The sequence below is a fragment of the Hippoglossus hippoglossus genome, chromosome 15, assembly GCF_009819705.1.
Source record: "Hippoglossus hippoglossus isolate fHipHip1 chromosome 15, fHipHip1.pri, whole genome shotgun sequence".
NCBI lineage: Eukaryota > Metazoa > Chordata > Actinopteri > Pleuronectiformes > Pleuronectidae > Hippoglossus > Hippoglossus hippoglossus.
The window spans coordinates 14,225,477-14,369,655 of NC_047165.1; the positions used below are offsets into that span (position 1 = coordinate 14,225,477).

The window sequence follows — 144,179 nt, forward strand, 5'->3', positions numbered from 1 at the left end:
TAGATCTGTAATACTTGTAAAATACACACCACATGCTTGTAAGAAGGGAGCATTTATTTATCCATGCTTTACTCAAACAAATTGACAAAAATGTAAATCTTTCATTTCACAGTGTGAGAATATATCTTTGATTATTTTCTATTTCAGTTAAGTGACATTTTGCAGAGAAGACAGAGAGGACTAACAGTAGAGCTCAAACAATGAGGACGGGTGTGTCAGTATGAACAGTAGTAACGTCTGTGTGTCTGGCAGCCTAAATGGTTGCACCCAGTTGATGTCATCGCTTTGTGTGCCGATCTGCTAAGCACTGTTCACATGCAGTAATACAGAAGTACAATGTGTTCCACATACTGAGCAAACACAATCTGATTCTTGACCATACATTAAGTGTAATTATCTTGCAATTGACTAAATGTTGCATCACGATAATGTGGCTGAATGAAATTGGTGAAAAGATACTCAATCAAAACACTGACATCCCTTGGGATCCCAGTCAAAAGTAAAAGTGGTCCAATGATGCACATACTGGAAGTTAAACAAAGATGAGCGAACCGAAATGGGGGGGCCCCTTTTGTTTGTTTGAAAAAGCAGAACATACGAGAGTACGACTTTTTGAAGTTGTACCTATTTTTTAATATTGGTCAAACAGCAAAAAACAAAAGGTCCTGTGTGTCCTGTGTGTCTCCTTTCCCAGTGAAATCCAAGCCAGGGGGTTGGACCTACTTTAACCAAACCTGCATGGTCCTTGCAGCAGCCTGCTGTAATTACCCAGTCATGTAGGGGATACTGTGCACAGCAGCAGTGGTGTCATGAGACAGACGGGCCCCACTACTGGGCTGAAACAGTCTCAGCTTCCCATCCAGGGTCCCAGTCAGCAGCTGGGAAAGGCAGAAAAAAAACATGGCATTACGTTCAGCTCCTACATTTCAAAGGCATCGTGTCACATCTCACTTTTTAAGACTCTTTTTAGAGGAAGAAGCTGCATCTCAACACACCTGCTTCCTTAAATAAAAGCCAGCATCACCAAGGTCAGGACCCATACTGTGTGTCCTACTGAAATTCTGGATTTTCCATACGCGCCATTTATCACTAGAAACATGAATCTTCAACATCGTGAAGCAGCAGATTAATAAGGCGCCCACACATCAATAAAACTAACATCGACCCACACACTCGGCGGCCACACCCATTTAGGCATACACATGTGCAAACACACACAGGCAGCACACTGTGGCTAACACGTGGGTGACGACACAGACAAGCTGCAGCTATATTTATTTTAAAGCGGCGAGGATTATTTCATCTTTTTATCAGTCGTTAGAGCAGACAACAATCAATCAGCGGCAACAGCGATAAAAAACCCTAAACTAGGGGTCCAGAACGAGGCTTATGATAAATAGCTACTCAAATAGAGTATATAATACGATGGAACAATCATAATTCCAGACAATTGCTCAGAAACGGCTCCATTTTCAAGCAGTAATGTTTCAGACAAGGCTGAGTAACAAACCATTTAAAGTCTATTTCATACAACTTCAAGCCAGGGTCAATTGTATGACACTTAATCTCACTTTAACTCCCAAAGGATTTCACAAATCCGACAAGATGAAAAAGATGCGAAAGGAGACCAACAGAGTGCAAACTAAACGGGAACGTTTGGGCGAATGGCCAACAGGGTATCAATGTCATTTATGGTGATTTCAGAGACTTTTGGGGTCAGCGTAAAGATGGAGTATCTCTTTGAAGGGTACTAACAGTGGGAATCCTGGGAAACAACGATTTGCCAAGCGGTGATAAAAACCACATTTGATAAAACAATAGCCCAAGATTTTTTCCTCCCATGTACTAAGCTGTTTTATGCAGGAGAAAGCATATTCTACCAGTAAACAGATGCCTATTCTGGGAAGAGAGTCACAATAGCTGAGTTCTGAAGATGACTCAAACATCGCAAACTAAACATGACTAAACTGGGGCTGATTTGAAATGTCTTTGATGGGTGACCCCTGCAACCTCCCCAGATTCCCAGGTGTGCATATGGAGCCCAGAGAGAAGACGAGTCTGAGAGGGCAGCCAAGTAAATATATTACATCCATTTGTTGTACTGGTGTTGAAAAATGTTTGAGACTGCCACGGAACAAAGATTTTTGACAGCTCATTTCACGAGCTCTTCCATCTTCAAGGAGTCGTCTTTCACCATGACCTCCTGCTCAGAGACCTCAATGAACAATAGCCAAGCTGTCTGGTCCCTGCCCCCGGGCTGCTAAAGTAGCTATTTAAAACTTAAAGAGGGTCAGAGAGCAGTTCCATTAGCAACCACAACTCCCTTTATCAACTGCCATTCAAAGCCATTAGACTGTGTAATCGCCCCCTCCTCCACGTAAACACGCAGTTTGGAGTCGACACCAAACCCCAGATTTGTCTAGAAGAAGTGATCACAAAAGTCATACACGTGCAACAAACATCTGAAATCCAACACATTCCATCTCTGCAGTCATCCATCTTTGTTCGCTGAGGCTGAAGGGAGCTGAGTTGATGAGGAGCGAAGGTTTTGGGGCGAGCTTCAGGGTCAGAAGTCAGAGCGTGTTGCGAGCTAATTCACTGTTGAAATGTAGAAGGGGTCACGCTGGGCCATCACAAGTGAGTTATTAGACTTTCCCTCAACATCTCACTTCTAAGAAAGGCAGTTTTCATAGGTTTGATCTTCTTTTGAAGATTTATTTGCAATGTCAGATGTTCTCTGACACACCCCCCCATGATTCCAGTTTTTGTTGAAATTTAAGCAGTCCAAGTCCAGTAAATATACGGGTGCAAAGGTCAGTGGTGAACTCCCCAAGGTAAAAAAAAATTGCTCCAGTCACCCAAAACTGAAGAAGCCTGTAATAACTTTTCCAAGTGTCTCTGTTAGTTTTAAACTGAACTTTCAATAACCTGGTCTGAACTCAAAAGCACAGAGGTTCAGAGTTATTTTAAAACATTTAAGAGATAGTGTGTAGGTTTTCAAAGTCGCTGTCACTCAAATCAAAGTCTATGAAAGACACAGCTTGCACGTATTGTACATTGTATATTACAAAAGAATTTGGACGAATTGCACAGTCACACAACTTTTATCTTTATATTGAACATTTATAAAAACAGCCTAACAATGTATATAGTATATTATCTTATTTCTAGATTCTGTTTTCATTCTTATTTTTATTACATTTTCTCGCTGCGCTGCTAATCTTTTGTGCTGCAGTGTCAATTTTGAATTTCCTCTACGTAAGATCAATAAAGGCACATCTTATCTTAAAGACATACATGAAAACTATGGGCTGCATCTTCTTTTAAGATCTCTTAGTTTTTTTACGTTTAGTATATTCAAGTCTCATTTAAGAACATTCTAAGCAACTCTGGGATCGTAGATAAGGTTGAGAATTTGCACGGTGCGTCACACGTATTACATAATCTAAGTTATTGTCCGGAGTGCTGCTTCAACAGCACAGACAAGAGACCACAAATCAACAGTTCAAAGGAACGATTCGGGAATAAAAAAATGACGATTAAGAATCCAATGTGGTTTAGATCTGTGTTGAACATTTGAGCCAAATTTTGGCATTCTGGACGACAGAGAGCGTCCATCTGTAAAGATTGGTAGGAATAAACCTCACACATGCCAACAGGATGTTCTGAGGTGTTCATGTCGAGGGGGAAGAATGATCCACATGAGAGCAGAAGGTCACCATGGTTATTTCTGCAATGAGCGGGCAATGGTATGATCGATCAGTAAAAGAAGCTATAGGGCTGGGGAATAAAACAAGAGCAATAACAGTCCAATAGAATTTGATATATATAATGCTACAACACATAATTGATCCACCTCAGATTTGTAATATCATTTTCCGTTTGTCAAGTGTTTGTGAAGGGGAGTTTAAAACCACAACCTTCACTCAGTAGCAAAAATCAGTCTTTAAACTTACAATAATGAGACATTTATCGTGATTACTATCGATATCGATTGATGTGAACAATTTTATCTTGATATAATTCTTTACCATTTTGCCCAGCCCTCACAGAGGCTATTGCTAATGGTGACGGATACACTACAAACTGTGTGATCCTTAATTATTCTCATCCTATAGTTTTGGTGATTTGCATCTGTGCAATTAACAGGTGAAATCATAAATCCTCCACTGATGCCATTTCCAGCCATTAAAGACATTATACATGCTATCTATCTATATATGTAAATGTGCACATCCTAACTGCCTTAATGCATTTAATCTACACACTCTACACGCAAAAAAACCACACAACAACCCTCCTGTCAAAATGTTGTCGACTACATGTGAAAGGACGGGATACGCAAAGATGCCTCTTGTAACTTTGCAACCGGACGACCTTCCCATTTCCTCACTTCCTGTTCAGCGCGGTTCCAGCTGTGCTGAACACAGTGGATTTCCGAGAGGCTGTCTCAGCTCAGTCTGCGTCTCACTCGGATGTGACATTCTGGACCAGACGGCAGAGTCCACCTCTGTATTTGCTGTCTGGCCACGACAGTAAGAGGAGAGACGCTCTGCTCTCTGGTGTCAGGCAAAGAGGAAATGAAGAGATTTCATTTTTAAGAGTTATAATTTGGATTGAGTTTCTTTTCTTGTCCCCTTCCAACACACACACACACGTACGCTTTTAAAATATGACCAGATAAGTCAGAGTGCAGCGGAGGAGGGTTCAGTGTTTCTTTCTCAGGAATACGTTCACAGAAAGACACTGACTTTTTCAAATACAGCAAATCTAGCTGGCTATAACTTGAGGTTGTATTTTTCAATCAACGACACTTTTAATTGATTGATTGGTTGTTTTTGAACTGGACATTTTTAAAGTCAGATTCCGGAAAAGTTCCTTTTGTTGTTTTGAAGCTGAGTTTTGAGACTTAATTAAGACAGAAACCAAATTAAATTTGAAATCAAAGCAAATAGTACAATTTTTCTTCTTTAAATTTGAGCTCATTTTCATTTTATCCAGCATAGAGGCAACTGAAATTTCATGACATACAGTTAATAAAACTCTTGACCAACAGCTGAATTGAAACTCCATGTCAGTATGTTTAAAACTCTGCATGAACCAAGCACACATGGTTTAGGATTCTTAAAACCCTGTTTTCATTACTGGATTGTAAATGTCTCCCACTGCACCTTCCTCTTCGTGTCTCTCTTTTCTCCCACTGGCAAAAGTGACAACTTTTACACCAGTTCCAATGAGACACGGTAAAAGGACGGCATTTATATAACATGTTTCTAGTCGTAATGGCCGCTCAAAGCACTTTACGTTACAATTGATATTCAACCATCCACACGCACATTCATATGTGGCCACTTTGGGGTTCAGTAACTTACCCACAACCTTGTGATTAGTGGATGACTTGTCTATTTCCTGCACCTCCGAGTCACATTTAATGAGGGCTGACTCATGTAGAGATCTTTCTCTATTGTCTATTGAGTGAGTTTCGACTATTTATTATAAAACATATAGAGAGCCATTCATTATGGTATCTTCTTACTTTGGTTGTTACATTTATATTCAATACTATAAATGTGCACACAGTATCAACACTGTGTTTTAGGCACTGATTAAATTGGACAGTCGTTTGTTTGCCTCTCACAAATCTCAGAAGAGAAAAGAGAAAACCATTACGTGTTGAAAACAGCAGAGACACAATCCCCCTTGTTACTAAGGAGTAAATAACATCTCAAATTTGCAAATCAACTTTTGTGGTTTGCAAAATCCGGGGCCAACAAAGGCGAGCTTAACAGAGTTAACAGAAATATACCACGTGAAGTCCCAAAAGGTTTTTGAAGAAAGCAAAGCGAAGTGACAGTAAAAGTTGGGATCTTTCATTTCAGAATAAAGTAGAGGACTAAACCTGAGGGAATGGACCCCAGAGCTAGATCTGCCTGCTTGATGGTCTTTTAAGTATTAGGGTGGAAAACATGAGTGAAAAATGAGTGGAAAATATGCACAGCACTATCTGTCTGTGCCTCGCATCGGAAGCTTCTCACAGCAGTAAATATGGAGAACATCTGGCCCTCCAGTCTGGCTGAAGAGCAAAAGGTGAGCACAGGTTGGGACACTTTTTGCCAAAGAAAGCGCTGGCTAAGGAAATACAGCAATGTTACCATTATGATATCACAGAGTCTTGGTCTCAGTTATGCATGAGCCCAGTGGGTCGTTTCCCAGGGCTCCTTTAGGTTCTACTCATTTCTTTATTTACACATCTCTGTTTTGGATACAAACAAAAGGAAAATAAAGATTAATAAGTAAGCATCCCTTCCAGACAGACATTAACGCAGCCACATCATGATTAACTCGAAACAGCCTCACGCAGCGGAGCCAGGCACTCAATATATCAGCAGTGCATCTACTGTCTGAGGAATTGGAAAGAAACACATCAGCTAATGTGAAGAACGGCTTTACACAACTCGTTATGTACCGAAGAGTAGACCTACACACTCAGTAATGTTAAGACGAATGCTCATATAAACGATGAGAGCATCACCGTTAGTCAAAAGGTGTGAACCTGGGTTTTACAAAGCTCGACTCCTCTGCAGCTTGTAATAATTATAAATGCTCACGTTTTGCCAGATAGTGAACTGTTGTTTCCCATGTCGAACTACTTCAACAGGCTGACGGGTTTTATAAGGAGGGTTCGAACATCTCAAGCCATCAGTGTGAACATCTGAGAGTTGTATCAGCATCTAACATATAAAGCTGCATTATAAATCTGCATCTATGCATCAGCAGCATCTCAATGGATCTTTACAGCTGCATTAATCCAATCCAGGTGATAAAGTTGTGGAGGATGCTCATGAGGGGAATCTTCAGCTGACAGGCCGCCAGCATGATAGGTCAACACACAGAGACATAACCCTGTGTGTTGTTAACCCCCAAGACGTAACCCAAAACTACATGTGTTTAGACAGTGTGACGAAGCGGGAGAACCCGGAGGAAAACCCCCCCGCAGACACAGGACGAATATGTAAACTCTGCACAGGCAGACCGAACCAGGAATCTTCTGGTCTGAGGTGACAGTGCCTCACTCTGCCACCCACTTATTTTCCACGGGAAAGTACAGAGGAAGGGAGAAGTACCTTTGATTCTTGACTTTCAGCTGACGTGGACAAAAAGTCATAAAAGTGCTGTGGATGGAACCACAACATTTACTGAGCTCGCATGTCAACAGATCCGTCTCAGTGACAACTAAGTGAACTCTTTCCGCCAATGACTTCTTCAGTGGTGTACAGTAACAAAGTACATTTACATCGTCACTGTACATAAGTACATTTTTTAGTGTATCTGTACTTTACTTAAGTAGATTTATTTTCCAGGTACTTTTCTCTTACACTTGTACTTTCTACCCCACATCACTTTTACAGTGCACTGTGTCACATGTTCACTTCTTTGTTCACAATCTTTTAAAAGTCATCAATAACAAGAAGGAAATTGGTCCATGGATGTTGGACCAAGGTGGTTTTACTCAGGACGAACATTTTATGTGGTACATTTATGTCTATTTACTTGTACTTTTACTGGAGTAAATGTTTGAGTACTTCCTCCACCACTGCACTTAATCCAATGTTACTGCCTCTGCGAGCTGATATGGCTGAAAAGCTCATGAGATTAAATTGAAATGAATTTGTGGAAACTACTGAATACAGGGTGAGCATTTTTCATTTTCATAGTTTTATCTCAATTCGATTAGAACTTGAGAAGTCTGACTCCCTCAGTGAATAGGCCACAGTGAGGAAGAACGATGAGGAGCAGCTCTCTCCTCTCTGGGTGAGCAGACAAAAGGGGATCTGTCCCACGGCTGAGTGCTAATCACATTTATAAAACTGCTTGACTAGAGCAGATAAAGTATTGTTTATGTAATAAGTAATACGTCTAATTCAATAATCTACATGTATAACTATTCATTTGTTAGTATGACAAAGCGAATTAGACGAATTAGTGCCAACGGGAAAATTAAGATTAATAAATACAAATACCACTGAAAATCATGGAGAAATAGCTAAGAATAAGACTGACCTCAAGGCCCTGCAGGTAATCTACCGAGATACAGTTAACGCTGATATCATAGATCCCACTCAGTCTGTTCTGTACGTGCCAAAATCGACATCACTTTGAATCAGAGTGTTCCTGTGTGAACATCCTGATTTCCGAGGTGGGTGGACTCGTCGTGTCCGTTCTTTTTTTAGCTGCAGACCCTCTGGAGCCCTTCAGGTTTTTTCACACATTTGTGAATTTTACGACTTCGATCTGGACAAATCTTAGCAGGTATCTGTCGTATGAGACGGCCAGAGACACACATCTGAGAGGAGGAGGCATTAAAGGAGGACCTCATAGAAATTACACATGGCTAGATCTAAAGAAAGAGAGATTTTCATTTTCATTTTCCATGTGGAAGATTTAATCTTTTTGATTATATATTTTAACCTTTCCACCTGACACAGATGGTTAAGGATACAATTGCCAAAATTTCCAGATTTTTTTTATGGCTACGAGCGGGTGTTGTATCAAATAAAACAGAAGGTGCAGAGGTATTGATGGGAAGCGATCATGCTCTAACTGATGAAGTGTGTCTGCAAACTCTGCAGACCACTGGAAATGGCCATCAAGCTGACGGACATGCAGATTTAAAACATGTGCCAGAACACAGCCAACAAGAAGTCTCGTGAGACATCCAGCAGAGGTTGTGATATTATATTTTATGATATGATATTTTTTTTCTTTTGCAGATACTTTGAACGACTCCAAAGGAAAATCATTTACTGGAATACAAAACACCTCCTACAGGGAATTGTTGCCCTGAAACACTGGAGACTTTGTTGGAGACACTGAACAGATTCTGGGGAAAAAACTGCACTGAAAACTTTGATTTCATGTGATGGAGATTCGGGAGAAACAAAGGTCTTTGACCTTTACTGAGCTTTTGGCTTCAGTCCCTGAATTTCTATTTCAGTTTAGACTGATAGTATGAGGCCAAGCATTGAAATCTGGATTGAATTCATTTTTGGGACGGCCTGTGATAAAGAGATCACAACAACAACTGTTGTATCGGTTACCACAGAATGCAACAAACTGCAAACCCTTCAACTAGAAGGGGATCCAGTAAAAATGATAAACAGTCCACAGAAAATGTGGAAAGAAGCTTCTGAAGTCAACTAACACATCCCTGCATATGTCTCTTTTCTTTTCTTTTTTCCACTGTTGAAGTGTGCAGCCAATCACAGGCTGGAACAACCCTGCAGGCAGTCAGTCAGACAGAGGAGCGGATCAGCACAGTGCACAAAGAGAGCCACTATAGATCCCACAAGGGTTAAGGTGCGGAAGAGACGAGGGCTACTCATTATCTGATTGGACCATTTATTGACCACCACTGGTAAAACCCGCAGACTGATTTGGTGGATTTTTGATTTCATTGTAAATGGAAATGGTTTTGGTTCAGGGGGCTGAACTTTAACAAAGATGTACTTGTCTCAGCTGTGTTTATAGATACAAACAGCAGTTTTGTGTGGGCTTGATACTTTTGGATGAGAAGAATCTGTGTTGCTGGCCATTTCAGTACACCGTGTAGTATAAGACAACACAGACTGACACATGAGACAGGACAAGTGCACTCATCCCACACATGAGGTGCTGACTTGAGCTTCTTATTATTTCTGGCTCGATCGCTGAATTCTTTCGTGGCCACTAGAAGAAATTCTGTGAAGTTACTGACATAAAATCCAGCGACCCAGCTAAGCCCTGCTATGTGACCTCAGCCTGAGGATACCATTCCTTCGCCTGGAGCGCAGAGCAACTAGAGATGATGCAGACTGGATGATGACTTTATGCAATATTGGGAAACATTACAATATGTTTTCCCAGTTTTGTTTATTTCTCAAAGTTCAAGGAAAAGGCACGTCGTCGTTAAAACTCCGAAAATCAGATTGAAGAGGTGAAGCAGTTTCTTGGACTGATGATGACATGACCTCTGACTGACACTGGGTTTCACTTTGACCTCTTTGCTTTTAGACATTTCTCCTTCATACCTGTTTCAGATGCTCGAGATAAAGAACAATCCCCTTACTTAGGGTCAGTGTGTTGACTGAGATGCAGAAAGAAACATCCCGAATGAAAATCTGGCAGGTAAATGTTAAAAGACTCAGCTACACTAATGCTACACAGGCCTCGTCTTACTGCAGAGATCATAGTATTGATGTGTATGTTTGATCGGTGATAGAGCTGAGGGCGAAACACACAATGACTATGTTGTATATAGGCATGTCCCTCATGGCGGTAATGCAAAGTTACCAATGGATCAACATCTGGAAAGTCATCATGACCTAATGTCAATAAAACAAAATGAAATTAAGATATTAACTATATCTGCACAAAATATTATCTCTGGTCACCAGCTTCAAGAGATGAAGAGAAATCTGACCGATGCCTCATTTAACATGAAGAGAGATGGAGCATAAGGACAAGAGAAGAGTCAGTCAGCTGTTCCAACGTGCAGGACTGAAACCTTTGGTGAGGCAGATTTGGGAATATTTGAAATCTTTAAACACAAGCTTAAAATCTCCATAGCCTGGCATTTGATTTGTGCATTTATGCTTTAAACAGTGATACACCTCTCAATTTATATTAGACAGTATTTTCTCATGAATGTTTTAAATATTATAACTCTACTGCACTTCTGTCTGTCCGGAGAGGGATCCCTCACTTGAGACTCTCACACCTTGAACAGACTGTTAAGCCCTATGCGGCAAATTAGACTTTGTGAATCACGGACTATACAAATAAAATTAATTGATTGATTGATTAACTACTGTTTATAGACATTGTCTTATTACATCTTATAGATTTTGATTGCACCCCATTCTTTTTCTTTTATCTTTTTTTTTTAATCTTATTCTTAGCTTTGAATTACACTTTCCTGTATGAGAAATAAAGTTTGAGTGACGTATTGAAGAGAAGGTAGAGAAAGGTTCTTACCTCTGGTGTGGCCGGGTTAAACGTCACACTGAGCACCGTGTCTGAGTGTTTTTGGAGTTTGTGGAGGACGCTGCTGCTTCGGATGTCATACACGTAGGCCTGAAATGAACGAGATGGACAACGTGAACACAAGAAGGAGAACTGAGCTGTTCTACGCAGTCATGTACAGATGTAGTATACGATAAACCAACATAAAATGAGTTAAGTGGACCCACCTAGTGAAGCTCATACAGTTGAATTATAAAAACAATACACAAAGCATACAAATTTGCTTTCGGGATATTTTCCACTTTAAGGTAAACTCGCTGTAAATGTTTTCTCACTGATTAAAGTGATTCAATGTTCAGAGATTGGCTCAACGGTGAGACTTGGGTCATGTTGATCTCAGCAATCAGACACATAAGATCTGAGCCAGAATCTGTCGTCTCGACTGCTGAATTACGCCCAAACGACTGGAGGTCTAATGTGCGTTCAAGAAAAAAACTGTTGCTGACTCTCAACACAACACTCGATACTTTTGGAGTGACGAACCAAATATGTTTTTCCCAAATATGTTTTTTCTTCGCCAAATTCGTATCACTTTTATTTTCATTCGTGTGAAATGTGGAACAAAACAAAAAAAAAACACCACCATAAACCATTTAACACAGTTGGCAGCAAATCCTAAAGACACAGTCAAGTAGAATCAAGTCACATCTGTTTATAGGCCAGTTGAGCCAAAATGCTTTACAAAATACTGTTATGTTTGATTTGAATAAAAAGTCTTAGTTATTGAGGTTTGTCACAGACTCTAACACTAAGCACTTCAAAATAAATTGGTCATTGAGAATAATTAACAATCCAAACAGACCGATTCCTGTTATTTTCTGATTAGAGGTCGTAAATGCCTTGTTAATAAGCTCAATTTGTGGGTGTTAAGTAGGTGTAGATTTCCCACTTCGGCCTTCGCTGCACCCAACACATTAGCATAGTGCTTGTGTCGACAGCTTTGGAACAACACTTCTCCCAATCTGAAACCTTAAGTAGAATCAGTAAATTTGAAGGGCTTAGTCTTTTTTGCTCCGGTGCCATGACCACAGATAAAAATAGACATGAAGATGTTTGCTACCAGACGGCAACTCATCAGATTCCTGCAGCTGTTTTGTATTATGTACGTGAGCTCTGTCAAAGGGTCCACGGGTCGAGTGTCTCTCTGTCTGAAGCGTATGACGTGTGTGGTGCCTAACAGGGCATTAGATACTTGGAAGAGAAGAGTTCAGGAATGCTCAAATATCACAAGGATTCCGCAGATGGATCGGTTTATATCAACGCTAAGTGAAGCACAGAGCAGATTAATATAGATACAATTCTAAATAATCAAATTCATATTGGATATTAAGAGCGGAGGTCAAAGTAGGTGAACATTATACATATTGTGACTGAACGTATAACAGGTTAAAATCTACCGCAGTGAAATCATACTCTGCTTAGATTGTTTTTGGCCTTGTGTTTTTGGGAAAATGTGTAACATGATCTGGGGAGTCTTTGCAGAGAATGGAGGTTCTTCTTTTCCATGATTGCTTTTTGATATATTAAGACAAGTATAAATGTGTCTGGCTTATCGGAGTCTCAAGGCAGCTACAAATACATACGCTGCAGCCCTCTACCGAATACACTCTCCCCGTTTCCTGCAACGTTGGAAACGTCGGAGGTCGACAGAGATGCTCTCAAATGTCGGGCTCCGTGCTCGAGTCCACATAATTAATGATAACCAGTGGCATGCATATAGTATTCCACTGCTCTCCACAGGCACACACACACCAGAAGAGGAGGGAGATGGATTAGGAAAAGGGAGGCAGGCTTCTGAAAACGTTCTCGAGAGCGAGTATAAGGCACCGTCTGGAAAAGCAATTAAACAGTTCTTGCTTCGACATGAATGTTGAATTTGACTTCTATGGAAAAAGGCTCAGGTCCAAATAAAAAATCTCTGAGCCGAGCGCAAACAGTCCTCACCTTAAATAGAGGTGAAACTTATAGAGTTATGCTACTGTTTCCCTGATGTTTTTCACATGTACAAGGTCGAGTAAGATGTAAACAATATGAAGCATGTGTAAATTATACGTATATAATCATTTACTGTCGTAGTACTGGAGCCGGAAAACTTTGCTGAATATGCTTCTGGTGAATCGTACCTACTACACAAATGACTGCAGATATAAAAGATCATTAGTTCCATTCAGGACGTATCTGTCCCTTTGTGTTGTGGTACTTTGGGCCATGATTTAACTGTTATATGTTCGGTGGATTTCTTTGCAAAGACTATACAAAAACTAACCAGACACTGATATACACATATAAACGCGGTTAAGTACATATTTGTTTTTTCTCAGCTTTTAAAATGCCACGATCACCATCAAATTTTTTTTACAACTTTGTGAATATTACTGTTTCTAACTCATAAAACCAAATACCCCTTGGTATGTGGGTGTGCACGGCGTTGTGAAATTGACAATAAAACGAACACATTTATGCTGCGGGTGGCTTTGACAGACAACCTCTTAACTGCTTTGTCACCCCGTTCAAATGTGTCTTTTCAACTTGTTCTTACACAAAACCTGATTGTCTGAGACACAGTATAACCAGAGATGCATATACAAGGAAGAATGAGACACACACTTCATATTTAAAGACCCTGAGTACCACAACTTACAGAGTTGTCCTCGGAGCCCGTCGCGATGAAGCGGCCACACGGCGAGATGGCCGAGGAGCATGGAAGGCAGCGATTTACGTGGTTCTCATAACGGCGCACACATCTGAGGAGGTGAAATATACAGCGGTGAGAGAGGAATGATGAGGTCAACAAAATCAAGGGCAACATGATGTGAAGGAGAGACTGAATATTTGACAAATGATGTCATAATACAAACAGTTTTACTGAGTCCCCGTCGGATTGAATCATTATAATTCTGGTTTATGTCACTGCAATGTTCATATTAAGAGCACATTAATATTTATAGTGTAAAATAACACAATTTAAGCCATTAAAAAATTATTTAAACCAGGACTCAAGGGCAGGAAAGACTGTAAAATTGAAAAGGTCACTGTTGTTAAAAATCTGATCTAAAAAGCAACGTTTGATATTCCTTCAGTTTGAGTATAAATGGGGCTTCACACATGAGTGCCGTCACTTTTTATAGTTTAGTGACCTGAACGGCGCAGGAATAACCAAGGAGCCGAATGCCACCCTGCAGACTTCACATTTCACAAACATCTTAACCAGCCGAGGGACGAGGAGCTGAGCATGACTCAAGCAAAACACAGGAAAAGAGCAGCTAGCGGATGACGGATAGTTCCCCCGAGCAACTGCTGTGTTGTTTCGTTTGGTTTGCAACGGCATGTAATGTCTTTACAACGTCCTTACTGAACTAACTGCTCAGTAAGTGTACGGGCTGGCATGTTGGTGAGGCAGGGCTTTGACAGGGATCTGGTGAGAGCCAGTCTTTTGACATGCACATGCTAATGTCATTAAGCCGGACCGAAAGTAGGTCATATTCACCGGTGACCATAAAGAAATGCGATATACCCAGTACCAGGGAGTTTGTGAAACATACACTGGAACAACGGGGACACATGGGAGCACGTTCATACAACTGCGAGGCAATAAAACCCAAACTTTATGAATGTGGAATTCTTTTTAAGACTGTGTCGCCGAGATTTTTTTTTTCTTTCTGTGGTGTTGCCCTAAATCAAATCACTGTATTTTGTTCAAGGCTTTCCTCTCATTTTTCCAGGGTACTGTCACTGTCAGCTGACGGCACTATCTGCCCCATGCAGCCCTCACAAGAGTAAGTGTGGCTGCAACGGAGCTGAAGTCAGACGTAGCAGCATCATCCATCCACACATGCCGGCTGCAGTTTGGGACCATGCTCTTGTGTGTAGCTCAAGAGAGTGTGGTGCGCAAAGGTCGTAACCATTATTAAGACCCAGGTGAGTTTATCCACTCGTTTTTAAACACAGGCTGAAGATGATTGACAGCTAGTGCAGCCAATCAGAAAACGTAGACATTAAAATAAACGATAAAGCCCACATAACCTTGACTCTGGAGGTGACGGACTAAGGCTAACCCCGTTATGAAAACTGGGTAAAGGTTATCCTGACTTTAAGGATGTACTTAAGCAATGGGGTCATGGCTGTATAGTGTGAGAGCTACTCATGACAATTCTGACCTAATAATTTTTGTGCATAACAAAACGGATGAGACGCATCTGTTTCTAAATCCCCCATCAGGACATCTGGACAGGTCTGCACAAAACTGACGCATCCGCTCACTATCACGCTGATAAGAAGCAGTTTAACAAAGTTAGCGTAAACACTCTGCTGCTTTTCTAGGTCAGAATGTGGATCTAATGTTGGACTGAGGGAGAGGAGACGCTGAGCTGAATCCCACACACACACACACACGCACACACACACACTCCATGTTGTGTGAGTGATGAGTATCCGGCATTTGTCTAATGACTAACACAGACGGCACTGGAGGGTCTGATCCTCTTGAGTGGGAACCTGTGCGGTTACTGAATCCACCTGGGTATTCTGGGGCCGTCTTCAAGGTAATCATCAGGCTAATCATAGCTCTTTACTTGCAGCCAACACATTTCACCCAGTGCAGCAGCATCAGTGCAAATCAGGTGAAAATGTGCATTTTATGGTCCTATTTGATATGAATACATTAATGATGTATTCATCATAGAATGTATTACTCAACGTGAATTTATCAGTTGATGGAAATTCCAGGAGCTTTAAGGGGAATAAAGCCTCACTAAAGAGAAACAGATTACCATCTGTTCTCCCAAGCTTTAGAAACTGCATGTGACTAGGTCGGACTTCTATTTAAATGCTGGTGTGTAGACCCCTCAACAGGAACCTGGCCCACTTAAACAAATCACTTGGAACTGCAAGGGGTCAGTAAAGGGTAGGGGGTTGAAAAATAAACTTTAACCAATCCAGCGGATCGCATAGTTAATAAAACTCTTTCTACAAGTGTGTAAAAACTCTCAAAAACCATTATCCCTATTCGATCTTTGAGGAATGAAGATGAATGTTTGGGCTCCTGTCTGAAGAGGAAGGCACTGAGGATTCTCTGGTGACAAGGCAAAAATAAAGTTAGGATGAAGTTTCAGAAATGTTCCACTCAGTCAAATGTACATTTCCCACTGTGGTCTTCTTCTGGGAATTCTTCAGTTTAAACAAAGACACGGTAATAACCCCAATTCTGTCTGAACATAGACCCTCTGTCGATGTTGTGTCTAGTACGAACACAATTCCATTGACTTTGCATGTCAATGACTTTTGATGATGTCCAATAATGAATACATTCTCAATGTTCAAAGCTGTAGCCAGTGTAAAATAACCCCATTATTGACTCTGACTGCTAAACATGGAATTTCTTTTTAAATAAAACGGAAAAGACCGGACGCACTCGTGTCAAACATCATTGCCTATTTAATCAGTCAGGTTTCGATGTTTCGATGTTAATCTCTGCTTGTCGGACAAATTTCTCTATTTTAAATAGAACTGAGCCCGATGAAAAGTTCGCTCAGGTTTGCTCCTGACTGGGTTAGTAAAATTGCGTAAAAAAGAGATAAGTAACATTGTTTTCACATATGTCAGTCAGTTAAGGGTCAGATCAGCAAAATCCCAAGTAACATGCAAAAAGCTTTGGTTTTATATGCTTTAAATTCAGAGTGATTTCCACAGTCCAATACAATGAGGAAAAGAGATTTGTGTTTGTGAGGCTCAAAACATCAGACATTATATTTTAAAAACACGTGTTTCCATGAGCTTGCTCCTGGAACTTCTGCTTATTCTGAGATTTTGCTGTAACTTATTTTTATTTCATCTACCAGTCCTCTGTCAGCATACTGAGAGTTTGTTTTCCACGTCTAATAAAATGTTCTTCCTGCTCTTCCCGAGAAAAGACTTCATGAAACCTGCATAAAATAATCTTATTACCCAGAAGTGCACTCACATGAGAGCCTTAAGTAACTTTCACTACCGCCAAACATTGTTTCAAGAATTGTTATATTACCGTATTATATCATAAGGAGTTTCTTATGATCATAAAACCCAGATAACTATTTTCACTACTTCCACTTGTTGCAAGGACCACATGAAAAGAAATACAGAGAAACGGTAATTCAGGGGAACTGTAACTCTTTGTGTTTGGTCCGAGCGGACAAAGACACATCCGTTTTATCAAAGAGGAAAATAAAATAAACGGGGGTCGTCTCAAGGCCGACCAAATGAACAGACAATATTTCAGCCCAGAAGAACTGATTCTACTGAGGGACGCTTGATGACAGCTCTCAGGAGCAGCAGTTGACCTGGAAACCGGGGACAAATATTTATCAGAGAGCGCCACGGTTTTGATGGAGCCCGGAGGAGGAGTGGAAGCAATCGCTGACATGAAAGAATGAAATACTCAATAATGTCTCCTAGTGGGCCAAAAGGAACATTTTGAAATCCAAGAGAGCCTACTTGAATTATCCGCCTTATATGGATATCTGCTACTGAGGGCCAAAGAAAAATATTCTCAGCTACGCACTTTGGAAACTGAGCAATTGCCGATTCACTCATCAACTTAGGAATGTTTGTCTAAGAAAAAAAAGAAGTTGGTGTAGTTTGAGTATAAGGTCATTTAGCTCCGTGAGGAACAGCAGTGGAATAAAAAACTATCATGTTTTTTTTTTGATGACAACAATGATACTAACTTATCAAAGAGGCTGAATTCAGGAGTAATAAATACCTGATTCTGAATGGCAAAGGCAAAACACCATCGTGTCTTAATGAGGAAGAGATTTCAGTATCGTATGTCAATCATTGCAAATAGCACTATCTGCCAAGTTTTTATATCGTCCCAACCTAAGTAAAGGTATTCGGTATCAATACTTTCATATTTTTCCATACAGTTCTGTCATCATTTTCCTCGGCACGGGATAATTCAATAAACATCCATCACACTTTCCTTTGCCTGATTTTCACATTAAAGGTGTACCCATTACAAATCCAACAGAACAGACAGAATCAATACCAACCTAAGTGTGCGGAGGTCCCAAATCTTCACACCATCTGTGACTGCACTGGTGAGAAAGAGGTTGTATGAGTCTGGTGCCTGTGTGCTGAACATGGAGCCCTGTGAAATGTATAGGGGGAAAATGCAGAGTCAGCACATGCTTTATGGAAAAAGGGCTGTCTTATTGTCCAGAACTGGAATATTATGTTGCTTTGCATTTGGCATTTGGCAAACCTCGAATTACCATTATTTCAGGTAGCATCACCTAAGCCCAACATTACAGACCGTGTTAGCACATTTTGCCTGGAAATCAAACTGACATGGAAGCACAATTCGCCTTTGTTTGTCGTCTTCTATCTTTTACGTAACACACTGAGACCGGCTTTAGGTTTATATAAACAGAGGGTTCCACTGCACATCTATACATAAATTCCAGGTCTTGTGAGGGAGAGTGAGAGGGTGTTTTTTGTTTGGATTTCCATTAAGAGTGTGAGAACGGCAGTCTGAGAGGGCATTTCCAGTTCCATTTTCCGAGAAGTTCTCTGCTCTGATGAGTTCCAGGTGAATTTTCCCGAGGAGGCGATGGAAATTTGAAGTGGGAAAAGCTGCTTCACATGCCGCAGCTCCTGATGTTTGGTCCGCCTCGGGACAAGAAAACCAAGAGCGAGGGAGAAGAGTGATGCTATGTGTGCAGTCTCCCGGCAGGGGCAGTCCCTCTGATCTGTAGGAATTAACCCTGCAGCACCCACAGGCCCTCGGGCACCCGGGGCGGAGGAGCCCGCACTGACGCAAGAGCCAAGCTGAAACAACACGCAGCGGGCTTTCCACAGTGTACGGAACACAATAGCTGGCGTGACAAAGAACAGGCACCTCTGGGCAGGAGTATGGTCAGCTGTGCATCATAGTTGAATGGGTTAATGCATTTAATCCATACAACTATCTGTGGTGTGTCCAGCTAATCCAGGCTGCGGATTAGGTGGACAATCTGCATGTGCCAAGTATGCGCAGGTCAACATGCAGAAGTGAATGAGGTCAAATCCTCAAGGTCGCTGGGTGCAGGCCAGTGTCTCATGCAAATGCAAACTGTTCTGTTTTCCAATAAGTTATAGAAGCATCTGGAAATTGGGTCAAAATAAATGGTTTTGTTGCGATTACACATCAGGAAAGTCGGCTACTCATCGCATAAAGTATGCAATATGCAGAACCCCAAACTTGAATGCATGAATTTATCACTAATATTTATGATTTAATTTGGAGTGATGCACATTACATCACTTGCGTAGCATTATAATGGATGTGGACATTGGCCCGAGCATTCAAATTGTTAGCAAATTGAGCCCACATTGGGGAGTGAGGCCACGTGAAAACCCAAACAGCATCATGGAACAGTATTTCCAAGGCCATCATCCAGGATGGAATCTCCTCCTGCCTTCTCCTCTGGCAGCCTTAATCCTATATGCAACAAGGGTTTACGTTCAAACACTTAGGAAGATGAGCGATACCAATGATGGAAACGTTTGTGTAACCGTGACATATTTTTTAACCATGACCTTCTTCATTCGCACCACAAACTAACACTGACACTTATATCCTCCCAAAGAGTAGCTGGGCATTATGTCACTTGTGCAATTGGTGCCCAGTCAAGCAAATTCTTCACCATGTGGGTCAGGGCCACTCAGTCCCGCCAGTGGAGTGAGGAGATGTCTACCTTTCGCAAAGGTTAGAGGTTATCAAGACGTTTTTGTCAAACCACAATTGAGGAAAAAAGTTGGTGAAATATATTCAATAGCAATTCATGTATTTTTTTTACTGTTGATAAACAAACTTGGAGGATATTAGTGCACATGGTTTAAGCAACACAGGCCAGGAGGAGATTGTGACAAATGTAAAGCATGAAATTATTTTGCATTTCAAGAAATGGTTGTGTTTAAACTGATGTCAAATGTAGAGCTGAGGCTGCACACTGTTCAATAAAACCTTTGACTTTAAAATTTCTCACCAGTCTCAGTCACATAGAGAGGAAAAATATGCTTCAATATACCAGACACTGTAATTTACAGCTATCTCTCCAACATCCCAAATTTATTAAAATACATTAAAAGAATTTATATTCAGAAACAAAAGTCTGCTCTACTCTAGTACTTTATAATTGCTTATGTCTGAATAATTTATGCATAGAGACCACTTATAAAACACAAACCCTGTACTGAATATCACTTCACATATGCTTCACATTAAAAAGAAAAGTATATAACCTTACTACAAATGTAATAAAGATAATTAATACATAGTTACTGCCCAAATAGAAAGGCTAAATTTCCACTAGAGTCTATTTTTCAAAGGCAAATGTTAAACGGCCTCACCTTGTTCTGTGTAATGCAGTGGGCAGCTCTGCTGTGGGCGTCGGGCAGCTGTGAGACAACTGCGCTCCTGTTCATGTCAAACACCTGAATGGATCGATCTGAACCACACAGCAGGACGATGTCTGAGACAGCTGTTAAGAGAAGTTATCACAAATGTAATCCTGCTTTTGCAAAGAGAGTCGGCTTTCCCCTCATTCTTCAAGGAGCACTGCTCGAAACTAGTGCTGAGTCTGGGCAGGCAGCTAAATACATGAGTTTGGTTTTATTTTGTCATCAGAGATAAAATAGAACAGAACAATCTGTTTGCTGTTTTGCAGACAGTCTCTATCATTCTCTGCCATTATGCAAGAGTGAATACTGCAGCTTTTACATGTCAGTAGTTGTCAGCCCATTTTCTGAAGTTGACTTTCTACATATGTTGTTTTTACAACATCTGACTCTACTTTAAGAAAATATAAAATATCCTATATTATTATAATACAAATTTCCGAAAAAAAAGATATTTAGCCGTGCACAGAGCAGCAAAGTAATTCCCGACAGGATCTCACTCATCCAAACGAAGCCCAATTCAGCGGATTTATTGGAAGATAAATACATTGTAAACCCTAACAAGGGGCAGGAATGTAGACATTCCTGAAAAATTAAAGACGGCTAAATGATTTGCAGGTAAAAATCAGCAGTGGAAGGCCCGAGGCAACATGTAAAGACTTTATGAAGCACAGACAGATTGCTGTGGTCGACGTGGAAGTGGTCCAACCAGATGCTTCAAGTAAAACTACAGAAGGCATAGGTTCACTCTGCACTCCGCAGCATCAACGCAATCCAGACACCAACAACAACAACAACAACAACAAGCAAAAAGGATACAAGAGAGGAAATCATTGACTGCAGACAAGGCTGTGATGTCTGTGGATGATGTCGTTGTAAAGCACTTGGCCAATTTGACGGAACTCCGCTGCTGATATCTAGAAGAAAAAGATAAAAACAAAGAATCTGAATTTTTAAAAAGATCTCTCCACACACCAATCACTCTAGATAATTGTCTGAGCAGAGTGACTGAAGGAGAGAAGTAGGAGGGCACTGCTCTTTTTACTGACTGATGACATTTCAAGTGTTTCCCATTCATAACACTCTTCGCACGAATTACTAAAGAAGAGGAAAAAACCTTTATCAAGCTGATATCAAATAACCAATAAAGGAGTCTTAAATCAGAAAGCAATCTGTATTACCACCCTGCTACTGTATGTCTCTGCCAACCAGTCGAGCTGCAGTTTACATCCGCCTCTGTCTAGACTCAAATGACATATGCAGTGAAGAATTCAAGGAATTTAATAAAAGGTATTAAGTGTATGTCATCATTATTAACATACGCTTGCTTGAGTTATTGCTGAAAACCAGTGGTTTGAGGTCACATGGATCTTGAGCATTGACCTCCACATTCTTATCAGTTCATTCTTGAGTCACAGTGAATGATTTTGCCTAATTTGAAGAATGGGATGTATGGACGGACAATCTAAAGACACAATGCCTTTAGCCACATCTGCCACTGGTGTGGATGATTGAACTGAAAGAGTAATATTATATTTAATATTATATTTACTTGCATCTGTAAAAAAAGATTTGCAATCCAAAGCTATCTTATGCACCATTATTAACTTTATATGCTCAACTGTTCCGTATATGCAGAAATCACTTGTAATTACCTCTTGATGTTGTCGTGCGTGGTGTCCACATCATACAGGTGCAGGTACAGAGAGGGTCCTGATGCAAAAAGCAGGAATTTGTCGAGGTAGTAAAACTGAGCACCTCGTATGGGCTTGGAGATTGAGTTGTTACCCTGAAAGAGAGAAGACACAATTTGAAAGCTAATTTAATTTAATAAGAAGGATAATTAATAAGAATATATTTTATTAGTGTGTAGCTCTTATATTTTTACTTTTTTTCAATAACTGGGAATATAACTGATGCTGTAAAAAACCAAAACCTCAAAAAAGTAGATTTCTTTGTTTCCCATCTAACTCCATATTGCTTGACGCAATAAGCAATACAAAGCTGTATTAGTGAGCACCCTATAGTTTTTAATAGATACAAGCAACAGTCTCAGTTGTAGAGTAACATTCTGCACACACTGCTGTCTGTGCCGTCTCCTAAAACCTTAACTTGTAAGCGTTATTTAATTTGATTTTGAACGTTTGCTCCATTCAGATATTCACGACTCTATTTCACAACAGGCAACTTTTTGTCTATTCACAGTTGAGTTCACACAGAAGAGGAAAAGAAAATACACAGTGCATGGTGGTTCTTCTTCACCCCCACAGGGCATAATTAGAGTCTGTCACGGTAAAGCAAGCAGATGGGTTGTCCTGTCAGATATTTGACAACAGATACTTCACTCTGTCCAGGTTTGGCGTTATACCACTCCACCAACCATCTGACATCTGAAGACTACCAATCATAAGAAATTACACCACTGCACTACAATGTGGTTTAGTTTTTTTTCTTTTTGGAGTTTGGGGGGACTCGGCAGAACTCTTGTCCCTGAAAAGACTTTGCACTTGTTGCCAGGTTGTTTCACAAGAACACCAAGCAGTCAAAGAGCTGCAGGCCCGGCGAAGCTCCAAACAATCTCGCTGAGTGTGATGGTTAGCATCAGCAACTGGGACACCCCAGATTTTATAGGACAAACCATTGTTTTCACTTGTTGACACATTTCTGACTGTCCTATTAAATGTAATACTGAAGTCAAGTGAGGAGGGTCTGCGTATAATCACACTTTTGGATGCTTCGAGTCCACAGATGCTTCGAATGACAAAGTCACTATGTTCTAGCCAAGAAACACACCATCTATCACCTCTAATAATTTGGCTTTTCCTGTTTTTTAATTCCGTGAAGATATTTCTATTAGAGAAAAGAAAAAGTGAGCTGAGCAAGCTTTTTATCAAATGTCATTGAGAGTCTCAATTATAGAGGCGCACCAGTGAGTTCATATCTCTTACCTGCACTACACCACCATGTGATTAAATGTTTAATCATAGGCTGCAGCCTCTCCTTCACCCTCAATCTTTTAGTAGAGTATACAAATCACAGAACATAAACCAAAGATATTTTACTTTGGAAGCCAAACGCTGAAGATACAGTAGCAACCGCAGTTTTACTGACATATATGGAATAATTGCCTCATTTACAGAACTGCAATTACAGGAGGAAAAAAAAACCTTCCAGCAATCACAGCTGTCTTTGAAGACAAAGGTGAGAGTGAAAATTGCATTCGGCATGTGTCTGTAGTTATTTTGTTTTACTTCTGAACCAATATGAGTATTTAGACCTTCAGAGGGAGGACATTTTTACAATATGAGGTCACTCTGACTGGTCCTCATTTCACTGTTTTTATGGTTTGGATTTGGGGCTTAGAATAAGAAGTAAGTGAAAGTTGGATTAAGGCTCAAGGTAAAACCTGTAATAGTGATTGTTAAGCTTAGGGTGATAGAGAGTAAATGTAGTCCATAAACAAAACAATATATACCTGTTCAAGTTTGAGTAAGTGAATGCTTTTACCATGATAATAGCAGGTTCTTTGCTGCCATTGGCCCAGATTCGAAGTGACCGGTCCTCTGACGCACTCAACCAGCACTGTCTGCTGAGGCTCCAGCTGACGCTGCTCACTGGTTTATCATGGCCTGCATGCAGAGACACAGGGTTTTTAACTTGGAGAAACAGTGAGTGACTTCATCATTGACTTTTACGGTACTGCTCAGAGTCAGGCAGTCTGAAGAGAAGAGGACCACAATGACCCACTGGTCACCTCAACTTCTGTCCTTCTATCTCTGCCGCCCCCTTGTGGAGGCTGTGTTTCTGCTGCACTCAAGCCTTCAAGTTTCAAACAGATGCTCGATGTTATGATTGGATATCAGGGTTTACCGGGGTTTATCAGTGTCTGTTGGGGCAACGATGAATTAGATAGTGCCTAAAATTGTGATCAGTTCCACCCTTGTTGGTCTTGGAAGACATTGTACCCTTTTTAAAAATATTTATTTTCCACCATCACCTTGGATCTACTGGCACACAAAAACAAAGATATCCAATTCTGGCTTTGGAATATAATCAAACTACACATGTGAAATGAAAACTCTCTATCTACAGTTTTGATAGTGATAAGCTGAGTAATTCAATATTTTGATTTTTCTGGAGTCTGGAATCATAACCTCGCAGCTGGCAGAAACACTGAGGTGACTCGGGTATAAACTGTGTACGCCTGAGGTTTGTAAGGTGTGGACCCTGGTGTTGGCTTCATGCACCTGTGTAGACAGCTGGATCGCCGGTAAGGGATGACTTGTAGAGTAACACTGAGCTGTCGCCAAGACCACACAGGATCTGTTTTCCGTCACCTAGGAGAAACATAACTGTTTTATTAGGACATTTCTATAAATAGCTTATATATCATAACACCAAAAATAAAAAATGCAATTTCTAAACATAACCGGTAAGAGAAGTGCTTTGCATGAAACAAGAACTTTAATCCTAAATTAAAATGTGATTTTGATGGAACATTTATTGTCAATCATAGCTTATAAATGACTTTTACCTGTGCAGGATATAACTGTTTTCTAAGAAATACTTGAAGCTACCCCTGCGGCTAAATATTGTAAATTTATAGTAATAAAAATAAATCTAAAATGCTTCCATGTTATAGTATCCTGGAAGTAGTTCAGACTTTACAAAGATTATCCATCAGGTCATCTGTATTAGGGTTTTGAACAATCTACATGTGCTCTGTTAAATATCAGTTACTCAAACTAATGTCACTGACTACTCATACTTCTTTTTACTACTACTTTGCCCTGAGAGTCTGATTTATCTTTACTTTCCTTTGATTAGAAATATTTGAGAGAGAGGGAAATGCCCACTTATTTTAATATATCATTATATCATGTAGTACATGTGGAAGGTGTGGCAGCATCAACATTGTCTCACCTGAATAGTGGAGGCAGTTGACTGGTTTGTCAGTAACGCTGAGATGACTGTGTGGAATCGTAGGTGCTGCCTTGTCTGCTGGATAATCTCTGAGAAGTAAACCTCTAAATGACAAAAAAACATTTAGTGTTTAAATATTTTTTTTTTTAGAATTCTCAGTATTGTATTTTAAATGATGGAGAACTTACGTATTTTTTTTAGCCTTATTAGAGGACGGATTCTTCGGAGTATTTGTTTTAGGTGAGAACATATTCCTTCTGAAAAGCATTTACAAAAAAAAATTATAATCATCTTCATGTGATGTTTCATTTATCAGTTTATTTGATTTTGAATTTGGATTGTTGCATTAAGGAACAAGCCAAATGGTCAGCTTATGGGGTGAATACTAGACAGGTGTGGAGGGTTTGCTGTGTGTGTGTGTGTGTGTGTGTGTGTGTGTGTGTGTGTGTGTGTGTGTGTGTGTGTGTGTGTGTGTGTGTGTGTGTGTGTGTGTGTGTGTGTGTGTGTGTGTGTGTGTGTGTAGGTGTGTAGGTGTGTAGTTGAGGAATCTGACTGCAAAGATTGTGTCTCAAAAAGCTCTTGCTCAGTGTGGCTGAATCAGCTGAAAGGCCTTATGGGTGACAGCAGTTAAGTAGTTGATGGTTATCAAGTCAACACAATCAACAAGTACTACCTTAATAAATGAAAAAGGAAAACAAAGTTCAATTCATCCTTTTACAAATTACTTTGAACCCTCATTCAATTTGAGTCAAATCAATTAACGGTAATTCGATTTTCTTTGAAGAAACAAGTTAATAACTGACCGTGGGGTAGTGGTGTATCCAGACGACTTCACTTTTGTGTGGAAAACCAGAGGCTGCTCCTTTGTTCCTCCTTTGTGAAAACAATAAGATGGTCAATAAGACAGACAGACAGACAGACCACCACAAAGTACACGAGTATAAATGACAAAGAAAGATAAAACATAGGAGACAGAACTTTAGTTACACAATATCAGTCAATGTGCATCATCATCATCATAATTAGGATGGAACTAGTCATTATACAGTAGTGGGCATTTCATAAATTATACAATAGGAAAAGAAGATCCAATACTATTGAGTGACCAGTCTGTGCTGTGGGGATTAGGTGCATCAGCCCCAAACTGTGGGATGCTTCGTTCTGCTCCCTGTTCACTGTCAGTGCCTTTACTATATTACAATGAGCTCACTCTTTCCACAGCCATTAAAACGTGTGAGGCTTTCCAAAAGCTGCTCTCCTGTCAAACACGAGTGGCAATTTAAGACTTCAATTGCATCAGAGAAAAATATACTGCTTTGGTTCTCAGGCTTTACTCCAAGTCAACACTAGTTTATCATGTATGGCAGAGATTGACCTGTGAAAATGTGATTAATCAATTACACCAATAAATAAATGACAAACAAAACTATAAACTACAACTAAACATGGACAAGTTAACTGTGTGAATGTTAGAATGACAGGTGGCATTTGAAGTTACTATTCGTTAAGTGAACCTATGGTTAATATCTTTACATCAACACATAAACAGCAGCATTTTGCGGTAAAAGTCAGCAACACACAAACCACATGTTTTCAGTTTTAATGTTAATAGCTGAACAGGTTCACCTGGGTGTGAATCATGTGTTTCAGTATTAAATACATAAACTCATTGTCAGCATGGTCCAAACACAAGAATGAAATCCAATACAAGCGAACCCATTAGTAAAGTAAAAAAGAAAACACATCTGGATCTGGTCAAACTACTCTTATTTGAGAGACTTTTTAAACTTTGATGAGCGGCACCAATATTCTCTGGTTTTGGCTTGAATCATGTTTTTTTGTAAAATCTCAGAACAATCAGTCTGTTCCCAGTTTTCTTGGATTTTGAGCTTCACAGGCACATTTTGTCTGTGAAGCTCAGCACTGTTAATACTATTTATGAGTTGTTGCTTTGATATCAGAAATATTCTTCTCGTCTTCCTCAGTTCAACTTAATTTGCTATTTCATGAAAGAATCCTTCATGGTACCAGGTGTTTCCAGAGCAAATGTAGAAGGTTTTGTGAACCTTAACTCGGGTCAAAGTGGTACTTTGTATTATATCAATCAGCACAGACTACAGTTTTAAATCCAAAGAGATCGAGACCTCTCGTGTCACCGGGTTGCTCACATGTTGCACCCTCGTCCATTGTTTCGTGTGCGAGGTAATAGGTGCTGGAAGTAGCTTTTGATCCAGAACAGATTATATGTACGAAACTAAGCATTTGAGGCCAGGAATACAAATTACCTGGCGATGCAATCACTTGACGTTACTTAACAACCCTATTGACCCCCTCTTGATATATAATGGTCATTTAGTTTTATGGGGCAGTAAAAACCTCATCATTTGTGCTGACTTTACTTGAGATGCTATTTTGAAACAAAGTGAGAGTTTCCAACAAATCTCCACGTCGGGTCACATCTGCATAAGATCACGGCAGTTTGCTGAGCGCTCCTTTTAACAGCACTCATTATGTGAGACTTAGCATAGGCTGCCATAGCCATTATGGCAAAATAAGGTCTCATAATATAGAAATTCTTTAATTCAGCTTCACACAGGATAGGATGTGAAGCGTCTGATGCAACAGCGAATAGTTGTGGTGACAACACGTTTTTGTCTGCAGTCGATGAGCCTTCATGCTGTGTTAAGGTCTGTGTCTAAAAACCATGAGTGGTTATTTGGCTGTTTGTACTGACAACTCGTAAAAAAATCTATCACTACTTTAGATTATGTAATTTTAAGAGGTGACAGTGATTCGTTTTTTATAGCTTGGGCTGCCTGTGTTAGAAGGGAAAAGGCTCAGGAGTTTATGCTGAAATAAACCACTAACTTGTCCTAGAGACGGGGAGACGGCGAAACTGAGACCTCCCTCTGAGTCAGCTGACGGAATGTGGTCCAAGAAAAAGACCAAATAATTCAAGCTTTTAAAAATGTACAAACCATAGCAAGTATATATAACACTAAGGTATTATTCTGAGAGTAACCAGAGTGTCTGGTGGGAGTTATTGACTTACTGACCTGTGTAAAGTGGGGCACACAGTAAGAGGAGGAGCAAGAAGTAAAAAGGTATGGTTACTGAGGACAGACAGCAGAAATCAAAGAGCACGTGTAGAATATACTGGCAAGCTGGAGAGTTGACTAGTTGAACTTAACAAAAAGGTACTGTAGTTGCTATAAAGCAGTGACTAATAGAACAACAGTTAAAAGCATGAAACACATTACCTTTTCATTTAAAATCTGTATAAAGGAAGCTAAGAAATTTGCTTGCCATCATTTTAGTGTTCAGGATTTAATCACGTCTAATAATGCACTGGAGTCATACTTAGCATGATCCCTAGAGCAGAGTGTATTAACAACAGTGGTTCTATGGGTTAATTGCAGGTTACAGCCTAGAGTTTGCCCCCCCCCCCCCCCCCCCCCCCCATGAGTGTTAATTATCTGTTCTCATAATTGTATGCTTGTGTGTAATGGCAGATTGTGGGTGCTGTTTTGGTTGGGTGGTTATTAACAAATTTCTCTGTGGCCTGACAAACTCAGAACACATATATTACCGCCTTACACTGACATGGAAAAATCTAAACGTCAACACTTCCCCATCTCATCTCACTCTCCCCAAAACTAGCAAAGGAGCTCTGAAAAAGATGAAGATGCAACCAAGCATCCAAGACTAATTGCTGCTTTAGTGGTCCCCTGACAGCCCGTCCAACAACTTCATCCAGCTATGCAACAAGATTCAGGCATCACACGTCAGACTGGGGACATCCTTCAAAAAGTAACAGCACCTGATTATCATCATTTTGATAAGCCAGCAGTCCTGCTTCACTTTTCATAATATATGTTGTGACACGACAACAGATATCTTATCTGCACTCACAACTCTTTTCACAAAGCTCCTTCAGACCTGTGTCGGACTAACAATGGAAGAACATTTTCCTTTCCAGGAGTCACAGAGGTTTATGGTGTAATTTGTGTATAATTCTGCAGATATCCTTAAGACTACACAAGGGCATGTGTGAGGGCAGCATGGCGAGTACCAGCGGTCTGTAGATGTTTGTGGTACTTGGTCCGACATTTCAGTCACGCAGCACTCCTAGACTCCTGTGAAGATCTCCTACATATTGAGGCTCTGGCAGGCCCCCTTCCCTCCAGCTGTGGGGAATCCAGCTTTAACGCTGGCTTTCTCAGAACGAACTCTGTGAGAGCAACATGTTAACCTCGGTATAGAATACGTCTCCAGCAGAATAGTTTCAAAGCTGCCAGATCCTAATGATACACAGAGGAACCGCAAATAGTCTCACTTTACGCAGGAATCCACTACTGCAAGGAGCAACCTTGCAACAAACTGAACTAATTGGTGATTTTACAAAAAGGTTGTTCTATTATAATTCCGAGTACCTGCCTACGTGGCAAATAAAAACTAGAAGCAATCTAAGTATGAATGTCGACACACTGCAATACAATGCTCTGTATTTACAGATAATGAGGAGGTTCTCAGAAGCTCTTGTAATAGGCAAAGAGACTTCCTATAAACCTACAATGAATGCTAATTAAAAAGGAAATTATCTGCGGCACAGAAAAACAGACAATGGGCCAGTCATGGAGTGGACTCCAAAATGGGTCATAGTTTTAAACCCACTGTCAGCAGCTCCCCTTTTTATTGTACGTGCATTAGTGTAAGCGAGAGGTAAGTGTGTGCTGCGAGGACAAGAGGGTTGCTGACCTTTCTTTTTAGGAAGACTGGGTTCCTTCTTCTTAAACTGAGCGTTCAGAGGAGACTCAGGCAGCGGCGGAGAGCTGAAAACAAGGGAGGGGTGAAACAGGGGGGAAAGAGTTACTGGAAATGAAGGAGCGAAGCATTTTTTCCACCGTTATGGATTATTAGTCCGTCTAATTCTCAGTACCGTGATATTGTTGACTCATGAAAAACCAGATGGCGGGAATGGCTGTAATAGGCCGAGTTAATATGGAAACGTCCGAGTCAGAGGGAGACACAGGCAAGAGGCCAAGTGAAAAACAGGCCACTCTCGTTTATCCTACTGCTGCTGGTGAATTCAGGTGACCAATGTCTGAGAGTGAGGTAAATCAATTCTCTAACTGCAAAATGTTAACAAGCTTCAGCTCCTGAATGACAAATATGTTAAAGCAGAAACACACAAAACGTTTATTGGTGCTGCTGGATTTTTGCTAAATAATCATTTACGGAGATTGAATTGATTGACGAATTTCATTCCTTCCCCCAGAGCAGAAATGTTGGCATTTATATAATGTTGTTATTGTGAGAGCAATAAGTATGATTTTCTAGATTAAGGAGTGCATCCGGCACGGACAGCTTTATTAAATCTCACGTGGATTTAAAAGATTACACATGTAAAAAAAAATGTTTATATGTCAAATTGTTCAGCGAGCAGAGCAGTTCCAGGCTGGAAACAAATGATTATGTGAGCTACAGAGAAGCAGTTGTTTTCTCTTATGTGTGTCTTTTGTGGACTATAATATTGCCACAGAGTAAACAAATATAAGAATAACAGATTACTATTTGCAGTACAAATAGCTGAGCTACAGCATATGACTATTTTTAGAAGCCCATTTGTATACAAGGTTAGGCCAAAGGATTCTTGAGCAAGATACTGAATTCTTTACCAGTGGAGCTAATTTGGTATTTTAGTCTTTATATTGAAGAAAGCAAACCCAAATTGTAATTGACAGTCTTTACTTTCAGGGTCACCATACTGTAGCATCCACAGATAGTTGCCTTTAAATTCCAGGTTTACCTCGGGAACACTGACAAGCCTTCACCGCGAGCCCCGATCATCTCCAGGTCACAAAGATTCAACTCCAACAGCGCCACACTTGGAGTAAACAGAGAGGTCACTAAGAACACCATCTGTGGGACAAGTAATTCCACAATGGATTAATATAGAAAAACAATTGTATAAATTCTTTTTCAAAAGAAAAACACTGTAAAATACTGTTTACGACCAATAAGGAAGAATAAGGATAACACTAAGTCAGGGTTTTACAATGCACTAAAACATGTAATCGCTTCTGTGTAGGAACAGAAATACATCAATTTCCTTCAGGAAGCAAACCACAGTCGAAACTTGTAAAGATGTCTTTATTTGGGTTGTGAAAACATTAAAAGCTAAATTGAAGTGTTGGGAAAATGCCAAAGTTTAAGCACAGGAGCACCTTAAGGAGGGCAAAATAATGAATGAGTAATAAAACTAAAAATTCCACATACATCCAGTTACTAAATAGGGACTGTTATTCAGTCTGTTGGGATACATCTTTTTTTTAAAATAAATTCAGTAGTCATTTCTATGTTACATTTACATGTATCATCATAAATTGAAGGGATTTACTGGGAATTACAACACAAGACATGGACCAGTGTAATGATAGAGGTTAGTATAAATGTCTTCATCTGGTTTATTAAGATGTAATTAGAATGACTCACAGAGTTATTCCGTCCTGGGGAGATTGACCACGACCTCGCCAGCTCGATGCTCAGGTTGGGGTCATCTAGAAGAATGAACATCAGTTTGGCTGCATTCAAATACAATACTGCATTCATATCAAGTTTAGCACATTGTGCAAAAAACTGACATCAAATATCATTAGGAAATTTAATGTGAGCTGTCATTATGTACATATCATTGCAAGACATAAATATTTCGATCATATCTCGGTAAAGCTTATAAAAGTTATCACCTTATTTACCTGAACGACTACAAGAACCGTACAAGAAGGTAACATAAACAACTTTGAAATATTTCGGTACCAAAATTAGAGAGTGGAAGTTATGCCTCCGAAACAAGAATCTCATAAAAGTTTTTCTTTTGAAATGTTGAGAGGATTTCCGTAAAAGTGATGGTGCGCTAAATTAGCAGAAATACTTGATGCAAAGATACATGTCACAGTACTACCTGCCTACCTTTGAAATACAGCACTGTTAGGAGTTCTGAAGTAGCCAGGTCTACCACATAAAGGCCATCAGAGCTTCCAATGCACAAACAGCTGTTGTCCCTGCAGGGCCCCACACAGAAACATAAGGTAAGAACTTTGTTTATGGATTTCCCCTAAAAGGATTTTTTCACATCATACTGGGGAAACACAATGAAGCTGGAAATGAAAGTGGTAAGGTATGCGCACCATAGGACTAAAGGGTTTTTATTTAAGTTTCCATTGACTTCATGTAGACTAAACTATGCACACCCTGCAAGATGGAAACTGTAACCACACAGAGAAGAAAGGAGAGGAATTTGAGTCTGATGGATGGTTTTCATCCACCTCCTGCACCGAGCTACATGCTGGGGTTACGCTGTTGTGGGGAATATGATGAATATTTCCGAATGGCCAAGTTTTACATTCTAGTAAATCATGACTATCATGCTGAGCTTGTGCTTCTTTTAAAAAAATGGTGACAACTATGGCCATTATATGGGCAAGTTTTATGTGTTCACTGCATTGCATTGCAGTGAGCATCAGAACCATTTTAATTATTGAATTATATCCAAACTATCACACTGATACTCTTTAACATTGTGTGTGGATGGGAGACAAACATTGTCTCCCAGTAGTAGATTGCTTTGAATAAAAGCATCTGCCAAATGAGTACATGCAAATGTCATGCAAACAGTGAAAACAGGCTGATTCCGTGGGGTGTGAAGCTGATAACTCGTGGAGGTATGTAAGGTTTCCCATAATGCACCTGAGCAGTGGTTCTTGACATAATGCGGTTGATGAATTTCATTCTAAAGTCATTTTGGTCGAGAGTAAATATGATGATAATGATGATGACAGATAATGCTCTGGCGTCATGTGCTTTGCGGAGAGAAATAAGGAAGGAAAGTGTGTCTCATTCCGATGGTTCACAAAATACACACAGTTACGTCTGTCACTTTTTTAAGTGCCTGCTTCCTGTTATAACATCAAGTGTTTTAACAGCCTGAAACTGTTTATGCTACGAGGCTGCAAAGTTCCCTGTGATGAGTGAAGGTTTTCTGTGACTGTGTGGACACGTGCAGCAATTAGCCAATAACTATGTGGCTTTTTAGTTCAAGAATTGTTTCCGAACTTTTGTGACAGTATGAGATCTCTAGAGCTTTAATGGAAGGAAATGTGCTGCTGTTTGTTGTTTTCTGTCGAGGCGACTGTTTAATTTGCTTTTCTAATATTTTCCTGAATCACAATACAGTTTTTATCTTATGGAAATAAGAACTGAACGGAGGCCAAGACCATGGTCACAGCACTGACAGTTCCATGTCTTCCACTTAAACATTCCTGAGCAGAAATGAAGTAAAACAGTTCTTCCTCATGATTAGGTCCAGAAAAAAGGTCCATTGATGAATGTTGTGCCCTTGAGACTGAGACTGGGCCCTATGCTGACTGTATGAACTATATTTTGGAACTTATGATTTCCTGTGATTATTGAATGAAGTAAGTTCTTAGCCATAATAATAAGAATATGGCTTATCTGGTATGTCACTACTAGCCAAGTACTGAAATCATACAAGCAGAAAATCTCCCTCAAAAGTAAATCAGGAAGCCACAAAAAGCAGGTTCTTGGATCGAGAAAATGTTTTAAATAGCACATCTGTCACTGTTGAGTTGACCATAAATGTAAAGTGTTTACTTACTTTTGCTGCTCATTACCAGTGTCAGTAAATGAACCACACGAAGCCATTTTGATGACTGGTTTTGCAGTTTCCACGTTATCTTCGTCTGATTGCTCTGCACCCCCTGGAAGAAAATGTATAAAAAGTAGCATCAAAAATAAGTAAAATTGTACAGGTAGCTAGAAAGAAGCATAGAGTATGCTTTATGAATTTCTACTACTACGCCCTCTGACTTTCACCTGCTTGATGTCTCACAGTCTCTTGGTGCGTGTGATGTCTTTTTTCCATCTTCTGAAGATCCATTTTGGTCACCAGGTGACACTTGTGGTCGTCATTGAGGGAAAAGCTCCAAACCTAAATCCAACAGATACAAGTTTGTCGTATTGTATACTGTAGCTTTTTGTGTTTCTGTCTCTGGTGGTGATTTTTGAGCTGTTATGGTGTGTGTGTGTGTGTGTGTGTGTGTGTGTGTGTGTGTGTGTGTGTGTGTGTGTGTGTGTGTGTGTCAGTGTGTGTCAGTGTGTGTGTCAGTCACTAACCTGTCCATCAGTTGAACCAGTGATAAGCTGCCTGGTCTCCTCTACGAAGCATGCACTGAGCAGAGGAGAGGCTGTAGAGTAGACAGATTTTTTTAGTTAAGTTGACGGAGGATATGACATTTTCAATCATTCTGCGAGGATTGGCCGTAGTCATTACAAAAAACCTGCCATATAAAAAATGTATGCCTATCTTACAAGTTTTAAAATGCTTAAAGATGTCAGCTCCATTTGGATACTCTACGCTAAATTACACTGTACAATAGCAAATCCCAATTTTAAATTCCTCAACTACTTGTGATTCTACTGTAATAAGGGGTTTAAGGCCATATTGTACAATGCTCATGTTAAAAAAAAGTCATATCTTACCTGAAAGCACAAAAGACTGGTAGCAAACAGCTTCAGTTCTTAAATCCCACACCTACAACAAAAAGTACTTCATGATTATTACAGTTCAATTACAGTGTGCAATATGTGGTATTTGTTGTATATACAAATTGATATCATCATTACTAAAACAGGTGTGATAACGTTTTACTCTATCGTGTAAGAATCATATGTGAGTACTTTAAAAGTGCGGTCTTCTGATGTGGTGATGAGAATGTCTTTATTCCAGGGACAAAACTCTGCAGATGTTAAAGGTCCCAGGTGGCCAGTCAAGGTAGAAATAACTTCATTTCTCTGGTGAGGAAGAACAAGATGAAGTCATGACAATTGAGGGATTATAACACATCACAAAATCCCAGTAAACTACAAAAAAGTACAGAACTTAAGTAACATATATGTAATCCATATGAGTAATATAAATTAAACACAGTACTGAGCTGAGCCAAGAGCTCAAATGTATCCAGCAAGTGTTAGTGTTCACTAAGGGAAACTGTGGAAATGTGCATCATCTCGTACCTTTGAGCTCAGGATATACACAGTGGCCCCTGAACATGCGGCCACTCGTTCATCAGAGAAACAGAAGGAAAGATGGACGACTTCACCCAGTAAAGTCCCGATTACTACTCCAGCTGCAACTTTACCTGCAAACAAATCCATTCTAATCAATGTTTACAAGCAAAATAACCTCTTGGCCATAATAGACATGAGGAACCTATCTGGTAATATTTCACTAGATGGCAGGCTTGTTAATATTTTCACTCAGGAAAGTAATCATAGCTCCACAACTAAAAAGGGAATTAGAGTAGTCTGGCATCATAATGAGGATTAGGATGATGAGGATTTGGCATTTTGGCAAATACAGGATTTTTGGCCCATCCTGTATGGTTTAATATGAATAATATAAACAGCATCCAATTAAACAAATGTTGAAAACAACAGACAAACTATTCCCTTACCCTCCTTCACTCTCTTCTGGCAGTGCTCCACATCCCAGACGATGATATAATCAGCAGAGGCAGAGCAGAGGAGAACAGGTCTGCTCCCTTTTCCAAAAGCCATGGCGCCTATCTCACCATGGTGCCCAGTAAGCAGCAGGGGCTGCGGATAAACAACCAGACTCCACTAAAACACACGATACATGAGAACAAATTCATGCCGTCTGTGCCTACGTGTCTGTGGCTCCTTGTATCAACAAATCCTACCAAACAAAGCTGGAGGCAACACAGAACTCTGGTTACAATTAAACACATACAACACTAACATATTTACTTTCCCAACCTTGAAAAAAACTATACAAATAAGATATAAAGTATAGTATGACAAATATATTTTAAGATTGTGGCCACTTGTGTAACTATTTAAAATGTTGAGTTGAGCTCTATATAGCATTTGAAATGAATACTCTAACCAGCACATATAGAATAATAAGCCTTTAAATTTACAGAAGTGACTTGTGGTTTGACTCTTGATCAACCTGTAGTGGAGCTAGCTAATCAGTAGCATCCTTACTAAAAACCACTTATGCAAACTGTTAATATTGACAAACCTTGAGCTCAGTGTCTGTATGAGTGTAAACCAATATGTCCTTTTTGCGCACTGGTATCCCACAGTAACAGTGACAACATGCGAGCTGCCGGTGGGACCTGAGGCCATCCCAAGTCAAACTGAGGTTTTCGATCAGCATCATTAGCTTCTGTACAAACCATACCACCAGTAAGGGTACGCTCAAATCGTGGAACTGCCACTGATATGTTCAGGCAGCTGTCTTTGATCCAAACTGTTTAATGGCAGTTGCCTCTGATGCCCCACTGTTTGGAGGCAGTGTCGCGTGAAGCCGCCAGCAAATTAGACGCTTACTCTTCCATGTTAAACGAGGCTTAACTCCAGTCTGTGCATCAGTTCCTTTAAAGCAGTTACATTTATGTCAGAGCTGCAGTGTGTCGGTTTAGCTGCTGACATGAGGAGCTTTTCTCTACGCCGAAGTTTCAGGTGCTTCAGGTTGCTAGGACACCGGCATCAGCTTCCGCTACATTAGATCGTCTATGACAGAGAGACGTCTCGCTCCAATGCAAAAATAAAACGTGTTTTAGATATGTGCTGATTCTAGAACAATGCTTTTTCTCACATCGCGCGTCATAAAAGTATCTATTACTTTTAAAAACTATTAACAGTACAATTATCTGACGCGAGCGACACGTGGGGGCTTTTTGGTGGGCTACAATGCGTTTCCCTGCAGTGGCACTTGGAAATACTGTCAGAGTGGGACCTCGCTCCTCTCACATGCATGATGTTCTCGCTTCTTGTAGCTGTGACTTTAACCACAAGATGGCGGCCGGTTACCGTTAACTACTAGATTCTCATCACCATGGATGTGCAACCACAGACCATCATACATACAGTGTCTAAAATAATTAAAATCAACACTTTAACATAAATAATTGAATTTAAAACCTGCATTTTGTTTTACTTTTTGGAGAAAAAAAGTGATATGTGGACTGAGACGCTTGGAAGTGCAACACCAGTGTGATTTTTGGACACATATATATTTGCCTTTGTAAGATGAGATAAGATGAGATCAGAATTGGGTTTTATTGCCAAGCAGGTTTACACATACAAGGAATTTGCTGTGGTGTGTTTGTGCAAGTATAAATATAAAAAAAGATAGAAATAGGAATCGAAAATAAAATTCTATAAGCACTGGGGGAGGGATTGTGCAATATGTTTTGAGTGAACACTAGAGACTGGATTGTGCAAAGTACAGTTTCTACGTTATTGGCCACGGGAAGTTGAAGTGTCAAGATAAGATACGATAAGATAAGAAAATCCTTTATTAGTCCCGCAATGGGGAAATTTGCAATATTACATTACATTACATTTCATTTAGCTGACGCTTTTATCCAAAGCGACTTACAATAAGTGCATTCAACCATGAGGGTACAAACCCAGAACAACAAGAATAGAGAAAGTACAATTTCTTCAAAAATGCAAAACTACAAAGTGCTATAAGTAAGTGCCATTTTAAGTGCTACTAAATTGTTAATTATTACAGCAGCAAGAGTCACACATAGGCATCAGTACGTAAACAAGAAGTAACAGTAACATGCGATACTTAAGTGTAAGGAATATAACAAAATATGGAAGAATAAGAATGTAATAAAAACTAATATATACATTGTAAAAACTGTAAAAAATATGTGCATGTGTGTGAGAATATTTACATGAACCATTGTATTGCACAGACAGAATAAATATTGCACAGAATATGCTCAATTAATGCTTGTTAAAAAATGCTTGCTATCTGTATTTCCCCATGGGTTGTTTTCACACGGTAATAAACGGGTTGTTCTTTTGGCCTGGACGAGCAGCAGTGGGAAAGACATCCGAGGACACGTGCTAAGTGGATTTCAGGTCTTCCTTGTTCAGTGGCCAGAGGGTAAACATTTATAAAAAGCATGAATGGAGAGGGGCATGCTGGGGATTGGAGTTCCCCCCACACACACACACACACACACACACACACACACACGCACGCACGCACGCGCACACGCACACGCACACGCACACACACGCACACACACGCACACACACATGCCAGTGGACCCGGACGTGACGTATGTGTGTTCTGGCCGGTAGCTGGGTGTCGTCTGCAGTCTGCTCTGCCGTAGTTGGACGGATCAGTCGACGTCGACAGTCCTTGGGATATGACTGTGATTTCGTAGTAGGGAGCTAACTGTAGCTAGCCCGTTAGCGGATCATCACGGGGGGAGTGTTAGGATAACGTTAGCCGAAAGAGAGGAGTGCGAGTGCCGACGCTTTCTCCCGATACACCCGTGTTTTCCGTCAGTCTCGCCATTTCTGAAAAGATGACGCCGGTAATGTTCGCGTTTTCCGGCAAAAGAAGCTGACTCAACTTAAGCTAGGCGGCTAGCTAGCGTGTTACCTAACTTGTGAATCTCCCAACTTAGCGTGTGTTTGTTTGTGTGTGTGTGTACGCGAGTGTGAGTGTGTGCTCGGGCCAGAGCAACTGTCGCGGTTCGTCCGTTAGCTCGGAAGTCGCTAGCTGGCTACATTAGCTGTCACGTTAGCATAACAACCCTGCGCCGGGAGCTCTGTGCGAAGTCAAACAGTTGAGAGTATTGCGCTAGCTCGGCGAGGCTAGTCGGCTGGGGGTTGGCAACATGAAGAAGGCTGAGTCGGACACGCTGGGGTTCGCTCCTCAAAAAGACATCGTATACAACAAACTTCTGCCGTACGCGGACAGACTCGACGCGGAATCCAATTTGATTCTGAGCAAAATCAAGGGAAACTTGAGCCGAGCGGTTCTGCTCAGAGAGATATGGCCCGGGGTGCTGTTCTGGACGAGGAAACTTTCCACGTAAGTAGCACTAATCTCTGCCGTGGTAGCATGACATTAGCATCTTTTAAAAAAAATATTATTATCCCCCCAGTCATACAAACATCTCTCTGTCTATCTCATGTTCTGTGTTGGGCAACGCTGACGCTTGAACTCAGTCTGGTGAATGACTGGCTCTGATCCTATCCGTCGGTGGTGAAAGCATGTGTTGCCCTGCAGTTTATTGTGTTGTTGTGAGGCTACAGACAGCCCAGTGTGTCTGATTCGGGACGGTGGCAGTTTCGTAATAGCGGCCACAGACTGTTAACCACACGACTTGACCCAGGCGGTGTGATGCACACCAGCAGCAGGTCATTGACATTGCTGCTCTCCTCGTGTTCTGGCCAGCTGACAACTCTCCAACGGATATCTAGATTGATATCTCCAGATAAAAAACAAACACGTTTTAAAGCAGTTACGCATGAAGAGTTGTTTCAGAGGATTCCCATTCACACCGAGCTCCTGATATGCACTGTTACAAAGTTGACTGACAATCAGATTAACCAAGTCTTACCTAACACAACAAGTCCCAGCATTACAGTTCACACCCTTTATATTCCTGCTTGAGTTATTTAGTAACATGTCACATGCCACCTGTAGAAATACCTTCAAATTGACAGTGGGATATGACAGAGTGCTGTTTCATGTTGTTGTACTCTGTTGCCGGGCTGTCTTTAATCCGTTTCAGTCCCCAATGCTGGCACACTGGCCGGTCCAAGAGTGAGTCATAGCCGGCTCAGAGAGATGGAAAGTTTACTGTGGGGGTGACCCAGATTCTCTTCGCTGGTAATTTGACATTTGAACAGTAATACAGACCTTTTATAATGGGCAATTTGAAAGGTCCCAATTAAGCTTTTAGAGCTTTACTGGTGTAAAATAAATGAGCCTGTGCGCTCACTCTTTATTGTTCGATGTCAGTGTTAGTTATAATATTCCCTTTCTTTTGCACGAGAAAATATAAGCACCTCGAGCTTGCGTTGTCCATGCGGCTCACAGGTGCTCTCACTGTTTACTATACCTGTCTAAACTGGACCAATGATCCCTAAATCTTTATTTCTTATTTAGGTACATGAGGCTGTATGGACGGAAGTTCAGCAAAGAAGACCATGTACTGTTTATCAAGTTGCTCTACGAGCTAGTGACGATCCCCGGACTGGAGATCAGCATGATGCAGGGCCTTGCTCGGCTTCTTATCAACCTCCTCAAGTAAGAATGGGCCCCATCTGTTTAACCCAACACCTTGTACACATTACATTATATTTCATTTAGCTGACGCTTTTATCCAAAGCAACTTACAATAAGTGCGTTCAACCATGAGGGTACAAACCCAGAACAACAAGAATCAAGAAAGCCAAACTACAAAGTGCTATAAGTAAGGGCCATTTAAGTGCTAAGAAATTGTTAGTTTAAACTTTAAACTTGTTAGTTACACATGTAACTTATTCATAATTTAAATTTCACAGTAAAATATATTATTTAGTGGGCATTGTTTCCTCAAGATTCAAGGTACATGGTTTTAAAACAAATCCTGAAAACCCACCACAGACTATATGTTGAGATCTGCATCTTTTACATTGTGTTAAGTTGTATGAGCCATGATCTTTATGTAAATTCAATTTCAACCAACAGGAAAAGGGAACTGCTGTCAAGGGAGGACCTTGAGCTGCCATGGAGACCACTGTACGAGCTCCACGACCGGATTCTTTTCTCGAAAACAGAGCATCTGGGCCTCAACTGGTTCCCCAAGTATGCCTCTGTTCGTTGTTGTTGCTGTTTTCTATCAATATACGTTTTCAATTTACACTTAAAATAGAAATTAGGAAAGGCTTTTGATATTTTCAGGAATGAGTGTGTTTTCTCTACGTTTTGAATTGTAGAAATATTCAGATTTTTGTGGTAGATCAAATAACATTTAGTAGCAACATTTGGAAATATAGATGTTTTAATTTATTTTTCCTATGCTTACCCCTTTCAGTAGCCATTAAGGTCTTATTAAATATGTTCACATCTTATTTTTTTGCCCCTGCAATTCAACTTCTATATAGATAGTGAAATTAATTAGAGGAAAGATATTGTAGTAACCAGACCAAACATTTTGGTATTGCTGTACTTCCCTGTACATTGCTGTACTTAAAACATATTTCAATTTGATATTGATCAATGGATCAATACTTTGTTGTGCTCACTATATTGACCTGTACATTGCTGAGCTTTTCCCAAAGGTCCAGATCAAGTGTAACACACAAAGGCCCTTCCATTTGAATCTGGATTAGCTGTCTTTTCATTCAAATTATAACTTGTTTTACTTTACTTTAATGAACTGTTAACAGAATATTTCAGTCACATTTATAAATCAAGGTTAAAAAATGTTCAAGTCAGTTCTTATACGTTACTCTTCAGGGTTTCTTTAGAATGAATGGAATCTGATCGCTTTGACAAAAGTGGGCAGGTGGTTGGAGAAGTGGAATGTGTTTTCTGCCACACACCCTTCAAAACTGTGGTTTTAAGAAGGTACAATGTTTGCTGTGACCTTTACACTTAGCAGAGGTTTCAATATTGGTTCAGTCTTTTCAACACCCTTGGATATTCCCTACGATGGTCTTAGCAAGCAGTGCGAGGTGCTCTAATATGGTGCTATGGGAACATTGTATGTTCATCACAAAAATGCCTGGTTAGCACATCTTGTTTATTTTACAGAGGATGAAATCAAGCTGCTTTGGCTGATTGATGACTCGTTTCTGTCAGAGAATCACCACAATGCACACAAAAGTCTGACAACTTAATTAATTGTATAAGTTGATGCATCATATGTTTGATTTTTTGGGTGATTGGCACTTTGTCACATGCTGAATGTGTTCTTTATGCCTTTGTCTCCTTTCACATTCAGTTCCCCACGGCCTCGTTCATCCTCTAAACACATAATTCTAAAATTGGTTCAGAGGTGGTAAGGACAATACTTCTCTTTGTGTTTTTACTTTGAATTCATCGTTTGAGGCACTTTCTTTTTCTTTTTACATTGCATGTGAAAAACAAAAACTGGACACCCCATACGCAGCTTGTGACAGAAGAAAAAATGGAGACTGAAGCAATGTTAACATTTCACTCATACTGGAGACTGTCGCACTGCAGCTAACAGAGTTTCTACCCTTCTCCTACCCCCCATGTTAAATATGAGCGAGTGATAATACACACAGTGTAGTTTCTTTCATATTTTTCAGGGGTATTCTAATCTTTCATGGTGTATTTCCCTGTATTTCAGCTATAGTGGATTACATGGCAGCAATATAGGAAAACAAATCTTGACGACCATGTTAGCAGATGATACAGTTCATGATATTTATAAAACATTATGTAACATTCATTACTCCACAAGCTTAGCAGTGGCATTAGCATTTACATTAATTATCTCTCAACTATAATCTGTTTGGCTCATGTTCAGGGGAATGTTTGCTGTTACATATTCCTCCTCTTTGCTCGTGCTGATTTTAAATACCCCTGCACCGCTACACAGCGTTTTCAGGAGTCACGGAGGAGGGCTGTCTCCTGTCACGTTACCTCCCCTCCCGGAATGTGTTTAGGTGAACGTGAGGGTTCACTTCAATGCAGATACAAAGGTCATAGAGTGTTGTCTGGGGTTCCTTCTTCCCGAGTCCCTGAGCAGTTTGTTAAGGGACACTCGGGTTTGACTAGCTCTTGTTGTTGTTGCTAGATTTTGCTGTGCATGAGTTTGACCTTGGTCTGTGGCCTGTGTGTTGTGGGCTTCCTGTTGAAACATCGGAGTAAAACTGCATTTATATGTATGTTGTTATATTTAGCTGCATATTATCTTGCAGAGTGTCACCCGTGATTCATACATTGTTGGAGTAATAAATGTGGAGTGTGTTGGCTACAAAAAGACTTGAATGATGTGGAGCTATATAACCAGTTGTTGTTGAGTGGGATTGGCAGGGCATTTCCAACAAGGCATGGCTTGAGTTTGCATGCGAGCAGAGAGGTGGGATTGTGAGTCAGAGCTCAAAAGCTGTGGTTATATTGGTCTCAAGCTTTATGTCACCATAGTCTTGCGTTTGCAGTCTGTATGTGTTGTGAAACATTTCAGGAGTTTGTTATGTGTTAGACATTTTATCATAAGAAGTAAACCCGAAACCACCACTGTCATAGCTGTGGTTCAGTTTTAAGTGGAATGTCATTGGAGGAAGAATTAGACAAACTAGTAATGTTATATAAATCTGTATATTAGCATGAGGTCATCCAGGAAGGTCAACCACGTTGACATCAGTCACCATTATCAGAAAACAGATTATAAGCTGTTAATAGAGTTTTATTACAATGTCCTCACTACATTAAAGTTTGCTTTTCCACTGTTTACCAGTCAGGTGTGTAAAGAAGTTTTTGTGTGCATGCAATCAAAGTCAAGTTGCATTGGTGTGAGGGCTGTTTAACTGTCACTCTAACATCAGTATATATCCACTGTTTGGACACGTTCATGACATTGTTTTTGTTTTCTTTTATTCCAGCTCTGTGGAAAATGTGTTGAAAACACTTGTGAAAAGCTCCCGTCAGTAAGTACATCTTCAAATTTATTGTCTTTGAATCCCTCGCAATGTCTTATCTTTACATTTATGCTTAGAATTAGAAGTATATCAGTCAGACATTTCATTTATATTATAAATATTGCCTCTGCTAACTTGATTTACTGACATGAAGAAGGATTCATGGAAAATCACAGTCACATAAAGCTAAACCGACACGAAGGAAAACCCTCTGTTTAAATGTTGGATGCTGTAGTGGGTGAACAAGGCTAATGTTATGCTTTATCATTCCAATGCTCCGCTGTCACCAGCAGGTCCCTGATTTTGCTCACCCTTGTGGTGCATGCAGATATATTTGGCCAGCACTCGGACTCGTCCCCTCTCTTTGCACTTAGGCAGATAATCCTATTATCTCATCTAATTCTGTCTTATGCGAGAGTTTCCTGTTACGGCAAGAAGGGAGAGTGATTTGTGGATCAGCAACGAGGCAGGAGGAAGTCGAAGTAACAGTTTTATCGAGGCCTCCAGTGGATGTGGAATTGCTGAGGAGGCTAGGTGACCTGATATAGCCTGCAGGGTTTACACAAGAACGTAATGAACCGTGAAAATCCCCCCGTGGGACCATGGGCATAGTGGAACCACAGGATTTACCCAAACAGCTAAAAATGTGCCTGGTTATCGACTTATAATCTCCTGTTTGTGGAACATTTCACTCAGCATTTAATTTTCAGAAGCTGCTGGTTCATCTGTATTTCAGTTGTCTGTCTTGAAGAATGGAAACTGTTGCTCTAAAGCCATCATTCAAGGTCTTAACACCTATTTACGGTACATGAGTGTAACTTAGGTTTTTCTTAAAGTCTCACAGTGAGTGTTGTCACTAGTCTCGATCATCTGAATGTGTTCTGAGGTGTGAGAATGTGATTTGTATGTGACCTAAGAGGCTTGTCCATTTTCTTAGCACTCTCTAAGCTGCTCTGCTGGTTGAGATGCCTCGAGTGTCCATATATATCCATTCATAAGCTGGTGAATGATATTAATAACCTTCTTTCCTTACATGCCATTGGTTAAATAAAAAAAATAAAAAAATGTAATTCCCTCTCTTTGTTCATGCAGATACTTTCCAGAGTCTGCCACTCAGGAGATGCTGGATGAGTGGAGACCACTCCTTTGTCCGTTTGATGTCACCATGCAAAGAGCGATCAGCTACTTTGAGCTCTTCCTACCCACGACCTTGCCGCCAGAGCAGCATGACAAGGGGTTCAAGTAAGAAACCTATCATCCACTCTTACGTCTGATTGAGATCCAAGCCAGTACTCCAGTCTGGAGATATATAAAATATGTCATTAATGAGAAGGGCTTAATGAGTCCGTCATATATATATATATATATATATATATATATATATATATATATACACTACCGTTCAAAAGTTTGGGGTCACTTAGAAATTTCCTTATTTTTCAAAGAAAAGCACAGTTTTTTTCAATGAAGATAACATTAAATTAATCAGAAATACACTCTATACATTGTTAATGTGGTAAATGACTATTCTAGGTGGAAACGTCTGGTTTTTAATGAAATATCTACATAGGTGTATAGAGGCCCATTTCCAGCAACTATCACTCCAGTGTTCTAATGGTACATCGTGTTTGCTAATCGCCTTAGAAGACTAATGGATGATTAGAAAACCCTTGAAAACCCTTGTGCAATTATGTTAGCACAGCTGAAAACTGTTTTGCTGGTGAGAGAAGCTATAAAACTGGCCTTCCTTTGAGCTAGTTGAGTATCTGGAGCATCACATTTGTGGGTTCGATTATACTCTCAAAATGGCCAGAAAAAGAGAACTTTCATGTGAAACTCGCCAGTCTATTCTTGTTCTTAGAAATGAAGGCTATTCCATGCGAGAAATTGCGAAGAAACTGAAAATTTCCTACAACGGTGTGTACTACTCCCTTCAGAGAACAGCACAAACGGGCTGTAACCAGAGTAGAAAGAGAAGTGGGAGGCCCCGGTGCACAACTCAGCAAGAAGACAAGTATATTAGAGTCTCTAGTTTGAGAAATAGACGCCTCACAGGTCCTCAACTGGCAGCTTCTTTAAATGGTACCCGCAAAACGCCAGTGTCAACGTCTACAGTGAAGAGGCGACTCCGGGATGCTGGCCTTCTAGGCAGAGTGGCAAAGAAAAAGCCATATCTGAGACTGGCCAATAAAAAGAAAAGATTGATATGGGCAAAAGAACACAGACATTGGACAGAGGAAGATTGGAAAAAAGTGTTATGGACAGACGAATCAAAGTTTGAGGTGTTTGGATCACACAGAAGAACATTTGTGAGACGCAGAACAGGTGAAAAGATGCTGGAAGAGTGCCTGACGCCATCTGTCAAGCATGGTGGAGGTAATGTGATGGTCTGGGGCTGCTTTGGTGCTGGTAAAGTGGGAGATTTGTACAAGGTAAAAGGGATTTTAAATAAGGAAGGCTATCACTCCCTTTTGCAACGCCATGCCATACCCTGTGGACAGCGCTTGATTGGAGCCAATTTCCTCCTACAACAGCACAATGACCCAAAGCACACCTCCAAATTATGCAAGAACTATTTAGGGAAGAAGCAGGCAGCTGGTATGCTGTCTGTAATGGAGTGGCCAGCGCAGTCACCAGATCTCAACCCCATTGAGCTGTTGTGGGAGCAGCTTGACCGTATGGTACGCAAGAAGTGCCCATCAAGCCAATCCAACTTGTGGGAGGTGCTTCAGGAAGTGTGGGGTGACATTTCTACAGATTACCTCAACAAATTAACAGCTAGAATGCCAAAGGTCTGCAGTGCTGTAATTGCTGCAAATGGAGCATTCTTTGACAAAAGCAAAGTTTGAAGAACAAAATTAATATTTCAAATAAAAATCATTATTTCTAACCTTGTCAATGTCTTGACTATATTTTCTATTCATTTTACAACTCATTTGATAAATAAAAGTGTGAGTTTTCATGGAAAACACGAAATTGTCTGGGTGACCCCAAACTTTTGAACGGTAGTGTGTGTATATATATATATAAAAAAGGGTCCTGACGCAAACCAGTCCCTAACACACATTGATTTCTTAACTGAATCACACTACATGTACCACTTCAAAATCATCATTACATAATCTTATTACCATAATTGTCTGGCTTTCGTGTTCTCCCACACCGTTACACCACAGTATAAATATGTGGCGAGTGAGGGCCCTTAACACTGCCAGAGCTTCTGTTAAATGTCACATCATACCTAATGCTTTAGAAGTGTTGCTGATTGTTGACCAAACACATACTTTCAGAGCCACTCTTGTTTTTTTTTATAACATAAACTTTGATCAGAGCAACAAAGCAAGTGATCATGACGATGACTTTACTGTACTTTTGAGATCTTAAAGCCAATGTAACTTGACAAATGATGAGAGGCAGTTAGCAGCGGTAATGCTGGACACGACCCGTGCCTACTTTAGAGCAGTGGTCGCCAACCCGTCGATCGCGATCTACCGTTCGATCTCCCAGTCTTCGCTGTCGATCCCCCAACTCACTGGCTGTTGTCGCGCCGCAGATCAGCTGTGTGTCGGTTGTCTGTTTTTCACACGCACTGTGTGTCCGCTACTGGCGGTGGAGCTGCAGGTTTATTTACTGCATTTCATTCAAGAACAAGTTGGTTTATGTACTAAACAAAATGTCAGGACTGAACGGTATGAAGATGCGCATCTTTCGGTCTGTCGATAACAATCAAAGTCCCGTTGGAACAAATGAGTGGATTTCCGAAAGTGAAACGCTGGAGTGCTTTTACTTTGAAACGGGTTCAGAAAGTGTTGTAAATACATTTGTGTCATAAACAGATAAACATTGTGGTTCACAGCAGAATAAACAGAGAAAGTGATCTTACCTGAGTTTTAATGTTTATCTGATGAATTTATGTCACAAACAAATGGTTGCAACACTTTCTGTATGCCTTTTCACAATAAAAGCACTCCAGCGTTTCTGTTAATGGAATCCATTCCCTTGTTTAAAAAGGTTTTTTTATTGTGAAATATTTGCAGGAGCGAAAATGCACTGCATCATACTGTGTAGTACTGGTATTTATTTGAGTACAAGGGACTTCTTTCATACAAGGCAATAATCATATTTGTGGCCATATTCAAATCAAAGCCTATATGTAAAAACGTTGTGCTGCAGTAGCAGCTCCTCTGCAGAACATGATGTGGAACTGAGAAGCTACATATTGTGGATTGTAAATATGAATTGATATTAATTAGAATATTGTGCATTGAATAGAAAAAGTTGCACAACTGCCCTTCTTTGTGTATATTTATTACTTGTACATTCAGCCTTTAACAGAAATTGCAAAAAATAATCAATATGACCCTCCTAAGTGGGTTTTTTGGAAGATATCAGGGTGGTAGATCTCGGCTTACGTTTGGAATTAAAAAGTGATCTTGTGCTCGAAAAGGTTGGTGACCACTGCTTTAGAGTAAACATGGACATTAATATACTTGCCCATAGACAAATATAGACCAAATATATAACTCTGTATAGCCAAGGAATTATTACAAATTATGTTTTTGTAATAAAACGTACTTAAGCCCAGTGAACAGTGTTGATGATAAAAAAATAAATAAAAAAATTCCCACCCCTGATGTCTGTGAATTGAAACATGTACTGTATCTATTTAGTAAGCTTGTCGTCTGCTTTTCTAACCATATCATTCGTTGACAGGTTGTGGTTTGATGAAATGATCAGTTTATGGGTTTCTGTGCAAAATCTCCCAAGCTGGGAAGTGGTGAGTAGATCAAAGAATGTTTGTTCATATTTCGAAGTACACTTCCCAGTGCTGTGTTCACTGTGTGACATGTTGTCCTACTTCTTTGCAGCATCTGGTCAGTCTGTTTGCCCGCTTGGCTTATGACAACATTGGCTACATTGACTGGGACCCTTATATCCCTAAGGTTTGTTGCCCTCCTTTTACTGAAACCCCCCACTCTCCAGTACATATGACACAATTTCATACTTGCTTGTTTTGAGGTTTGCAGCACATGCTCTCATGTGGGGCTTAACCTTCGTGATTTCGGCTCTTGGTGTGTATTTCATGATGATGGCTGCCTGTCAGAGAAACAAAGTATCATGTTTCCTTGATAAACTTGCTCAGGGTCAGTAATGCGGCAGTGACTTGCATCATGTTTGTGACTGTTTAGATCTTTGCTCTTTGTCAACACCATTATGTGTTACAGATAAACATAAATAGGATCTTCTACCTGTTAAGCAATTAAATGTCATGTGCTTGTGAACTGTTTAAAAATAATCTAGTATTAAGACATTGAATATAACTTTCCCCCCTTTTTTTTTTTCTCTAGATTTTCACAAGAATTTTGAGGAGTTTGAATCTCCCTGTGGGAACCAGTCAGATGATGGTTTCACGATATGTCACTAATGCCTACGACATCGGCCATGTGGTGCTTTGGGTCTCATCCCTCCTAGTTAGTTCATTTTTCATTTTACATGTTTGTAAATAATTTCAAAAAACTTTGGAAAGTTTGTTTAAGTAAAGTCTGTTGTGTCATTTTCAGGGAGGACCCAGCAAGCAGACCCAAGCACAGCTCAGTGGCCTTTTCAACAGTATAACATCCTTCTTCCACCCATCAAACCATGGTCGCTGGTTGGTGAGTCACTTTCTACTTCAGATAGGTGACTGTTGAAATGAAAAACGTACTGTGTAAACTGCTTCATCGGTTCATTGTGAATTTGATTCTCTGGAGTTCAATTCAAAGAAAGCGTCAACAATTTTATTTCATGATCAGTGGGTGTAGCGTCTGATTTTCTTTCGTATATAAATATTAAAAAATATAAACTTTCTGTAGAAAAAACATTTGAGTGTGAGGAACATGAGAATTATCATTAACAGCTAAAATTAAAAAAGATAGACCCCAGTACATCATTCACCCAGATTGTTCCAACTATAATTCCAGCATCGTGTTAATGTGGTTTAACAGTACACATGGCAGCAGCATTTAACAATGACCGAGGGCGTAGTGACTTGTCATCGTTTTTCTTGGAAGCTTCCTGTATCTCGTTGGCTGTCTGGGTTAACATCAGTATGTAGTTCAAAAGTGTCATGTGAGTGAGGAGGCTGTGACACTAAAAAGGTCACTGGGAACCAAGCCACATGCCTTTCTGCTTTGAGGAACCTCATGTACTAGATCTGTAATACCACATGCACAAACCTTTATTTTTGGCAGGGGGGATGGAGTTGTGTGTATTCTCAGCTGTTGCTTCAAAACATGTGAGATGGTCATCATCCAGTTTTTGTTACATGTAAACAATGTTTTGCAATCGACTGAGGGTAAATAGTGCTACTGTGGTTATGTCCCAATGTACTGTGGGTAAACAAGAAGGCTCATGCCATATTATTGATAAGCAAAAATTAAATGAAGACATGTGGAGTATTCTGACTTTAGTTGCATTATGTAGGCATGTATACGTCTTAATCACAATAAAACCTATATGTTGGAGTTTTCACAGCATTTTGTGATATCAACATACAATATTACCAACTGCTTAATTACACATGCCCTGGGTTTCAAAGTAAACAAGTTGAAGGATTAAATTTTGATGCAAGTCATAATCAGACTATGTTGTGTACCATGTAAAAGGGAATATGAATGGAATATTCTATTAGCAAATCATGTAAACACCATAAACAAAATGTCTTATTCAGAATAAGGTCAATAGTCAGATTATTGGTTTCCATATTAATTTAGTCGCTTTCACAAAATGAGTGTTCTTTGTCTGATTTAATGTCAATCAAGAGATTGACTGTACTGAGGTGATTTGCACATACATGTTCATACAAGCAGACAAAGCTGTATTCACAGTGAACTGGTTTGTGGTCTTATGTTTATGTCATGTGTGTCTCCACATATTCGCCATACGACAACCTCCACATCTCCATTTGTCCAGACTAAATGGACGTACACTGTCCACCTGTCTGTCACCCCCTTGTCATGTATCTGTCGCTCTGTCCCTCTGCCCTCATGTGCAGATGAAGCTCATGAAACTGCTCCAGCGTCTCCCGGCCAGCGTAGTACGGCGGCTGCACAGAGAGCGCTACAGAAAGCCCTCGTGGTTAACACCGATACCAGAGAGCCACAAGCTCACAGAGGAGGATATCACAAACTTTGTGGAGAGCATGATGCAGCCGGTTCTGCTGGCCATGTTCAGCAAGACGGGCAGCCTTGATGCAGCCCAGGCCCTGCAAAACCTGGCTCTAATGAGGCCTGAGCTAGTCATTCCTCCTGTGCTGGAGAGGTAAGTCTGCACTGAAGCTTCTTCAAAGTTCTGCTTCTAAAGAATCTGGAGCTCTGTTGCTAGTTTTCTGCTTTAGTTGAGAGAAGCACATTTTGAAGTTAAGACAATGGCTGATTGTTCCCTGTTTCTGCTATAGAACATACCCAGCTCTGGAGACTCTAACAGAGCCCCACCAGCTGACGGCCACTCTGAGCTGCATGATTGGTGTGGCACGGAGCCTGGTGTCAGGTGGGCAGCGCTTTCCTGAGGGGCCCACTCACATGCTGCCCCTGCTCATGAGGGCTCTGCCTGGCGTCGACCCAAATGATTTCAGCAAGTGCATGGTGCGCTCCACTCTTCGATCCCCACTGTATTTTTGGTGACGATAAAATGGTTAAAATTTGTGCATCAGACATTAACATTATTCATATCCCCACAGATCACATTCCAGTTTATTGCTACATTTGTGACTCTTGTGCCTTTGGTGGACTGTTCATCTGCCCTACATGAAAGAACCGACTTAACAGAGGTGATCAGATGCTATTTTTCTCCCCTTCTCATAACTAGTGTGGTATTTGATGATCTGTGCATATAGCTTCTTTTTTTTTTTTCTTCCTCATGATTTTCAGGTGGAAAGAGAGATGTGCTCGGCCTCAGCTGAGTTTGAAGACTTTGTGCTTCTCTTCATGGACAGGTACGTGGAGTTATGATGAAAAACACTGTCTGCATCAAGAGACCCCTCACTCATCTGCAGCAGTTGCTTTCAGTAACGCAGTTGTGAACCCAATGACAGGGATTAAAGTTCTCAGTCACTATGAATCAATTAAATTCCACAGAGGCCATGTTTGAGATCAGTGTACACGTTGGTCTGAGGGGAGGAGGTGTGAAGGGGCCAGAGTAAGTGAGCCCAGCAGCTGTATGAAACTGTACAGTGTACATGTAGGCTAAGGGTGTGTAGCTACATTCTGTCTTCTTCTCAGATGCTGCTGTCTTTTTTTTACATAAAAGCTTATAGGAAGATACTGCAAAGCTTTCCATAAGTGCTGGCTGCTGGTTAAACATCAGTGCTATCCTCGCGGCTAAATCATAATACTTAAATGTATTGTGTTTTTCCCACTGACTGGCTCCATATCCTTGTGGAAATCCCTGTGACATCACAGTGTAAAAATGCGGCCACTCTAAAAAGGCACCACGGCGTCGGCCTTTTATAAACACAAAGATCAGACAGTTTATTCATGCAGTTGTGTATTAGTAATTGGGAACACTAGGACAAATTCTAGTGGGCTCAACCATATCGGTAGGTCTGTCAGAAAGTTCTGTGTGTGTGTTCAAGGACTGGGATAACTGGTTAATCGCAATTAACATTGTGAACTAATGCAAAATGCACAGAAATGTAATCAGCTTCTAATCAACCCCCATGAGCCCAAGCAGACAAGATTAGAACATTTCTTTTGCATCCTGTGGTTTTCACACTTAAAATTCGTGATCAAGGGGAACTTACATCTGTATGATTCAAAATAACAAACGCAATAAAAACTCTGATATGTTTTGTTAAAGAGTCAGTAGACAGCAAAAGTGTCACTCGGTGGAGCTGTTTTTTAGAACACACATGGATATAAGTTGTTCTTGACTTACGTACATAGTTGGGAAATGAATGGATTTGGATGAGTTACAGCATTTTACATATTGTTTCATAGCATAGAAATAGATTTATATATTGATCAAGCTGTAAAAACTTAAGTTTCTCTATTTGATATTTGAATTTAAGAAAATCTTAATATCTTATTTCTTGTTTTTGGTAACTTGTTTTTTGTATCTGTCCAGATGTTTTGCCCTGATCGACAGCAGCACTCTGGAACAAACTCGAGAGGAAACAGAAACGGAGAAAATGACTCACTTGGAGAGTCTAGTAGAACTCGGCCTGTCCTCCACCTTTAGTACCATCCTCACTCAGTGTTCTTTGGACATCTTCAAGGTTAAGATTCAGCTTCACGCCCTTATCTCATTTCACATGTTCATTCTCTCATTCATACGTCTATGGATACACATTTACACATTTGTCACGTTATTTTAACAGGTGGCTCTGGTAAAAGTGTTCAACTTTGCAACCACCAACATCTTTGAGACACGTGTAGCTGGGAGAATGGTGGCTGACATGTGCAGAGCTGCATCAAAGGTCAGTCTTGTCCACTCAGACTTTTCATCTAGACCCCAAGCATCAACGACTTGTAGCGTATTTGTTTACTATCTTCATCCTTGCTGTGTTTCTGTCTTCAGTGTAACCCTGCAGAGTCTCTCAAGATGTTTGTGCCACACTGCTGCAATGCCATAAACCAAATCGCTGTCAGTAAGTGATCGCCACACAAGAATAAGCATTTCTATAAGAAGAGGTTTTCGATTTGGATGACTTTTGTTTTCTTCTGAGTTTTTGTCATTTGCCTGACGGAAATGTTTACGTATTACAGACGAGGAAGTGTTGAATGAGGAGGAGCTTGACAAGGAGTTGTTGTGGAATCTCCAGCTTCTGTCTGAGGTGATTTAGACTACTCATGATGAACTAACCCTAACTTTTACGTTTCTATATTTGCCAATACCTCCCATCTAGAATTCTGTATTGAAACAATATGTCTTCCCCTTCTTGCCTTATGCCATATAGGTGTCCCGTGTGGACGGTGACAAGATCCTGCCCTATCGGTCTGACCTGGTCCAGATTTTGCAGTTGACACTGCACCTCAAATGTAAGCAGGGCTACACTCTGGCCTGCAACCTGCTTCACCACATCCTTCGATCTACTGTCCTCATCTACCCCACAGAGTACTGCAGCATGCCAGGAGGCTTCCACCAACCAATCAAGGACTACCTCCCCATCAAGGTACAAATATTGATTGATTGATTGATTATTTAATTGTAGTGAAGTTTAAGTACGAAAGAAACTAAGTGACTTCCTTGATAATGAGATGAGGATCTCAGTTGTGGTTTCCTCGGTTTCCAGCTGTAGTGCAGGCCCCTGGAAATCTATTATGGGTAACGTCGGTCTTTAAGTGCTCTGTAATTGATGTTGTATGCGTATATTTATATCTTTTCAATTAAATGATGGAGTGTATGGCTAGCCACTTTAGAACTCATTCCCTCTCATTCAGCCAGTAGACACTCAAATAGACAGTTGTCAATAGAAAGCCAGTTTTGTAAAGAATGATTAATTTGAATAACTTTTAGTAAAAACCAATAAACAGTAATATGTGAATGCTTATCAGTAAGTACTGGAAATGCCCATGCTTTTTTCTTCTTACCATCTGAATGGTCAGATGTTCCGTTCCTATTGGGTATATGTCCACATACAAATGTGACCTGAACCAGATCGGTTTTTACTGACACATTTATCGTGGATATCATCTGTCAAGTTGTGTCAGGTAAGCCAATTTGTTTCTACAAAACTCAATAATCTTAATAAAGTTTTGTCCATTGTTTTGTTTTTTTATCCCATGTAGGACTGGGGTCGGCCTGGGGATCTGTGGAATTTGGACATCCGGTGGCACGTGCCCAGTGTTGAGGAGACATCTTTTGCTTTTTATTTACTGGACCTGATCCTCCAGCCGGAACTTCAGCGCCTTCAGAGATTTGCACAGGGTGAAAAGGACGTGAGCAGGTAAGGAGGAACAATTGACTGCTGCTCTGAGTTTTTTCAGAAATATGTTTTTTGATTCTCAATGATGCCACAAGCTTTAGACTTTTGTTTGGCTCTGTAATGTATTTATTCTGTATATTTGATAGTTGTTTGTTTTGTGATTTTCAGAGATGATGTTCTACAAAGTCTGACAATTGTTCAGCACTGCATGCTGGGTGCTGGGACTCTGATGCCTCCACTGAAAGGAGAGCCCATCCCTGAACTGTGAGCAGCTGCATTCACATTAACACACTATGTCCTGACCAGATAAAGGCAGTGAGGGTTAACATAAGTTAGTTAATGTGACCGTTAGAGAAAATACTCAGTGGTTATGCTGAGTTTTACGGAGACCAAATGTGAATTTCACATTTAATAATAAAGTATACTCTGTAGAAACACCCACATAGCTTGAACTCCAATGGATTTGCACATTTGAATTAAAACAAGAAAACAAATGTCTCACTTTTAAATGATGTAACTGTATTATCATTGCTTTGTATGTCCACAACATTTGTTTTCAGACTTAAATTCAGATGTTCAGAAGTTAAACTGGTTTCAAACCTGCTTTTTTCTCTCCAGGGTCCACAGCATGGTGAATCTAGATGAGACCGTCCTCTACACAGGAATTGAGTATGGTACGTATATGTGGGATGATAAACGTTTTGCTCACAATAGATCTGAGAAATGAGTGTTTTTTGTTGTATAATCTTACACTGTAATATTATCTCCACCTGCAGATGCATCCAGAGAGAACTACAGAGATGCTATCTGTAGTGTAATGAGACTGCTGCTGAGTAAGTGTTAGCTCATTTATACACTTGACTGTCTCAGTCTTGTGATCTCTATTTAAGCCTCATTCACAAAAACAACTTTAACTGTCTTTACCTCTTCTTTCAGAATACATCCTGGAGCACTCTGAGGATGACACCAAGTCACTTTTCTCCATCATCAAGGTGGGCAAGCAGTAAACTAATGACCTGTATACTTCTAATCCACTTATTCGTTTGTGTTGAATAAAATGCAGCATAATATCAGGATTCAGAAAATTCAGAAGAAAAACTGTTACTGTTTATCACAAGTTTAACCCGCATTTGCTGATTTATACCAGTGTATTACAAATCCTTTAAGCAAAACCTACACTCACATGATACTATTTGGAAAGCCACAGTAGAGAGCTGTGTATATGTTCTGTGCTGTGGGAAGTTGTGCAGCCACAGTCTATAACTGATTTTATTGGACTCACATCTGGTTTCTTGAATAACTCAAGTCTTAGTCTTATCCAATTGCCATTCGATGATGTATTGATCCTATCACCTAAGATGATTAAGTATTTTTGTCTGTTGCCTTTCAGATTATCAGTGACCTGTTGCACTTCAAAGGTTCTCACAAACACGAGTTTGACTCCCGCTGGAAGAGCTTCAACCTTGTGAAGAAATCAATGGAAAACAGAGTGAGAAATCTGTCATTTCATTGTACTGTTGTTATATTTGAGTTTTTTCAGAGGGATTCCAAAACCGTTCAGTGTCTCCCTCAAGGCTCAGATAATGCACATCAATGATGCTGATGTTACAACTTATGTTTAAACTGACCGACAACAGAAAGTGTAATGCTTTTTGTATTTGCAGCTTCACGGCAGAAAGCAGCACATCAGAGCTCTGCTAATAGACAGAGTCATGCTCCAGCATGAGGTAAGTCCTTAATAGATAAGTTATATTGTTGGATATCAATGTATTTCACTGTTTTAACTCTGTATTTTTTATTTCAGCTGAGAAAGCTGACTGTGGAAGGATGTCAGTACAGGAGCATCCACCAGGAGCTGATGAGAGATCTGTTGAGGCTTTCCACAAGCACCTACAGTCAGGTGAGTTCTTCAGGACATCTCTCTACATCTTATCAAGGCATTGTCAGTGTGTCTACCCTATTTATTTATTCATTTGCTTTCTGTGCATTTCTTTTACATATAATCCCAGATTATTTGTTACACATTATAGATTAAACAGACTATTTGACTTTCACCTGAACAAAGATGTTTTATTTGCTTCCAGGTTCGCAGCAGAGCTCAGAACGTCTTGTTCACTGCACTCGGAACCTATAACTTCTGCTGCAGAGATCAAATCCCCCACGTCCTTGAGTTTCTCAACCCGGACAACAGCAGTGTAACACAGCAACAGTTCAAAGTATGACAGTACCCTCACTCTGTACCATTTTAAAAAAAAAAAAGAAAAAAAAATACCACTCAAATAAGGATTCACATTTTCATAATAAGGAATTTACATTTCTAATTTTCTCATATTTCCTTTGTTTGTCTCCAGGGTGCCTTGTACTGTCTTCTGGGGAATCACAGCGGGGTGTGCCTGGCCAACCTGCACGACTGGGAATGCATTACGCTGACGTGGCCCGCCATCGTGCGCTCTGGCCTTAGCACAGCCATGTCTCTGGAGAAGCCCTCCATTGTGCGGCTCTTTGACGACCTTGCAGACAAAATCCATCGGCAGTATGAGACTATCGGCATGGACTTTTCTGTGAGAATAACACACAAAACAAATACACAAATCGATCATACAATCAAGACGATAGTGATATCTGCCGTCATAAGATTTGATGTACGATATCTCAATCTCAATAATGACTCAATAATTAATCATATAGGTGTTGCATTAATTTCATAATAGCACTTCATCTCTCTGCTGTAAGATTTTTACGAGTACTATGGGAAAGGTTTGGCTGACACTGACACTATAAACCTCACAAATACAAATTGTATCTAAAAGAGTTAAAGAAACATTATTCAATATTACAAAGGGACAATTAACATATCTGTAAAGGACACATTTAATAAAAATATGTCAATGATAAAAAACATAATCACAATTTATAATAAACAATAATACATCATAGTGTTAACAAAAATACAGCCTATAAATGAGTTTATAAATGTTTATTGGGTAATGCCCAGTGCTTATTGTCTTTTCAGTTAAGTTATTTGTTTGAAAACCACATCAGTTTGTACAGTGACTTGGTGGAGGAGTCCTGAACATCTTGTCCTATTATTGTAACAATAACTCTCTCCCAATGATGCTTGCTTTAGGTTTCCTCCTACAATCAGTTCTGATATGTATATTTAATCTTTCCCATTGCTTTAGATCCCTGCTGAGAGCTGTGTTGTGGCCAAACAAATTATGATCGCTGGAAATCCTCTTCCCGAGGACCCCGTCCCTTCAGAGGAAGAAACGGCAGAGGGTGTAAAGAGGCAGGAACTCAAGAACTCTGAGTCTGTTGAGTAAGTTCACACCAGCAACAAAACAAAGACTCATCACCTCACCGAAGACCAAAAAGATCACTTGAATACTAATTCATCCTTTTGAACAACTACTTTGAAGGCTTTACCTGAAATCATGTAACATTGAGTCTCTCGTTAATATTATTTTTCAACATTATGCATAAAACACTTCAAAATGTCAACATAGCCAAGTCAAGATGATGTGTTTACTCTGCAAGTGTAATGTGAGCAAGATAAATACTCCTACTCTTGATATTTGATGCCAATAAAGCATCAACAATAGAATTGTTGTCATATAAATGTTACAAAAATATGAAATAATAATCTTACCTTTTTTGAAGGAAATACAAACACCTCATTGGTGATCTGCTGGACTGCCTCAGCAACAGCAACAGCAACATGTAAGTTTATTAATTGTTGTCATCAAATGACGTTTGTACATGTTTATGCACGTATATACACGTACATCCATATGTATGTATGTGTATATATACAGTGCCTTGCATAAGTATTCACCCCCCTTGGACTTTTTCCCATTATGTACTGTTACTAACTGGAATTCAAATAGACTTAAATAAACTTTTTCCCGTTTGATCAACAAAACATGCATAGTACTTTGGAGGTGCAAAATAAATTTTATTGTGACACAAACAATAATGAGAACAAAAAAGTTGACATCTGTTGGGTGCATAAGTATTCACCCCCCTGTGTCAATACTTGGTAGAACCCCCTTTCGCTGCAATTACAGCTGCAAGTCTTTTGGGGTATGTCTCTACCAGCTTTGCACATCTAGAGATGGAAAGGTTTGTCCATTCTTCTTGGCAAAAAAGATGAAGCTCAGTCAGATTGGATGGAGACCGTCTGTGAACCGCAATCTTCAAGTCTTGCCATAGATTCTCTATTGGATTGAGGTCTGGGCTTTGACTGGGCCATTTTAAGACATTAACATTCTTTAATCCAAACCATTCCTTTGTAGCTCTGGCTGTATGTTTAGGGTCATTGTCCTGCTGGAAGATGAACCTCCGCCCCAGTCTCAAGTCTTTTGCAGACTGCATCAGATTTTCTTCAAGGATTTCCCTGTATTTGGCTCCATCCATCTTTCCCTCTATTCTGACCAGTTTCCCTGTACCTGCTGAAGAGAAGCATCCCCACAGCATGATGCTACCACCACCATATTTCACTGTTGGGATGGTGTGCTCAGGGTGATGGGCAGTGTTGGGTTTTCGCCACACATAGCGTTTTGCATTGAGGCCAAAAAGTTCAATTTTGGTCTCATCTGACCAGAGCACCTTCTTCCACATGTTTGCTGTGTCTCCCACATGGCTTCTGGCAAACTCCAAACGGGATTTTTTATGGATCCCTTTCAACAATGGCTTTCTTCTTGCCACTCTTCCATAAAGGCCAGATTTGTGGAGTAGACGACTAATAGTTGTCCTGTGGACAGATTCTCCCACCTCAGCTGTGGATCTCTGCAACTCCTCCAGAGTAACCATGGGCCTCCTGGTTGCTTCTCTGATTAATTTTCTCCTTGTCCGACTCTTCAGTTTGGGTGGACGGCCTCCTCTTGGTAGGTTTGCGGTTGTGCTATATTCTTTCCATTTTCTTATGATGGATTTTATGGTGCTCAGAGAGATGTTCAAAGCTCTGGATATTTTTTTATAACCTAACCCTGCTTCATATTTCTCCACAACTTTATCCCTGACCTGTTTGGTGAGCTCCTTGGTCTTCATGATGCTGTTTGTTCAGTAATGATCTCCAACAAACTCTGAGTCTGTCACAGAACAGGTGTATTTATACTGAGATTAAATTGCAGACAGGTGGACCCTATTTACTAATTATGTGACTTGCAAATGTGACTTGTGAATGCAATTGGTCGCACCAGATCTTTGTTAGGGGTTTCACAGTAAAGGGGGTGAATACATATGCACTCAACACTTTTCAGATTTTTATTTGTAAATAATTGTGAAATCCATGTAATATTTCCCCCCACTTCCAAATGATGCACTATTTTGTGTTGGTCCATTACATAAACTCACGATGAAATAAATTTTAATCTGTGGTTATACCATGACAAAATGTAGAAAAGTCCAAAGGGGGTGAATACTTATGCAAGGCACTGTATATTATCATCTGTAACACCTGCTTTGTTTATTGTTCTAGGCCTTGGAAGTTTGAACACATTTCAATTGGCTTCTTGTCATTGCTGCTGAGAGACGACCACCAACTCCCACCACCTGCTGTAATGTTCTTTGTTAAAAGCCTCAACCATGACTCCCTCTACGTCCGCAAGGTCTGTCATTCACAATTTACGACGCATGCAGTAGTAGTGCTATCAAACGTGTGTCAGGATGCCTTCCAGTCTTTCCTGTAGACATTTTGTTTGAAATGTCGTATTTTCTCCATTAGGTGGCGATATCAGCCGTAGCAGGGATCATGAAACAAATAAAGAGACCCCACAAGAAAGTCCCTGTCAGCCCCTCTGAGCTTTGTAAGCATCACAACTTTGTTTTCTCTTGTGTTTTTGTGAATAAACGTGAGCGTTTGTGTCTCATTTTTAATTCTAGATCTAAAAAGTCTTGACTTATCTCTGCTAGGTGGAGTGAAGGAGCTCAGTGATGAAGTAGCAGGAGACCGTGCGGACAACCAGTGGCTCCAGTATAACAGCAGCAGTCTGCCACGCACACAGAAGGACTGGGATCAGACTGTGTTTGTGGAAAAGACTCACTGGGGATACCACTCCTGGCCAAAGTACTCATTTCAATAACACCTGTATTTCTCATCCCTTACTTAATTTGTTCACATAACTATCTTTCATTGCCTTGATATATCCATGATTTGCCTTAAAATATTGTTTTTATTTACCATTGGTCCATTTTTGTTCTCTAGAAAATTAATGATGTATGCACCAATGAAGGAACAACCCAAACAGAATCTGTCCAGAGATGAGATGACAGAGGTTTGTGCATTAATATCATACACACCGCCTAGGAAAAAATTGACACCTTCAGTAATAGAAAATAATATTAACTATACATAGTAAAAAACGTTTTCATGTCCTTTTTAACAGAGGGAGCAGATCATCTTTGACCATTTCTCAGACCCAGTATTCATCAACCAGTTTATTGAGTTTCTGTCCCTTGAGGACCGTAAGGGCAAGGACAAGTTCAGCCCTCGCAGGTTCTGTTTGTTCAAGGTGAGATTTCCCCAGAAAACTCTCATGTGTAACTAAAAACACTAAAGTCAGCCAAATAAAATAAATAAATAACTTCTTCCCTTCTCCTGCCCTTCCAGGGATTGTTCCGCAACTTCAACGATGCCTTTCTGCCAGTGCTGCAGCCACACATGGAGCGCCTGGTGGCAGACACCCACGAGAGCAAACAGCGTTGTGTTGCGGAGATCATCTCCGGGCTGATCAGAGGCTGCAAGCACTGGAGCTACGCAAAGGTATGAATTTGAAACTCTCCTGTTGCAAGCTGATGAAGAATGTCCTTCTAGACCCTCAATCCTCGATAAGTACAGACAAACCAGGACGCAAACTTCTGCTGTGTTTACAGGTGGAGAATCTTTGGGAGGTGTTGTGTCCACTTCTCCGCATCGCCCTCACAAACATCACAATAGAAACTTACGCTGACTGGGGAACCTGCATCGCCACAGCCTGTGTAAGCCTCATTTTCCCCTTATATTCATCTTGTTTTCATCCTTCCATTTTCCTAAACATGTCTCCATCATACTTTCTTCCATATGACTCTTCTGGCTTTTACAGGAGAGCAGAGACCCACGCAAGCTTTACTGGCTGTTTGAGTTGCTAATGGAGTCTCCAGTAAATGGCGAGGGTGGCTCCTTTGTGGATGCCTGGTGAGTAGAAAGGATGCTGCATGAAGCGGATTTTGAGGTGACTGACTTACTCTGATGATTTTGCGTCCTTTTCCTTTCCAGCCGTCTGTACGTGCTGCAGGGAGGCCTGGCTCAGCAGGAGTGGCGGGTTCCAGAGCTCCTTCACAGGTTGTTACAATACCTGGAGCCCAAACTCACACAGGTCTACAAGAATGTACGAGAGCGAATCGGCAGGTGAGTTATTGTCCTTTACACCCCGAGCGAATGCGTATGTATCATTTGATATCAGTAACTTTATAAAAGGATTTCTGTGGTTTTTGTTTCTTAACTTATGCTCTCTGGTTTGGCCTCCTTCCAGCGTACTCACGTACATCTTCATGATTGATGTGAACTTGCCGCACACCCAGCCGACCACGTCTCCGCGCATCTCTGACTTCACCGAGCGGATTTTGTTGCAGCTGAAGCCTCTAAATGAGGGCGACGAGGAGATCCAGAACCACGTGATGGAGGAGAACGAGGTGGGGGTGCAGGATGAGAGGACGCAAGCCATCAAGCTTCTTAAGACAGGTGGGTGGAGAGCCTATCAATGTTAACTCAACTGTCACAAATAATACGAGTTAGAATTGGGAATTTATTTTAAGCAGGAAATAATTTCAAATAAGATGAAAATAAAATACACCTGTCTTCAAAACTTCTGCAGTGCTGAAGTGGCTGATTGCAAGTGCTGGTCGCTCCTTCTCCACTGCTGTGCCGGAACAGCTGCGGCTGCTTCCCCTGCTTTTCAAGGTGAAACACTCATTCAATCATTCATTCATAGCAACTAGTATTGTCGCTACCCGCTTTAAATTGTTTCCTCTTGACGTGTACTCAACAATGACGCCAGCCCACACATTCACCCATCTCCTTCCTCTGCTCCAGATTGCTCCAGTTGAGAATGATGACAGTTATGATGAGCTGAAGAGGGATGCAAAGACCTGCCTGTCTCTGATGTCTCAGGGACTCCTCTACCCGGACCAGATCCCCATGGTCCTCAGTGCTCTGCAGGAGGTGAGTCATCTGGCCACTGGGGCTGTTATTCCACTTCTCACCTGTATCACACGAGTGGGCACAACCTCATCTTTCAACGCTTGAGATCATAAGAAAAAAGATGGGAGATCAAAAAGAATGTGACTTGCTCACGAATCATTCTTAAATTATTCAGTCACATTAAATATTGTGTCATTATCTACTGTAAGTTTTGTGTCATACAAATTCCCCTGGGAAATAAAAATGTAAGAGTACTGTAGAGAATTCCCATTAGGCTACATCTTCTTTTTGCACTACTGGTAGCAATATGATAACAAATGTAATTTCACATTAAAATAAAGACACATATCCAAGATTGTATGGAAGGTTGATCAAGAACTGATCTGAACAGAAGCTGTGGATTGATGACATATGCAGAGAAGGCTTTCAATAGCCTTCATGTTCACAAACTCAGATTTTGACATTATTATCACATAAATGCTCATCCTGGCCTTGTTGTATTCCTTTTGTCAAATTCATGCTCAGTGTCTGTTATTGATGTGGGTTATGTCTGTTGTTCTGTTGCAGATTGCTGGCAGCAGCTCCTGGCACGCCCGCTACACGGTGCTAACATACCTCCAGATCATGGTTTTTTACAACCTGTTCACCTTCATGAGTGACCAGAAAGCGGTAAACGACGTGCGGTCGCTCGTGATACAACTGCTGGAGGACGAGCAGCTTGAGGTAAACTGCGAGCATTCATTCACAGCAGCTCAATGTTAAAAATCATGAGAAATGTTGACGCTAAGAGATGAAACATTCGATCGGCCTGGCACAGACAGTAACTGGTACACAGTTGGAGACATGAACAAACACGTGGCAGTCTGATTATATAATAATCACCAAGCTATGGCCCAGTACTTGTTTATGCTAGCAGGCACTCTCGCTGTCTTTCAGCTTCACTGTAGTGATTCAGCACTCTCCTCCTGGCTCTACACTCATCCCCACCCCTCCAGTCCTCTAGCTGTTGCTATGGAAACCACAGGCTGCAGTAATCTGTTGCTATGGAGATAACGTTCAGATTGAAAGAGGATGAGAGGGAGAGGGGATGGAGTGGAGACAAAGGAGAAGTGGGGGATGGATGGAAGTAGCCATTTTTTGTTTGGCCTCTTAAATTAACCTAAGCCTGGTTTATAGGCTATATGGCACTTATTATTATTATGACTTTATTAGGAAAAATACACCAAAACACATCTAATGCATACTAATCCCTTTCTTTTATTATATCACTGAGTAAGCTATATCACACAAAACAGAGCTTGACTCATGAGGAGTGTGGTTTCTTTTAAGAAAAAAAAGGCTGTAACCTATGTGCACCAGTGGTCGTATTTAATCCGAGGCCTTTCCACTGGAGAATGTTTCTCAAAGATCTGGATAAAACCCATTTAAAGTATTGAACAGAGAATAGAACTATTAAATGTGCTACAAACCATCTTAGCTCACACTTTTTTAAACAAATGAATGGATTCAGTCAACGGGGAAGCTGGAGTGCTTTCATTTTGAAACGGGTAAAGGAAGTGTTGCAAACATTTATGTTTGTGGCATAAATTCAACAGATGGACATTAATACTGACTTCACTTTCTATTTTGCTGTGAACCGCGAGCAATGTTTATCTGTCGATTATGTCACAGACATAAATATATACTTCCTGTACCCGTTTAAAAATATAAGCACTCCAGTGTTTCTTTTGACTCAATTCATTTGTTTTAAACAAGGCTTTGATTGTTAATCTGTGTATTCATTTGGGCCATTGTAATGTGTGTTGTGACCAATACTGTACTGTAACAACGCCATACACTGTGAACCTCAACTTCCCCATCTCATTTATCTGCCTTTGTTTCCCAGGTGAGAGAAATGGCTGCCACTACACTCAGTGGCTTCCTTCAGTGCAATTTCCTGTCCATGGACGCCCCCATGCAGGTACATTTTGAGGCCCTCTGCAAGACTTCTCTGCCTAAGAAGAGGAAGAGGGAGCTCGGATCTATAGTGGACACTATACCCTCTGCTGGTAAAGAGCTCATTTAGAATGAACTACCCAATAATATGCGATGATCCTTTCACTATGCTGTTGTCTCATTTTAGTTTGATCCCTCCTGTTGTATTTGTGTAGACCTGGTGCGGCGCCATGCTGGTGTTCTCGGGTTGAGTGCTTGTATTCTGTCCAGCCCGTACGATGTGCCCACCTGGATGCCGCAGCTCTTGATGGACCTCAGCGCTCACCTCAATGACACACAACCCATTGAAGTATGCCTAGTCACCTATTAATCACCTTGCATTGTTGCTGTTGGCCTCATTTTTAGTTGGCTCGCTCTTATCGTGTTTTCCCTGAATAAGAAATGAGAAAATAACGTGTGTTGTTGTTCCTCAGATGACTGTGAAGAAAACTCTGTCAAACTTCAGACGGACTCACCATGACAACTGGCAGCAGCATAAGCAGCAGTTCACAGACGACCAGCTGCTCGTCCTGACCGACCTGCTGGTCTCCCCCTGTTACTATGCCTAAAACCCTGTAAAGCATTGACACGTGACACCGTTCTCCAGAAATACATTTCACCGAACGTGTTCACAAGCACACCCAAAAGATATTAAACATGAATCATCACTGAAGACCATCGAATGACACTGCTGAAGGGATCATCCCAGAGAGGATAGGAGACAACTCCTGGAGCCACCTCTCTACAGTTCTGTTTGCCTGTGTCTCACTTGTGTCCGAGTGGGACGACTGACTGTACAGACTCAAGCCTGCATGGGGACCACGGCTCCAGTTCTTGACTGAAGACAAAGACAGTGGAACCCAGGGTAAAGACTGGCACACGAGTAAACTGAGTTGTGGTGCACAGAATGATTGATAAGATGTGTGTATTTATGTATTTAGCTCCTTTACATTTCTACTATACTTAATATTTAAGGATCAATCATTGCAGGGATGAGTGACCTGCAGTTTGTAACATTACTGTACAGCATTTCCCCCCCCCTTTTTTGGTTTGTTTGTTTGTGTGCATGTGCACGGATGTATATGCGTGTGGGCGTGTTTATGGGATGCTTGAAGACATCTGCTGGTGTCCCACACATTTCTCAGGATTATATCCCGAGAATCAACTCTGAGCCAACACGATGTCCAGTGTAGGACACACTCTTTACTATCGTTCAATAGTGAAGCGTTTGTTGCAAGCTACAGAGAATTGACTATCGAAGAATGGTCTCTTTAGGTGAGACTTGAACCTGCAACACACAATGTTTGTGTGGCTGTTTGATCTATATATGATTATATGCATCATGTATGTATATATCATTGTGTAGCAAATATGCACAAACATATTTATTTATTTATTTCACCTTTTTCTTTTTGAAGTGCTAACTTTTTTCGTCGGAATAATTTCTGAGAGCAAGTAGGTGGTGGAACTTCAAGACGTCTGTTCTCATCTGCTCGTGCAAAGGAAGGGAGAGGGCTAACTCCCCGCTGCTGTGCTGTGTGACACGTTTGCTGTGAGGACCTGAGCACAGTTTGATTAGCATTTCATGTATCTCGGTGCAAGAATCTAACCAAACTGCCTGTCCATAATTGTGACCTCTTCCCTCTTATCCTCAGTATCATTTACCGTTTTCTTTTTCTAAAACCCAGCAAAACAAAAGTTCTGGTTTGCTTATGTTTTCCCCTGATGACTTGAAATCAGTCACAGCATTGAAGCATTTAGTACCTCACTGATGTATAGTGTAGTGCCAAAACTGCAGTGAATTCTTTTTTTTTTTTTTTAGATGTACTGTTTGCTTATTGACTGAAATGACAATAAATTGTTTCTAACAAAAACTGCATTTGTCTTTTCTTCAAGTTTTCACACAACATAACAATAGTATCTGTAGTAAATAACTCAATATATACTGTATCTACACATATGTGCACAGTACAAATATATCGGTAATATATTGATAAAACAATTTGATTTATGCTAAACTCGCTAGCTAAATTAATATATAGATATATATTTATTTCCATATATATGCATGTATAATTGTGTATATGTAACAAATGTTTTTTTTACAAATATGACTTGCACAAAACGTGTATACATGTATGTGTGTATGTATGTATGTGTGTATATATATATATATATTAAATTATAGGTTCAATTGCTATACTAGCTATCTGAAATTAAACTTGTACTTGCACACGTGTGTGTATGTATATATTAAATGTTTATAAGTGTATATTTATAAATATATATGTAAAATATTACAGAATAAAGTATTTTACGGATACTTTATGTTCTTATCTACTAAATAATACAAATGGAAGCAAATGATTGTGTAAAGCAGCAGTTTGAATCTCACCACATTTACAGTAACAATATCAGAACTTGTGTTTGTTTCCTGATCGAACTGAAATATCGAGACTGATGGAGAGAGGCTGGAGTGGCTCGTGTTGCCATGGTGAGGCACTGGTCGGCTGCGGTGTGTGACGTGTGACAGAGACGCTGTAATTATGGTCTGTTTCTCGTCGTTTCGCCGTGAAGAACGAACCGAGGGAAAATGTCCTTTAACGCTCATTTAAATCCCGAGTGTTCGCGGAGACTTCAGCCGCCACACACCGATGCTCTAACGCCGAAGCTGCCGCTGCTCACACACACACACACACGTAGGCGGTGACTTCACCCTCCTCCTGCTCGGTGCGGGTCCAGCGGCTCCTGTGGACGAGCGGACGCACCGCCAGCCGAGGGAAGAAAAAAAAGACCAAGCATGAGGCTGTCATCTGTTCGAGGCTGTGCAGTGAGAACGACGCTGACATGTGGGGAGACATGTTGTCTTGCTGCATTTCTGGATGAGCTGCTGCATGTGGGCTTTTTCCTCTGCTTCCCATAAACCCCGGTGCGATCCCTCGCTGCTTTGACCACGATGACGGACACACGACTGATCGCAGGAGGTAGGTTTCATCTTCGTGTGAAACCATCGTCTGCTTAGGTTAGAAAACACAGTGATGTGCATGTTTCCTGTGGATTTCTGCAGGAGAAAGGAGGAGGGGGCTGGGGAGGTGGGTACAAGGCATAATTGGCCAGATGCGGTGGTGCATAGCTACAGAAGCTGTGTTGTGTACCTCGGCTTTATTTTTCAATATGCACCCGCTTGCACTCAACAGTAAGTCGCTGCTCCAGATCATCAGCTACGATCTGCTGCACAGTGTAAGAGCTAATGTACGACTCTGTATCCTTTGCAGAGCTCGGCCAAGGTGGCACCAGCAGCAGCAGCAGTGACGGAGGCAGCAGATCCTCCGATCATCATGTTCTCCTTCCACATAAAGGAATAATGTTGAAGCCGATGACTGTGGGACTCTTATAAACCGCCAACAATACAATGAACACCACTGTTACACCATCAGACCTGGTGGATGTGCCGAGACATCAGTCCGTCAATGGCACCCTGGGCAACCAAACGCCGTCCGGCTGGGCCGTGATTCACACGGCCACCTTGACCTTCTGCTCCCTGCTCCTGATCTTCATCTTCTGCCTGGGCTCCTATGGGAACCTCGTGGTGTTCCTGTCCTTCTTCGACCCGGCGTTCCGCAAGTTCCGCACCAACTTCGACTTCATGATCCTCAACCTGTCCTTCTGCGACCTGTTCATTTGCTGCGTGACTGCTCCCATGTTTGCACTGGTGCTCTTCCTGGACGCGGGCGGTGGGGACGGCGTGTCGAAGAGCTTCTGCTTTGCCTTCCACCTGACCAGCTCGGGCTTCATCATCATGTCCCTGGAGACGGTGGCTGTCATCGCCCTGCACAGACTGCGCATGGTTTTGGGGCAGCAGCCCAACCGCACCGCCTCCTTCCCCCGCACGCTGGTCCTCACCGCCCTGCTGTGGACGTCCAGCTTCACCATGGCTGCCCTCCTGACCATGAGAGCGTACCCACATAGAGACGGGCCCTGCTTGCCCCACTTCGGCCTGGGAGGTGGACAGGCGAGGGTTGTGTTGTATGTCTACCTGGCAGACTTTGCCTTTTGTGTAGCGGTGGTGTCCGTATCCTATCTGATGATCGCGCAAACCCTGAGGAAGAATGCACAAGTGAGGAAATGCCCCATCATCACAGTGGATGCCACATGTCCTCCGCCCCCTCCGCCTCTCATTGCAGCAGGCTTCGAGAGCATGCAGTGTGCCGTCCAAGGCCCCTCTCTGTACCGCAACCAGACTTACAACAAACTGCAGAATGTTCAGATACACTCATATGCCAACAGGACCGGCCACCCTCTGGTCCCTGGTGCTGCCCAAGGAGCCACCTGCTGTCAGTTGGTGTCCACGGTCAACCTGGCCACAGCCAAAGACTCGAAGGCGGTGGTCACCTGTGTTGTCATAGTGTTCTCTGTGCTGTTGTGCTGCTTGCCAATGGGGGTTTCACTGGCACAGGACGTTTTGTCACCAGAAAGCAGCTTTGCACATTACCAGTTTGAACTGTGCGGCTTTGTGCTCATTTTTCTCAAGTCAGGCATCAATCCCTTTGTGTACTCGCGGAACAGCGCGGGCCTCCGCCGCCGCGTGCTGTGCTGTATTCAGTGGGCGGCGCTGGGCTTTCTCTGTTGCAAGCAAAAGACTCGTCTGCATGCGATGGGGAAGGGCAGCCTGGAAGTCAATCGCAATAAATCCTCCCATCATGAAACCAACTCTGCCTATGTGCTGTCTCCCAAGCCACAGAGGAGGCTAGTGGACCAGGCCTGTGGGCCCAGTCACTCCAGGGACTGTGTCGGTAGTCCAAGAGCCACAGGTGCTCGCAAACCTCGCCCGCCGAGCACCTCCACACCCATCAACACCCGCATCGAGCCCTACTACAGCATATACAACAGCAGTCCCTCTGCAGGGCCCAGCTCCCCCACCAGCCTGCAGCCTGTCAGCTCTCAGACATTTGCCTTTGCCAAGTCATATGTAGCCATGCACTACCACACTCACCAAGACGCACTGCAAGACTTTGAGAGCACCTCAGTGCACCAGATTCCCATTCCCTCCGTCTAATCAGAGAGATGCCAAACAAGGGTTTTTGGACGATCTCACCCTGGCTTTAAATCAAATGTGAATCAAAAGAGGAATATGGACAGCATCCGATTTATGTATCTGGAATCATTATTAATCTCTAGTTCTCTTTTACAGTGGACGTACATGTCAAGTTTTCTTGAGTGGAACATTTACAGAACCAGTCATAAGCTTTGTCATGAAAACATGCAAGAGATTTCTGCAATGAAAGTGTCTGTTATAAAAAGTAATTTAATGTCACTGAATTAACTTTCTTCTTTTCTTGAGCACATGCATTTTCACCTAAATCTGCCCCCGCGTTGTGCACGCATGTGCCACTATAACCCAAGACTGTAGTTTGTCATTGCAGGGACCGGCTGCAGTTGCTGGTCTCACTGCTTCAGAGCCTTTGGCTGAAGCTGCTGATCTCAGCTGCTGTGAAGCCCGGCACAGGCCCACACATGGATGTTGACGGCATGTGGTTGCACTTTGATGGACTTTTTGCTTCTTAAAAAGAAAATGTATTTGTGAACCTCATACACTTTTTAAAACAATAAATGTTTGGCAAGTGCAGCAGATCTGTGCTTTCACTGTTTTAACGTGCTAAAAAAAGTGTGGGTTGATAAACCCAACGACAGAAAATCAATCAGAAGCTATTCTGATAACTGCTGAATCCATTTGTTCATCTTCATAGTTGTTTTTAAAGACAAAATGTCAAACTTTCACAGGTGCTTCTTCAAATATTATTGAAAACTTAAATATTTCTGGGTATACATCAAATATATTGAGCAGATTTGTTTAGCCAAATCAGTCAATTAATTTGAAGTTATGACATGAATTAATAATGAAAGTGGTCTGTAGTTGCAGCCTTATTTTAAACATGAATTGGCAGCAGTGTCAGGGGTTGGTGAGATGATAGTGCTGCTGGCTGCTTGACAGTATTTCAGACCTCAGGTCTGCTGAGGTCTGTCAGTGTGCTGATGTTAGGGATGTAAAAACAACACGTGCTATCTTACAGCTATTCAGTGATAAACAGACCAACAAAACAGACACACTATTAATTATAAATCACCATATTGTTTTATTTTCTCCAAGGAGGTTATCTTTTTCCCCGTTTGTTTGTTGTTGCTCCGTTATTTGTAAGCAATATTGTGCAAAAAACTCTGGGACGGATTATGACAACTTGATGGAAGGATGAGGTATCTGTCAGGTAAGATGCAGATTGGGGGGGGGGGGTCCAGGAGGAGATAGGGCGCTTTTCAATTTCCCTTGATTTCTCAGGGAATAATTAATGCAGCTTAATGAAAAGACACTGATATTTATGACTGTGGGCGATTTGGTGCGGATCCAAATAAAAATCTAGATTAAGTAGATTTAAATGTGGTTTTTCATAAGGGGACTGTTGAGCCTTGGTGGAGGTATCCGCTCTACTGAGTGCCTAAAATATTTTCTATTCAAATTTTCCTGCAAATCTGCCTAAGAAGATAATTTCAGCTCTCAGAATCAGAGTTGTAAGAGTGTTGAAGTGGTGATCTCCACATGAAGCTTCCTGGAGTTTCACAAACCCTCATTTCAGAGTCAGTCTGCTATTTCTTACTTGTTTTACTTAACACTGGTAATGCACACGGCTGCAGTGGCTCTGGTTCAACTCCTCAGTGTAAATAGGACTTTCTGTTGCAGTGTTTTACAGTCTGTTGTTTACTTTGCATAATTAAAAAAAAAAAAAAGGTTCCCACAAGTGATTGTACTACAGTGTCAGCACCCCCTGGTGGAAACTTAGTGGATGTCCTTTAGTCAGATGCCATGTTTTATGAAGGTGAGGTTACTTCATAAAACAAAATGAATAATAAAATCTAAATTTATATTTCTATAGTTAAACATTTTTTTCCGCCAAAATGTACCTATTACAGTTGAGTCAAATATTTGTAATTTCAGTGATAATTCAAGACGCTTTATGAAGTTTCAAGTTTCAGTTTTATTCTTTCCTTCAAACGCATTGGTTTTCATCTCTGTGATACAGCAGTGCCTCTGATCCCGGTGTGTGTTTTCATATTTGCACACACACTTTCACATTCTGTACATCCTACCAGCCGAAACGAAACTTAAATCAACCACTCACTTTATTCGTCACTCATCCTGCAAATTAACACGGCAACAAACTCACGCTGCAGCAAGAGCATTATAAGACCTGCTTTCTCTCATATCTACAAATACAAAGTGCAACAGTCAAACCACTAATCACTTGAATGCACACATTCATGCACACACGCACACTCATGTGCACACTCACGTACACGCACACACACACGCAAATACAGACCTCAAAGACAATAAAACCACCATGATTATTGTTGATTCCCCTGATATTTATGAATCCCCTGATTCATCACTCAATTTACTTGCAATTAATCAACATAAAGTGAAGCATAGACTATTAAGGACAGGCAATGAATCCACTGCCTTGTGGAGTGGAGGCCTCGGCACCGTTTCTCTGTGTTTCCAAAGACGTCTGAGCTAGACCTGCTGCTGGATTAGACTGAGATAGTAGCATTGTCCATCGCGCAGGCGACGGCGTGGGTTGAGCTCCTGTGCTACATGAAGTCCAGCCTCGGCATCAAGTTTAACTTAGGTTTGATCTTGATTTGGGCTTTTAGAGCAGTGTCACGCGCATCTCTCTTCCTCTTCCGTTTAGACTTGGGTGTGTCCTCACTCTTTAGAAGCGCATATCTCTCTCCGTCTGTCCTCTTCCTGTCCCTTCATGTGCCGTCGCTGTCACATGGTGTTGGGTCAGTTTAGCTGGAGAGCGACAGGAGTCCATATTCATCTGCAGTGTCCAGAATCCTGCATATGACCGGAGACTCGACCTAGAGGGAATAGTAGATGTCAGTATGGATGTAAAGCCAATGATCCATGATGACCTCCTATACAGCCAGTACAGCTGGATATTGGAACTTCTGGTCCCTTTCATTCACCATTACCATCATTACAGTTTATGCAAAACTACTTGATAGACAGACTTGAAAACATGTATAAAAAAACTGAACATGTTGTCAAGCTCTGAAAATTGATATAGGAGATTGTACTCTAGCTAAGGTCCAGTGTGTGTGTGTGTGTGTGTGTGTGTGTGTGTGTGTGTGTGTGTGTGTGTGTGTGTGTGTGTGTGTGTGTGTGTGTGTGTGTTTCCAGTGACTGTGACTCACTGGGTAATCGAGAACTCACCCCAAGGATGTACTGACAAGTCTGAGGCTCCAACATATAGACAGTGACGGCATGTGGAGACTCGGATTCTTTGCATCTGACGAAGAGAAGTGAGACGAGTGAATCAACACTGGGACATTTGGGTATCGTCTTACTCATGTGTTAACTCGGGGCAGCAACACTGAACTGGTGCTGTGGCCATGACCGCCCCCCCCCCCAACCCCAACCCTCCCAAATGACTTGTTTACTCACTTGAGCTTGACGATGACCTGTCTGGGCTTCCCCGTCATATCACAAAGATCCCCGTGGCCGTAGAAGTGGGACACCAACCTGTCACAGATCAGAAACAGTTAATAGATCATCTCAGTTTGCATCCAGGTTAGGGTTCAGAAATATGAACGACATACTTGACTTTCTGCACGCCGTCTTCTTTGAGCTGGTAGGATCTGGCAACATTCTTCTTGGCCCACTCGACGTGTTCCTCTGCGTTCCAGCTCCCCACCACGACTATGTTCTTCCCTTGCTCTTTATCCTGAGGAAACAAGCAACGTGTTCATCACGGACCAAATGTCATAAAATCGACCTAACACTTTTAAAGACTAGAGGCCGACCGATTTATCAGTTGGCTGATAATATTGTATATATGAGCATTTCAAAGACATATCCGTATCTGTTGGTTTGCTGATATGCACCAAAATGAAAACTTTGATTTTACAGAATGAAAAATGCTGAAAATATGTGATTTTAAGTTTACATTTTATGAAGAAAAAAAAAATACTTTCTTGATTCAAGATTTATAGTTATTTATAATTAAGTTTATGGTTAAACTGTAAAAACAACAAACCTCGATTTAATTTCTGTTATAAAGGTTTATTGATGACAACTTGTGTCATAAATATCGGCTGATAAATTGGTATCTGAATGTTTTACTCCCTCATATCGGTGTCGGCATTGGCTCCAAAAAATCTTTAATTTTACCATCACAAATCTTTTCCAAAACATGACAGCCAAGGAGAGCTGCAACAATTAATCATTAAGTCATTTAGTTTTATTAAATTAAGAAAGCAGCATTTATGCTGAAGGAACCTGGACATAGTGTCTTTTGCTACTTTTTGACATTTTAATCGAAACGTTCAATCGAAGCCATGATTGGCCGATATATTGATTGTGAAAGTACCTGGCAGCTTTAACAGCTTATAGTGGAAGTGTATTTGATTTGATTTTTATAAAACATTATCTGCCGAGCTTCCACACAAACAGACAGTAGCAAAGCAGGACCCTTACCTCATGGTACTGATGGACATGCCTTCCATAACAGAATTCATATTTCCACCAGCCTACTCCCTGAAACACACATTAAGATGATTATTTATCGATGAATAATTTACGTAAAACTACTGTTGGGCTAGAGATGAACATGGCTCACCCCATGCAGACAGTACAAGCCACTGAGGAACTCCTTGATTAGCTGGTCATCGGTCAATCGAGAGATGTGAGTGGTGCCCACAGTGACCGGAGTCTGCCCTCCAACCGTGATGGGTTTGTGAGAGGATGTGAAGGCCTCCTCCCTCACTGGTGGCGCCTCCTCCTGTAATAACACGTCAAAGATATGAAACAGCCTGTGGTTGTGGGTTCACGCAGAATCCATTTCCCCCTCAGTGACCTTGCAGTTGATGGCTCACCTCTCTGACCTCGGTGGTGGCGCTGAAAGGCGGTTTAAGGTTCTGCTCTCGCTCCTTGTCCAGCTGGGCGAGCCGCTGAGGTCGCATCGGGGAGCCCGCCAGAGCCTGACAGTAGATGGCGTTCACCGGGGACGACTTAAACCTGCCGGGTAAACAACACAAGTTTGGAAACAGTGAATTATGCACAAGAATCTCACCTGCTGGACAATATATTTCAATAGATTCCCAACAATAAGGTACGACTTATCTTAAAAAATGCATTAAAAATGCCCAAAATATAAATTCTTTACATACTTTTATCAACGAGGCGTATTTCTTTGAGCACAATATGTTAACACAAGTCCTTTTTGAGAGGCCTACCTGTATTTTGGGTGAGCACAAAGCAGTGGTGTCAACACCACCACCTCATATTCACAGGTTGTGACCTCAGCGACAGACAGGATCTCGTGCTTGGCCTCAGGGTGACACACGTACAGCACCGACGTGGAGCGAGGCTCGTCCTGCTTCAGCACGCAGGGAGTCCCGTTCCCCATTTCCAGCGAGAAGTAGGGGGTGAGCTGACCTTCTATGTTCTTAGAGGGCACCTGGACAGAGGGGGAAAAGAAAAGAGGCAACAAATGTGAGAACCGACAACTTGCCTAGCAAATTGGGATGTTTGGAAAAGTGTCATTATTTTACTAACTTCTTTTTCAGCTGTTGATTTGACCTCCTCTGCCTCTTCAACTTTATCTGAAAAAATGAATTCCCAGCTTTAGTACAACAAAGAAAAACTGATACATGCAATAACATGTTCAAAATAATATAAAAACAATATATCAGTAAATTCCACTCGCAAAGAAACTCACCTGTCTCTGTCGACTGGCTCTTCTGTGCCAAATTTCCCAGGAAGTATTCTTGAACACTAATTTTCTGTGGAAACACACGTAGTCAGCTTCAGTACACTTCTCATTCCTGACATCTGAAAGTTAATTTACAGAATCAAACCACTGACCTGGCCAGTCTCCTTCTCTTCATGATACTGTCGTATGTGCTTTCCATGGCAAACCTCATATGTCCAGTACGACTCTATCTGCAATATTAGAAAGTCAAGAGCGAGTTAAGAGTCACGAGAGAGACTTTAGGTTTTTAGTTATGCTCTGTTAATGTAGCATGAATTTCATAGTTTCAGTGTCTCTACTGAGAGAAGTAGGGAAATTAGATCAAAGTGGAAAAGAAGCCTGAGAGGTCTCACCCTGTAAGAGCAGCTGCTTCGTTTGAACAGCGGCTCCAGCAAGTCACCCGGACTGGGCCCAGCGTACTTCTTTCCGTTGTCCTAACACAACAATAGACACAGAGCAAATGACAACATGAGGCTTCTATGGCGTAATTCAATGAAAACATGGTGCATCATTCGGAAGAAGTCAGGTCTTTTTTTGATCAGTATTTTAAGGTTCAGTGTTTAGAATTTAGTGACATCTAGTGGTGAAGTTGCATGTTGCAGCTGAAAGCCCTCACCTCACCCTCTACTTCCAAACATTAAAGAGAACCTGTGGGAGCCTTCAGTTGTCATAAAAACTCAAAAGGTGTTAAAGTTTGACCAGTCTGGGCTACTGTAAAAAACATGGTGGCTTCCGTAAAGAGGAGCCGCTCTAGATTTAAGAATTTAAATATAAAAAGGGCCCATTCTAGGGTAAAGAAAACAACAATTTAGATGAAACACACCAGTGAAAACATCACTAGTACTATTTTGTATTCACTTTCTGCCGATAGATCCCTTTCACCTAAATCTTACACACTGAACCTTTAAAGCTTTGTTTCACTTGTTGTAGTTGATGTGGGGAGAACATGCAAAGTCCTCACAGGAAGATCCAACGGATCATCTATCTGTGAGGGGACAGTGCCGAATACTGACTAATCGGTCTCTATTTTACTATTAACAGTGCCTAGAGATAATGTAAGTTGTGATTTAGTGCTATACAAATACAATTTAAGTAAATTGAAAATATAACTGATGCGTATGCTGTTTAAAGGAACAAAGAGGCAGAGTTGAGCCTCATAATATTTTGTAACATTTAATATCATTATTAAATATGTTGACCTGTAGAGGATTAAGTATAATATGGAAAACAGTGGGGTAAATGTGTGCTTCCTCTGCAGGGACACGCTTCCTCTTCCAGTCTCATCGACCTATGTTCAGATCAGCAGTTTCCTGAACCGGTGACAGATGCTGTGGTTGGTGTTGCTCACCTCATCTCCACCTGTCAGGGAGGGCAGCAGACACTTGTACTTCTCCTTCTCTGTCGTTGTCATAATGACAAAGTTATCCTCTCGGTAAAGTGCACCGGAAGTTGGCTGAAATGCAAAGAGAACACTTTCAGTCCGGGAAGTGAAACAAAGAGGAAGCCGACTGTGAACATAAAGGAAGCTGCTGCACAGGTGACATCCCCAACCCCCCACCCCCCACCCCCAACACCATACACGACATTTCCCCCTTTAACAAAAAGAGGAGTCATACCAGTGTGAACTCAGCGTCTGGCCAGGTGATTTTAAAGGGGATTTCGTCTGTAAATGAAGGGTAACCTCCTCTGTTCGCCGACCCGCCGCCGCAGACCTCCAGCAGCCCCCCGACCACCACCAAGAGCAGCCCAGCCGTCATCTCTCCCGTCCCGGCTGCGGAGCTCCTCAGCGCCGCCCGCTCCTCATGCACCGCAGCAGCAGCAGCCGCCTCCGCTCGCACCAACACCGGCCTGAGGGCTGAGGTACGAGCCGCGGCAGAGTCCGAGCAGGTCCGGTTTGTCAGCGGCGAGACTGCGGGAGACGGATGTCAATACGGTACAAAACACAGGAAGTCAACGGTTTACTTGCCACGTCGAGTTCCGCCTCCGCGTCCGGCCGGAATTACAACAGCGCTCTCCAGAGGCCAGGGGAGGTATTGATTGTATGTTCAAACATGTTATTAAATGAAGAGAAATGGTTTAAAAAAGAGTTAAACCTTTAAACCTCTGCACTCTGGAAGTCAAGGAAGGACAAGTTAGACCAACTCTTCATATAACGACGATTGTAAATATTTTTTCCAACACACTGCTGCATCAAGCAGAGAGTTTCCATTTCATGCTGCTCTGTACCTCTACTTCACTACATGTCAGAGGAAAATATTCGTTTTTTACTTTTATTTTGGAAATTATTTACAATTACATTTCAGATTAAGATTAAGATTTCAGATGTAGCCTTAAAGCAATAGTCCACCCAAAAATGAAAATTCTCTCAGTATCTACTCACCACTTTGCCGATTGAGGGGCGGGTGAAGTGTTTGAGTCCACAAAACACTGCTGGAGTTTTAGGGATAAACAGCGTTGCAGCCAAATCCAATACAAATAAAGTAACTGGGGACTCCTTCTTCAAACGTAAAAAAAAAAGAAAACAGAAAAAAAACCATAGATAATATAATATACTCACCCACAGGGGACATGTTACTGTAGTATAACTACTTTATAAACATACTTTTATTGAATGTAGAATAGCTACTTTTGTCTATAGGATGTGATTACTTCTTTCAAAACTGGCCTCACATCTTTAATGCGATAATATGTCTTCAAAATTCAATGTCTTTAAGCCTGATATCTAATGGCTATGGCTGTAAGATGAAAATCTGTGTTTTAAACACACATGTATCTGAAATCTTTTGGTCAGTACATTTTCTCGTTGTGTACTGTTTCCACCGTCACGCTCACTTTAACCACATCATCCTCTGGTGAGAGCAGTTCTCATAAAGCTGTGACTGAATGCAGACCACAGCTCGCCTGAAGCGTTTGGCTCCTGTTGAGTTTAAATGCTTGAGAAAGGTTCCCACATGAAGAGGACACAAAATAAAATCACATCTCCTCAACTCTGCCTCCCAGTGGATGGCTATAGAAATTTGAACTGTGTCTGTTCCTGCAAACACACAGAACTGATGTTTCTCATGGTGTCTCCCACTTATTTTTACAAGGACTGCATGCGGCAGTTTGACGATGGAGGGTATAGCTGATCCTGCTGTGATTGACTGAGCATTTTCTGGGTATTATGCTGGCTGACTTATATAGAAGCGATGACGAGAGCCGCTCTGCCCCAGCGTGCTGTGTCCTTACTCCTTTTATCCTCTGACCCTGTTGATTCAGCACTGCTGTGTGCTGAATGACAATAAATAATTTCCTCGCCCACCTGAACCGTTCACATGGAAACAAAATTTAAAACATGGACCTTGAAAATGTGTGGTGTTGCATTTCACTCTCAGGGATAAATGTGGAAGGCTCCTTGGACTGATGGAAACATGGAGGCGTGAAAACCTGAGACGGCCCTTTACCCACCTGTTGGTGGAGCTGTTGGTGTAATAATGTGAGAGCCAGCTGGGCCGGGAGAAGGGAGGGAGATTGTAGGAGAGATTTTGAGACAAAGAGTGAGAGGATTAGAAGGAGAAAGGGATCTGGAGGAACAGGGAAGGATACAAGAGAGAGAACATCCCACTACATCACCCACCCTCTACAACACTGCTCTTCACATACAGCCTCTAGTCACATCTGACTCCTATGTACACACTACATATGGGTGTAATATGTTTCTGGATAAACCACACAACTGTAGATACAGAGACAGATAGACAGATAGATAGATAGATAGATTTTGTTTCAATAGTAACTGTTATTTTGAGTTATGATGCGTTTCAACAGGCTTATTTCTTTATTTCCCTTGTCAATTCGATGTGTATTTGATATACAACAGAGGTGGGAGTGAAACAGAGGGTTTAAAACTAAAGCCGTTTTCACTTGACTGTTACAGTTCAACTCTGAAACAAGGTTCGTATCCTTGTTACATTCTTTACATTTGATCCCGTTAGTTTTAGATTCGCGCTGCAACTTAGGGGGCGCAGTAAAGAAGTATGTATGATGTACATATTTCCTGATGTCCTCACCTACATGGGCTGCACCTACACTTGACATTGACTGGTCTGACTGAGATCACCTCTTTTGGTTGAAAGAAATTTTGATCCATCGGCCCGGACAGTGGCTCAAGGCACCTTCACACGTTTTGGTCAGGACTGAAAAGTTAAAAGGTCCAGACATAACAAGGTTAAACAGCTCTACGTGTTCATGCAACACCTCTTAAACAGTCGAGAAAATGCTTTTGACTCGAGGGTTACTTCCTGGCATTTTCAGGAGCTTTTAATCACAACACGGTCTTCTTCAGCAAATTAGGTATCATGCAGTTTGCTCAGCTCTTTTATTACGTTCTTTAAACTAAGCTCAATGAGACAATGAGATGCTGTTGGAAGCTACTGATTAAGTTAGTTGACCATAGGTTGAGATTTTCTTGTTTAAACAACAACAGCATTCTGGAAATTAAGCATATTCAGTTTTTAAAGGAGATGGCTTCCAAGAGTGTAAGTAAATATGAAACTATATCAGTGTTAGCTTAGCTTAGCACAAAGACTGACAAATAGGGCCCAGTTAACTTAATGCTGAGAAAAAGCTAACAGATGTTTTTTGTACATTTGACATTTTAATTTGTGAGCTTTAGAGGTGCTGGTTGGCAGATATATTACATTTGGACATATCTTACGGTTTTTTTGCACCTCAAGTATGCCATGCTAAGCTAACTGGTTCACATTCAGCATAGACTTGAGAGTGGTATTTATTTTCTCATTTCAACAAAAAATGAAAAGAATATTTCTAAAAATGTCACACTTTCCAGTTTCAACAGATCCTTACTTTTGACAAATTAAAGAACTCTTACTGATCATTTATTGCGTCATCAAAATTTGACAACCCGACAGAAGAATTTCACTCAACGCTGCATATTTCCCAAAGGACAGTTATCTTGCCTGCTGTTATGTATGAAATGTCCTTTACAGTGGCAACAGTGAACAGTCTCAAAGCCGTGATTGAGATACAGCCAGTGGAAGAGGGTCAGACCTCCTTCAGCGTCTCCTCCTCACAGATTTATCCGGAGCCTGACTGGCAGGAACTTAACTGAACTCACCACTTTGAAAGCAGCATTTTTCATTTATTTTCACTGCCACCCATGGGGCGAACTTGATTTGCATAGATGCCTTCCACACACTCTTACCTAATGCATAATTGATACAACTGTCATCTCCCCAACCATAATAACATCATTCCAAAGGGAGAAGGGAGAAATGAATTGTGGCATTTGAAGGTCTCGAGCGAGATTAAGATATCACCAGAGCTGTAACCCAAAAATACCCATGGAATATGTCAGGTGTCAGATCAATATTGTCAATTTTGCCCGGTTTTCTTAATCACAGTCAGTATTGATTTGCGTAAAGCGTCTTTCTTTTGTAATTTATGCAGGTTTCCCTAACTCAAAGTTATTTTCTGACTTGTACCTTCAGACTGTGCATACAGAATGTCTGATTAATTATATGGTTCATCATAAATCATATCTTTTTTCTGCTGCGTAAAAATCACACACTCAATTTGTCTGCTAAGTTTTTTTGGAGTGCCGAACTGATTTCCCCGCTCTGAATAACCTTTAACAAACTGGTAGGTGTGTGTTTGCCAGCTTAAGGATTGAAGTGTCACAAAATGAGCTTCGCTTCCTCATATGCATTTTACAGCGTGCTCGAGCAAACTCAGCTAATCCTGTCTGCTCTGCATGTAGGCTACACAGTTGTCACTGACACACCTGTTGTTTTGGAATCACACTAAAACATTGTCTTGTAGGCTAAACGAATCTTGTAAGGGGCCGCCACATGAAGAAATGCTGCAGAGAGGCAGAAACAACATGTCGGTGAAACATGAAAGAAATGGATTTTAACCATGCCAGTGGATCAGAGTGTCGCTCTCCACGTCCCTGCAGAGAAGATAATGAGAGAAGAGTATTTTTGTTGGGATGAATCTGGATGGGATCCAGTTAGGCACAGAGCTGGTCCTCGCTTTATTTGCCTGTGGCGGACTGAGGCTTAACTCTCACAAGAGAAAATCAGAGCGGGGTCAGGAGAGGCAGACAAGCTCTCAATGCATTGTAATGACAAAGACCCAGTGATTCAACGTATACAGTGTAAACCTGGTGTCACAGATTGATTGTATATCAAACCAATGTTGAGAGGTTACAATACATCTAGGATGTATGTTGTGTTGGTGACTCAGTTCTTACATAGTTGTTCCAAGGTATTACCTCTGCAAAGGAGGTTATGTTTTCACCCCAGTCCATTTGTTTGTTAGCAAGATTACGCAAATACTAACTGCTGGACCAATCACTATGATACTCTGTGGACTAATGTGGTACAGGGTCAGGGAAGAACCAATTTAGTTTGGGTGCAGGGGTGGATACAGGGAAGGTTTTCTTTTCACTTTCTTTAACACTGTGAGATAACCCTAACCCTAAATATAAATTGGTGTATAATGCATTTAAATGTGCTTTCATGAGGGGACTCTTTGGCCTTGGCAGAGGAATGCTTTGGATATATTTATTTACATATAGCCATGGTCTCATTCACAGAAAGCTTGAGTCACAGCTTCCTTACAACAAACTAAGATGTGTAAATCCTATTTACACTGTGTAAGATTTATGCTTTTTAAGAGAGTCTAAAGTCAGCGATACCCCCAGAAGTGCGTTTTGGCTATAATCAAGAAAAGAATGCATCAAAAAGTGTGCATGAGCTAGAAAAGCTTGGAGAAGACGGGGAGATGTTGAGAGTGAAAGTCATTTTGTGTTTCTTCACAGTTTGAGAGTGAAATACCCAAATATGTCAACGTGAGGAACAAAGCTCTGGACTGACTGGGCGGAGAATGGAAACTTAGACTCTGTGGATATTTGATCAATCACTCAACAGCTAAATCATGCAGAAAAATCTGATTATTGGGAAAAACTATTATGCTGCACCCGAAGGATTTTGCTTGGAATTTTATGAACAAAACATGAATGTGAGGTTCTACTATTACCTCATAATGAATGTTGGTATTTGCTAAAATATGAACTATTCCTAACGAATCTGTTATTCTGATGCAGTTTAAACAAAAAAACACCTGTGAAATACTTGACACAAGGTACTGGATCTTTTCCTGTTTCCTATAACTGATCGTATACCTGAAAGATTATTTTAACGGCCTATTTGCTGTTTTCATCGAAAATTATTTTGTTAACAAGTTCTTTATCGTGCAGATGACACGTACAGTATGTACTGCATCTACTGAGTACTCTATATTTGACTGGCTGCTCTGGATTAATTGGTGCAAAGAAAACCTCACACGATCCATCATCATTTGAATGCATTGACACCACAGACAGGTTTGGTTGGCTGACGTATGTTAGAAACGACGGCTTCTTCCACTTCATGTTTGAGTTCACCGTCTATCACTTGGCTGATGTGTTAAGCAGCCACTGTGTCACTCTAACACATGACAACCGGGAGAAAACACTGAAATGCAAAAGTTTACTGTGAAGAATTTAACCTTCTGTCAGCATGTGTGTTCAGATTCTTCAAGATAATGAGGTTCTCAGGAAGAATTTACTAGATTATCACCAGAGTCCAAATAGGAAGTCTTAGATTATAATGGAAATGTCGTACTCGTGCATAAATATGATCGGACATCGCTACTCAGCTGAGACAGTGATTGTAAAGGACTTAGGTAACAATTGGCTCATTATTATAGTCTGAACCATAGACTGGATGTAAAGATGGAAGAAATGACTGCTCCCCAAAAGTGAAGCCAAAGCATCTTGATCGCCCCCCTGTGGCTGGCTGCAGTATTGCTCATAAACCTTGTCTCTATATTAGTGGATGCGATACAAAATTCTCAAAGATGATTTCTGTCATTTTATGTTGTTCTTATCTCACTGATTTATGTCCAAGTGTTAATTTTCCAGAAAGTTTGGTCTTAATTAATAATTTGATGCTATAAAAACAGATAAAAACGTCATGATTGACAGCTGAGGTGGTCTCTCAACTGCAGGACCTTCGATATTGCATCCGAGATATTTTCCCTTTATTTCTGGATAGTGGGAGGAAGTGGATTGAAACACGTCGTCCATCTTTATCTAAAGACTGTGATCTGAACTAACCCTTCTACATGCATCATTTAACATAACAATTTCAAGCAAGTGCACATATATAATTGTTAAGTGCGACGCGTGTTTTACAGCGTATAAATACAACTGTACAGGACTCATGAGGTACATTAGGCACTACACTGATGTAATGTCTGCAGTGAAGTCAGTGTCATGTCAAGTTGAATTCATTTAATATTAACTCAGCTGGAGCTGCTGATGTAGATACTACTTGCTCCTCTTGTATTTGTATGCATGTCGGAATAAGCGACCATTGTACTTGCAGCACATTCTCCTCTGTTAAGCTAGTTCTTAAAACCCACTGCCTCTGCAAGTTAAGACAGTGACTGTAATTGGTTCTAAATGGATTTTCACATCTTGCCAAACAATAAGAAGAAATCAACAATTTCTATACTGCATGTCACTCTGTATTTTATCCACTTCATCCAGGTGTACTTGGCTTTGTATAAGTCTTACACAGTATCTTACTGTACCCGTGTCTTCCTCTTTCTGGATCATCATATATGCAAGATTGACTTTCTTTCTTTCTTTTCTGGTCCACACTTGAACATGAAAACACAAAAACTGCATGTGTCATTTTCACTTTGTGTTGCAGCTCCAATCTTCAGGTCATTTTCATTCAACCCTGCACCACCGTCTCAAAAGTTTTAACTTCATCCCCTCCGGTTTGCCAGCAGTCGTACAGGCATCGTAAACTATTTAGTAAACAGTGTAGGATGTTAACACTCCGATGAAGAAGACGTGCTGTAATTGTATCGGCAGGTTGGTATCACACTGCCTCTTTTCCAAATGGCACCAGAATTCTGACCTTTTCCTGATCTCAGCGCTGTCAAACGTTGACCTTTGTGCACAGCATCACGCAGTCAGTGTGTATGAGTCTTTAGACAGGGCACAAGCTGTGCCTTTAGAAAACATCACCTGTCAACAGCCACATAGTGGGTGAAATAATAAAGAAACAGCAATTTCATTTCGCATTATGTTAGATTTGAACAGATTCCTGCTACCAGGGGGGTTTTGGTTCCCACACGTCTGGTTTGTCAGACAATAATTTCATGTATTTAGTTTTAGTTAGCATCACAAGAGAGAAAGAGAGAAGAAAAAGAGAAGAATGGTTCAGAGACAAATATACCCCCAGTCCTTCAGCATTGATGAGGCAGTGAATGGATCTCTAGTGTATAAAAGAAAATTCAATTCAAACACCCACATGAAATCTGTTAATGTTTTTTCAGGACATTCTCACACCTCTTTTTTTTTTTCCCGTGGAGTTGAGAAACTTTGTAAATCAATAAACTTCTGTTATAGTTCTTGGTTTGTGGGCGTGACCTGAGGGGATTGCAGAAGGAGGAGCGGGCGAGGGATGAGAACGGGGCAGCTTGGCTTGCCTGGTGGGTCAAGGTGAGTCTGTAAACCTGATGGCTTGTTCACTCTGCAGATGTCACCTGGTCATTATTCCGAGGCAGCCATCTGCCAGTTGGTCCTGCAGGACCCGGCCACTCAGTCTTCTGGGCCCTGTGTGACTGGCAGGATCCATGCTGCTTTCTCTTCCATTCTGACCTGCTACTCCACCTGCCTCCAGCCAAAATGCCTGGCCGGTCAGGGCCGGGGGGGGAGACAGAGGACACACACAGAGAGACAAAGAGGTAAGCTTTGAACTCTCTGCCACAATGTAAACTGGGATAAATTAATGATGTATCCACATTTTCCACCCGGCTCCCCTCGCAGCTGACTGCTTGGCTTCTCACCCTCGGCTCGGCCGGGATGCAGGTACACTGCCAAAATAAACTCCTGGATCCACTCACGCTGTTTCACTTGTCAATGGTTTTACCCTAAAAAATGGCTGACGTGATTATTGTATCTTCTTGAAATGATTTATGAAGAGAATCCTCAGATACTAAAGCTAATGGCAAGAGTCGTCATGTCACAAAGTTAATCGTCAGCCCTTAAATCTCCCAGGATGTGTGTCATGGCGGGTAATTATTTAGCAAAATTAGAGCCTTACTTTCAGACACATTTAATCATGCCCTCCTTCAAGGTGTTGGGTTTGGCTCCGACTTCTGATTTTAAGATGTAATTTTGGCTTGATGGGGTTTTAGGTTAATGTTGTTGGCTCATTAGAATGAGATTTAGTGTCTGAAGAGAGCAGAGGAATTCGATTCTTCAGAGTAGATGGGCTAATCTACATCGGCCGAGAGAGCTCAAGGCACAGCAAATTAAGAAAACACATGCAAATAGAAAAAAACATGTTTAAATTAAGAAAACCACTTCATCAATTTGACCACACATAATACAAATACAGAAATGCGCTGCAAATAGCGAAAGCGATACCGGAAATGTTTCCAGGGGACCCAAAAAAGTGATGAACCTGGCTGTAGTTAAATGCTTTGTGAAGTTATTGAAGTCTGCTACTCGTCAGTGGTGATGGAACTTCACAGAACTAGCAAAGTTCATGTGAATACCATCTAGAGTGTTGGTAAACAAGTTGCTGACATTTATAAACCAATCAACATCATTTTACAATCAGTTCTAAGCAGTAGCTTTTCATGTGAATTTGTAAAATCGTACACTTTTCTCACAAGCGTTCTTTACGCCACTTTTTAGCCAATACAGACACTTTTATGATTCACATACGTATGTTTAGAATTATTGTAAAACCCTGCTTGAGGAAATTGGACACAAAAGTTGCCTCAAAACACATTTTTATTGTATTGCCTTTCTAGATTTTACGTTCAGTTTCTATTCATTTTATCCTTTTACTGTTTCTTACTTAATTTTATTATGTCTTATATATTTGTTTTATCTGATTGCTTTGATTTGTGAAGCACTTTGTAACCATGTTTGGATAAGTGCTATATAAATAAAGACTCATATTATTATTGTTATTATTATTATACAGTATATACATCTGTCTCACCTGATCCTTTTTCTTTGCTCTTCATTATTATGCTAATATTGGAAAGAGGTGTCAATGTGTTGTTTAAACAATCCAAACACATAAATACCACATGTTGTTTACAGTGTCCATGTTTTTTTCCCACATTCCGACTTCTATGAACACAAACAAACCAAAGTACAACAAGACCAACGACTTCAGATCTCGGGAAGTGGGACCTTCTCAGGAGCATAAACCAAAGAAATAATGAAAGGCAAAGAAACGTTGCTGCTTAATTAGATTTGGAAATAAAATGCACATGTAGTGTCATATTTGTGCTTCACCTACAACTAGTTTGTATTTATTTATTTTCTTCTTCATCACTGCCAATGTGTTGATGCAGATTGTAGATTTTATACAGATCTCACAGCAGAAGAGAATTGCCTTGTCCTAACCTTTTCTCAGTTAATATTTAATATTAACGTTCATGTTTTTAAAAATGACTTTTGCTTTTCAAGCGACAGGACATGTTTCTCTCCGACAGTGAACTTTGTTTCGAACAGGACCCATCCAGACTGCTATGTCACACATGCTAACAAAGGGACCATGTGGGGACATATTCACTGATAACCAATCTGGTAAAGCCCATAAACACTTTCTCCTGCCAGTATAATGTCCAGGAGGCTTTCAATTTTTTTTTATCACCTGCACACTTTCATCATTTTTTATGAACCTCACACACGGACACTAACACACACACACACTCGCACGCCTTTGATCTTCTATCCTCTCGGATACGGATATTTCATCCTTGACCCAGTTTGAACTCCGGGACCTGCAGTATAATGTCCAAGGCATGAATGGCTGCGTGGGCAATCTGCTCCTCCTTCCCTTCTGTTGTTTTTTTGGATCCGTTACGCTGTTGTTCTGGAGAACGAGTCCGCCGCAACTTGAGGCTTGGCTGCGTTTCCAGCCCCTGATATAGAAAGGAGAAGCATGTTTGCGGGAGGCCCACCCTCTAACCTGCCTGTACCCCTGGCAGCCAGAATGGGCCAGCTGGTACTGTCAGCCATCCTGACAGATGACCTGCTGAGCGGACGCTTTTAGCTCATGATTCACCCGTCATGATACAAACATACAGTGTAATTTACAATGTACCGAAACAAAGGCTTCCCTTGTTGCAGTAGCACCCATACAAGTCATCCCATGTTAATCCAGCCCATGTTAATGTACTTCTAAAGAACATTTTGAGTCTGTGTTGTTGTTTGGTGTATTTTTCACATTTTTGAGAATTGTAACCTGACAAAGATGATATTTTATAAGACATTTCACATGTACAATTTACTTAATTCAAGTATGGATATATACATTTGTGTAATTGTATATATTTGGATGCACAAATACTGATATGTCTACGTTTGCCCATGTATGCACCCTTTGATTATTATCCCTTTAATTTTTTTGTTCTATTTTTTAAAATAGCATTAATACATTTTGTTTCCGTCTTGCTTTGTCTTTTCCTGACCGATTCTAGGTCTGGCCCCCACTGGTTTATGTTATGATAGAATATAGATCTATTGATATACAGAAAATGAAGCTGTTGAGCTCTTTCGTTCACGCTACTGGAAGCGCTTCAATGAAAATACACGATAAAGACATTTTCTTCATCTAGATGTGATACATGCCACGTTTGAAAATCGGAATAAAAGAGAAGAACAAACACCCATTTTTAACATAATTTGCTTCAATGTTCAGCAGTCGTGTCGCAATAAATCCATCTGTTGGGGAAGAGATACGAAATTCAGTAGATGCAGTCGCCACAGCCACAAGTCACGTTGTGTTTTATTTCAGAGAACACTCATTTCAGTGTTGGTCTCTTGCCCTCTCGCAGTACGTTTTTGGTAGCTCTGATACATTTGCCACCCACTGATAACCTATGGCTGAATGGCATAGTGCTGCTCGTGCCCATTCGCAAGGCAGTCAAGGGGCATTATGGGAAAATGCAGGTTGAGTGTTTTTGTGCATAAAAATAGTATTGTATAACACGCAATGCACACTTCAGATCTGCATTACACACTGGAGCAGTATGCATTTAAATAAACACCTGTAAGATATTGAGAGAAATTAAAGGACACGCAAAGAATGAAATGAATTATTAATTATGAACACATCTAGACTCAAGCCAATCCAGATAATGAAAATGAAAAAAAGGCTTTTGCACTACATTTGGTTCCTGCCATGATTCTGCCCTTTTGTGAACTTTTGATTTTCTGTTGTATGAACTTTTTCTGTCATGGACATTTACCTTGTTGTCCTTGTGTTTGGATTTGTACTCTGTTTGGTTATGTGTTTGCACTCTGATTGCTTTGTTTCCTGTTTTATTATGAAGCTTCTTCCCATGTGTGTCTATAAGGCTTTACTTCCTGTCTTTGTCCTGCTTGTGATCGTCTGCACCTCATGTGTTTCACCTGTGTTCAATAATCCCAGCATCCCTTGTGTATGTAGTCTCTAAGTTTCCCTTTGTCTTAGGAGGTTGCTTTTCAACTTTCCTGTTTTGTGTTTTTACTATTCAAGTTCTGCTCACTATCATTGGTCAACTTAGTTATTTTTCCTTAATATTATTTATTATTTGTTAGTTTAGAATTTTCTGTGTGGAGTTTTGGATTCTCAGTTGATCTACCTGCCTTCCAGTGACTGTAAGTCAGTTTCATTTAATTAAACAGTCCATCATCTTTTTTGGGGTCCTGCAAACATTACATCCTGTCAGTGCTGTGAGCAGATGAATCCTGTCTGCACTTAAGCCAAACTGTGGCCTGTTTGAACAATATGGTGTCTGTTCATATGCCCTAATGTGATTTCATGTTATATATAATGTGAACAGAGATGAGAGAGAGAGCACAGGCTGAATTTGAACCTGCATGAATAGCATTTTTATGAAGCCTTCACTAAGCAGCTGAATTTTGATTTCCTGAATGCAGCAATTTGAAATTGAAAGCAAATACTCGACACTGAATGTGACGATTTACCGACAATTACAGTACACTTCCTGATTCATATTCAAATGTCTTCGATTCAGACTTGGCTCGACGCGCCTGAACATCTGGAGGAACTTTTGTTCCTTGAGTGACTGGAAGACAGCTGCCTCCTCCGAGGCTGCCAACAGTGGTCTGACACTCTTCACTTAGCCAACTGCGAGCCATGTGGCACTGTGCCTCTCTCATCTCCTTAGCCAGTGAACAAGTCTTCTTTACACTTGGTGAAAGGGAGGCAAATTGTGTCTTATAGCTGCTAATAACAGCATGAACAAAACGCTCACATGGGTTTGTAGCCTTGCATGTAAACATCCTTTTTTGGCCTTTTTGGGGGCAGTAAATCACGGTTGTGCTGCAGTGAATTCACAAAAACACAACAGGGCGACATTAGTGGTAACTCTTTCACTCTCATGTGTAGAGAATGGGATAACCAGGGGCTGAGGGAGGCAAAATGCCACATGGCTCGACGTTGGCCAAGTGATGTCAGCTTACAGTCCGAAGTCTTAGAGAAAGGAGTTGCCTTCAAATCTATGGCAGTGGCTGCCATGGAGGGAGCAGCTCCATCCAGCTGCTGGCTGCAGTGACCCAGGGATTAAATCTCTTTGTAAATAGCCTGCTGTGTTCTGAGCGATGCAAAGTAAATTCACAACAGCTGACTAAAGGGAACGTAAAACAGGACAAACACATCAGATTGAGATTTTAACCTTTTTAAACTTCTTAACTTTGCTTAACAAACACAGAAGATACTTCCTAAATGCAACCACAAGGGACTGATGTTGTCTATTATCATCCAGTATATATTAACGGGTAGAGGTACCGTTGAGATGAAAGTAGATTATCAGATTAATCACTGTATACAGAACTATACTAAACTATATTTTGCCAAAACGGAACAAACTCCAACATTTATTTTGCCTGCAGTGTTTGTCATACATTTAAATATTCTCATTAATACAATCTGTATTTGCTGCTCTGTTGACACCAGTGCAGTCTTAGACCAGGATCCAGAGCAATCTGCTCGTAATTTAAAGATAACTCTTGCTGAGATGATTATTGACTGAATCATTGCAATGGCACATAAGAACACGGTAGAAAAATAAATTAAAAGTTTCAATGTCCATTGTTAGGCCTGATTTATTGTAAACTATATTTTCTTAATGCAGTAATACAGCTTAACGGACGGCTGCAATTTCCTTCTATTCTGTATTTTTTTTTTCGTGGATTTGTGGAAAGAAGAGGGGGATGCTACATGAGCTGGAAAGTGCAATAAGATCACAATTAGATCTCGGCGTGGACACCAGAGACACATGGGTGTGAATGCAATCGGGTTAAAATCATATCTCGAAACGAAACATGTTTAAAAGCCAAGTGTAAACAGAGTCTTATATGGGACACTGTGAATATAAATTACATCCGCACCACAGTTTCACCACATTGTTGTATGGTTTACATTCTGTTTTCATGTTTTATGTGATATCGACATTTTGATTCGGCGGTTATATATATCCTCAGAAACATCTGCATGTGAAAACGGTTCCCTTGAAAACGCATTGAAGCCCAGAATCAATAACAGAATTGTTAAATACACTCAGGAATGGTTTATTGAGCTTTTCCAGGGCCCTGAGGAAAGTTTCTGATGTGCTAATTTGATCACGGCTGCAAAGAGCTCTAGCGAGTGCAGCAGCATGAGAGAGAATCCTGGAGCTTGTGGCAAATTTGTGTCTCTGCGGAGATAGAGGCGTGTAAGTGAGGATATCCACTACACCAGCAAGCACATAAATGTCAGATGTCACGTATGTATACGACCGGAGCTGCAGTTTCCTACAATAATATAGGAAAGGTCCTTTTCACATATGTGTGTTTTACTTCAGTAGAAGTATTGTTCATGTGGGTTTTTTTTACTTCCACCCTGGCACTCCAGTGTTGTAACGGGGAAAATTGCCAAAGAAAAGATTTAATTAATGCATTGTCCCCTTCGCACAGCCCGCTGCATGAGCACACACTGTGCACCACTTTTACGGCTGTGCAAGGTATAAAGGCACACACTGTAATTCCCTTAAGCACCGTGCACTACAAAAGGCTTCATGAGCGGAAAAACCCCAGCCGACCCACAAGCTCAGTTCTTGTAGAGGAGCCGCGACCACTTAAAATCAAAGCAAAACAAGAGGAACTTTAATGAATACGATACACCAGCGCAGCCACAACCGGTCACAGATGGGCTCTTTCTGTGTTTTGAACCGGGCTTTGACATTAAAGGAGGAATGAATAACAAATCTCATTTGAACAGTCGTGTGAATTCTACCCGTGTGCCGCTGTTTTGTCCCCTCACTGGAAAATCCCGGCTCCCTTTCTGTCTGAGCTCCGAGGAATCTTCTCGTCTGTTTTCGACTCTAAACCTTGCGTTTGTCAGATCTTTCCAAAACCACCCACGGTGTAACGGGTCCAAAGATTGGTTATACAGTATGATCTGTGGCTGCCTGTGCTTTGTTCCTTGCTACTTCTACCTTTTGCTACTTGAACTGGATTTGTACTGAAGGTACTGATGAAATATGTTACCGTATATGCCTATAAGGGTTGGGCGATTTGACGAATGACTCAGTTCATTTTCTGTGTTTTTTCTATTTTTGGGCAATTGTTGAGATGATTTGTCATTTTATTCTGCTTATATGATGGCCTGCCTCTGAGAATTCATTCAACTGAACCTATGAACACTTATTAGGCACTTATTATATATATATTATATATATATATTTGTTCATTCTGTCCAACCTGACTTGCTTCCTTCTCTCTCTCTCTCTTGCGCTGATACTCACCGAGACCGACTCAGCTGACGTCTCTGACCCACTACAGTTTTAACGTTGGTTTCTTTGTACCACTGCCACATTATCAACACTGATCACCACATAACGATCAATACCTTTTTCAGTGACTAACATCTATCTTCATAGCTGCTTGTATACATTAATTTATTCAGCCCCTCCTGACCCCGCGTGCTCTCTTCCCCTCTCTCTCTGTCCCTGAACCCTAAACTCTACAAGGCCACGTTCTCATCTTAACACTGTGATGGAAGATTTGTCTCGACGTCCTGCTTCGGCAGTCTCTCCACTGTGGAGTCAACACCTGCATCGCCAAGCTCAGAGTGGAACGATTACTGTGACGAATGAGCTCCATTAGTATGCACAATTAAATACCATACAAAATTCAAGACGTAGGAATGCGTCTCACTTAATATTCTCCTTAGGGGTGGTGCCCGTTTGTATTAGATCAAGCAATCCCTTCATTTAAACTAAGTAGAATGTGTTCTTCATTCTGACTCGGCAGTGATTCAGGATCTCAATGGTGTCACTTAAGCTTCACATCCCTCCTCAATAGGGTGTTTGAATCTTAAGTTAAATAATTTTTGACATCTAACTGGCTGTCAAATTACACTTCAATCATGTCTGATGGAAACATAAGAAACTGAACTTCATTTTTGACACGTCCTCCAAACTAAGTGACCGTACAGTCGTGTGTGTGGCCCCGACCGCAGATACGAACCATGGAACCATTTGCTGAATTAGTGCCCCCATGGCAGAAGATCAAATCCCTTTTGAAAAATAACTGAGTAATCCATTTTTATGTTACGTCTGTCTCCAAACATTTACTCCATTAATGTAGCAGGACAAGATTGAAAGGATCGTTCAGTGTGTTGTATTTAAACTGGTCCGACCAAGTAGAAACCCACCGTGACGTCCCCCATTGCTTTGTGAGCTTCCATTTTGAAGCCTTTGGCCGGCACCATTATGGATATTTTAAAACCAGAAGTAACCATATTTTGAGGAGCAGGGGGTGGAACCTGAATGAGATCTCTCATCCACCCACACTTGTGACCTGAGCCCATTGGATGATACTGTCAATCACACAGTAACCACGCCCCCAATGCATACCGTGCTTTGTCTATTTTACAAGAAATAGCACCATCATTTCCCAAATGGACATCATGCTGTACGAAGTAAGACTTGATATTAGCAATTATGACCATAAACTACTTGTTTACTGATGTTACTGATCAAGAGAGAAGTAGGGTCATGTTCGAGTAGATATCTATAGAAACTGACTTCTGTGGAGTCGCCCTCTGCTGGTTATGTGAGATAATACAGGTTTCAGGCACTTCTACATTGGCTTCACTTGACAGAGTTGTCCATTTATAGTATAAACAGTCTATGGGTCTGACACAGGGTGTTCTCATTGAGTATCAAGCCATTATGAGACAAAACAATAATTATGATCATCATGAACAATATGACGATGTTTACAAAATACTTTAAATATATGCAGTATGAGGTAGGGAAGTAATAATAAGGGGAACATGTCCCATTTCAGAAGGAACAAACTATTAACTGCTGAGTGAAGTTTCTATTCCGTCTCATGTGCTCGCACTAAACAACAGTACAGTGTGTTAATCCAACATGTTTATTGATTAACCTCTATAGCACAAGTGCGACGCTTAAATCACCAACAAAAGGATTGTAAAGATCAAAAAGAGATGACAAATGTTACAAAAACTTTGCCCTTGGATAATTATGTTTTGTAATTGTTTGACTGCATCGAGGTGATTCGTCCAAACCGTTCCCTTTTTAAAGTATTTTCATCTCCGCTGCTTTGAAAACAGATGGTAATTTCTGACCACTTTAATGCGTGTTATGAGTTTTGTCCGCGTGCTTGCGCTTCATACAAAGAATACATGATGAAACTGCAGCCAACTTTCTGAACAAGTTCATTTAAGGACTGAGCCTCACTTTGAAAAGTTTTTTTTTTTTTACATGTAGCTAATTTTCATATCCTCCGAGGTACGACTCGCCTTCAGAAAAAAAACGACTAGAATTAAAGAGAGAGGGTAAATATGAACAAATGTGTGTTTGGGGAGAGAAAAAAACCCCACAAGGTCCACGGAGCTGCTTGGAGTGATTGGCCCCATTTAAGAGACATAATTTCTGTGACATACACTTAACTCCAGTTTCATAAATAATTCATCATTTGTTTATTTGTGTTAAAACCTTGTTACCTTGTCTCCTCCTCTCAATTTCAAAGACCCTTGTGTTTTATGTTAACATACAGTACATGTTAGCTCCATCTTTTTTTAATATGAATAGAGAGAAAGGCCATGAACAAGAAATCTTAAGAATCAAAAGTGAATGTGCGACTCCTCCCCAGATACAGGATATGGCGCTCAGGGCTATTAGGATGTCATATTGATTTAGGGAAATATAATTTGGATTGTAGGATTAGCGTTAATCTGGACAGGAAGAAAAAAACCTGCAAAATGTCCAGTTCTCCATCATTTATCTTTTCTATTGGAATGATTTACGGGGTTGGGATTTATGGGAGGAGCTTTGAGGTTGCCTCTTTAAAAGTTTTAGAGCTGAAAATATTTGATTCATACGATGTGGACCAGTATTGCAAGACATAGTTATATTTTATATTATTCTTAAAATAAAAAATCTTTAAAGAACCCAGAGAAATCCCAAATTTTATTCAAGATTATTCATTTCTGTTTGCTGCGTAACGTGAATAAAACAAATGCATTACATCTTCTGTGAACATTATTTACGCCTCAAGTCACCTCAGGCAGATTTCGATCTGCAATGGTGAGGAAGACAACTCCCATGATCCAACTCTGCCTCATGACATCATCAAACCAGGACTTTTGTTATTTTTCTGACTGAGAGACCTCTTGCAGCTGAAGTTGGTTCTTGCACATGAAAATTTCGATTTCCAAGGGACGTGCTGTACAACCAGAGCAATGAAAAGTTACTTACCAAAGAAAAATATGAACTTATTTGAGTTGTTTGGCCTGTTCAAATATGGTGTGAAGATATGTGATATGCATCTGTGTTTAATGCTTCGAAGAAAGAAAGAGGATGATTTATTATTTCGAAAAAAATACAGTGGTTAATGACATTTTTCATAAAGGCTATGATCTAGAATGATATGTGTATCTTAGAATGTGACAGAACAAAGACTGATTTGATTGTAAGTAAATGTTTACTTCTCGTTGCCGCGGGGCTGCCGATGTGCAACAGACACAGAATGACAGTTTAAGTTTCCCAAGACGGGCTTCATCAGTCTGTTTGCATTGCCAGGTTGAGGGATGATGCTGAGCGAAGTGTTACTCCGCCAACACTTGTGAATTCATAGAATCACAGAGATGCCGCTACTTCGAGGAACTCTGTTGTTGTGCTGAGAACCTGCCACGATCAAAGACCCGTTACATTCAGCAGCTTCCTCTGGCATCACCGTGATGCTGAAGTCAAAAGAAAAATCCTAACATGCAATGTTTATGGGGGAAGTAGAACATTTCTGAAATCTGTTGCCAGATATCCAATTCTGACCCACACATACAATAGCAAGTGCGTCGTTTGGCAACTCCCACATGTTGGCGAAGAGGCTTGAATCCCCAAATATGGTCACAAAATTAAAACATAACTATAGTGAACATCAGAAAATATGTTAAAAAATGTTTTTGGTTGTGTTGTGAGTATTTTGGTATTTGCAAATAGTTTTTAAACATCAAATTGATGAAGATGGGGCTGTCTGTTTGTGCTGTGATGATTTGTTTGCATTTATAATCCACAGCCCAAAATATAAAGTCCAGCTGATCCATCGTTCCCTGTTTGTACCCAGGCAGTGTATAATCACGCTGATGGAATAATCCCAATATACCATCTGTAAAGTCGTTTATTCATCATGGATTCAATATCACCGACTAATATTCGGAATATTGACCTAATTCAGAATAAGTAATTATTTTTGATGTTTACATGAGTCGCTAATTAAATATTTCATTCGTATCCCTGTTTACATGTCACGGAACGTCGCCCGATTATGTCTCCCGACATAACGTTTTAAAACCCCAACCTGAATTAGTTTAACGTGCGATGCTACCGTGTACACCAGTTTGGCCGTTTTCTTTCTAATTTGGCAAAAGCTACCACTCTACACTCGATGTCTCTAAATGCTGAGAAAACTTAAATGGGACGTTATGTGATAAAGATGTATACATGTCTGCATAATGCGACTAAAACAGAATATTCACCTCTTAAATCGATCATTGCCTATTCTGACTATGACTTTATTCATGTTAAGTTAATCAGAAAATGCTTACTCAGGTTAATATGAGTATTGGTGTCCATGTAAATGTTTGTCAGTGTAGCCGACTTCCTTTTAGTCACAACATTTGATTTCCTGCAGTCTTGTTTGCTGAGAGAGATTTTTTTTCTTCCCAAGAGGACTTACAGAAAAGGTTAAACAAAACCAATGATCAATCTGAAAAGCGCTTTATGAATTCGTGCGTGAAAATTTGGGATCGGAAAATCTCTCCCGGGATTGGATTCTTCTTGGTCCCAGGAGGCCTCGACTTCAGCGCTGGAGAGTGCGGTCGGAGGAGAAGAAGAAGAAGAAAGCTCTGTTCCTCTGGGATCCAAGAGCAGAGAACCCGATCGATGCCGCTTTGATCCCCTGTACCACCTCTCTTTTCTCCTGCCTCCGCTCACCAGGGGGGAAACGGGCTCCTTCATCTAAACTGCGGCCGTCAGAGGTGGCTTTGTTGAGGTGCTGGTGCGCTGCTGGTTCAGCCTCCTGCCTCATTCCTTATGGGCGTATAACTGCTTCCCGCGCTCTCCCACTTGATGCACAGAATGACAGGGAGCTCTCTAAATACACGTGGTCTGCTGCCGCCGCCGCGGGAACCCATGTGTCATTTCTAGTCGCTGCAATTCAGAATGACATTTTCTTCCAAAAGATTGCCCCTGAACAAACATGCCATGTTTGTTTACACATGAATTACCCATCATTCCTTATGTCTGTTCACTACATCTGTGACATCAGCCCATCTGTTGAAATGTGCATGTATACACAGGTTAGTGTACATACAAGAAAGACCGTTAATTAATTCAGCGTTGTCATCTTCGGAAGCTGGAGACATGGGGAAAGCACAAATGCTCTCTGAACATCATGTTACAATTCGTTCATTCAAGCCATGAAACTTGTCCCTGATGATCCAAAGTGAGAAATTTCATATTTCCGTTTCCTCTACAATGTACAATGATTCCCATTGTTCCGTTCATCCAGTGTGAGTTTCAGATATCATGAGATATGATGAATAATCCACTGAAATGCAAATATCAGATATGCAAATTCAGGGACACATGTTTTCTTTTTTCTATTTCCCTCCGAGTCTGGTTTGACTCTTGTATCGCTGCGTTTTATTTTTCAACGTTACCTGCAGCATGTTTTTCCTTGTAAAAGGAAGTTCACTCGATGTTGAGACACTCGAGCATCACTGTTGCTGTTCAGCCCAACCATGATCTCATTTGTTTGCCATTAATTATAATCCACCCACACACCTCCATACCTACGGATGTAAACTTGCTTTTTAAAATCAGTTTGCGAAAATACATCCTAAAAGGGTAAGGCTGGTATTATCTTATTATTTTCATATATCGAAAAATATGACGAAAAGTAGAAAACTAACAGGGGCGATCAAAGCAAGCAAATGCTGGGCTCCCTGTGGTTAGAGGGGGCCTTTGAGCACGGCTAATTACATTAGTCCAAAGCAATGACAATTTTGTATGAACCCCCTTAAACTGGCTAAATACAGCAGACTGTAATGACACCACGGTCGCTCCACTAGCTTTCTGCCAAAAGCATCATTTAAATTTTGATTTATTGCAATATCAACTGAGCTGGTTTGAATTTGTCTTGGCGAGCTCACGTAAACAAGAAGAAAATACACAAACACTCCCAAGTATATCATAGAGTGCAAAAAACATCTGAGCCCCTTAAAAAGATTAAATCAATAAATTCTAAAATCAATGTTCAAATAAATAAAATAAACATTATAAATAAATAAAACCACAATGTATAAGAAACTAGTGCCTGTAGATTGATATTCAGCAGTGACTTACTAGATAAAGTGCCTAGTAAAAAATCCATCTACTTTACTGCCCTTTGTTTTAAACCTTAAGCAGCCAACAGGTTTGGTTGAAGACTAAAATGTGTGCGTGTATGTTGGGGGGTGTTGTTGCACATAAACTTTACTACTTGTGTTATTTGTCTTATCTGCATTAAGTTTATAAAAGAATCGTTTGAAGCCTGAAACAATGTATTTTGGTGTCATATGTTTCTTGGAAGGCGGGGGGGGGGTTGGTTTGGTTTGATGCAGGGACCCCAGGTCCCCTTTGCCTGGGGCCCAAAAAGTCCCTTGAATTGCTCCAGATAACTAACTCACAAAAATATACAATTTAATCTTTAAAAAACAAAAAGTTATTTTCTATAACAGGAACTGTAGTTCTCTGCACACAAGTAAACAAGCCTTTTTTTAAAAAATATAATCTGTGTATCCAAAACGGGAATTAACTTGCCTGTGTATGGGGTAATTACTCATATAAAAATCTACATCCATAACTTTTGTCAGGAGTATCAAACACCAGCTCTTGAATATGTAAACACAAACACATTGGCCCAATTTGTCAGTAGATTCTTGAAAACACACACATGCTGACACAACACGGCCGCGTGTGCGGTTTCAGATAAAATGAGCAAACGTGATCTGTAGAAACCTTTTGATCACAAATGAGGAAGAGTTGGTGAAGTGCGTACCGACTCGTCTCCAGGCAGCGCAGTTCATTGACAAAAATACCTGTCAGCAATGTAAATAACAACTCGTACTGTTTATGAAGTGTGGAGGTGGTGCCTCAGTATTTGCAGCCTGTGATTTAGGTGAGGTCGCATGTAGGCCTCGCTCCTGCCTGTGGTTAGTATGTGCTTATAGTCAATGATGTGTCTCTCTACATCCATGTAAAGGAGCCCGCCGCGGGTTGGTTCCTCAGGTCGGGGACGACCCTCCTGCCTTCCCGAGTAGCTGCCGCGCCGGGTTCAGTGGAGTTGAAAGTCTATCAGATTTAATTGATGGAGACCCTCCAGAGTCAATGAGGCTAGGAAAACGGGACGGCCCCTCCTTTTGGCAAGCGAGGGGGCCATCAGTGTGGGAAGCAGGATGAGGACTGTGTGTGTGACACTCATGCGTGAACCTGGGGCTTCAGAGTAATGGTGTGTGTCTACCCTGGTGCCACGCCGCATAAACTTCGGACCTCCCTGTCAGATCCAGACACGGGGCCTACGGCAACGCACAGGAGGAGTCCGCAAAGAATAGACTCCCCCATCCCAAACGCTTATTTGTTATCACATGGGTGTCACAATTAGGACTTATGGTACGTCAGGAAAACTTAAACCAACATTTTTCCTCTATAATATAAACACTACTTGTGCTTGCCTGCATGCTTTGCCTTCATTTTACCAGATTTTGTTTAATCGTGCCTGCTTTATTTATGCGGTTTTAAAACTGTATGGACAATATTATGTAAAATGGATGCTTTAATTGAAGAGTTGATTCACATTTCTCTTGCAGCAGTTAGACTCTAAAAGTCCTCGACGGGCAAATGGAGAGTGGAGGACTCTCTGATAGTCGGTAAATTGAGGGAGTTACGGAGCGAGCGCCATCATCTGCCATGGTTGGAGGGCTAGCGAGCAGCGCTGGTGCCCTCTGAGCTCCTCGCCGCAGCATCAGCAGTGTCAATGGACTGTGCCCAGTCCCAACATGGAGCATCTGGACAGTCAGTCACACCACATCCGAATGATCCACGGCCTCTCCCGACAAACTGGAAACCTGACCTGTTTTCACAGAGAGCGATCGGTCAGGCACTGGAATCACATATTTATCCGTCTGCGTGAAACCTTCAAGTAAAATAAAACAATGTTGTTAAAGATTTGCTTCTTCACTGTTGTGGTCGGGATAGATTGTGACTTGTTGTGGAATTCGCTGCATCTCAATGAATTCAAGACTGGTAATAGTCTCCAATAGAAATGTATAATTGCTAGCATGAGTAAGTAAAGGGAAAGTCTTCTTTATGATCTTGAAAACAAACAGACGACTCAAAGCTCATGTAATGATGGACTACGTCTGTCCCTTTCCCAAAAACCAAATTCGATTTTGCTTTGTTAATAAAGTCGGACAAGATTGAAGACTTGACGCGGCTCCGTTTTCGCTGCTGAGTGAGGAAGTTGCATGTCACAAAGTCGAGCCTAACCTTTGCTGGTTTGGGTCAAGCTGATAGTGAGCGCCCCCTGTTGGAACTTAGGACGGCTTCGCTTGCTAGTCTTTTCTGCTATTTGCAGCAAAGCAATGCAGAATTTCTGGCCTAGGGGAAGCTGACAAGTGAGGCACTTGGAAACGTTTTATTTGTAATGAGAGCAGATCATTACAGTACGCCGCCCTCCCAGATTGAATGTTCACATTTTGAATACAATTCAAAATTACTATAATAACGGCTAAAAAGAAGGATGAAACCTTTTTTTCTCCGAGTGCATTATTAGCTTTTATCATTTAGTGATCTGGATAGATGCCTTTGATTATATTGAGGTGGTGGACGGTTTTGAACAGAAACTCTCACTCAGCTCACAATGACACTCCATGTTTCTTTGTTCGGCTCTGTGATCAGTGTGTATGCGATCACTTTGACGTGTGTCTACACCTTCACTGTGCGACTCTGTGACAGATGAGGGAAGTGGCTGACTGGCGATGGGAAAATACACCATTTGGGCATCTGGCGCATAATGTGTGCTATAACTTGATGGAACACATCTGGATTTCTATACAGGAAGATATTAAGAGTTTAATTTTTCAAAAATGCTCCTCACTCTTTGTGTAAAGGGGCTTCTGTATTTTTAATCCATGCTGCCTTTTGATAAATTGGGACACACACACACCAGTAATTTCTCACCACCTGCAAGAGCTAACTTTGTAGGCTACTCGCTACATAATAGCCTCCATATTTCATGTTCAACATCCAGGTTTCGTGTGGGCAATATCAGTTTGAGACGACCCTAACAGACCAGTGTGGTTTAAAATCTCTGCTATCAAGTAAACTATATGCACGACACGTGGAATTACCATACAATGGGCCGGAGGCTGACGTGCAGCGTGCATCATCACGTGGCCGCTGTGTATCTGGTACAACAGCCACAAAGAAAAAAACTGGAATATTTTAGAGAAAAGAGAGTAATGCAGCAGTGGAATAGAGATTACAAGTAAAAGTGGTTGCTAAGGCCATCTGACTCTACTGGCAACGCACAGTTTCATTTGGCCCAGTCCGAGGTAATGCAAGAAATGAGGCTGAAACTCAGACGGCAATCAGGGACAAATGAACCGTAGTTGTTGCCCTCTCCATGAAGCCGATGCCAGCCTCCGTACCTGATCAGCACCAATCATGTTCAGCGCGAGCATCCACCGGCGCCGCAATCAGAAACACAACTGATCCAGCTGTTTGGGAACCTCTCGTGCTGAAGCTCTGAGCCGGATTGTACTTTTAATTTGTTCACGTCTACATAAGCAGATTTACGAGCTGCTCAAATAGCATCTGCTGTTATTTTAAGGCAACTTCAAGTGAATGTGTTTGCATGTCATGAATCACATTTACATAAAAACCGAAATGTCTGGAAACCTTCCCCGACCTCGCTGAGTGGGTAGACAAATATACCCAACCTCTGCACTGCCAGAGGCGCTCCTGAGGTTGAGCTTAATGTATAAAGATGGGGGATGTGGAGAGCATGTAGGTATGAGACGTTCCTGAGTTGCGCTGGGCACATAAATAAGGGAGCAGCACAAAGCTATCCCCCAGGACTGCTGTCAGTTGGCATCTTAACACGCTGGATACTAATGAGACACAATGCTGCATCATGCACCTTATGCAACATGCAACAGCCAGATGGATCGGGTCGTATCGCAGTCTTTACAGTAGAGATGGAGGTCGGCAGCGGGATGTGAGCGACAGACATCACCCACATGCAAATCATTACCTTTTTCAATTTTGCCCCTGCTCTCATCCACGAGAGCAGCTGGACGGTAACATCATGTGTGGCTGTGTGTGAGCTCGCACAAAGAAAGACACACACTTTAAGTTGTTTGTCGTGAAAACCAAACAGGAGGTTTTTAATTTAGCTGTGAAAAAACTGTAGCGATCAAATTCAAAGTTAACTAATATAAAAGAAATGTTATCATCACAGGTGTCATTACAGTTTGTTTTTTTATGCCGCAACTGTGATGTTTTTAGTTTTTGGTTATGGTTTAGTTTTTTTTTCTTGTTACAGGAAAGTCATGAAGTCAAGAATCACTGTATCTAAAGGCAATCCCCTGCTGCAGATAATTTAATCTTGCATCTAATTAAATCAACAATTTAAAGATATCAGCTTCTTGAGTTAGGGGCTGATGGGAAATTAAAGGCAAGAAATCAAGTCTCCTTTCATGATCAAACTAAGTTGAAGTAAGTTGGAGTCTACTTTTAGTAGTAACTCTGAAGACAGTTGATCAATTTGCTGCTCTTCATACAACACCACTACACATGAATAACTAATGTTAAGAAGCTTTCCAATGTATAAACCTTAACATAACAGGAGAGTTGGTACTTTAAATACAATTCACATACACAATAATCCCAGAACGAAACAAATGTGCAGTGACCTTCACCTGACCTTCACACAACACAACTTACTTCTGTCTGCCACACAGGAATGCAACTTCCTCCTTCTGCAAATGTATAAATAACTCCAAAACTCCCATTGATTATTAAACATATTGTCATGATTCTGGCCTTGTCGTGAACTTTTTGGACCTTTTTTGTGTCTTTGGACCTGGTTTGGATTCATGTCTCTGTTCGATGGACCTTTTTAAAGTTAAAGACCTTATTTCTATTTGGATGTTTTTCTGGTTTCAATTAATCTTTTTGATGGATGGATTGTTGAGATGTAGATCTTCTGTTTATACTTTGTTTTGTATATTTGGATTTTTAGTTCATATTGCGTTCATTACTTCCTGTTTTTGTTGCTTCTTTCCTTGGTGTGTCTCGCTTACTTGACTTTGGGTCTTTGTCTGGTTTTCCCGCTCCTGTGATTGTCTGCCCCACATGTGTCACAACTCACTTATGTAATCTCTGCCTCTTTTTTGTGTGTATATAAACTGTCTCAATTGTGCGGCTGCATTCCTGCAGAGGAAGGAATTGGTCTTCGGTTGATGAAAAATGTTGCAAATGTTTTTTAAACATGTGTGCCATTAGCTGTTCGTCTGAGTACTTGCATAGAAAAATTAAGTTTTGCCTCGCTGTCTGCCGCCATTACCTCTTTGAAAAACAGCTTGTCACTGAAGCGCAATGAATCATGGGATATGTTGGGCCAGGAAGGGTCCACCCGGTGGAGCCTTCGTTGCTCGGGGGTGGAAGGACACATTTTTCGGCCGCATTTGGAGAAGCCTTCGAATTGAGACAGTCTAGTCGCGCTGCTGTGAGGCAATCGGTCTACGAATGCAGCCGACAAAGGTTGCAGCCCCTTAATTGAGGCAAAGCTTTAGTTTCTGTGCTTCTACCATCTATAGCTCCACCATCTATACCTGTCTATACCTATATCTGCTTCTTGGGTCTGCCAAAACACCAAAATGTGACAAATACTTTCCAAAAGCAACAAAATGTTGCCCACCAGCACCCCTCAATCTCTTAATTTAACATGTTTGTTTCATTTGTTTAATCCATTTCAAATCCAAAATTTACAATTTGCTAGGTGTTTCCAGTCTTTGTGCTAAGCTCCGTCAGCCGGCTGCTGATGTAGCTTAAATGGGCTTTAACAGGAATAAGAGCAATGCTGTCCTCGGGCTGCGACTACATCTGTCTAATGCAGCTCCTTTAGCATGGCATATCTGTTTGGATCAAGGTTTCAGGAGGAGACGGGGGTGGCAGCAGACTCCCTGTTAACATGACTGTACGAGGCCAGTCCCCTGCAGCACGCCACGCACCACAGACAAAAAAAGACACTGGAAATAATTCACTGAAATACAATGGAAATTTGCAGTTGAAGAACATCCAAACAATACATGTACAACACAATATAACTCTTAACCTATAATAAATGCCAGTTTTCTGTATGAATTTTGAATAAATCTGAACTAAACGTGCTGCACAGAGACAAAGACAGATATTAGCATTCATTGTTGTCGTCTCAATGTGCAGATTAAGCCGATCAAACATTCATAAAGTAATGGTGCTGAATGCAAAGAGCATTTGTAAACAACTCGACGACAACGGATCAAGAATAATTCGATCTGAATGGAAGACTTGGCTTGACGCAATTAGCATAACGTTAATGCTCACTGTCGACGGGCTCTCAAAGGGACCAGAGTCTGTTCTTCTATTTTGTTATTGGAGACTGGGATATTCCCCAGCGACGCACTGGCAATGGAAGAGCAATAACTGCTTTTTCGCAGCTTCAGATCAGTGGAGCTCTGACGTGTTAGATGACTGTGGCGGAGAGGGCTCGGTGATTGCGGGGGGGGGGGGCTGCAGCGGCTGCTTAAAGGTCCATCTGAGAACCAGAGAGCAGAGACATATATCTGAGGCTTTGCTAAATGTGAGGTTCACTCTCGGGTCACGGGGGTTTAAGACACAGGGAATTGTTTCAGTCTGTGAATGGAGACTGGAAAAAAGTTTCATTTGATATTTTTCATTTCTCATCCTTTTAGTAAAACTCATGTGAAATAACAAATGACTTATCACTATATGATATGATAATGATCCATAGTTGACAATATTTATGTAAGCTTGAATAGTGGTCCATCCAATTTGATTAGTCATGTTAAAAATACAGTACATTAGAGGAGATTATGTATATTCCACATATTTTGAAGTGGTCTTTTCGTGCATAGTTTCTCATCGTCTTTTTGTGTAACTTGTTTTTGAGTGAGATGCATTTTTTTCTCTTATATTCACTCTATCACTGTATTTATAGGATATTGTTTAGATGGAGCTAGGCAGGTGTTTCTCAGTGATATGTAATTAGTATCTCAGAGTTTTTTTTTTTTTTATATCTGCATTTGTTTGTTAGCAGGATTATGGGAAAACTACAGAACCAATTTCCATGTGTTTTTGTGGAGGCGTGGAAAACAAACCCAAGGAGAACACATCGGATTTTGTACAGATTCGGATCAGGGGGTGGATTGAGGCTTGTTTTTTTTTTTTTAACTATCTTTAACATTGTGAGGCATTTTTCAACATTTTCATGATTTCTCAGAGTAATTCATGAATTTTGGGTTTAGGGAACAGTCTGTAATTTGGTGCAGATCCAAATAAACACCCTGTCCAGTGAATTTAAAGTGGGACTGTATGTACTCTGCTCTAGTTGATGGCAGAGCTCAGCCTAACACAGCTGAGCAGAATCAGATGAAGTAGATAGTATCAGTATCAACTGATGGAGACGTAATGTAAAACCTCATCATTGTATTTGGTTAATCTGTTGGTGTTTTTTTTCTTCTTGGGGGGAGGAATCAAATCAGCTCCTTTTTCTTAATGGTATCAAACATCCTGACAATTCCAAAATCATGGGCTACTTATACACATCCTGATGACATTTAGTGACGGTGTTATGTTACACCATGATAATAAAATGTTTACAATCCATTTGTGATGCAAGAAAATACTGACTGATGTTTGTGCCCAGTTTTAAATGATTTGTGGAGGAAGTGAATCTTATCTTTATGCGTACACACCCAGAACGTGAGAAGATATTAATACACCCCCACCCTGTCCGTTTCAGTTTCACACCGCTTCTGCCGAACGATGCTAACAAACGTGTAAACAAGATGACTTCTGAAAGCTGTGTGTGATCATCAAACCACCAATAACGTTCAGCTATTCCAATCCACTAGCTCGTGTTGCTACGAGGAGATACAGTCGGATTGCAGCTGCAGATCCCTGGGTTTGTCTTTTTTTGGATACGAACTTGCGCACTGCTAACCTTTATGTCTGTAAAGTGTAGTGACACAGAGCGATGGAGCCACTGGCAAAGACCAGCTTTTGCAAGGAGAGAGTTGCTGGAGTGTGGGCTGCAGAGAGCAAACACCAAGGCTACATGTGCAGTGACGCGTATAAAGACATGTCGGGGAAAATGAATGTTACGTGTGATCACCAGGTTCTGACACTGACGCTTGTTTGCTAATTAAATATAAACGGATTTCCTTTTCTGTGGATTACAGGGTACACTGGGCAGGCATTCAAATGACTAATCTAGTCAGCCTTATCAGGATAATCTGTAATCATCGGAACTGTGCCAACAATCAAAAAACACCTTTGTGGCCCAAAGGAGCTTTTTTTATGTAAAAATAATACTAAATCTAAATTAATTAATAAAAAAAGCCGCAGTCACATTCTTTGATATGCTTCAAAGCTCTTTCGTTGCTTCTGTGCAGCTCGGTTAAGAGTCAGACTCTTAGAAGGGAAAAAAAAAAGTTGATGTTAAGGTGGATTGTCAGTGTTGGGGGGAGGCCCCGCGAAAACTGATTTAGATGAGACGAGATGAAAAAGGTTTTAAGGTAAAACTCCTCTGATGTTTCAGAGTTGAATGACAGGAAAACTTGAAGTCACAGGAAATTTGAAGTGAAAAATTATTGGAAAGTGCAAGGGATGGTAGTAAAACTTAATCTGGTGTAAAAGTCCCCTGAGAACTCAGTAGAAACCTTATTAGAAATTGTCATTTATCAAATAATTCCTGAAATGTGTGTCTTAATGTAGAACAAGTATCTCAAGAACCGTTCATTTCATAGGCTTCACACTTGGCATGTGTGTTGTTATTGTGTGTCGGAACTTAGTGTGATTTATTCATGAGATATGTTCAGCATTAATAAACCGGATAAACAGGCAACTGGCGCTCTGTAGCAGTGGTGACTGGGACTCATTAACATAAGTAAAGTTGTTGATCCCGACAACAGGCGTTTTCACAACAGTTGCAACGACAACTGATTCTCCAATTCGGTGTCCTGAGAACCGAGTCGAGCTTAACCGGAGTCTGAATAAACACGTGAACAGCTGTGGGTGCGGCAGCGGTGGCTTCAGGGTTCTGCAGACTCAGTCCTGCAGCTGGTCTCTTCTTGGCGTGGTTCAATCACTGCAGGTCACTCTTACAGTTTCAGAAAAAACCTGCAACCAGCATCACCACAGGTCCAAACAGGGAGGTTTCGAATGAACACTGCACAAGTAATGTACAAATTAAAATGAAGTTAAGAGCGCCACGCCTGATTGGTACATAAAAGTTAAATAAAAGAACACACTGCACACATTATATCATGTAGTTACAAAAGATTAATACAGATACAAAACATCAACAAATATTACAAGGACATCGGTGTGATTAAAGACCTGTGATAGATGAGACATTGGCTGGCACATGATTTTTTTACAAACTTCGCTTTTGAAAACAACAAATTTAGGACCAGTTGTCAGTTTTAATACCAAGATGGCTCTAAATACAAATTAGACTCCAACTCAGGCTGTGATTTTTTTTTTTTTATGTCCGAGCACGAGGGAAAACTGACCGAGCCAGATTCAGATTTCCGTGTCTGAACCCGATCCAAGTCCAATGTTTTCCCCAGTTTCAGGCACATGTGGGGTAAAAAGAAATCAGTACGTAGCCCAGCCAACGTGACTGATCCCAAATATACCTTTTTTATTTTTTTGGACCAAACCCAAGCCCAAAATACTAGTCATAACTAGTTCTTTATTGTGATATCAGTGACACAAGAGCGAAACAATCTCAGTAAATACATAAAATGTGTTCTTATTCTGTAAAGGGGTTTTTATTTTATTTTAACCACAACTTAAAAGTTTAATTGCTAAATGATTATTCCATCACTTAATACGACTCTCCCTCTTCATTGACCCATCTTGACTCGTCTACCTTGGGTTTTAATCTCGGCTCAACATTTTCATCCTTCACCTGCCAGTAAATGGATTTCATTTTAATTGCAAAATAAAAAAAGAAAACTTGAATGTCTTTTAAACAGTGTTTTAAACCGCAGTGGTGTGAATAATTTTAATTACTCCGTTTCGGTTCATTACTCATTCATTTATTCATGTATTCACTGTCTTTACCTGATAATTACTTGACTTGTTATTAATGGTCACGCAGGAATGGAGTCAATCCCTGTATATGTAATGGGCAGAGGGAAGAAAAGCTCCTGTTGACAGGTTGCCAGTCGACTGCACCAAATCACTGTTAAATATAAATATTGTAAATATACTGTGGTCCATTTGATTATATGAACTAATAAATCATTAATTATCAAGCCCTGCTGCTTTTCAGGTAGCAATACACATAAAAACTTCAAGAAATCTACTGTATCACACCCGAACTCTTACAATAGTCCAGGGATATGCAGAGCGCACCTTCGTCTCGGAACCTCTGCACTTTTATCTGACACCAAGGGCATTTTAGATCAAATAACAATGGCTCTCCCTGATCAGTAGGCAGAATGCACCACCCAGGAAGCCAAGATGTGACACCTGTCAGTGTTGGAAAGCTGCGGACTGTTGGAGCCGCCGCCGCCGCCGCTGCTGAGCCACCATGTTCTGGAGGCCTTTGATCAGCCCGTATCCCCGACCAGTCAGATGAACAGGCACCGAGGCAGAGCAGGCCCTTTGAAGATCTCAATCATCTGTTACTGATAAGGTTATTATGTTGTTGCTCTTTGCCTTCAAGGCCGTAATCAAATGTGACAGAGACTGCCCTGCTGCTGCTCCCATTGGGAGGCAATGAGGTGTACGGCAGCAGGGTTCTGACAAGGCCGGCGCAGGGCGGGGGACACATGAAGAATTCACAGCATATTTTCATTTTTGTTGCAAAAAATGTGGCAACCAGCTGCAGCATTAACCAATTTATGCTAGTGTCTGCAGGCGAAATCTATCGCGGCGTCAGCTGGACACGGGAGTTTCAGCGGTTTGTGACACATGTGGCAACAACATGTCTAAATTCCCACAGGTTGTAAAAGGGGAAATAACATTTTCCTCTGTTTAATATGAGACATTCTGTATCTGCAGCGCTGCGGGCTGTTTGTATTTGAGCTGATGCGCATGTATCATCACATTAAATGCCCATCAAACCGCTCCCCCCTACTTTTACCTGTGGCTTTCTCTTTCAAGCTGTCCAACGTAACCCCAGAAGAATACCTTCGCTTCTGAGGAATCAAAGCCTTCTGCAGAGGGAGGGGCTTTTAGTTTGAATAAATCATGACGCCCTCTTAATGACTGCACCATACGTGTGCTGCCTTTTAATGTGTTGGTATATAGTTGTCTTTCACATGATGTCTCATGGATGATTCTATCCGACGTCGCTCCGTGTAAACGTACATCAAGATCAGCCAGATCACCACTAATTACTGCGTGTAGCATTGTGACACTGCAGTACTGTGTATTTTATATTCACTAATCACTTCAAAACAGGAATTTGTAGTAGCTGGTGCAGAATACTGAACATCTCTCCGAAAGCATGTTTTTTTTGCGATTAAAGCAAATCAGTCTTTCTGACATCACAATGAGCTCACAGAAAACAAGAGAAGAATAACAAGCAGGTGGAAGACTTGAGGAAAAAAAAAGCGAGTGAGCCAGTTTTCCCCCTAATCTTCTCCATCACACCCCTAAAATCCAGTGGATTAGGCCCTGCAGCCCTGAGCTCACTATCGTACTGGAGGCTATTGGTGCATGAAACATCTTTTATCACCTTCATTTCATTTCTGCAATTCATGCCAAGCTTTCTCGCCGGCGCTCTTTAAAATGGAGGCGGCACAACTCACAATTTCAGCTGGACACATGCAGGGTTTTTTATGAGGAAGGCGGCAATATTTGTTTTTGAAATCGGTGCTTTTAAAAAAGGGAGAGAAAGAAGGAGGGGTGGGGGGGAGACGGATAAATTCAAATTCCTGCTGAGAAGAAAAAAGGCCTAGTCGGTAAACAACACTCTCAGTCAGGACAGACGAACACGAGTTTGGGATGTGGGAGTGAAGCCAGACAGGGGCAGAGCTGAAGGTCACCAATCCATCATCTGCTTGTTAAATAACTAAAATGGAAATCAAAGAACAATAAAACAGGGAATCAATAGTGGCTGAAGCTCAGGGATCAGACCCACTCCTTTGACAGGGATTATCAGCCAAGCTCGCCGGCTTTTAAATGGCAAGCAAGGCGAGGAGCTCTGCCAGCAATGCAACTCGCCGCAGCTATTTCACGCACATTTCTCTCCCCTCTGTCTCGCTGTTCCTCGAGGCAATGACCTTTGCAGTAATATTTCCATAGACATGCTGTTAATGGACAAGGCTGACATATAAGTGTGCCTGGCAAAGTTTGACATCAAGGATTATATAACCGCAGCCGCTGACAGTGTGTTCGGGGCGGAAAGAGTCTTTGGTCTTCAGGCAGTTGTTCTCTCATACTTGATTAGATGAGTAGCGGTAATTAGATGATAACATCCTAATTATGTCATTAAAGTGTGAGTACAGAGTTAAAAACATTACAAAATTCAGTAATCCCAGTGATGTTGATCGTGATTGGTGGATTGTTTTCTTGCCACAGACTGAACTCAGATTTTGCCAAATTGCTCTTTTTAATAGAAAACCCCCATTTCCCTCTTTTCCTGCAAACATGTCTGAGAACCTGATCACATCAACAGGACATTGTATCATGATGACATGAGTTTCATGTCAGTGAATTCTGAGGTAAATGGGTGTGTTTGTATGGATAGTTACATTTTTCACAACACATAGTATAAGACTAGAGATACACCACAATACAGTGCTACAATTTCAATGCATTAGCTTTGTGAGCAATTCAAATGTCAAATATTATCAAATAAACTCGTCAAATCAATTATTATCCAGCTGACATTCTACAATGACTAATGCCTTTTATTACATTTTAAAATATTACCATTATATTTTAATCTCCAACCGCATTCAGCTAATTCAGGTAATTCTTCATTTTCATTTGTTGCATGGTGAAAATCTACCCTTCAAGGCCATTACATAATTCATCCAATTTATCAAGGCCCGCTCTCCACTCCTATGAATAATGGCTAATCAATAGGAGTAATGATCATTAATAGTTTGCATTAGCTATAATCTCATATTGGTTTGGTTGAGTGAGCAGCTTAAATAGGCGTCTGAAAGTCGAGGAAAGTCCAAACACTCGCCGATGTGGTTCCACACAAAATGCAATGTCTGAACTCCTGTTTATATACAACGCAATTCGCACACTGTTAAAGGTAATATATGTTTATTTACATGACATTAATGCTCTTTACTTAATTCTCAATTTGCATATGTATTTGTTTTGCAATAAACAGATATAAATCTAGAGTGAATGAGAGCTCAGCAGTATAGAAACCATCCAGTGCTGGTGTAACCTCCCAGCATGCTCTGAGGCAATGTCGGAGACATAAGTTTACCTATGTTCTAATAAAATAATAGATGTTCCTTAGCATGTGCATTGTGCATGTTAATATTCACCCACCATGTGGTTGGCATTGTGGCGCCATGTGCATATTCGGTAACACCCACAATGCATTCTGTATGTGGTAAAACCAAGATGGCACCCACCAAAAAAATCTGCAATTCTTGTGAGATCATTATCTGCACCTGAATTCTTAACTTTGCGAAATCCCTGTCCATCACAGACTCAAACTGGAAGTTAACATCCTCACTAAGAATGAAGCCATGATGAAGCTGTTGACAGCGTCTGAATTTTCTTGATGTATTAGAGAACAAACACAACCATCCAGTTTTAAGTTTGTCTGTTAGAAAGAAGTAGGGAAGAATCTTAGATCTTTTGATTTTATTTTTACTTCTTTAACATTGCAACATACGATGAAAAGAATCTGGCATATTTACAGGAGTGATATTTATGAGTGTGCAATTTGGTGCAGCTTGACTGAATTAAAGGCAACTGTTGGGCCTTGGCAGAAGTTTACGCTCTGAGTGCCATTCTAGTTCAAGTTTTGTCAAGTGCGAGTTAGAACAGGATCAGGTGTTGGACGAGAATACAGGTCAGGTCATCTCAGCAGTGCAATAATTCAATTAAGTAAATGTATTAAAATCAACTACTCAAATTTGATAGTGTACGAAATACCATAGAACTCACAGGTACACACAATGCAGCGTTTGATAAACTAACACAAAAACTAATTAGTTTGTTAATTTTGGTGATTCGCTAACGATATAATCAGTGTTAAGTAGCTCTGACTGGCCGAGTCCATTCGTTTACGTTCAAGTTCCTTAACACGGACGCTCCAGCCGGTCAACAGGTCCTCGACAGTCAAGTGACAATGCAGCACTTTCAGTTTGCATTCAGTTTGATTACCAGAAACATGGAAACTTAATTGCACTCATTGTTATTCGTTGTCACTTCACTGGTCAACATGCTGCTGAATATCAATGGGCTCCTGATAAATCGTGTCTGTGCTCAGAGAAAGGCAGTTTCCCAATGTTGCTCCAAGGACACAAAAAATCACCCATTAGACTCTAACATGTGCTAAATGGAAATAACACTGTAGGTAGTTTGAAAGTAGGTGGTTGAGATTGTTCTGTAACAACTCATTTGTGATAAATTAGGGTCAATTTAGGTGTTGATTTCCTGTTTATTGTCTATTTTCTTTGGTCTTCATTATTTTTGCATTAATCTGTCAAGTTTCCTATAGTGCATAGAGAGGAGGGAATATTCCATTGTGATTGTGTTACCACAGTTACTTAGCAGACAAATAAAAAGACAACATGACTGTTAAACACTTATAGAATGACCTGATCCCACACGGAAATAATAAATCATCCTCTCCTGTGTTGTGATATTGTGAACTCTTTCAAAGCCAATAGTAGTTTCTAACATTTCACACATTTGAAGAGGGTTAAGATGAATGTGTTTCATTAATAATTCATTCTTATAGCATATCCTGTCTGTATGGTGCAGCAGACATAGCTCTTAAGCTGCCATGTTGCATGAACATAGAGAGACACATTCTCACATACTGATGCACTGCATGTGGATCAGGTTGCAACTCTCCTGGGTGATGATGTCAGTCAGTGTAGGAGATCACTGGGTGAAGAATCGGGGAGATGCAACATAACACTGGACAAGTCGAAAGTTACAGATTTCACCTCATGATAAAATATATAATTTAAGAATTTTAGAGCACGTACATCCACCAAGGGCCAAAAATTATACTACAGTGTGTCGAAATGTTAAAGAAAGTGATAAAATAAATTCCTGTATATTCACTCCTTCAACGCCAAAATCGAATGGGTTCTTTCCTCGCCCGTTTTCCATCATTTCACCAAGTTGCATTGCAATCTTTTCAGAATTCTTTGGGTAATTCTTTTGACAACAAAACAAACAAACAAACAAAAATATCTATATAAATTATACTTAAAGGGTGAGAAATATCCAACTCATATGGAGCTGGACAGGAGTCCTACTATTCAACCAGCATATGCATGGCAACAAATGCCTCTGCAGATTCCTTTTGAATGAGAATTTATTTTTAATTAAACGTATGTTAAGGGGTAAATTATGCCAGTTTGTTATAGCTCTGTTAATTTCTTTTTCAATGAGTTAGTCCTTTGCCTGGGTAATTCAATATGACCGTTACTGGCGAATCTGGTGTTGTGGTTACGTGTGGTATTGTGGTATACATTTTAAGTTAATGGTGCGACTGAACAATGAAGCCATGCTGTTCAAAACCACAAGATGGTAGGGTTCCTATCTTTTGTATTCGAAAAAAGTCATTTTTGTTCAATGGCAGGAAGTGGAGACTTGTCATCCATCTTTATTTAGACTAGGTGTTAGGGTTTTGTCAAACTTTCCTTAGAAAGAAAAATGCAAGTAACTTTTTATTTAGCCTTCCTTCTTGGTTAGTCAGCACTCTTTATTTTTAGAACAACTCTTTATGAACTCAACTGAAGCAATGCTTTGCTATTTTGAGTGCAGTCTAGCACATCTGAATATTCACCCACCTTGTGGTTGGCTAGCTGTAGCCTTTCACATATTACTGTGCCGCTGCATTCACAGATTTACTTAAGCAGCAAACACGCAAGGAAAAATAAAAATTATCTCAGCCACTTCCTAAAACCAGGGCAGCACATAGCAGCCACTTTGCAGGGATATATCAGGGATGATGCAGACCATCAGAGAAGCAGTCAAGTCTTTGGGCCAATGGTCCATGAGCTGTTTAATGAGGACTCTGGGATTCTCCCTCTACAGCTCAAAGGGCCATATGGCTTACAGCAGCTGCTCGCTATGACTGCTGATCGCATGTGGCGCTCACAGCTCAGGGCAATGGCAGCTATATCACCACTTTAATGTCGCTATACAATTAAGTGTTCTGAAAATATGCAAAACACTAACATTCAAAAGTCGGCGCATCATCAAACTTTTCTCTTCAACTACGTTTCCTCTCTTTGCTGCAGCGCGCTGTCTGATAGAAGTGGCTTTTTATTTCCTGCTTTGAGTTGCCGATGCTTCAAACAGCGACATGTTTGAACACAAACACTTTGCCATTAAGCGAAGTCCCCTGCACTAACAACAATTAACATCTTACTCTGCTTTGAGAATCATGGTGATTATATATAAAGTACAACAAAGGTTGTGAGTTGGTCATTATTGACACTAAATAATAAAAAGCAACACGATAAGAGTAATTACCACACAATCATGTTTCATTAAAACCAAGGTCCAATTACACAGCTGGAGGGCAGCCCCTGTTTAACAAACAGTAAGATTAAAGCAGAGACATTATGCAAAAGACAGGTAAACATGCAATAGATAACTTCGGCAGCTAGGGGTCTCCTAATTCAAACAATAATAAAAGACCTAGTTTGATGTCATGAAGCTGTGGGGGATCATGGAAGTTGTTGTCTTCACCACGATGATACCAATCTGATCTGATGCAAATCATGTTTATGGATTATATAATGTTTTAAAGTTGTATTCATGTTACGCCGCAAAATGAATAACCATGATTCATTACGAGTGACCAATACAAACATTTAAAGGAAGAAACAGCTGACTGGCTAACAGGCTAGCAATGTGTTGTTCCTTCCTCGTACGTTGTTTTTCCAAAGTTATAGCAGGGACAGGCAAAGCCATGGGTAAAGCATATATGGCACAATTAAAAGGCAACAAAAAAGTAAAATTTGGGATTTCTCTTTCAACATTGGACACCCTACCCAGTCGGGCAGCCTATGTGGTCTACGGATCGCCCCCACCCCTTGATCCACTGCCTTTGCTGCGGCCTCAGTGATCTTTCTGATGGCTCTCCTGTCGTGCTGCCCCTTGATTCCTAAGATCTCGAGTGCCCTGTGGAGCGACCTTAATGGGGTTTTATGGTCCCCCACCCCCTGCTTACAATTGCTTGCCAGCCCCTCATATTTGGCCCTCTTACTCTCAAAGGCCTCATCCATTCGGTCTTCCCAAGGAACAGTCAACCCTAACAGGACCACCTGCTTTGTTGTCCCTGACACCAGAACCATGTCTGGCCTGAGCGTGGTCACTGCGATGGCGTCTGGGAACTTGAGCTGTCTCCCTTGGTCGACCTTCAGCCGCCAGTCCCTTGCTCTTGCTTGACATGGGAGCTGTTGTAGCTTCTCCCTGGCTTTGGAAACATTTGGGATAATGTAATACACAAGTAAACAAAATGTATAACATAGGTCTAGTCGTTTTTAGACATTTTAATGAATTGTACATATATGTTTAAAAGGTTGTGTGGAATTCTCCAACAACATGCCAATCAAAGGAACATTTCTTTAGAACTGGCTTTGTATAATGTTTTGTACAATTAAACCTGTTCACCATTCCCCAAACTTGACAATGGTGGTGTAAATAATTGATGAAATGTGATGTTTGAGGCCTATCATGCAGTTTTGGGATTACCGCAGTGTTTTTGACCCACTTGTTTTTTTTGTGTAGCACAGTTTGAAGTGGTTGTCATTTTTCCAAACTGCATCAGATCTTTCTTCTTGTAGCCGGGGAGGACTTGTTAACAGTTGTTTCTGTACTGTTACGGTACTACAATGCTGTGACGACTGATGTCTCTGGTCTTTTTTTAATCTGAGGGTTTCTAGGTCATACAGCGAGCTCAGTTTTTCATCGGGACAGAAAATAAAAAGGTACACGCGCTACCTAATCAAGAACGCTATCATGCATCTTCAGTACAAAATACAAATTCAGCCCTCGCCACACGTACACAAAACAGGGCAGGCTGTTCAGCACAATGAGAATGTCATGGCTCACAAAGAGCAAAGTGCCCCATTTTCGTCAGCCAACTGTGGAATTGTAAGATATGAAATGAGACCCCTTCCCCCCCTCTCTTGTATCAATATAGTGCAATTATGGGCTACAGAGAAATTGCTCATGCAACCACGCAATCCATACTTCTGTCACTTGCCACATCTCAAATGCAATCAGAGACATAATAGAGAAAGCTAGATAGCGGCTCAAACATTGTGTGTCTCTCTCTCTCTAGAACAGAATCCAACAACTGCACTCGCTTAACACCACGAAGGACCCGATGCCCTTTACTGTATATGACCAGCCACAAAGGCTAATAGCCATAGTTAATGGCACTAATTTGGTGAAAAATATAGATTTTCTCGAACACACCACTGAGAGCTTCATTTTTCATGGTTCCTCAAAACTCATACACCGGCTGTGATGCAGTCAAGGCCTGATCAAAAACTTGGAGGGAGGTGAAATGGAGCAGAACTAAACATCTGGAAACTGCAAAGAATAGTTTCCTCAAGGTGCTCAGTATAACCACAGGAGGACAGGGCCAGCATGCTTGGTCTTTCCCTGGGAGCATAACTGTGATTAATGTCTGCTATTTAAATAAGTGGTTGTTTTGTCGCAAGGGGACACCAATTTAACTGTGCAAGGTATTTAACTAAGTCTGGTAATTTGTATCTCCATATTTTTTCAGTTTTGATGACTTCATGTGGGCTCTACTACCTGCAGTGTCTTCGCAGGTGAATCGTTTCCCACACCTCCAGTCATTCAACTCCACTCGACTGATGGATAATTCATCAATGCTAATTTGCTGGTTTAATTTGTTCAATGGGTTCATTAAGAAATTTAACTGCACAAATTGGCACTGACGTGCGACCCCTTGTCGTCAGAATGAATCATGGAGGCAGCAGGGGGACATTTTTAGACTGCTTTGATTTCTCATGACCTGGACACGGGGTCACACATTAAGTCAATCTTCTATTCCACATTTGATCAAACGAAGCGAATCCTCATTACTCACGGAGGCGTGATCATTTATTATCCAACTATAAAGAAATTTAATAAACATCAATTCTTACTTAAAATGATCTTTTCAAGGCATTTTTTCCATTTGAAACCTTGGTGATCACATTTCTTTAAATTTTATCTCGCACAATAAAAACATACAGAATGTGTTTTAAGCAACAACATTCTCAAGCAACACTCGTGCATATCTCTGCACCAGCAATAATAATATGTTGAATTTATAAATTACATGGTAACAATGAGACAAGTAGAATCAGGTCATTAAAAGTAGAACACACAATATAGTAGGATAACAGAAAAAATAAACACATGAAACATTATAAATAGGGGCAATAAAACCTTTTTTACTTATTATTTTCAGAAAGGACGTTCCACAGTTGGAGAAACTAGTAATTTTAAATAATTTCAATTAGTCTTGTGCTTTGATTGTTTAATTCCTCCTGCTTGCTTTTGCTTGCACTCTGTCAAGCAATTTGGGTTGCTACTGGTATATAATGTGCTACACAAACAAATTTGCCTTGACTCGCTGAATGTCCTGGAATCCTGTAATCCTAAAATTCTGATTTTGAGTTAGTCGCTGCATAACATTATCACTGATGGCCCAGTTTGCGTCGGCCTTATCCTCACATTTACAGCGAGTGCTTTGTAGGTCAGTGATGACGCTTTATAAATGAGACAGAACTAAGCTTTAAATTATAATTTGGGCAAACTGATAACATACTAAAAAAACTTGGTGTTTGAGTCTGCAAAGCTCAAGATAAGTTGACCAGGTCACCTAAGCCAAATGAAGTGACAAAAAGGTTGGTAATAGTTTTGAGAACATCCACTTACTATTTGCACTACCGCCTGGTCGTGTGGATATAAGGCAATAGATTTCTCTAGCAATGTCCTTTATATTTACACAGCCCTGGTTCTTTTGGGGAAAAAGATAACGTGGTAAGGTTGAAGAAGGAAACATTTATAACTGTGAGAGGAGAGATTTATATGAAAATAGGTTGACTGAACTGGCAGCCCAGTACAGAAGGTCTGACCTGCAGTACAAGTCAGATACTGTATGCTTTCTTTAGAGAAATCATACAAGTCACCCTACTAATGATTGGAAATGTCCCTCTACCAGAGCTCTATACAAAGAGCAGAGTTGCAATGGGTATATTGGTGGTTTAGGGTCCTGTCTTCATTGAAGTTAATTCCTAGGCAACACAAAACAAAATGTGAGGTCCCCCAAGGCCCCTTTCAAGGACCTTTGACCTTCAGCTCTTATGTGCTACTTCAGGCAAATATTGGGAATTGGATGATATGTAATTCTATATTTCTGTATCACCTTAGTATGTTTTTATTTTGTATTAAGTGATTGACTGCTGTAATCATCCTAGGTAAATAACTTTTGGTGTACATAAGATACTATCTGAAATTATCAAAAATGAAAGGCTGCAGAACCATTTAGAATCCCTGGCAAAGGTCAAACCTAAACTAGAATCTCTAGGTGTTTCAACTCTGCAGCTAACATTAGAAATGCCATCAAATCTGCTTTTATAATCTCAGGCCATTACCAGATTCCAAGCATTCATCTCACAGGAAGACAGTGAAATACTAATGCATACATTTAACTCCAGCAACCATGACAATTTTAGATCAGGGTTGGGGAACAATTATTATATCAAGGGGCATACAAAATGATTGAACACATATTTCACACAAACCTCTAATGTGAAGGCTAGAACTGCGTACGGGCAATCTGGTACCATATCAGTGATTCACTCTGCAGAGGTTCTTCAAGACAGATGCTTTTGAATAATTTCCCCTTTTCTGGTTCTAGTCGCTCCACAGAGGCAACAAAGCTCCTTCTACAAATTCTTCATTTGAATGAGGATTCACCTTCAGAGATATGAGCTCGCTCACCACAACCCTTGCATAACATTGACCCTGTCAGAACGTATCCTTGTGTATGCTGCTTGTTGTGCACACAAACTTAACTGATGAGCGTTTATTTTGTCCAAGCAAATTCGTTGGTGCAACTCATCCAATTTAGCTGCATGTTTCCAGCTGTAATGATGCATCAGTGTAGGGACTTGTCCTTTAACTCAACCAAAAAACTACTTGGCAGATTTATCACTCGTTATTAAGAGTATTGGTGTCTATGGTCCTTGAGTGCAGATACCAAAAGAAACACAAGGGAATCTGTCATAGGTTTATGGAAAGAACATATTAAAATGTTTTATGTTAAGCACTATAGTCTTTCCCCTTTTTCACTCCTAACAATTAGTTTTGCTTGGTGTCTAATGCAGGTAACGGTGTATCAGAGCCAGTCCTGATCTGTCCGGATTTCCTGTCTCATGAGTAATGTAAACCATTTGCCAGTGCTTTCAATAGAGTCCTCCCTCCTAGTAAACTGTTTGCTCAATCTGTGGGTGTAAACATATGTAGAACTATGCAGAAAATAATGGAGTACAAATAAACAAGGGATTATTGAATCAAAAATATTTTCTATGGAATCTTAAGTTGTAGAAAACAAAGTCTGTAGAATAAACCGTGGTTCTGCTGCCTGGTAATTGGTAATAGTTGATGATGCCATCATATATATATAATATATATAGTCTATTCAAACTACAAGTTTTACTGTTGTAATGGTTTTGCTTTTAGATTTCAGGTGGTCTCTTTGTACGCTGCTATGGGAACCATTTTGTTCAGAATTCTCTGTAGAAGAGAAGAATTCTTTATGCTGTGACCACTTTGCTCTTAGCCTGTCAAACCAACACAGAAACTTGTGGAGGGAAAGTGAAGGTGATGGATGTTGCTCACTATTATCTTGCAAAGTTTTGGCCGCTGCTGCCTTTTTTCACATGGTAATTTTCCTCTCTGATAAGTAGAAGGTGCAGAAGAAGAAAAGTGACTTTCCCCCACTCGCCCGCGGTTTCTCTGCAGACGCCAAAATCTGCTCTTAAGCATCTAAAAAGCAGGAGGCGACGACGGAATCTTGATGTAATGAAAATTCTGTCAATATGGGTGAAGGTGCTTTGTAAACTAGATTGCGCTGACAACTCAACTGTGACCAATTCAAAACTTCCACTATATTTCCCAGCACTCACAGAGATGGCAGCTGAGAACAGGAAGAAATGCTGCAGTTCTTTTCCCTAGAGAGTTGGTGTGGCTCGTACAGCATGTCACTGGGAAGAAAATGGTTTTAGTTGATTCAATTCCTTCTCTATATTAAAGGTGAGGTTGCTTGTTTCTTTCTGAAACACTTTTTTTATGTTTGTTGAAATGCTCTTCATGTCCTGAAAGCCATCAATAGATAAACCTATCTGGGGAAGAAGAGCAAAAAAATAAGATGGTGTCTGTGGCCCTCACAGGACTGGGATAAACATGATCTCAAATAAATGATAGGTCGTCGAATCTGTCTGTCACTAACCTGCCTGACTGCGCGCACCCTGCCCGCGCAAGTCTTCACAGACGTACGCCAACGGAGCCAAGATGATGGCCAGTCGTTAGCAAGCGAGAAAAGTCGACTTTGAGCAGTTGTCAGGCAGTGCATGTTAATGTGTTTTGGGGGTGTGGCTTTGATAAGAGGGCAGATGGGAGGGGGTGGGAAGCAACGATTGCATTTTTTTGTGTAGCCTAGCTTTTCCAGGATTACCAACCCTAGCTTTAAATGAAAGTGATGCATGCAATAACATCTACTCAGGATTTTTGCTTGAATTCAAAATGTATGTAAAGCCATTAGTACATTAGCCAACGTCTCACACGAGCATTAAAGGAAGTCACAGATGCAAAAGCCACAACGTAGCCGCAATTTTTCCATTAGTGTTTTCCATTAATGGGCTTGTGTGAGGTGTCTCGACAAACACACATAGCTTTTCTAAGATTTGAAATCCGTACAGTACATTTAGAATATATACACAGCTCAAAGATTTTAGGTCTTTACATCTTCACTCATCTGCACATCGGTCCACGCCCCTTGTTGTCTTTGGCAGTTCTGCTGCGCGACATCCCCCTGCAGATAGCAGGTGTCAGTTCTGATTGTCATGGAAAAGGGAAGATCTTACTCTACGGGCAGAGCCTCTCACTCGGAGTAGCTGGTCTCTCCAAGCCGCCCAGAGTTGTCATAGCCTACAGTACATCTCCTGCCTCCAGAGGGATCTAACTCTGGATAATCCCTCTCCACTTTATGATCTCTACCGCTCATCTACAATCAGACCTACAGTGTAACTCCAGGATATGTAGTCATTAGAATGAAGTGGGAGAAAGGTATGACCTTGACTAAATTGGCTATTTGCACACGTAATATGCCAAAAGCTACGGCGGCAACTCACTCAAATTAACAGTTACTCAGGCTCATATTGACCTGTGACAGGACCCTGCTATCTTCCTCTGTTTTTACTTTAAAACGCTGTGAGTGCAGCCAACCTCTTGCTGTCCCTGGATCCATGCCTGGAGGGAGAGGAGGGTCATGTCCTCCCTGACAGCAAGTGAGGTGAGAATGCCATCGCTTTAATTGTCCCCAGTTGTTCTTTTTGTACATTTCAGAACATTAATTAGAACTTCTGGTTTAAAGGCTGGCACTGGAGCAGTCGCTTCATTAGTACAGAACACTGAGCACACAATGAGACTGCCTCCTTTTTTTCCCTCTGCTGTTTGTCTTCTGTCTCTTAATTACAAACATAATGGACATGAGGGAATATCCGTTATGGTCCCACTGAAGCACGTTGTTTGTCTGAGGCGACCCGTGATCTGACTTGTTTTGAAGCACACATTTGAAGACAGGTAAAGTGTCACATTCAGCAGAGCAGCGATCCCACCTCTGATCTGCAGGTTTAATGTTGTCCCCTCCTGGCAAACACACTTATTTAATTTGTGTAACCCTGTGTTTGCAGCTACATGCATCAGTGTGATTGGCAACCTCAACAAAGCTTAGCACACTTCCTGTTGCCTCCATGTCTATGGATGTTAAAGTCAGAGAAATGTGAACGAAACACAAGCTGCTTCTTTTGTCTGTTCCACTGGAGGAGCCTCTGAAAGATGTTTTTCTCAAGCCGTAGTCATATCTTTGAGAGTCCAGGTGCGCATACTGTGTACCCCAGTGTCTGCTTGGGTAAGCTGTGTTGGTTATTGAGCATATGGCTGTCACTCATTCTGAAATGTTGCACAACACTGGATGCTGCAGGTGGCCAAGGTTTGCTATCAGTCCAAAGAGACATATTTATTTCACAGGGATACTTTAAAATTATAGCTCAAAGTATTCTTTTAACCCCATTAGTAAGACGAGCTGGGGCTTGGAGGCAACACATTTAGCATGAGGACTGTAACAGTGGGGAGACATTAAGCTCGATGGTCTCTAAAGTTTGCAAAGATCTGGCCACCAGCTCCAAAGCTCAGTCACCATTAATTTGTGGTTTTATGGAGAGTTGCATGCTATAATTATCTGTTGTTGAAAACGCAGCTGGTCTTCTTGAGGAGGCACAGAGGTGGTGGACAAAAAAAGATTAAGAACTGTTTTTTCAAGATATAGTTTTCACTCTTTTCACTCTGCGCGTACTTTAGAAACCACAAAGGCCAAATTGAAATGAGACAGTCTGGTCAACAGAGGATTTGGTTGATAGGATGTCTTTGATAAGGAATGGTAGAACACACTTCTCTGCCCCTTAATTGGGATACGGCTAATGTGTGTTTAATATGTGAACTTTAGATGTATTGTTAGGCAGATGCTTGAAGATAGGAGGAGTGCAGGCTAGTTCCTTTGCTTCCAGTCTATACGAGCTTAGTAAATCCCATTCTTCCAGCTTCATGTTTAAGAAATGATATTTTGGAAAATAGTTACACCAAGTTAATACCACAGTCATATTTGTCCATTCAATTTGAAGCTACAGCTAGGAGTCAGATAGCAAATGTTACCTGCTCTCTGTTTCCAGCCCTATGATAAGCTAAGCTGACAGGCTGCTGGGTGTAAGGTTGCACAATCTTACAGGTTATGCTTATTTCCATCCTTTTTGGAAATAAATTGCAAATCTAAGGGTGAGTGATAAAAAAAAAAAAGAGATTTCAGAAATACAGGAAGAAATGGTGAAAGGTATTACCAATGAGATGTTTGTGTGTACAAGGCCAACTTCCATCTGCCCCTGGTCTCTTTCTAGTCGGGGAGGAATTTGAGACGACAAATAATATCCATCAACAAATCAAAAGTGTGTTTGAGGTCTGTTTGGCTAAATACACGTCTTTTATTTTTTACATGGAGACAAGATCCTATGAGCACAGTGTGAGTGATAGAACGTTTATTGCAAAGGAAATCTGAATGATCCACACCAGAGTCTTTCCTTTTGATATGCGTTTTTGAGTGAAAGCTGCATCTGGAACCAGCACACGTCACGTTTTGTTTACACCAAAATTAGAGCCAGAGGGGCTGAGGTTGGAGATGAGCTGCTCAACTGTCTGTATGTGTTCTATATGTGTTTAAAATTTTTAAATGAAGGCAGGATCATGCAGTCAAAATGCATACTGGCCCTCTCGATGAGGGATAAATGAAACTAAGGTCCAGTTCTCATGTAAACACCAGGGTGGATAGAAAAGTCTGTTTCCTTCTCCGTGCTGTGACGTCTTTCAGACCACAGACACTGAACACCGGACCACCCTGTTGCTGCGATCACTAGCACAGTGGTTATGCCTTATTTTTATACATTCTATAGGCTACACAGCACAGAGCAGCTATGCTGTTCAGCCACCATGCATCCCCCCCCCCCCCCCTGAGTGTGTGCCAACACATATTTACTGAGCCAAGCATTTCAAACACCCACGGATAAGATGCAATAGGTTCAAGTCTGCTCAGCAGCTACCTGTATATTTTTTCATTGGCGTCCAGTAGACTGCATAGCGTTATTCAGCTGTAATCCTGGTTGTGTGTTTAGGGGAAGATTAATTATAAAAAATGTTGCTTGCACCACTGAGAGAAATTGTTGCTTAATGAATTTATATTGTTTTTCTTTTCTTTTACTTTAAACAATGAAAAATAACGGCCACTCAAACCTTTTTGCACAAGCTAAACATAAACTTCTTGAATGATAATCTATTGCACTTTCCTTGATTTGTTTGTTTATTTACCAATAGGTTGACACAAAAAGTAACAAACTGATTTGCACCAACCTTGGTGGAGGGAAGAATAACATTTTGGTTCAGATCCGGTTACAAGGGGAAGATCTAGTGATTTTAGATGTTTTAATCACATTCCTCAGATAGTAAGATATTTCAACCTTTTTTCTCAAATAAAATGTGTTGATCTTGATGTAAAAAAACACACACACACACAAATACATGTATATACATCCACACATCCACATACTAATACTGTACCATTCTTGTTATCTTACATCATTAGATAAATCTATTAATGAATTGTAAGATCTTTCGTTTAGGACAAATTGAGCATTGTAAAATAAACATTACAGAAATTCACTTTTGTCTTATAGGTCCCTCTCATGGTATTGATTTTCTCATCTAACTCTGGAAAGAAATCTAATAAGCTAAATGTTGGGCTATTAAAACTGTAGATCTTCTCCGCATCACTGTGTGAATAAAAGCAGACAGATCCGAGCAGAGAGCCTGAACTCTGCGAACAGTTGAAATGTGACTCAAAGTAGGTCTGGTGTAACGTCACTGTCTGGCAGCGGAAAGGAAGAGGAACGCCTCCATAAATCTGGGGGAAACGCTGGGAGAGGAGCAGATTATGAGGCCGTAACACGGGCCCGTCAGTGCATTTAAGTGTTAATTATTCATTTTTCTTCCCTCCATAAATTTTAACTGCAAGCTTTTGTGATTAAAACAAAATATCTCCATGCGAATTTCCTTTGGGAACCGGCATCCTTTAAGCCCTTTAAAGAATCGTGAATAATGGCGGTGCTCTCACAAAAAAACACAATCCCTGGAGGATCTCGTCTATTTTTCACTCTTCACCACCCTCTGCAGATGAGCTGTTGTGTTGAAGTGAAGTCCATTTGTTGCCCAGAAAGAGAGCGAGCCAACCAATCCCCGGACACATAAAATACACAACAACTGAGGAGTTTGCGGTTATAAAATGTGCTACCGCCTGTGGGAGCTCTAATTGCCTAATGATTTAGTTAGTGTACATTATATGGTCTCCATCAGGTGGAGGTGTATAGACAGTAATTTCCTCTTAATTCGTTTAGAGGATGGTTAATTTGATGGGTATTCAAAGACAGTAATAATCGCTTTATCCTTCACAAAGCTAATCTCCAACAAATAACCCCCCCCCCTACACACACACACACACACACACACACACACACACTGCTCGAACAGAAATGACTCATAAAAATTCTGCGCCACTTGATGAGCAGCTCACATTCGCGTGTCCTTAGATTCCATTGTATTTGTATTCACAGCCGCGCGTCCACTGCTCAGTCAGAGGGGACCTAAGTTTCTCCTCTTTGTCCATCGGCAGCTGCCACTAGATGTCACAATGTTAACACCGGGCAATGCTACCTCGCCCGGCGCCGAAAATAACCAGCCCTGAATCATCAGTATTGTTATGTAAATGCCGCTGAAGGTAAAACACCGTGGACCTTGCTCTCTTTCCTAAAGCCCTCCCTCCTACCTGCCTCTCCCTTTCCTCTTGAGCCGAGCCAGCGAGATCCCCCGTTTTTTTAAATAGTCGGACACACGCTGTGCAGATCAGCTGTAACAACAGAAATCATGGGACGGAGCAAAGCATTTCCTCCAGATATTGTTACATGCAATCAAGCGATCATACATGAATACCGTGATGCCCCCAGTGTGAGGATGCATGTCGTACATCTCCAAAGAGGAAAACTGTATCAAACGATGTCTCTGCAGCCTAAAGACTTCATGTCAAACGCCCAAATGAGGCTTTGATGAATGACCCCGGGGAGTTAAAACATCTTGCTGCTGTTCTGACATAAACAGAAAGATGCTGCGACGCCACTGAAGCAAACCGCTACTAATTAGTTTGATGCTGCGGAGGGGATTGTTTGTGGATTAAGCTCGCATGCGACAAGAGATGTTCCCTTTTTTAAACACATGCATTGAGAGAAACAGAGATCCCCCCCTTTGGTCCACATGGATTTTGGTCGAGCCTACCCTGCACTGAATTCCATGTGGACGTCTTCCTCAGAACTTGGCCACATTTCCATAACTTTTATTTTCCCTGCCTGTGCCTGGGTTTGCACTGACCCTGCACGTCCGTTGGGATCTTTGATTATTCGTACACTGAGACCTGAATGCAAAAGCAGTTTCTTTTGATTGAGAGGCTGCACAGAACTACAGTGTGTGCGAGGCAACATGGACAGTTTCAAGGTCCCTTTTCTTGCAGGGAGATGTTGATGCAGTCCTATTTGCCTATTAAATCCAGAGGTGGCAGCTTTGAAGATGGGATCACTGCTGGATGGAAATCTCCCGCTTTGCATGCAGTCACGCTATGCATGCAGGACAGTAATGTATGGATGGTCGAGTCTGTCGTGGTGAAGAAGGGAGGAGTTCAAAAGCAAGAGGGCTGTGTTGTGTGTGTGTGTGTGTGTGTGTGTCCTAGTTTGAAGGTTGGGCGTGCATGATGTGTTGCTTGTGTGCCGGTGAGCATCCGGCCCGTAGCCGCCAAACGCTGGTAACCTAATTTCACATTTTGATTTTTGCAGTTGTGTCGGTCAGAAAATAGCTTCAATGCTGCTGCTGTGTGCCTCAGGGACGATATTATAGCTCCTCATATCACATCACCTGATATGAAGGCTGCCATTTGTTTGTGCAAAATGTTTAACGTGATTTGATATATTTCGGGGGGAGTTTTAGAAATGTCACTTTCTATGGAAGCCAGTGGAGGAAACAATACATTCACATTTCTACTAAAGGTAACACAAAAGTATGATGGGCAAAGAAAAAAAAAATACATTGCATGGTTATATTTCTGACTATTAGTCTATTATTATTATTCAATTATTAAAATGTACACTCTGAATGTAGTAACAATACTACTTTATGTAGTCGCATCTTATTTAGAAAACGTTGAATATTTTAGTCTAGTTTTATTCATAGGGTTAAATTGAACCTTTCAGTTAATCTAGTGTTGGTTTGTGGGATTTTTTTATCATTATTGCTTCTGTTCTGATGAGGCAATGCATTATATTTATTTATTTTTCCCAGTCTAACCCAAATATCAGCTCATTTCCTCCCCCCCCGAGCCCTGTTGTTGTTGTTGTTGTCATTGTTAACCACTGGTAAGTTGCAGCGAGTCCTCACTGTGCTCCATGCTGTGCTCATTGCATGCTGCCACTCGGTGAATTCCTGATGTGGCTTCTATGTGCCCACAGCACAGGAAACAACTCTGCTGCACTAAAAGACAAAAACAAAATGCAATCTATAATATTTTTGTCTCTTTTTGCTTTCAGCTTTTTCATCAATGATTTTGCCTCTCGATAAAGTCCCAGTTACTGTTTAATGACTTTGGTGCTGCCTCGTTATTGTCTTGTCTTAATCATGGAAAAACGGTAATTTGTAAAAATGTGGACGTAATATTCTTGTCAACAAAATTAGTACTGTACCAGAGTTACTTTCCTCCATTAGTGAAAGTGAATGGACCTAATGTGTGGTAATACTTGTTTTAAGTCTTTCTACAGACAAACACAAAACTGACACATTTAAATGTATTTTGTCACGGTTAAAGAATTTTTCTATTCTTATCAACTAAACACAAAACATTATTAAATATTATTTATAAAAAATATATATTTTGATTCCCTACAACACAATTTGCATTTGAGATAATGTGTATTTGTACTTTTGCAGGTAAACACAATACCCCTAAACCAAAACTCATTAAATGAAACTTTTTTTATGCTCCATATGTGAGAAAGGCTCTAGAGTTGCAAATTACCCGTCACAGATAAAGATACGGTGAAAATGTAGCATGATTTTTATTAATATTCATGTAATTAATTATATAACAGATAATGGATTATTACTTGAACATATTCACAGTTCACTTTGCTGTACAGGCCGCCTGAACCCGTTCTAATTTTAATGTCTGTATCACTAATGAAAAAGTATTCTCCATGATATAGCATTTTAAATGGACCTGACCGAATAGGAAATGAACCACATCCATCTTTGTGACACTGCTTCGCAGGGTACTTTCCTCCAGAACCATCTCGAGATGACCTTGCTATTTTAGGCTTTTCTTTTGGTGGATGCACTGTCTTAAAGCTGGAGGAGGGTTCATTTAATCACCCGCGATCCTGAAAGAAAGATAACAAAAACACAGTTCATGTTGTATCTGCATGACGCTGATGCAATTTTAAACTGACTGATATCATCAAAAAGCAAATTATAGAATTATTTAAACATTTTCTCACTCGGTTACAGATTTGTGGATGTGCACCCTTTGTACCGCGGTGTAAAGAAAATTGGGCTCAGTTAATGTGTTTGTTGCAGCACCAATGATTGCACTGCATTATCATCATTCTCATTGTCATACTAAATGTGATCGTGAGAGTTTAAGAAAAAACCAGATCAACGTAAACAGACTAGCTGGATTTGCATGAGTTTAAAGATTCTCGTTGCTCTGCATTATCTCTGAATACTCTTCCTGAGCTCTTCTTTGACTTTACCATCACTTTGTCGGGCGGGGGGGGGGTTTGACCCCCTGGATGACAGTACAAATCTCCCTCCTTCCTTTTCCTCCTTAAATGTAACCTGTACACTAGCCTTTTCCCTGATTCCGTGCAGCCCAGGATATTTTGCCATCTCTCTAACCATCCCTCAGGTGGAGGGAACACGTTCGTTCACTAAATCATATTCTGAAGGCAGAAGTCATACAAGGTAACATCTGTGTTTTCCTTTTTTCATTACTGTTACTGAACATGTTCATGTGCGAGCATATGTTGCCAAGATTACGGAATACATTGGATAAAGGTCTGGGGATATTTTCATGTTTTGTCAAAAGATACATGAAATATGAATGAATGAATATGAACTAATTTGGCTCTACACTTATCATAGGGCTCCATTTTTGTATACAAACTATTAAAGGCATCAGAGAGCACTGACATATTTTATTGTGATAAACATGTACACTGTAGATTATGATAAGTCTGTACCATAAACACTGTCCTTAATAATACACCATTTAATACCATGTATATCTGAAAATGTACAATTTACCAGCCTCTAATTGGTTTAAAACGTCCTCTTATTTTAAAGATGTTCATCTTCAGGATGCATTGATGCAGCTAAGTGCCACAGATTGGTGGCGTCATTGGAAACTATATGTTCAGGTGTTTACACAGAATTTGTTGACATTAGGCCTTTGCACATGAACGGGGACGTGAGTAAATGTCCCGAAAGAGTGAATCATTCTAAACTTCGGACCATTTGTGTAAAGCGCGATTTCTAAGCATCAAAAGAAAATCCTGCCTCAGGAAAAACATAGATGGGATCTACATCAAGCAATGATGATCTAGTCCTTTAATTAAAAATTGATGAACTACCTGGGTTAAACATTGACAAGAGAAGAGAACTCTGATGTCCATTGGACAGTTTGAAGAACTGCTGCAACAGATGGCGCCAAGAGCAGAGTTTCATTTTTGAGTATTTAACTTGATGAAGCTCCCATTTGTAGCTGTTTGCATTCGGTTCATTCATTTTCTTTTCAGCAGTTGTGTCGTCTGTTGCTTGATCCGAGCATATCCTTTTAATGTCAAAAAAAAAAAAATCGGGCAACTGCTACAGACAAATATTCAAATACAAAGATGTATGAACTGTTTATAGTGTTTTAAAAATCGCTCTCTCTCGCTCTCTCTCTTGCCCTCTCTCTCTCTCTCGCTCTCTCTCTCTCTCTCCTGCCTCCTCAATGTTAAGCCGATCCATCTGTTAAGCACTGCTATCTCCAAAAGCCACATACTGCAGTGGATGTCAAGAACAGAGGGAGTTGCCGAGGTTCATCACTGAATCCAATTATTTTCCAGAAGCCCAAAACAACCTGAATGTTGTTGATAGATGCATGTATATACCACATCCATATTCATGTCGTTAATAAGCAATATCCCCCCTTAAGCGACGTACAAATTAAGAGATATCCACTCGCATTCTAAAAAAGCCTCAAAATGTTTTTCTCTATCGTTTACCCAGACCATAACAGGTTTCCACAAGAGACACTTGTCCTGCAGGGACAAAGACTGAGATATTCCCCTGCAGCCATTAGACTTAAAAAAGACCTTGTTTTGGTTAGTTTGGTATGAAATTCAAAGGAGCCTCAAAGACACAGTGGTAAATAGTTGACACTGAAACGCTTTGCTTTTTTTTTCATGAATATTGTTTTGCTCACGTGGAGTTTGTGGAAACGTAGGGAATGTAATATGTTAATTTCAAATTTGCAAATGCAGAAAACCAAACAGCCCAAAATACAACAACAACAACACTTATCAACATTTATAATTTCTTCCTAATCTTTACAGAAATACGACACACTAATGGTCGACACACTTGAGAAGTAAGTCATGTATTTTAAATTCATGAAAACAATCAACGTGCAACCTCTCGTTGGTTCTGCACACAGCTACATCGGCTCTTCACAGAATACTGATCAGTGTTGGACAGAGTTTTACAGTGGATCACAGGAGATGTGAACAAAATCTGGAATGGCTTGTTCGGGATTTGACTAAATAATAATGCATAAAGAAGATTCTATAGATATGATGGTCTTTTAAAATCTGAAAATAAAAGTCAGAGGAACGGGTCTGATATATGTATGCAGGACAGACCAGGATGTGTTGTGTTCAGTAAAAGTAATTCAGTTAAGTTGTAAATTAAAATTTTTGATTATCATTTGATATTGGTCCATTCACCTTTCACTACATTAGGTCACTGCAGTGGATTTAAAGACTATACTCGCACTAAATTATATGCATGTATTAGTCTAATGTGGTAGTAAAGTTTATTAAATAACACACTTGCCAAGTGCTATTACTAGACTCAGATACACAATGATGTGAATCTGACTGGCAAGCTAGCAGAGTATTCAGAGCTTTTTCTTGAATGAGGGTCAATACAGCAAAGTAAAAATACTCAAGTACAAATATTGCATGAAAAACTCATTATTATTATTAGCAGCAATTATTAATGTATAAGTACTGAGTGGTACATATATGACACCATTATATTATTAATACTGAAGCGTCAGTGTGTAAGCAGCGTTACTTGTTTACAAGTGGAGATGGTGTGAACTACAGTTTAAAGGGACATCAGAAAAATCTGAGATGTCTTGAGAAGATTTGTAGGAAACTGTTTTTTTTTGCCTTGTTCATTTTTTGATTTTTGGTGAGATATTGCATCATTTAAACTTGAACCAAGTGAGAGGTACAGAGGAAATTAAATTTGTTAAATTTACCATTTTGTACAATCGTCTTAAAACTAACTAGTAACTGAAGAAAGTAGGAAGAAATAGTGAAGTAAAAGTACAAAGGATAAAATGGAAATACTTGAGTAAAGTACAAGGACTTCAAACAGTTATTTAAATACAGTATCTGAGTACATTTACTCTCTTGAAGCCAGACAGTACAGCTGTGCTAACTGGTCCTGATAATGGTGACTCTGTAGCCATTGTACACCTATATGAGTCTGTGGGGATGTGGCAGGGCTGATGAGATAAAGAGGTGGTGGTGGAGCACTAAATCCTAATCTGCCCTAGGGTCCCGAAATGGCTGGAGCCGGCCCTGAAGGTGTGCTTTAAAGATTAAATCCTCTCATTCTGTCAGTATGCATTATGATTTTGTCCTTCTCCTGCAGTGATGAAATACACATTACATACACATTACATTACATCTCAGAGGTCTTGTGCTTTGAAGTCATTTAAACACAGCTACAAGTACGACTACGAAGGTGGATCCCATTAGGTTAGTAGCCAAACCATTAAGTATTTGTCAGTTTTGAATAAGGTCTGACAACGTGTTTTGATTTGAGCTGTTAAACAATATGATAACACTAATGGAGCAACTTATTTGTCTGCAAAACGTGTAATATACTAAGCAAAATATCACTGGCTATGCCAAAGAGACAGGTTGCAAATAACAGCTTATGACACGATATATACTGTATAAGAATGTCTCGAACGTTTTTCACTACTGTATATCCTGTTTAATGCTCTCAACACCTCGTCTCCATATTTAAAAGAGATCATGGCTCACAAAGACATTTCAGAGTGACCCTGCCTTGAACTCAAACTGAAGCATATGGTTCAACCCTGAATTATGCATGGCTAAATCCTCCTTCTTTGAGAGGGAATGAGCACAGAGTGTTATTTTAGTAAAAGGTGACCTCTTTAGCGATGAGAACAGTGATGTGCATCAGGAAGACTTTGGCCTATAAATGTAACCGCCCCTAATTTGATTTCCATCTCATTTATGTTTTACTTTTTGACAAAGCTCGTGTGAGTTCAACACTGTCGTTGATGTTTTTTTTTCTTTTTTCATATCAGATTGGCATCACTATTTGGATTTAACCACGTTGTGACAGACTGATTTAAATATCTCCTTTTCAAAATTTTGCAGATGAAGAGTGGGCTGCTGTCCTTTGAAATTCTGAGGTGATGTCAAGGGAATTCGAAGCAATTCAAGATGGAATAGAATGCATTGAATGTCTTCAGCGATCCACCGAGCAATCGCTTCAAGACACTACAGACTGCTGCTGAGCAGTGCAGCAAAAAAAGGCTCCATGATTAAATTATGCTGAGTAAAACACAGATTGTTGTGGAGGCCACATAAATACAGACTAGCAGTGAACAGGTCAAGATACAAGTCATCTTTATTTGTAGGTTGAGCTTTATTTATATTGCATTTAATATAAATACACGGCTGCCTTCATACACACAGGCATTAAGCATATAAACAAATAAAGAATACATTACAATATTAAACACAGGTCATTGAGGGACAAACAAGAGTAAAAACAAGCACAACATAAGACTCGCCCATACTGTCGAGGTATAGAGGACGCTTCAAACTACCTAAATTTGCAGCAAATCTGACAGATTGGGGAAGATGATTCCCCAGTGTTGGGGCTAACACTGTAACCGTGCTGTGATATTCTCATGTATTGCAGTGGGACATGAGAAATGGCAGAGATTTGAGGATTGTACAGTGGCTGCGAAGTGAAATAAGGAATAAAAAGATCACAGTCGTCATACAGTGCCTTTTATGTAATCAACAGAATCTCAGTGTATCCTCAATTTTATAGGAAGCCAATGGAGGAATGCAAGAATAGGTTTAAGGGGGGCCAGATACTTGTGTATAACCTGGCAGCTTCTGAAGCAACTTTCAATAACTTAGAGCAGCTTGACTGAGGCCCAGATAGATGGAATGACAATAACCAAGACAGGAGAAAACAAGTAACAAGTAAATCAGCCACAGCAAAACGTAAAAAGAATAGGACATGCAATAACACTTTTATTTCCCACTAACAAGATATGATTGTAAAATTCATAGTATCACACAAGCTGTATATTTTACATCAGCTTGTTCCAGCTCTTCATTTATGTTACATGTTACAATGAATTAAATATTGAAACCAAAAACTTGATATACTTTTTGAGTTTAAAATTAAGTTGTGTGTTAAATCTTTGTTTGAACAGTGTGAGTTATGATGCGCTGTGGTTTGAAGTCGAATTTTCATTTGTAGCAGCACTAGAAGCTCACTGTTGAGTTTCCAGCTCTACTTATTTTGAATGAATAAATACATAATGTTGAAAAAAAACCCAGAAATCTGTTGATTCCCCTTTTTGTAGGCACTGTATGCATTTTCTGAAGAGTATCTACAATACAGACAATCACACAATTCAAGCAGCACAATTAATTTATTTTTTGAAGTCCAGCGGGTCTGAAATGCAATTCCCAGTGTATATAAACACGTCTGCTTCCCAGCTGTTTACATATTCAACAATGCACAATAATTTAAAGTCAACCAGTCTGTGAAGAACATCAGCCAGCCATGAATTAATTAAGGCTTTCTGCTCTGATAAGTACCAGCCAAGAAGAGAGAGGCTGCTGTGTTGAGTCGTACAACAGTGTATAATCGTTAACTCTGTGCTGAGGGGAGCTTTACTCATCGAATCGGCCCTCTCAAAAAATGCGTGAACCACTGGCAGAATATGCAATGCGCGTCATGTCTGATCAGAAAGCAGTGGATTGTGAATTCCAGCGCATCAGGGATGTCGTTTGAACTGTTTTCATATTCGCTGTAACAAATATGAATTAATTTCTAGGAATCCATGCTTGTAATTGATAACTGTTTAAGTCTGCTATCTGTCAAATCAACATGTTCTGCTTGGTTGAATCAAACTGAGTAATTCTTCATAAAACACGTATAAGGCAATTCCACTGCAGGTTGAAATATATTCTCACAACCTCTACTTTAAAAAAAATCTGGTTTGCAAAGTAGCATTGGCTGGAACAACACTCTCCCATTCAGTGCAGAGAAATCCAAATGCTCATGCCCCCGAGCACTTGCTTGCAGCATGTTCATTAGCCTATATAACGTTAACCAACAGCAATATTTTAATATTTGCAAACAATTTAGTGGATTTGGCTGCAAAACCAGTGAACCACCAATGAAAGATGCACTGTAGCTATAAAGTCTTAAAAAGAATCGATTAGCATTTTGGGAGAAACCCATATTTGCTTGAGTTAGATAAGAATATTGATAGAGGATATAGGACAGATAGATGTTTATCCAATAGACAGTTACATTAAAGAAGCTCATTATAAAGAGTGGAAACAGGAAAACAGTCTTGGTCTGTCTGATGCATCGGTTTTACCTCAGATTATGTGCCATACTATATTTAACTGCTTGCCTAGAAATAGTCCAGCACATATACACTGTAAAACTTCAACTTGTCATTTTTATTGTCTAATAATTAAACAAATGAAGTATGTTAACATACAGTATGTGTTAACTAGTGAGCTTTAAAGACAGACACACCTTTGGACAAATCTATCCAAAGGTATGTCTGCCTTGTATGTGCATGAGTATTGTGCATACCTCTGCCTCCAGATTTTTATTTGGATCAACACCAAGTTGATTCAATTAAACTGATTAATTTGTAATTAAACTGATTTATTTTCATCCAGATCCATGAATTATTCTGAGAAATCAAGGAAAACGTTGAAAAGTGAACACATTTCTTTTTGATCTGCGCCTGATCCAGATCCACATCAAAATGTAATGGGTTGTTCCCTGAACCATATCACATCCTTGGAAATCTGTCTTGTAGTTATGGTGTAACAATCTTTGAAATAATGGTAAGAGATTCTCTTACTACCTCACTAGAACTTTCTCCCTCTCTGTGTCTCTCTCTCTCTCTCTCTCTCTCTCTCTCTCTCTCTCTCTCTCTCTGTATATGTGTGAACATGCATGTGAGTTGGGGCGGGGGAGTGCAAAAGACTCTGTCCTTGAGACTAATCTTGCTTGTGCGCAAAATGGCTCACTTTATCAACGTAGTGGCAGCCTGGAGTCTGTCTGGAGTCTGGAGGCAGCAGCAGCAGCAGCAGCAGCGATGCTTTCCTTGTGACAGCTCACAAAGAGCAACCAGACAATCACCTTCCACAGGCTCACCGTGTGCCGAGCAAGGACAAGGAGGGACTATTTATGTTCGGCTACAGCTCATCTGACTCTGATCCGTCACGTGAATGACTCGTATCAATAGGAATCGTTTTAAAGGCAGCAAAGGTTACTCGCTATGTTCCGATGATTGATGAGTTTTTGAGGGAAGTTGGAGCCCACATTCTCGCAGGTTTCGCATCGATCTGTTTTGCTGCTCTGCATTGATCTGCATTAGAGAATAACACCGGCTGTTTCGCTTTCTCACTGAGAGTCAGATGAGAAGACGACTGGCATAAAGACACTTCCAGGGTGAAAGGGGCGAGCCAGGGTCTGTCCAAATTCAAAACAAAAAGCCCCGATATCAGCAAAACTAAAGCTCACGAATTAACACATAATGTTGCGTTACAAAATATTCACTGATGCTAAGCTAACTGTCTCTTCAGCTTCACGTTTATCAGATGTATATCAGAGTGTTAATAATCTTCAGAATTTGGGCATTGGCAGTTTTTCGGCACAGGCAAATCTTAGTCACAGATATGTTTTGAGTACAGGCACATTTTGGCCACAGGCATGTTTTGGCTACAAACACATTTTGGGCATTGGCAGGTTTCAGGCACAGGCAAATCTTAGGTACAGTTTCGTTTTGGGTACAGGCAAATTTTTGGTTCAGGCCCATTTTGAGTCCAGCCAGGTTTTGGACACAGGCCTTTCTTCAGACCTGAGGAACGGGCCTGTGCCTGAAACATTACCTAGGAGGTGGTGTGCAGACAATGTCTTCAGTGTCATCAGTCTTCTAATCTAAATCTCAACAAGTAGCAAAAATATAGTATTTACCAGCTGGTGCTGCACAGATTTCTAGACCATACACAGCCTTGAATACGATCATATGTGATCCACCCATCTGATGGTTCAGTTAATTAAGACAATACTTGCCCTCCTCTGTCACAATGGGTCCCTGTAAAGACAGTCATTTTCTCTTTGCCCTCGCCCAGCTATAACATTTGTGCTGGTTGGAGATCCTGGGAACCAGCCTGAGGCCAAAAACAGCTGTTTTCCGCGCTTGACCAACCAGCCCTCAGCCCTCAGCGCCTACATACAGCACGATGACTATGTCTCGACAGCTTCTGTGTAGGTTTAAACTGCATTAACTCCCAATCATTTACATTTTTCTTGCCACAATAGTTTGAAGGTATAACAGTAGATTTTTAAGGACCAATGATAAGTTTGTAATGTCAGGCTTCTGGTAGATATTATAAAATGTATTAAATTCTTATGTTTCAGTTTTTTTGTGTTTGATTTCCCCTCATTTGCCAAAGTGTTTGAAAGGTTTGTGTCTGTGCCTTTAAAAGCGAAGCCTGCATTTATAAGGCTGATTTTGTTTGCAGCTTAGACAAGTCATTAGCCTCTCTGTGTCTTACACCGGGAGGCTAAATTGGGTTAAGGAAAACACACACTCACACACACACACACACACACAAACCAGGATGAAAAAAAAACAAAGTGGAGGGCAGCCTTTAAATCAGGTCATCACCAAGGCAGAGTATGCGTGAGATGTGCCTTTGGTGCAGATTGCACTCCACTGGCCTGTATCCCATAACAACCATCTTCTAAAGGCTGCAGTCAAGAGCTCAGCATGGACACCCCCATGGTCACCCTTCATAACCCCTTTTTGAGGTGAAAAGAGGGTTTTGATCAAGGGACCTGCCACCCCCCCCAACCCGTGGTCAAACGCAGACTGCGTGTTTCTTCATGTCCCCCAGCTCCGTGTCCCTTTTGAAGACCGATCCCAATTACACAGCACGGAAGCTGGATAGATGGAAGGTGGCTCCATATTGAATCTAAAAGCTTTTTTAAAATTTCTTTATTTCTGACCCCTGCTGTAATTGCATCAGTATCATATTCATAATTGTAATCTTCTTTCAATAAGTAAGCTTCTCTTTTTTCTAACACAACGCTATTGGTAGAAATCAGATCAAATCAAATTCCATTTAAAGAGCAAAACAGGTTTCCAGAGACGATCAGGTTGACATTCATCTGGTGTTTGTTTAGCTGATGTTATTTGTTGGATTCCAGGCTGCGTATCGTGGCCTCTGGTGTGTTGGTGGAACAATCGGGGGACTGTTCGAAGCTCGAACATCTGTTGTGAACAAATCAACGTCATCATTACCGCTGTGCACTATTTACAATAGCTTTGCTTCCTTTGTGTAACCACTCACAAACTGTTCCTCACTTTGATCCATATGTGATACATTCAGTATAATGTTCAGAAACCCTCGGAGGTGGAACTCGGGTTATAATTTACTTCTTCAGGTATATTGCTACCACAATCTTCCCACTTTAATTTATGTTGCACATGAATCCTCTCTCTCGAAGCCGATTGTACAGTTTCACTGAAAATAAAAAATGGAATTACAGCAAATTCTCACTGATGCATTTCCCATCTGCAGCGGGATGACGGCGTGATGGTCGCACACTTCTCGCTTGCTCAGCATCTTCACAGCGAGCGAATCACTGAGCCAAAACTGCAAAATGCACCACACCTTTCACTGTGATGTGAACTGCACACGAATGAAAACCATGCACTCCTCACACACTGTGGACACACAAGTAGGTAACAGAGAGCACACATCACTGCCAAGGCTGATTGGCCATTTTATTGCCATATTGTATTTACATGTATTGAGAATATATTGCATATACATGTATTGATATTTACCATTTACATTGGAATTGCTCCCCATCGATATTATCACTTTAACTATGTCTTATAATATGACAGATATAATATATATATTTAAAATCCCTGCATTTTTTCCTAAAAATGTCCAAAAACAACCACAACATCTTGAAATATCAAAGAGTAAAAACTAAATTCATGGATCCGCCCCCTTGATAAAAATCCACTTTAAAAGTTAATGGGGTCTTCCTTGGCCAATGCTTCACCCTTCTACCAAGGTTTAAGAAAACGGGTTCTGTAGTTTCTGCGTAAACAGACAAACAGCAATGAAAACACTAGACTAGCTCTCTACACCTGACGAAGCCCAATAAATAAGAAGCTAAAATAAACCCCGGATACGAATGCTACCATCTTGTGCTTTTGACGTCATCTGGAGCCAAGAGCCTGTGCAGTAGTGATCGTCAAGTGGAGCGAGTCAGTCTCAGCTGTCAGCCATGACTTTTCACCATGGTTCTAAAGCATCAAACAACTAATTAGCCAGCTCAGTAGAGCACGTACCTCCGCCAAGACCCAATAGTCCCCTTAAAGTCAATGAAGCTGGACTAAATTGCACACACTCATAGTTATCAGTCCTCCAAATATGTCTTATTTTTTTAATCCATTCCCCTGGAAAATGGACAAAATGTCAAACAAACACCCTATTTTGCAATGTTTTTTTAACTGGATCTGCCCCAAAGTTTTATTATTTCTTCCCTGACCCTGAGGGCATCCTTCTACCAAGTGTCATGGTAATCCACTCAGCAGTGTTTGTGAAATGCTGCTAACTAACAAAAGCCGATGAAAAACATAACCTCCTTGGCAGAGGTGATTATATTATACAATCCCTGTGATTAAAGTCCGGGTTTTCTTGCAGGAAGCAGTAAAAGTGCTGTGTCCTCTCTCTAGCTGATACTTTATCCACCAAATATGTTTCCCTCTATGTAAGTGAGAATGTAACGGTCATTAAATTGATTTGAGCCAAAAATGCTCATCTGTATTGTGGCTGCAGCAGCGCCGGCACTTTTATCTCACAGCCACGCGCCTTAATGCAGATAAAGCTCAACCAACTGAGACAACCAACTTTGCCTTTCACCTCGACACGGACAGGACATCACGTAGAAAGCACGCGTGTCACATTGGCTTATCAGCAAGGAGGGTGAAATTCACAAAGGAAGAGCAAAAGAAGGGAGTGGGGGAACAAGAAGGAGAGGCACAAATCAATAGGATGACACAGTGCCAAACAAAAGGGTTTTCACAGACGTCTGTGCGGTTGTGCACTGGAGCGCGGAGGAAGTCTGTGGAGGCCGACGTCCTGCAACGACCGACGATTTCTGTGTCAACGTCATAGTTTCACCTTATCTGAACCTGATCATCATCATATCAATGCTAATTCAGTTCCCAACATGTATCTGTCATTTAGCACTATGTATACATATAGACATAAAGCTAGCAAGTGAAAATTATGAACCAGGCAGTGAGGAAAAAGTGAAACAAGCAGCAGATCACACTTCCACCTCCTTCCGCGGTGAGTTAGCGCTTCAGGGGAGGTGATCATTAGGAAAATAGGAGAGTGGGTGCAGGACGCCGGCTGAGAGATGGATAACTCTGTAAGCCATGGAAGACAGAGCCGCGGTGTAGGCAGTAAACAGGTCAGACCTGTGACAGCGTTATAGGCGTCTGATGCAGAGAGAGCTGCAGCTGATAGTCCACTCCTTCACTTATTATGATTCATGGAAACTTTTACAAAAGAAAAAAAGTACCAAACTGTTAGGGGTATGTGCCAAGCTTTGATATTACATCATCCACTTTTGTTTTTTTGTCTCTGCGAGTGAATGGATGTACTCATCCTGATAGTGCGGAGGCCTTTGGAAACAACATGTATCCAAATACTTTAGAAATCAATAATGACAGTTTTTTTTTTTTAAAGCAATAGCTGATACAATGAGTAAATGAGACCTGCAAGCAAACAGGGTCATTATTTCTTCTCGCATGTGCTAGCAGTGCACTGACTCCATGAATCATTTGAATAGCATTGGAGCAAGGTTGTCTTTTGCAAAAACACTGACAAAATACATCCTTGGCGACCTCTCCAGAGGTAACACAATTATTCATGCAGCACATATAAATCTATCCAAGTCTTCTGTGGAACCGTAATGTATTTTTGTGTAATGTAAATACAGTGTGTCAGTTGGGCCCCATAAAGAATATTTTTTACATGTATTCACTCTGTATAATGTGATTATTCAGCGGCGCCGAGCATCCCAGCGACTTGAGAGACGGCTGAGAGGCATTTGACTGTTCATATGTATTTGACTCACAGGGGTTAAGGTCAGACTGTCGTAGATGTGGGAGATCAGTGCTGTATAAAAGTAGCTGGTGGCCCCTGCAGTGTACTACAGTCCAAATGAAAGGACAATATGCTGAATTTTTGACCAAAAGGAAACATTGAGCTGCATGTTTTATCACCACGATGCACAGGCCTGGGGGAGTTCACTTCTAAACGTCCTACACTGACAAAGAATCTGTTATTTGACAGGAATTTACTGTATAATTTAGGTTTTTTTGGCCTAAATTAAGTGTAAATGCCATATATAATACAGTAATGTAGTTTTATTGATGTGAGACATAAAATAAATGTACCAATCTGTTACGAATAACAGTATTATTTTTACAGGATTATTCAATTGCTAAATGTTTTTGAATATCAAATTATACTTTTGCTGCCAGACTTTTTACCCTTTTTTAAAAACATTTTTTTTTTACTGTGTATCCTTGTGTAAGAGTATCAACAACACCATGTAACTACTAGAAGTTGTTATGTATGATGCATGTTTCCGGTACCTGTTGTTTTGAATCACTTCCACTTTGGGCACATGGACTCACTGTGACACTAGAATGAATCACTTCCAGGCTACGCAGAGAGAAATCTATCCTCTGACTCAGACTCCGGATGCACCAGGATTCACAAAGATCCTGTTATTATTTTAAACATGTATGTTTCATCTTCACTTTAAGTCTCAGGGCCAAAGGTTTTCCAGCCGTGCATATGGAAGCTCTAATTGTCTGTATGTGTAGAAAAACCCAGAAAATATCTTCACAATAACTGTAGGTTCGCAGCCTTGTTCATAACATACACCATATAAAGATGGATGACACGTCTCCACTTCCTTCCACTATTCAGAAATGAAGCTGACATGTTACGCATTTGTAGCCAGAGTCTCTGTAATAGCAGGCACCTGCTAAACCAATCTGTTTTTCAAACTTGAAAAATTAACACTTGGACAAACATCAGTGTAATAAATTAAAATTGCAGAAATCACCTTTAAGAAATATTTATTTGATGTGTATTTTGAGTTTTTATTTCGTTTCCATGTCCCATCCACTAACATGGAGTGGTCAGGATTTATGACTTATACTGCAGCCAGCCACCAGGCGGCGATCATGAGGCCTTGGCTTTACTTAGCTGTCATGTCGTCCATTTTATTTACTGTCCTTGGTTCACACTGTATCTTTAACACATGCATAAACTGCAGTTATCTATGTGTACCTGTGATTCAGTGTGAAACACGAACACAAATGTAACATTCATGTGCTTCAATACTTTCCACAAAGTGACTCACTCTATGACTATTTGCTGTATTTTGAACGTGATGAATTTGTGTTGCATGTGATCCCCCACTCTGGAAGATGATCAAACCAGCTGGCACAAGCTTTTCTCCTAATCCTAGTGAAAAAGTAACTCCACTGTGTATTATTGTTTGGTTCTGTATTATTAGCCATATTTCCTTAACTCACTGCCAGAGCCCATGTTTACTCTGCCTCGGATTTTACTTATTTTATTTTCTAATTGAGTCATTTTTCCACTCGTTCCCCCCCTTCTGGTATGAAGTCTCTCTGTCCGGAGACTCTCTTTGCCTTTGCGCCCACCTGGTGCCATCTTCACCAGCCTTTGAGAACATGCCAAATTTGACTTTGAATTAAGTGTGCATGAGTCTGAGGGGCCTCTTGCTCCACAGAACGAGGAAGATTAGAGGTAGTCATCTCCTCCCACTGTATTCCATCTCTTACCTCGCTTTGCTCCTTGACACAATGTTGTTTACCAAGGAGAGGGATCTATCAAAGCCTTGGGAAGATGACACAAGGGAGAAAGCCGTGCCAACACACTAAGTCTGTGGGAAAGACTCCAGCCTACTGTCAAGTGAAGTATAATAAACAAATGCCTTTGTTTGATGTTTGACAGGATATGAAAGAAGAATGAAATAAATGTATCACAGTGTCCCCATCTCCGCTGTGATTAGGAGATAACCAAAGTGCCAAATGTAATTTATATGTGGACATTAGAGACGTACAGAGCTGAATTGTATGTTGACACATCTTTCACGTGTATTACACCAGCATGCTGATATCGTGAGTGTTGCCTTGCATAATAAAAGCGCTTTTATTTTGTAGCGCGGTTGTGAAAAGACGCATTTGCAAGTCAGTCAACAATTACCTGCAGACCTCTGCATTAGGCGTATTGATTCATACAAAATAAACAGACTTCTAAGTTCAATTACACAATCAGCTCCCTGTGCCTGTTGACGTTCTTTCATCGCACCTTCCACGCCACACGCTCTCAGCGGAGGGAAACTGCAGCTCATTAGTACAGATGATCTGTAATTGATGTCTGGAACGATATGAAAACACTAGTTAATATTCCGAAATCCAGCGTCTTGTAGCAGAACCAACACAAACAAATACGTCTCCTCCGATGTTCCGGATGTCTGCCGATTGCCGTTTGCCGACGAGCTGATACGAGATTGACAGGGAGTTTAAGAA

The 144,179-nt window shown here is 40.8% G+C and overlaps 4 protein-coding genes across 5 annotated transcripts; 2 read left to right on the forward strand and 2 right to left on the reverse strand.

Moving 5' to 3' along the window:
* Positions 1–609: 609 nt before the first annotated feature.
* On the reverse strand, positions 610–36,944 carry wdr27 (WD repeat domain 27). Its single transcript, XM_034609412.1, has 24 exons — positions 36,524–36,944; positions 35,934–36,075; positions 35,494–35,618; positions 35,158–35,271; positions 34,960–35,011; positions 34,594–34,664; positions 34,294–34,408; positions 34,076–34,178; positions 32,371–32,462; positions 31,894–31,958; positions 31,208–31,320; positions 30,157–30,230; positions 26,202–26,271; positions 25,587–25,655; positions 25,399–25,502; positions 24,723–24,812; positions 23,983–24,104; positions 22,131–22,264; positions 21,295–21,392; positions 20,428–20,549; positions 18,087–18,184; positions 13,703–13,805; positions 11,014–11,112; positions 610–878 (listed from the first exon to the last, which is right to left on the reverse strand). Exons 1-24 carry the CDS (start codon positions 36,662–36,664, stop codon positions 765–767), a joined length of 2,430 nt encoding a protein of 809 aa, XP_034465303.1. The 5' UTR covers positions 36,665–36,944; the 3' UTR covers positions 610–764.
* Positions 36,945–38,594: 1,650 nt separating this feature from the next.
* On the forward strand, positions 38,595–66,853 carry psme4a (proteasome activator subunit 4a). 2 transcript variants are annotated; one of them, XM_034608392.1, is made up of 47 exons: positions 38,626–39,352; positions 40,436–40,576; positions 41,000–41,116; positions 42,258–42,314; positions 43,888–43,932; positions 45,016–45,165; positions 48,637–48,700; positions 48,792–48,866; positions 49,272–49,394; positions 49,485–49,577; positions 50,957–51,222; positions 51,359–51,545; positions 51,641–51,730; positions 51,831–51,895; positions 53,026–53,176; positions 53,279–53,377; positions 53,479–53,548; positions 53,667–53,734; positions 53,858–54,073; positions 54,690–54,847; positions 54,995–55,090; positions 55,445–55,500; positions 55,603–55,659; positions 55,763–55,818; positions 56,217–56,315; positions 56,491–56,553; positions 56,631–56,726; positions 56,911–57,042; positions 57,178–57,387; positions 58,009–58,145; positions 58,487–58,546; positions 60,306–60,435; positions 60,552–60,633; positions 60,740–60,893; positions 61,032–61,101; positions 61,213–61,338; positions 61,437–61,589; positions 61,700–61,804; positions 61,909–62,000; positions 62,082–62,213; positions 62,338–62,546; positions 62,680–62,765; positions 62,898–63,026; positions 63,573–63,728; positions 64,891–65,053; positions 65,156–65,289; positions 65,414–66,853. In XM_034608392.1, the coding sequence occupies exons 1-47, from the start codon at positions 39,156–39,158 to the stop codon at positions 65,546–65,548; spliced, it is 5,550 nt and encodes a 1,849-aa protein (XP_034464283.1). In that variant the 5' UTR covers positions 38,626–39,155; the 3' UTR covers positions 65,549–66,853. The 2 variants fall into 2 exon arrangements, with proteins under 2 accessions (XP_034464284.1, XP_034464283.1); XM_034608393.1 differs by lacking the exon at positions 42,258–42,314 and having other exon boundaries at positions 38,595–39,352; positions 65,414–66,849.
* Positions 66,854–67,670: 817 nt separating this feature from the next.
* On the forward strand, positions 67,671–70,607 carry gpr75 (G protein-coupled receptor 75). Its single transcript, XM_034608795.1, has 2 exons — positions 67,671–67,963; positions 68,255–70,607. The coding sequence occupies exon 2, from the start codon at positions 68,392–68,394 to the stop codon at positions 70,033–70,035; it is 1,644 nt and encodes a 547-aa protein (XP_034464686.1). The 5' UTR covers positions 67,671–67,963; positions 68,255–68,391; the 3' UTR covers positions 70,036–70,607.
* A 1,380-nt stretch (positions 70,608–71,987) lies between these two features.
* Positions 71,988–77,781, reverse strand: erlec1 (endoplasmic reticulum lectin 1). Its single transcript, XM_034608796.1, has 14 exons — positions 77,407–77,781; positions 77,139–77,243; positions 76,144–76,224; positions 75,904–75,981; positions 75,758–75,821; positions 75,595–75,641; positions 75,273–75,496; positions 74,913–75,054; positions 74,657–74,818; positions 74,515–74,574; positions 73,638–73,762; positions 73,483–73,560; positions 73,252–73,327; positions 71,988–72,896 (listed from the first exon to the last, which is right to left on the reverse strand). The coding sequence occupies exons 1-14, from the start codon at positions 77,545–77,547 to the stop codon at positions 72,825–72,827; spliced, it is 1,455 nt and encodes a 484-aa protein (XP_034464687.1). The 5' UTR covers positions 77,548–77,781; the 3' UTR covers positions 71,988–72,824.
* Between the last annotated feature and the right edge of the window lie 66,398 nt (positions 77,782–144,179).

What these genes read in the sequence shown, in the direction of transcription:
- wdr27 (XM_034609412.1), bottom strand. Translation starts at nt 36,664, where the DNA reads ATGATGCTGATCGAAAACCTCAGTTTGACTTGGGATGGCCTCAGGTCC. An exon ending in CCCCAGGACGGAATAACTCT is followed by an intron (nt 31,321 to 31,893) that starts GTGAGTCATTCT and finishes CTTGTCCCACAG; the next exon opens with ATGGTGTTCTTAGTGACCTC. An exon ending in AAGAACCTGCTATTATCATG is followed by an intron (nt 22,265 to 23,982) that starts GTAAAAGCATTC and finishes TCTCTCTTTCAG; the next exon opens with GGTAACAACTCAATCTCCAA.
- psme4a (XM_034608392.1), top strand. Translation starts at nt 39,156, where the DNA reads ATGAAGAAGGCTGAGTCGGACACGCTGGGGTTCGCTCCTCAAAAAGAC. An exon ending in TGTCAGCCCCTCTGAGCTTT is followed by an intron (nt 60,634 to 60,739) that starts GTAAGCATCACA and finishes TATCTCTGCTAG; the next exon opens with GTGGAGTGAAGGAGCTCAGT. An exon ending in CCAGAGATGAGATGACAGAG is followed by an intron (nt 61,102 to 61,212) that starts GTTTGTGCATTA and finishes CCTTTTTAACAG; the next exon opens with AGGGAGCAGATCATCTTTGA.
- gpr75 (XM_034608795.1), top strand. Translation starts at nt 68,392, where the DNA reads ATGAACACCACTGTTACACCATCAGACCTGGTGGATGTGCCGAGACAT.
- erlec1 (XM_034608796.1), bottom strand. Translation starts at nt 77,547, where the DNA reads ATGACGGCTGGGCTGCTCTTGGTGGTGGTCGGGGGGCTGCTGGAGGTC. An exon ending in CCCTGACAGGTGGAGATGAG is followed by an intron (nt 76,225 to 77,138) that starts GTGAGCAACACC and finishes TTGTTGTGTTAG; the next exon opens with GACAACGGAAAGAAGTACGC. An exon ending in AAGAGAAGGAGACTGGCCAG is followed by an intron (nt 75,822 to 75,903) that starts GTCAGTGGTTTG and finishes GTGTTTCCACAG; the next exon opens with AAAATTAGTGTTCAAGAATA.